Source organism: Trifolium pratense, linkage group LG2 (genome assembly GCF_020283565.1).
Source record: "Trifolium pratense cultivar HEN17-A07 linkage group LG2, ARS_RC_1.1, whole genome shotgun sequence".
Lineage (NCBI taxonomy): Eukaryota > Viridiplantae > Streptophyta > Magnoliopsida > Fabales > Fabaceae > Trifolium > Trifolium pratense.
Genome location: NC_060060.1, coordinates 51,321,666 through 51,465,844, shown reverse-complemented (window position 1 = coordinate 51,465,844; position 144,179 = coordinate 51,321,666). Strand labels below are relative to the sequence as shown.

General features: G+C 36.8%; 7 protein-coding genes and 1 non-coding gene across 13 annotated transcripts; 5 read left to right on the top strand and 3 right to left on the bottom strand.

The window, feature by feature from the left end:
* Positions 1 to 3,287: 3,287 nt before the first annotated feature.
* Positions 3,288 to 11,270, bottom strand: LOC123905207 (bifunctional aspartokinase/homoserine dehydrogenase 2, chloroplastic-like). Of its 2 annotated transcripts, none has more exons than XM_045954834.1 (18): positions 10,901 to 11,270; positions 10,492 to 10,556; positions 10,021 to 10,395; positions 9,082 to 9,170; positions 8,684 to 8,987; positions 8,437 to 8,489; positions 8,112 to 8,326; positions 7,889 to 7,976; positions 7,692 to 7,805; positions 7,280 to 7,378; positions 6,733 to 6,927; positions 6,466 to 6,548; positions 5,862 to 6,087; positions 5,479 to 5,624; positions 5,140 to 5,275; positions 4,641 to 4,724; positions 4,462 to 4,554; positions 3,288 to 3,666 (listed from the first exon to the last, which is right to left on the bottom strand). In XM_045954834.1, exons 1-18 carry the CDS (start codon positions 11,008 to 11,010, stop codon positions 3,421 to 3,423), a joined length of 2,721 nt encoding a protein of 906 aa, XP_045810790.1. In that variant the 5' UTR covers positions 11,011 to 11,270; the 3' UTR covers positions 3,288 to 3,420. The 2 variants fall into 2 exon arrangements, with proteins under 2 accessions (XP_045810790.1, XP_045810791.1); XM_045954835.1 differs by having other exon boundaries at positions 10,021 to 10,386; positions 10,901 to 11,180.
* Positions 11,271 to 22,749: 11,479 nt separating this feature from the next.
* Positions 22,750 to 29,941, top strand: LOC123909796. Its single transcript, XM_045960707.1, has 2 exons — positions 22,750 to 23,272; positions 26,341 to 29,941. Exon 2 carries the CDS (start codon positions 26,389 to 26,391, stop codon positions 27,313 to 27,315), a length of 927 nt encoding a protein of 308 aa, XP_045816663.1. The 5' UTR covers positions 22,750 to 23,272; positions 26,341 to 26,388; the 3' UTR covers positions 27,316 to 29,941.
* A 5,174-nt stretch (positions 29,942 to 35,115) lies between these two features.
* Positions 35,116 to 35,222, bottom strand: LOC123911997. The gene has a single exon (XR_006810852.1). It is a non-coding gene; the product is annotated as a small nucleolar RNA R71 (small nucleolar RNA).
* Positions 35,223 to 55,326: 20,104 nt separating this feature from the next.
* On the bottom strand, positions 55,327 to 61,580 carry LOC123909506 (putative F-box protein At1g53550). Of its 2 annotated transcripts, none has more exons than XM_045960350.1 (4): positions 61,356 to 61,580; positions 59,468 to 60,914; positions 55,709 to 55,778; positions 55,327 to 55,584 (listed from the first exon to the last, which is right to left on the bottom strand). In XM_045960350.1, exons 2-4 carry the CDS (start codon positions 60,910 to 60,912, stop codon positions 55,561 to 55,563), a joined length of 1,539 nt encoding a protein of 512 aa, XP_045816306.1. In that variant the 5' UTR covers positions 60,913 to 60,914; positions 61,356 to 61,580; the 3' UTR covers positions 55,327 to 55,560. The 2 variants fall into 2 exon arrangements, with proteins under 2 accessions (XP_045816306.1, XP_045816304.1); XM_045960348.1 differs by having other exon boundaries at positions 59,468 to 60,919; positions 61,356 to 61,552.
* An 8,389-nt stretch (positions 61,581 to 69,969) lies between these two features.
* LOC123908017 lies at positions 69,970 to 77,897 on the top strand. The gene is made up of 3 exons (XM_045958518.1): positions 69,970 to 70,744; positions 76,598 to 76,642; positions 77,407 to 77,897. Exons 1-3 carry the CDS (start codon positions 69,970 to 69,972, stop codon positions 77,895 to 77,897), a joined length of 1,311 nt encoding a protein of 436 aa, XP_045814474.1.
* A 3,019-nt stretch (positions 77,898 to 80,916) lies between these two features.
* Positions 80,917 to 81,426, top strand: LOC123904904. The gene has a single exon (XM_045954508.1). The coding sequence runs from the start codon at positions 80,917 to 80,919 to the stop codon at positions 81,424 to 81,426; it is 510 nt and encodes a 169-aa protein (XP_045810464.1).
* Positions 81,427 to 82,293: 867 nt separating this feature from the next.
* Positions 82,294 to 90,832, top strand: LOC123908317 (probable acyl-activating enzyme 16, chloroplastic). Of its 2 annotated transcripts, XM_045958925.1 has the most exons (18): positions 82,294 to 82,712; positions 82,864 to 83,073; positions 83,618 to 83,732; positions 84,399 to 84,486; positions 85,073 to 85,284; positions 86,002 to 86,120; positions 86,356 to 86,505; positions 86,601 to 86,668; positions 86,763 to 86,868; positions 87,296 to 87,454; positions 88,027 to 88,080; positions 88,163 to 88,243; positions 88,565 to 88,702; positions 89,214 to 89,373; positions 89,644 to 89,723; positions 89,854 to 89,999; positions 90,208 to 90,265; positions 90,377 to 90,832. In XM_045958925.1, exons 1-18 carry the CDS (start codon positions 82,596 to 82,598, stop codon positions 90,467 to 90,469), a joined length of 2,154 nt encoding a protein of 717 aa, XP_045814881.1. In that variant the 5' UTR covers positions 82,294 to 82,595; the 3' UTR covers positions 90,470 to 90,832. The 2 variants fall into 2 exon arrangements, with proteins under 2 accessions (XP_045814881.1, XP_045814882.1); XM_045958926.1 differs by lacking the exon at positions 82,294 to 82,712 and having other exon boundaries at positions 82,935 to 83,073; positions 84,394 to 84,486.
* Positions 90,833 to 92,345: 1,513 nt separating this feature from the next.
* LOC123908318 (probable acyl-activating enzyme 16, chloroplastic) lies at positions 92,346 to 101,667 on the top strand. 3 transcript variants are annotated; one of them, XM_045958928.1, is made up of 8 exons: positions 92,348 to 92,769; positions 94,288 to 94,455; positions 99,645 to 99,856; positions 100,239 to 100,357; positions 100,599 to 100,748; positions 100,844 to 100,911; positions 101,006 to 101,111; positions 101,225 to 101,667. In XM_045958928.1, exons 3-8 carry the CDS (start codon positions 99,673 to 99,675, stop codon positions 101,258 to 101,260), a joined length of 663 nt encoding a protein of 220 aa, XP_045814884.1. In that variant the 5' UTR covers positions 92,348 to 92,769; positions 94,288 to 94,455; positions 99,645 to 99,672; the 3' UTR covers positions 101,261 to 101,667. The 3 variants fall into 3 exon arrangements, with proteins under 3 accessions (XP_045814883.1, XP_045814884.1, XP_045814885.1); XM_045958927.1 differs by lacking the exon at positions 94,288 to 94,455 and having other exon boundaries at positions 92,346 to 92,769; XM_045958929.1 differs by lacking the exons at positions 92,348 to 92,769; positions 94,288 to 94,455 and adding an exon at positions 94,464 to 94,807.
* The last annotated feature ends 42,512 nt before the right edge of the window (positions 101,668 to 144,179 follow it).

Sequence of the window (144,179 nt, the reverse complement as noted above, 5' to 3'; positions counted from 1 at the left end):
AAGTGTGTTAGAGTGTGTTTGTTAAAGAGTGTGTTGCTAGCACTTCTCAATTTGCAATGTTTCCAATACCGCGTAAATCAACATCAATTAACAAAATGAAGAATTTCTAATTTAAATTAACAATTATTTTGTCTACTTTTTCTTCTTTCTCGTGGGTCCGTATTTTACGCCATAATAGGACATTTGTGCGGCGGTTTATCTATTCTTACCTCAAAATCTCAGTTGATGAGTGAGACAGAGACTACAACTCAACACGTTTGTGTTTGCGCATGTCACGTTGTGTTAGAGCTGGACAAGAAAAAAACTAGACTAAAATATGGTCGCTGATAGGTGACTTTTGAAACAAAACACATGCTGCTGCGGGCTCCATTTGGAAACAAAACAACACATGCAATTATTTGACTTTCTAGATTCCTGATGCCTTCAAATCTGGGACTGGAACCACGGCGTAGTGACTATGACTAAGTGTATATACAACCCGCCGGGACTAGTTTGTGGCAATAATAGTTTGTAGTTGCACTTGCACATGAATTTCTTGATTGAGAAGTTTTGCTAAAGGATCTAGATTCTATCTCGTCAGGGAACTATGTAGTCCCACAGTGAGATTGTTGTAGATCTTACAATTGAAATTGGACTGTGTAGATTAATAGCTCATAAAATAAATAAGAACTATATCACGGAGCCGCCCGATAGTTGAAATCAACCTGTAGTTAAATAATGAAAATATTTATTTTTTAATTTAGTGAAAATTATATAAGTCGTGAAGAATCCATATTAATTAATTTTAACTCATTAGAGAGAAAGAGTTAAAAGAAAGTATTTTTTAACGCTTCTCTTTCTTCAATAGACGTCTCACAAAATAAAACTAAGGAACTTTGACCTCTTCTTTTTTCTTCTTATCTTCTATATAATTTTTTTTTAAGACAAATTATATTAGACACTCTATACCAAAAACAAGTGTGCAAGGAATGGAATCCAAGTAATATAAGCATTAGAAATTTAGAATTACAATCAAAGACAAAATCCAGAGTGTAAAACTAGGGTAGAGCATCGGGTGAGTTTAGACGGATTCAAGTATTAAATAACTCACCTAAGAAAGATCTAGAGTGTAAAATTTTGGTCCATCTCTGACCATTTTAAGCTTTGCTTTTGTCGAATCTCAGTTTATATGACTATAAGTTAATTTTTCGGTGGACACTTATGAGAGACTGCACCAACGACATGAAAGGAGCAATATTTTGACCATTTCACACTTTAAGAAAAATGCATAAATAAAGGAGAGGGAATTGTACAATTACTAAACTGCCCTTACCTTTTTCATTATTAGTAGTAATGATTAAATTGGTTGAGTATGCCACACATAAATAGGGGCCCACATAAAAGGTAAAATTGGAAAAAAATGATTTTTAAAGTTGTATAAGTCATTTATTTTGGGACAAATCAAAGTCAAAAAAAGGTCATTTAAAATGGGACGGAGGGAGTATATTTTTTATTCGTAATTATTATTGTGTTTCTTTAGTTTCAGTTGTCATTAATTTGCTCCGCACTTCATAATATTAGTGCGAGTCGAAACAAATTCACAATAGACTCAAAAATCCATATAAACACGCTCAATCCACCAAATTTGTATAAGTCAGTTTAAATATTCTTGCGTGCCCCTACAAATCATAGTATTAGTACTCCCTCCGTCTCAATTTTTTTGTCCAAAAACTTTCGTTCTTTTAAGAAACCAAGATATGATTAATTACATTTTATCATTTGTCCCTTACAAAAACTAAAACATTTATTAAATAAATTTATATGCAAAATTGTAAAAGGAACAAAAATTTGAGGAGAGACTTATAAACATCAACTACAACATCTATATCCTTTCAAATGAATAGAAATACAATAGAGTAATAATCACACAACACGCCTCTGATGAGAAGAAATGTGATTTTGAGCTGTCGTTATAGACAGGACAAATCGAGCAGTTGAAAATGATTGAAAGTTGTTGATTGAGATGTGATTATATCAAAAAAGAAAAGTTTCGATTGTTATAATTATTTTGTCGCCTCAGTTTGTTTTGAAGATAAAGATTAGAAGGTTACTTATTTCATAGCTGGAACTTGGAAGCAAAATTTAGTACTACTTACTTGCTAATGTTAAGTTGCTGTTTTATTTTTACTTCTAAGTATAAATAAAAATATTAATTTTCTTTTTTGTCCTTATATGTAAAATTTAGACAGAAGACAATGATGTTTTGTAGCATTTCTGGTACAAAATTTTATCAACATAAATAAAGTGAATTAAATTGATATGTCATGATTAAAAATGAAAATAGAAAATAAATACAGGAACTTAACAAACATATTTGGCCCATTAAGAAAAAATGGAATTATAATTAATTAGAATTTAATTTATATGCACCGTCAGTGTAAAGTTATTTTACACATGCATCCAATAATATACTGACACATCATGTATGGTATTTAAAAACACATGATGTGTCACATTCATTAAATGATGTGGCAACGCATCATTGGATATATGTGTAAAGAATCTTTACACCGACAGTACACAACAATTAAACTCTTATAATTATCAATGGAAAAGTTAAAAAATAATTGTAACTCTAATTAATACTTTTTTAGAAGAATTTTTTTGGATGGAGAGATGGTGTCTCAATCTAGTGAAGCTTTTAGTATATTGGCTTAATTAGTCTTTTGGTCCTTTAAAGATATTTTAGGTTTCACAATGATCCCTTAAAGAAAAAAAGGTCAGGATTGGTCCCTTAAAGACACATTTGTTTTTCAATTGGTCCTTTCCGTCAATTTTTTTCAAAAAATGTTAATTTTAGTAGACTGAATTGTGGATGTCATTAGGTGTAAGTGGTCCACCAAAAACCTTATTAATTTTTAAAATTTTAGCCATTGGAATTTTTTGTTATATTTGGAGTAAAATTTAACGGAAAAAACCAATATGACAACAATATATGTCTTTAAGGAACCAATCCGGGTCTTTTTTATTTAAGGGACCAATCCGGACCTTTTTTTCTTTAAGAGACCATTGTAAAACCTAAAATGTCTTTAAGGGACCAATAGACTAATTAAGCCTAGTATGTTTTACCATTAAATCAAACCCTTAAGAGTTAACTTTAATTATATTTAGTATAATTATGTAGCAAGTAAAGTCTAAAAAAAAATTATTATTTTAAGAAATTAAATTCATTATTCCAAACAATTTATCTAGTAAATTCATTAACCACTTAGGTTTAATTACTTGATTAATTATTTTTTCTAGTAAAGTAGCCCAATTGCTTGAATCACACACTTAAACACCAATAATGTCCCTGACTAGTAATTACCAAGCTAATACTGTAACAGCAAGAGGAAAAGGATGAGATTAAATGCTACAGAATTCATGCTAGCAAAACGACATCTAAGATGGAGCACCAAGATATGATGCAAGTCGTAAAATGTCACTGAATATTCCACCAGCTGTGACTTGTGCACCAGCTCCCGGTCCACGAACTATAAGAGGTTGATATCTATACCTTCTTGTTGTGAATGCAATAATGTTATCCGAGCCGGATAATTGTGCAAATGGATGATCCTTCTTGTATCGTCGAAGCTCTACCGATCCCATTTGATTAATCACGTCTACCACACCGACATATCTCAAGACCTTCAAACATTACATATGCTCTTAAATAGTAAAAATGCAATACTATGAAGAAAATGTCATGGTGGAAAAACTAACTGATAATGTAAACTTAGCTGAAATTAGCGTAGAATATGTGTTTGTATACATTACTTGCTAAGCAAGTAATTCTGAACTGATTAACTAACTTATGTATTTAACTTTGTTAGTTAGAAGTAGTTATGCTGACTTGGCACTTGTTTTAGAGTGTTAGTTGTGAATTTGATCAATGTATATAAGCTACACCTAGTAATCATTTCACAGTTAGTTGAATAATAAACCATGAAATTTTTTCTTCTATTTCTTTGTTAATGGCATATACTATGAAGAAAGTGTGAGGTCATACTTCTCCCCCTCATGTGTAACTTTTTACATGAGGGGATCCATGTCCCTCATCTTAACTTTAAATAGAAAGTAAGCCTGCAGTTTTGGCCATTATACCTAGCCTAAAACTTCTATCAAATGAAGAGCGAGTTTATAGCGTTTTTCTTTTTGGGTTTTAACCCTCTGGTTCCCGGGGGAAGGAGGCCCCGATAATCCAGAGTTCAGCCGTGAGGTAAGTAAAGTCTGGCCAAGAATTGTTCCCACCAAGAGTCGCACTGGGGTTCTCCCGAACAATTCGTCCTAAGGGTAGCTCATTAACCACTCGAGCCAAATGTCTTGGTTTTATAGCGTTTTAAATCATTCTGAATATTTCATGCCAGGGTGAAGCAAATTAATGCAGCTTTTTGTTCTAATAGTTTAATGTAGGTTCCATAGTACTGTCTAGTTATTACTTACTTCCCCTGCAGTGTCAGCATCTTCTTGTTTCTTTGATAACTCCTGGTCAAATTTTGGTAAATTCTGCATAAACTCTTGAGCTGATGCACTAACCTGCATAAAATCATTAAGGTATACGTGTTAAGTACAAGAGTACATACTATTGATCAGAACTGCATAATTAAAGAATTGGTTCTTACTCTTAATTGTTCCGGCACAAGATTTTCAACGGGAATATCAGAAAGCTCTAGCTTTAAGCCAGATTCCCTTGCAAGAATTATCACCTATAGAACCACGGGAATTTTAGAGTCAAATGATCTTAACCAGTAAATTATCATGAACCAAGAGAAAATTTTCATTATGGTACATCTTCCCGCTAGTTCACATGATATCATGCAATGTGCATATTTTAAGGTTAATTAGCAGCATGACATTTGAAATAGTTTGTAAAAATATTAGTTTGAATCAACTTGTGTATTCAAAATCTTTCAATGGTTTTAGTATCTCAACATCTTAACCATTCAATTTCAATCTTGAAATCAAATACAAGTTTATACATGAAAACCAAAATTGAAATCAAGCTCGTACAAAAATTTAAGGTTCAATGTTTTGTGAATCAAAAACAAACATCTAGACATTTAACTTGGTTCAATTCAAAATGTGAGAATAAAATGTGGCAGATAGGTTAAAACATTGCACCTTTCTTGCAACATCCGTTCCGGACAGATCATCCCTCGGATCTGGTTCAGTATAACCTGCTTTCTTTGCTTCAGCAACTACCTCACTAAAAACTCGGCCATCTTTGAAGTTATTAAAGATGTAACTCAAAGTCCCACTGCAAAATCAGAAGTTATACTTTCAAAAGTGCCTAGAGATAATCCTTGAATTAATACTTTTAATTTATTTATGCCTTCGAAGAGGGAAAACTGTGGCTATACGGATGGACTCAGTGCTAGATCAGAAATTTTAAAAGTCGGAGATGTGAGTTTGATCCACATAAAAGACAAGTGGAGGGAGAAAAGTAGTTTTGAAGTGAACCTGAAGATGCCTTCAATTTGCAATATTTTGTCACCAGTTTCGAGAAGCCCTCGTAAAGTTCCAATAATTGGAAGACCGGCTCCAACAGTAGCTTCATAGAAGTAATGTGTGTATGATTGTCTCTGAAGAGCTCTTAACCTCAAATACTAGAAGCAAAAGAGTAAAGATGAGAAAGTCCCAAAAGTGGCAACTTGTGAATCAAATAGTAACACATAAAGTGTGTAATGAAGGTGAATTGTTTGTATTTCTCACAATAAAAAAAGCGATTATCTTGCCGTTTAATGCATTCATTAATGATAAAAACTTAAGGAACCAACAACATTTGCCACTGAAATGGGATCTCAAATTTCAGCTGAGAAATTTTAATATGGCGGATTATTTACCTCATTAAGTGGTCCCGAGTTGGCCTTTTTATTGGGGGTGATAACATGTATTCCTTTGCGCAGCCAGTCATCGTAATTGCTTGCTATGACGGAATCAGCTGTGCAGTCCACTAAAACCGTGTTTGGTATAAAATGATTTCCATGCACATGTTGAACAAATTTTTCCATATCAGCCACTTCACCTTTTTCTTCTCGAATTTCTCTCCACTTTACTAAGTCAATGCCCCTGAAATAAAAAAAATAAAACTATAGCTTATCATAATCGAAATAGAACCAAATTAAAGCCAAGGGCATCAGCAAACAAATTCCAGGATGCAGACTGCATATCAAATAAATTTTTTCAACGATAGATGAATATCATGAGTAAGGAGAGTCGTCAAATCAATAACTTTCCGAAAATGTGTTTGTATCATACCACCTGGAGATCTAATACTCACAGTGATCAGGGCACTGATAACAGAAATGTATATCCTTTTATTATTATACTGAACTGTGCTTAGTTGCTCAAGGTTGAGCCTTCATTGTTGGTTAAGAGATTTCACAGTTAAAATTAAAATTAATTCCTTAGCTTTTAAGGGATTAAGCCTAAAACAATTTGACTTACGAATCGTCAAGGAGCATCAACTTTGAACCCATGATGCCCATTACACGCAAATCAATGTTTGATTCTTCTTTCAAAGTTGATGCCTGCGTTAACAAATGTTACATCAATTACTCTATCGACTGGGGAGCCATTATGCTTGTTGAATCCCCATAAACATAATACTTATGGACCCAACTAATAAAACAATGGAACTGTAATAAATTTATAATACTTATAAATGCTGAAAGAAGCATGGCGTACACACAAACTTATATGCAGAAATTGTACCTGATCCCTTAGCTGATCAAGTAGTGTGCTCCCGATTAATCCAGGTCCAATTATGCCCATTGCTATGGTGGTTTCTGAGTAATAAAATCTGGAATGGACCGCCCGCAGAGCCTTTATAGCATCCTCTCGCTTAAGAACAACAGTAACATTGTACTCTGAACAACCTTGTGCTATAGCAAGGATATTTATGTTGGCCTGTTTCATTTACAAGTTTGAACATAAACAAGTTAAACAAATGAATAAATAAATAAATAAATAAATAGATAAAACAAATGAACGACTGCTTCATCTTTCTTCGATATCTTGTTCTGTGATCAATACTTTCCCCTCTTCTTCCTTAATGTATTTCACCTCATTTTAGTTTTGTTTTTCTTTCACTACTGGTAGCAAGTTTATAGCTACCTCATTCCCTTTTTTAATGTCTAGGGACCGGTATAGTCCATCAAATTTTCTTGATTTAGCTTCATTTATCGGCTTCTTAGTGTGCTGCTTATAAAAATAGTATTATAAACCTTGACAAAAACTGTCATACAAGTAAGTATGATACCTTAGCCAATGCATTGAAAAGGGTGGCACTAACTCCTGGAGTGCTTGCCATTTTCTGGCCAACAGCTGCCAAAATACTGCAATTTGGAATGACTGCAACCTGAGAAGTGGCTACATACTTTAGATTGTTATAAAAGTTTGTTGTTTCTTGACAACAAGACAACATTTATTTGTATGCGTAGTCTCCCCTTAATTAAGGAGGTGTAATAAAAGAAACACTTGCACAAGAACAAAAATTATATCAGTACTAGGTCAGTTTATACCCTTAAAGGCTTAAATTATTTGGAATTAGTATGTAATTTACCATAAGCTTTATACCCTTAATTTCAATTCACAATTGAACAGAAGAAGAAATTGGTTGCAATCAAATTGAAATTATAAGCATGTTTTTATAGCAGAATTGGAGTTGGCACCTGAGAAAGACACCCAGCATACAAAGCGCTATGAAATATTGATTGCAACACCTCAGATACAGCTTTTACTTCCTTTTCAGGTACAGCAAAACATACAGAATGCTCACTACTAGCCTACACAGAAACAGTTAAACATGTCAGTTACATAAATGCAACTGTGGAAAAGCGAGGTTAGCAGCAAAAGCGGGTGAGTGCACCTGAGATATCATAATAACATTGGCTCCAACCTCTTTTACTGCGCTAAAAATAGTACTGGCAGTACCTGGAACACCGGCCATTCCAGTTCTACAAAACAAAACAATGAGAAAACAGTATAGTCTACAACTTTTTTGAGAGTAGTAATTAAGAGTAATCGAAGAGAAAGCATCAAACAGAAAGAAAACAAAATCATTGATCAAATAAAATATCTGCGTGTCTCACCCTTCCACATTTATAAGCGCCAAATTGTCTATCGTTGTAAAGCCTTTGACATAATTTGTTAATATCTTCCTATCTTCATTTTCAATAATAGAAGGATGGCAGATCTTTGTTCCAGAAGCAGATGTGTTGAAAATATTCCTTATTATAATTGGTATTCCATATCGAATAACTGGACTAATTGTGCGTGGATGTAAGACATTTGCACCAAAATACGACTGCAAAAGATGCAGTTTGAAAGTTAATCTCCTGAATTTTAAGGACACAAAGTTAATCTCCTGAATTTAAGGACAAAAGACGCTTTGACGCTTTCCAGTGTGCAACTTACCATCTCCCATGCCTCTTGATAAGACAGTGTCTTCAAAATCACAGCATCACTAACTGGACAAGATATCATTTATGCAGAATCAGCACATAAAACAAAACACAACCATCATCGATATGTCAAGATTGAAGTAAACGAAGAACGAAGGCCATGGTATGTGTTGATAAGTATTATTAGAATTAAAATTCGACGACTATCATATAATCCACTTATGGTTAAACTAGCATCTGAAATAAGGAGCAAAACAAACCTTTTCGAGGATCTGCACTATACACACCATCAACATCTGTCCAAATGGTAACTTGACGAGCCTTGAATAGAGCGCCCATAATTGCTGCGGAGAAGTCACTTCCATCTCTCTTGAGAGTAGTCGGAATATTTTGAGGTGTGCTTGCTATAAATCCAGTAGCAATGATTACCTTAGATGGATTAAGAGAATACCATTCATTAAGTCTTTGTTCAGTTTCCAAGTAATCAGGATCAACTTGATCAGCACGAGTAGGATTTACGACGAGTACTTCCCTTGTGTCCATCCAGTTGCATGGAGTCCCTTTCTGCAAAGTAGAAAGAAAGCATGCATGATTCAATCATCACAACAAAAATAAATATTAAAAAAAATTCACATATTTTCTTTGTAAAACAACAAACCTTCTTGACAACATAAGACAATATCTGTGCAGACCATAACTCCCCATGTCCCACAATTAAGTCAGTAAAGGATTCTGTAGCATGACCAGCTGCAATGTATTGTGTTATTAGTTAGGATGATAGGCTCAGAAACTCCTTTTAAGCAACAGTACAGATGCATTCCTTATCATTCATGATAAATGATTCTTTATATAAAAACTAACAGAAGGGACTAATGTGACAAACAGAGATATCTTTAAGGGATTAAAGCGGAACGTTTATTCATTATGGGACCAATGTGAAACCAAAAAATTCTTTAAGGGATCAAACATGGTAGTCAGAATCGCAATTCAACACGTAAGATCAAAATACTAATTAAGCCTAAAAAAAATAAGCTTAAAATAGTAACAGATCAAATAAAAGCACTTACAGTTGCAATCCTCAGCCAAAGATTTTCAAGTACGATCACAATTAGGACAAGAAAACAAACAGAAATGGCCATGTTAAAAAGCATCTTAGGTGAATAAAAAAGGGATTATTTTTAGGCCATATCACAAAGATTTGTCTTTTATTTTTTCCTGTTGGTAATGCTTTTCCAAGTCAAATGAACATGTCTGTTATTTGCTGAACAAAAAACACTGTTGGTACTTCAACTCAACATATTTAATGATTTTTGTTTCCACACATGATTAGAGAGATGAAAATAAAAAAAGTTGCATCATTCATGAAATCTAAACAAAAGTACTGAAATATTTTATTATCATCATCCAATACTCCAAACTCTTTGATCACAAAAAATTCATGATATCTGAACTATTAGCTTAATTATAGCAGATATTTTATAGCATATAAGTTCATACAAAGACTAAAAAATAAAAATAAACATTTTACAGGGACTAAAAACATATTTCACTCGTAACTTTTAACAGAACAAAAGAGAGAAACAAAATGTAAGTATACCTATATCTATAGCTTGAAGCATTGCCTTTAAATTTCCAACATCTTGATGCAAATTAGATAAGAAACTAGCAAGATCATTTCCATCAAACAATTCATGTGCAGTTAAACTATGCTTCTCAGCAACAGCATCAAGTGCAGATATATAAGACTTATCCTGAGATTGAGCTTTGTTAATGAGTTCATACATCATATCTGTTACTTTTGACATAGCAGATACTACCACTAATTTTCTCTCAGAATCATCATTGATTATTACATCTGCAACATTATTTATTCTCACTGAACTTCCCACACATGTTCCTCCAAATTTGTGAACAGACCAAGTTTCTCCTTTTGGGAGCTTTTTTTCTTCTACAGCTACATCTACTGAAAAATCTAATAAAAACATAAATTAATTAATTAAATAAATTATCTAATTCTGCAAAATTGCAATAGTTTTTTCTTGTATATAAAATTAAGTAAAATATTAACCTGTAAGTGAAGAGTGTATCTTGATGCTTGGTGACTCTCTTGTACATCCTAAATTAACACTCTTCCTGAGATGAAAATAAATATATAAAATAATAACAAATAAATATTCTCAAAAGAAAATGAAATCTCTAAATGGATAATGAGAAATAAAAGGAAAATGCAAGGGAATATATATACTTAATGTAAAGTACTTCCTCCTTCGGTCATCCATAATTATAAGCAAAAGTTTATTTTTTAGATTCATTAAATAACTTAGTATCTGGTATATTTATGTCCGGAGAAACTATATAACATGAAAGAGATTGTGTTTGCATTAATGTGAAGTTTAGTTTACCTAAATAATGATGTGTTAGGAAAGAAATAGAGTATAGTTATGGAGTAATAATGATAAAAAAAGAAGAAAGCATACCGAAGGAAAAATGAAGGAGAGGAATGAGATTGAAAGGTGGGAAGTGGAAAGTGTGGAAGTGAAATGGAAAAGAAAGATTGGGGGATCACCACAGAGCAAAACGACAACATTTGACAATGGTTGGACTTGGCAGCAGCAGGAACAAGAAAGGACAGCAGTGTGTTTGTGTGTGTGAGTGAGTGACTGAGTGTTTGTGGACTGTGGTTCCTCTCTCTTCTCACAGTCTCTCACTCTCATTTTATACTGAATGAATTTACAACCGGATATCATTTACAGGCAACTACCGTTTTTTACACGCATCTACCATTTATAAAGTGACATATTCTTGAATGGTCACGTGACCAAGAAATTATATTTTTTAGTCACTCTCACAATAATTGAGATGATGAGATCCCTATTATATGGGTTGCATTTATTTTATTTTTTTATTTTTTTTTATTTTTTTGGATACAAAAAGGGGCTAAAGCCCGAAAAAAGAAACAACTACAAAGAGATGATTCTAGGGGTAGTTATCCTCATAACATCAGCTAACATCAATGAACTCACTCTAGGCGGACATTGCTCATACACACGTAATCCCGGATCATGATCACAACCCAAATTAGTAAGGGCATCAGCACAAGCATTCGCCTCACGATAAGAGTGGCAAATCTTGACTTCTCAATCCATTGCAAGTAGACGACGAATTTCTTGAATAATTCTCCACCCAACAACACTTCCATCTCTCGCACTATGTAGTGTCTGCACCACTACATTAGAATCAATATGTAGCTCAATCTTTTTAAAACCTTTTTCATTAGCAATCTTAAGGCCATCAAGAACTCCCCACTGCCCGTTTGAGTTTCTAAGGAGCCTTCCGCAATTGGCTGAGTCATTACGGCGACTCGCCCCATCGGTATTTAATTTAATCCAATTTCCTTCCGGTCTATTCCATCAAATTTGCGCTTCCACTTTCTGCTGAACAGGCAGAGTAATACTATTGATATTAGCCTGTTTATATTGTTGAACCATATGCAAGATAGTTTGCCAAAGATGTGTTGGCCTCACACGCAAATCTCCATGACATTCTCTATTTTTCCAAAGCCAAAGAACATGACAACCAACAGCCCACACACATCCCCAACGTACATCTGTCACTTTTCCAAGGTCCTTATACAAATTCATACATATCCAATCTTCCAAATTTGTATGATAAAAGGAATCCCTTACTGTATCATTCAACAAGTTACACCAGACTCCTTTAGCTAGAGGACAATCACGAAGAACATGCAAGGTGTCTTCAACAACATCCACACAATGATTACACCAAGGGTCGCAGAGTTGCATTTTACTCTTTCGATAATTCGTTAGTAATCGATTATGTCGCACTAACCAAATGAAACTTCGAACTCGTTCTGTAACTTTTAATCTCCATATATGTAGCCACACTGCATCCCACGCCTCATCATTAAAATGACAAAGCAACGTGTAGGCTGAAGCAATGGTAAAGCTACCATCCGAGGTTCCACTCCAAGCTCTCCTATCAGCCCCACTGTTGTTATTATGAGGCACAATTGCAAAGAGTTTACTAATAATGTTTTGAGGTAGCCAAGTGCTTAAAATGTCCAGCTTCCAAAAGCCATTATCATTAACTAAATCTTTCACCATCCACCGCTGCATATTGTCTGGTATCGCAATACCAATTTCTTCAATTGACTTCCCTGGAAATAACCATCTATCACGCCAAGCACTTACTGATTTGCCATTGCCAATTGCCCAAAAATCATAAATATTCAAACTATGCAGCGCGCCAGCCAGACTCTTCCACAAACATGAATCTTGTGCTCTCACTATTGGATTCGCAAAGCTGGAATTTTGTCTCACATACTTTCCTTGCATAACATCAATCCAAAGAGCTTCTTGACCACTTCTAATAGCCCATCCTAACTTCATTAGGCAAGCTTTATTCATGTGAACTAACCTTCGTATTCCCAAACCTCCAAGAGCTTTTGGTTTAGTAACATTGTCCCAACTAACAGCATGATATTTTCTATTTCCATCCTCATCACCCCAAATAAAAGCACGTTGAATTTTTTGTAACTCATTCAAACAAGCTTTAGGAATAAGATTTGTCATCATGGGATAAATGGGAATAGCCTCTATCACAGACTTTGAAAGAGTAACTCTACCGGCGAAAGATAATTGTTTAGCTTTCCAAGCCGATAATTTGGTCTTAACTTGATTAATCAAATAATTATTGTCCGACCTTTTTGGCGCTCTCCCCACAAGAGGAACTCCTAAATACTTCCCTAAAGAAGAAGCTTCATTGAAACCAGACAACCCTGTCAACTCCTCCCTCATTTGAGAGCATACATTTCTAGAAAACATGATGCTAGTTTTCTCATGTGATACTTGCTGACCTGACAGTTGACAAAACTGATTGAGCGTATCAAGAACAACCCTCATTTGAGTAGTATTTGCCTCCGCAAAAAGAATTAAATCATCAGCAAACATGAGATGCGAAATAAAAGGTTCATTTCTACCCGCCCTCATTGGTTTCCATGCTTCCTCTTGAACACGTTGAGTAATTAGGTGAGACAGCTTGTCCATGCATATGACAAAGAGATACGGGGATATAGGATCACCTTGTCTTATACCGCGTTGAGGATGAAAATACTCTGCTCTATCACCATTCCATTTTACGTTCGTTCGGAAACTAGTGACTGATGTCATAACCACATCAATCCACTCCATAGGATATCCCACCTCCATAAGGGTATGGTAAATGAACTTCCAGCTGAGACGATCATACGCTTTGGACAAATCTACTTTAACAGCAAAATACCCCACCTTACCATTCATTTTCCGCATACTGTGGGCCATTTCTTGAACAACAACAATGTTCTCATGAATACTCCTTCCCAAAACCTGACTGGTGTGGAGACACAACTTTATTGATAGTATCTTTTATTCTATTTGTCAATACTTTACTCACTACTTTGTATAAGGTATTACTTGGGTTGCATGTTGATAGATGTACATTTATGATATGAGATATCTGATGAAAAGGACTACTTACTAATTAAGTATTCAGGATTACTAATCTAACCCTTCGTTGGTGTTTAGGGACACTATTATTTACCTAATTCACGCATACTAGTAGTATTATAAAAATGGGATGGGATGGGATGGGATTAATTTAGTTATTACTGTAATAAAATTGCTACTAAAATGTATGTAGGACTACTCTGTCCCACAATAAATTACATACCTACAAATTCTCTTAAAATTGCTACTAAAATCTATGTTCATTGTAAAATGAATGTATCTAGACTATAATATAATCTAAATACATTAATTTTACAATGAACCTAATAAGCAAAACTTCTCTTATATATAGGACCGAATGGAATAAAATTTAATTTTGAAAGAATTAGTGGTGCAATTTATTGCTTGTTCGGCTTTTATTCAATCATAAAATTTTGTTTTGTTTTCTCTTTTGCTTCTTTAACAAATGTTCAAGGACACTCTTTTTTCAACTATGTTAGGATAATTATTAATGCATTGGGTATTGATTGGCAAGATCAATCATGGATGGTGGGGTTGTCACCTATTCATATTATTGTTATGTTTGCCGCTCCCATTTAGTTAAATTAAAAAATGAGTGATAGTAAAAAATACTTCCTCTATCCTAAATTATAAGAAAAAAACAAAAATCACACTTATTAAGAAAAAGTAAAACATGATAATTTGAAATATGTTTTTGTGATTTTTTATTAAAGTAAGTTGCATGGGAAGATGTAAAAACAATTTTTATTGATGGTTGTTTATTGATAAAAGGAGAGAGAGAGAGAGAGAGAAAATTAAATACAATTTGCATTTAATTTTATGAGATTAAAAAAAAATTCTTGAAAATGATTTTTCCCTTATAATTTGGGATAAAAAAATGAGAATTTTTCCCTTATAATTTGGGACAGAGGGAGTAACAATCAAGACGAAAGAAAAAATGTCATGAAAGTTTAAATTTAAAAAGTGAGTGAAATATGTAATATTTGTTAATGATATAGAAATGTGTGAAGGTCATATGTATGAGATATTGATTGATGGATAATTTTGTTTGTGTGTTTTAAAGAATTGGGCCAATATGTAGTATAAGAAAAGTCCAACACGAAATATTAACTAATATATCATGAAATACCTACACAATACTCTTTCATATTTTTTGATAGGAACCAACCTCAGATTATGCTCATTGATCATGAAAATGGGGAAAAAAATTCTTGTGATGATATTCATTTTGGTATGAAAATATGGCAGAATAGATAGATAGATAAAGGGTGGTACCAATATGTTAGAGCAAAACATTTGAAGAAAGGGGATAAAGTGTTTCTTGCATTATATGGAGATAATCCCCACAATCTACATGTAGCTGTTGTAGACAGAGTTTGAATAAGTAATTTGAACCGGACTTTGAACCGGACTTCTGCACATATAGTGCGATATCCCTACCAATTGAATATGAAGTTAATGTAATTACACCATTTCAACATCAATAGTTATAGATCATGCACATATAGCGTGTCTTTGTAATATGCTTAGGTTTTTTGAACGTGTTATTCTCTTCTTAGTACTTATAAGTTACGGTTAAGTTTATTGGTTTCCATTTTATTGATAATAAAAGGGGGCAAAGGCCAATTTTCCTTTTAATATTGTTATTCACAAATTGAGTTGGAGACTTGGAGTCTTCTACATAAGTAGGCAAAACCAAAGTGAGATCCATTTTGATTTGTAAAAGAACAAATACCCGACACAATTGTTGTAGACAATTTAAGCATTGGATAATTATTTATAAATGTATGATTTAGTGACAATTGATGAAATTTACTATAAATATCTTTCATTTATAAACAAATTTTAATAAGTAAAATGTTTGTTAATATAGGTTAGTATTTTCCTCAACACTAAGTTGAAACTCGAATTTTCTTAACTATTGTTAATTAGGTTAGTGTTTACAATAAAAAGCCCTTCATTATATTTTCATTTATAATTATGATTTCTTTTATTCTTTTTAACTACTTTAATCAAATTTTATATTGATTACTGTATCTACAAATATTGATTTTTTGTTAAATTTCACATATATTCCATCAACTATAAGTAATTATTTCCAATGTAAATATGAATATCTTTTACCACAAGATTAAGAACTATTTGGAATTTAAACATTAGTTTTTTTTATAGTATTTTAGTGGTTAAAATATAGTATCTATTCAAATAAAATATGAGTGATGCTAAACAGTACACCGGAAACAATCATTAAAAACCTAAAAATGAAAATAAAAGTAAAAATATAATTATAAAATATTTTTAAAAAAAAATTCAAAACATTAAATATATTATTTTTAAAGTATATTATTATATATATAATTTTTATTTTCTTAATCATTATTCTGAGTACGGTTAAATATTTCACATAAATTAATATATATATATATATATACTCATTCATTATTTCTGAGCTGTAAGGAATCTCGGTCCAATAACCAAATTGAAAATTAATATAAATATTTCACATAAATTATTATTTCACATAAATTATTTTTCTGATAATTTCAATTAAACGTACGATAAACTTTTTTAAAAATCGTTGAATTTCAATAATCCGAATATACATAACTACATTTTCTGAATTTTTATTAAAATTTGGGGAGTTGATCTACTCAATGAGATCTTTGAATTCAACAGTTAGATTGAAAAAAATATAATGCTGATATCGAGTTATTAAGCGGAGTAAGTCAATGGAGACTTACTCCTGGAGTCAACAGATCCCTACTCATATATATATATGGGTCAGATCAAATGACACCAAATAGTTTGACACCAAATATTACACATCTCAATAACGTTTTAACCGATATAAATTTTATAAAATTCACCGTTTGATTGAAAATTTATATATATCGTATAGATCATTTGTGTAAAACTTTAGACAAATCCAAAATCATTTGATATGTTATTGAGATACATCAAAATTAACGGTTTAAGTATTTTTTTATATGCCGTTAATCTTTATGTGTCGCAATAGCATATCAAATGATTTTGAATTTGTCTGAAATTTTACACAAATGATATATATGATATAAACTTTCAATCCAACTTCAATCCAACGGTAGATTTTATAAAATTTATATCGGTTAAAACGTTATTGAGAGGTGTAACATTTTGTGTCAAACTAGTTGGTATCATTTTGATCTTGACCCGATATATATATATATATATATATATATATATATATATATATATATATATATATATATATATGAAAATATTATTGTCATTTTTACCTTAAGCCTCGTGTAAACGTGGATCTGTAAGTGCACTTGTACTCATATCCAACTCCAAGTAAGGATAAAAACATAGTAAGGATAATTATTATTATAAGCATGATTTTTTTTTTTTTACGATAATAAGCATTACGCTAAACCATTATTGTTCTAGTCCTCTAGAACAAAAATGGTTTAAATTTAAATTAATAAAGGAAAAAAAAACCGAAAGGATATGCTAACCTCAATGAAAATTTTAGGTGAAGATTCAACGACGTCATCATTATTTTCTTCAAAATCAATCGTAGGATGAAGGCATCCGCATGAGGCGGAAAATTGCCTTTCTTAGTTGGTTACTCTTCAAATTTTGAGAACTCATCTTTCAAGAGTGTAATTATAAAAATTAAAAACCAATAAGAAAGTTAGTTAACATTTGATCAATATAATGATACAAATAAAAGATGGAGCTTTGGGTTCTCAATTTATAATGATTATTATGAGAAGGGAAGAGAGAAAGAAAAATACGAAGAAAATATAATTTAAACATTAATGCGACATGGTCAAATAAAAGTTATTATAATGTTACTATATTAAATTTGGTCAAATTAATAAGTTTGAAAAATTAAACGTACATATACTTTTAAAGGTATTATAATATATTTTTGATTCATTGAATAATTAATATATTTGGTCTATAATATAGACCGGATACATTAATTATTTAATGAGTCTAGAAAGGTGAAATATCTTTTATAAAAAATAGTCGTTTATATAAAATTTGGTCAAATTAATAAGTTTGAAATACTATTCTTTTCTACAGACATTTAATATAGCCGTTTAATATTGATATTTTGGAACATTTTGTTAGATTTTTAGAGTCTTGGCTTTATTTGCTAAAATAAGCCTAAAAACATGGTGTGAATTCTGATGTTAAATGAAGGTTCAGAAGTTCTGAGAAGTTCTGAGAAGCTCAACAGGAATCAGAAGTTCTGAGAGGTTCAGAGGCTCTGAAGAATCAAAGTTCTGAAGGTTCGGGTTCTGAAGAATTTGGTTGAGGCTCTGAAGGTTCAGGTTCTGAAGACATGTTCTGAAACACTCATTTTCAGGTTCTGGGGAATCAGGTTCTAATAACTCAAGTTCTGAAGACATGTTCTGAAACACGTGTTTTCTTCAGAACTTGTCTGTGTTAATTTTTTACGCGCGAATATTTCAAAAGATTTAATTTGGAAAAATAATCTTGCTAACTTGCATGCAAAGTAAAGAGATAATCTTCATGGATTCTGTTTTATTTTATTGGTTCATTTTTAACAAAAGATTTAAAACAAATAAATTTAGATTGAGATCAAATTTATTTTGTTAACAAATCTTCAAAGATCAAGTTCGTTTTTATTGAAGATCCAAGCCCATGAAGAAACTCTATATAAAGAAGACAGAGGACTCAGTATAATCATCGACTAAAGCATTTGTTTACAAATTGAGTCTTTAAGTTTTAGTCTTTCTTTTTATTATTCTTTGTCAATTGTTATCCTTCTCTTGGATCATGTTTTGATACAAGTGTAAGGACTGTGTTTATTGAGTTGTAAACTCTTGTGATCTTCTCCAAAGCTTTGAAGCACGGAGTTAGATTGTTTAACACTCAAAACCTGTAGGTACGAGTGTGTAATTTTTAGGAGAGTGTCTCTATCATAAAGTTTGTTATTAAATCCTTTCTGTCTGTAAGGTTGAGGGGGAGTGAGCAGAGGTTCTCATATCTAGGAGTTCCTAGGTAGAATTAGCACGGGTAGTGTTTAAGTGATAAGTCGTAAACGGGGCGTTTGCTGAGGGCTTTGAATTAAAACTATCATAGTGGATTCATCCATGGATTGGTATCCCCCAGAGTAGGAGAGTTGCTCCGAACTGGGTTAACAAACTTCTGTGTGTTTGTGTTTGTTTATTGCTTTCTGCACTTTTATTTTTACCTTGTTCATCAAGTCAGGTGTGACCATGATGTTGGCACATTAGGCTGCACATCGTACCTAGATTATCCTAAAGTGCCCACATCGTGCTGCACATCTGTCACTTGCTATCGGAATTTCAATTGGTATCAGAGCAAGCACCCTGCCTGTTTAAGGGTGAGCTCCAGGAAAGATACTTTCTGGAAACATGGACAAGGATGGAACAATGGTCAACAGGCCACCTCTTCTGGATGGTACTTGAAATTCTGGTACACAGTAGACAAGTGTTGTCCACGATGTGCAGACACTTGTCGCAACACTTGTCTTAGCAGTAAGAACAATAAAACAGAGCATTAAAAACATATACTGAAAAGCATAAACGACACACATAATTGTTAACCCAGTTCAGCCTAACAGCCTAATCTGGGGGATACCAATCCAGGAGGAAATTCACTATCAGCAGTATTAATTCGGAGCTAAACTCCCCCGTTTACAACTCCTCACTTAATCCCTACCCAATGCAACTTCTACCTAGGAACTCCTAGATATGAGACCCCGTCTCACTCCCCTCAACCTTACAACCAGTAAGGATTTCAATAACAACATAATGGAGACACTCTCCTTGACAAAGATGAAGAAACGCTTCAATAACATCACCACCTAGCCAACGACTAAGTTCACAATTTGGAGTTGCTTAAAAGCTTCCTCCAATTACAATACTCAACTCATTACCTATAGGTTTCTGAGTGAGGACATGGTGACCATCTCACAACCCGAGTGGTTCACTTTACACCAACTCTCCTAGAGAGTGGCTTAAAGACACGAAACCCTTAAAAGACTACATCTTTGATATTCTATTTTTGCTTCAAGTTTCGGTACATAAAATAGGGTTAGCAGCACCCTTTAAATAGCATAGCCTCGTGGGCTTTTCATAATGCTTCAGCTCCAAGAAATCTTCTAGATGCAAAATATATATTTTTATCAAATCTTTCTTTGCATCAAATATTCCTTCCATAAATATATTTGTTGTAAATATATTTTAAAATTAAATCTTCTAATCTTCTGGAAACACAAAGATTTATTTGAAATAAATCTTTTATAATTTCTGCAGCAATCTTCACAAGATATATTTTTGAAAATAATAGTTCTATTTTTGAAACACAAAAATATATTTTCCAAAAATATAATTCCTTTGGAAAATAGAACTAGGGTTCAGCTGCCTTCTGAAACACATTGATCACGTGCGCCTTGTTGTATAAGAAACCACGAAATAATTCTTCAATCAAATCTTCGAAAGATTGAGTAGAAAATAATAACGCTAGCTGGCGCGAACAATCAGACATACAAGTGTTGTTACATCTGTCGCAACACTTGGCGTAAGCACATATGTCTCAACACTTGGCTAAAAGATGTTTTTGCAAAATGTAGCCAACATACAAAAACCCAACAATCTCCCCCTTTGGCAAATTTTGGCTAAAACAATATTAGACCAGTATATAGAGAGATACAGTATTACCTTTCCTTCAAGTCAACATGATCACACAACTTGGAAAGAAAGTAACACATAATAAGACTACTTCCAAGAGAGGTGAGTACCATCAGAGGCATGCAATAGCAGGAATAAACACATATAGCCTCACAGAGCAGATAAAGAGAAATAAACTCTCATAGTGGATTCAAAGATAGGAGAAATAAACTCCTATAATCAGAGTACATCCATTCAACAAAAGATCACCAGGGAAAAATAAATTCCCACAAACATAGAACTAGGAAAAATAAATTCCCAGCCACCAGAGAATAAAGCCAAGATGTCTCAGCATCTGGCATCACACTTGTCACTTATTCATACTACCACTCCCCCTGAATTTGTGCATGATAGAGCACAAGCATACAATGTAGTCAACCATAGGAACTACAACATCCTTGTAATAGCAGAAGCATTCAATCGGAGTGATTAACGCTTAATGGTTGTTGTAGACACACATGTGTGTGATAACACCGAAAAATGCACTATTTTATCACTATTATTTTTTAAGTATCTTAATATTTTTGTCTAAGTTATCCTAGTATTAATAAAATAATTATTGTTTTTTTTATGAAACTTACAGATATGTACCGAGACCAAAAAAAAAATATCAAAGAAACAAAACAAGTGGGCCAGCCCACAGTTGAGGCCAGCAGTGCCGGCCACACAACTATGGCGCCGGCCACAAAGCAAAAGAAGTGGCGCCAGCCACATGAATTAAAGTGCTAGCCATGCATATTGTGGCGCCAGCCACACCTAAATTAAAGGAGCACATGCAAAAATATTAAACAACACATGGCGCCAGTCATGTGTTACGTGGCGCCAGTCGTGAGCGATTCTTCAGGAAAAAAATATCAGTCCTCATCTTCGTTGAATCCTTATCTTCGTTGAATGAAATCAGTTACGAATCGTGGGGAGAAAGTAAAGGAACTGAAAGGAGAAAAAGGAGGACTTCAACTCCTCACTCACAGCCTATATATAGATGCATTCAGAATGAATTGAGGACCTTCCACTACGACAAGTTAGAGCTTAAGAGAAAAAACACTTATTCTTAGAATTAAGTTTACTGCTTTACGTGTTGAGAGCTACAGCTTGTCCTTTGTTTCCTGTTCAATTCCAGTTTCGGTTTTGTAAGTTACATTAATCAATATATTTAGTTTTATTTTCCAAATTCCAGTTACTGCTTACTTTAATTATTTTAATTCCTGTCTTGTTTTATTTGCTACTGTTATTGCATGTTCTTTAATTTTCCAGCACCAATAAATTGCAGTATCTATATCTATGTTTTCTTTTTCCCGTAACTACTATTGTTATATCATGCCTTTATTTGTAATTATGTCCAACTAATTTAATATAACTGGTATGTGAAATAGGTGTCTGATATGAGTTCGGTAATTAAACTGTGAACTAAATTTTCAAGTCTAGTTTTCTGTTTCAGTTTTTAAATAAACAATAGATTATAATTTTGCACGATCAGTGAAAATTAATTAAAGTATGAATTAACAGAACGATTGTTTGAAATTCATACTAGATAGTAAAAACTGAACATTAACTTTAATATCGCGACAGCTCTTTAAGGTTAATTAAATTATATTAGTTTTCAAAAAGTATTTTATGAATTAATGATTGAGCGATAGCAAAACATCTTATTTATATAATATAATATAGTCCAATAGTGTGATGACATGAGTTCTATATTTTTAAACTAATATCGTTTTATGAAAACTAGACCCTTTAGTAAAATTTAATTGATTTCCAAACAATATTTTTATAAGTAAATGTTATAGCGAAAGTGATACATTTATTCTATCATTATATAATATAACTCAATAGCGCGAAAGTGTGAGACGAGTATTTTTAAATCAATTTTAAAAAGACTAAACTTTTCAAAACACAGTGTTTATTACCGAACCCATTGAAGTACCTAAAGTAACATTCTGTCATACCCTAATTTTGTCCTACCCTCTTTTTACAATTATTTTTTTATTTCTCACTTATTTTCTATTTTTCACTTATTTTATTATTATTATTATTATTATTATTATTATTATTATTATTATTATTATTATTATTATTATTATAATAATAAAATATAAAAAAAAAGAAAAGCAGCAACAGCAACAGTGCTGCGCCTCCCTCCCCTGGTTTTCTGGATTTCTACTTTCAACTTTTTCCAAAACAAGCTTTAAGTCTTCACCATCTAATACTCCAAACAAAAGGGCAAATCACTTCATCCCATCTTTGAATTTGCAAAACCAAATTTTCTTCCAAAACCTCACTTTAATCAATTCAAACTCAATTAATCCAATGGACAAAGATTATCACTTTGGTCTATAAATTGAGAGCAGAGTTCAGAGCAAAAGAGGACACAGAGAAACAGAGAGAAGAGAAAAAATCAAAATCTCATTTTTTTTCATCACTTTTCCAAAATCCGAAATTGACTCAAACACCCTCTAACCTTCACTTTTCTTCACCCAAAAGCATCCAAACACTTTCAGTAGATAATAACCATCGAAAAACGAAAGAAAACCGTCCAGAAAAGCCTACCCAAAACTCCAAAATTGCCAAGAAAAAGGGGTTAACAAACCCACTGATACAAAGCTCAAAACAAGTAAGTTTCTAAACGTTTTTCACTCATGAACACCCACTGAAGCTTTTCCATTCGTTAATTTTTCTTAAGCTTGCTTAAATCATATTTTGTTTTTTTGAGTTCTCAAGTTGTTGTTCCGTTTTTTCAAAATATAAGCCTCCACTGTGAAATCTAAGCATAGATTCATGACCAGTGCGAAAAACCGAGCAAAACGGTATATAAACTTTTAATTTTCGGCAAAGTTTTGTTGATGTTGTGCAGGGCCGAGCTTCATTCGAAGCTTTAATGGCCGCTGTTGTTGTTCTTCACGTGAAGAAGATGATGGGAGGTTGAAGACGATGACGTGGCGACGCGTCATTGGCTCCCTCCCAAGTTTAAAACGCGTCCGTCAGATCTAGTGTAAGGCCGAGATCTGTTCTAGGATTTCATTAAATCCAAGCCACTTGATTGAATCAGAAGGCCCAGATCCGTGATAGCCTACCGTACACTTTAGTTCTGACACTGCGCTAGATTGTTTTTTTTCTGTTCATTTTTTTGGACGAATTGGGCCTGGGCTTGGTGTTGCAGTGCTGTTGCCTCACCCCCAGAACCCAGTTTTGCACCCCAGTGGCGTTTTTGTCCATTTTTAAGTGCCTATTTATATAAGTGCTTATTCAAATAAGAGCTTATTCACATAAATGCTTATTTAGATAAGTGCTTATCATTTGGAAATGATTATTTGAGTTGTTGATTAATTAGTCAATTAATTAAACACATGATTAAGTGAGTAACCATTTAAGTTGTTTGATTAAAAGTGCTTAAGTTACTAAGTGCTTAAATGGTTAAATACTTAAATAAGTGATTATCAGTTAAATGATTAATTAATCAAAAACTTTCAAGCTTATTTGAATAAGTTCATGTTTGGATTATTTACTTGATTTGATACTTTCATCTGAAGTTTGTTTCTCAAAAACACTTCTTTACTTGAAAAAACCCCCACAATCAAAATAAATGGAATGAAAAAGGGTTAGTCTGACGTATGGCTTTCTTCCCCGAATAATTCGAGACCCTGACGTATGGCTCGTGACTTGAATTATTCTCATTCTTATTTTTTTCTAAACAATCACGATTAAGCAAAATTGACCGGTTGACAAAAGCTTCAGTCCATGCATATGTCTATTGTTATATTATGTCTGCTTGGCTTGTTTTTTGTTCATCTTGCTTAAACTTATCAAATCAAATCATAATTGGAATGAAAAAGGGTTAGTCTGACGTATGGCTTTCTCTCCCCGAATGATTCGAGACCCTGACGTATGGCTCGTGACTTGAATCATTCTCATTCCCAAACGCCAAAAAACATTAAAACACTTCGTCATCCGCTTCATCTTTCCTTTTGATTTTTTTAAATCAAATAAAAGAACTTAAACATAATTAGAGTGAAAAAGGGCTAGTCTGACGTATGGCTTTCTTCCCCGGATAGTTCGAGACCCTGACGTATGGCTCGTGACTCGAATTATCCTCATTCTCGGACGTTTTCATTAAAACTCCTAAATTCAAATCAACACACTCAAACCTTTTTTCTGCCCACGCGCGCAGTAAAAGTAAAACTATTTTCACAAAACGGGTGACGTTTTCGTCCTTTCTCCGTAATACAAACTACGCTTAAGCCTCCAAAGTGCGAGCATACAAGCAGCGTTTAAATACGAGAATGCGACTTAGACGTCATGCGTCTAAAAACAACCAACCCACAAACATTTTTTACCCTGAACTACGAAACCCTGATTTTCCCATTGCACCTGGGAATACGTAGGAGCAGGATTCAACATCTTGTCGGGCACAATAATAAAAAACAAAACATTTTTCCTCGTATCCATAATCATAATAATAACAATAAAAAACAAACTTTTTTCTATCGATGAAGCAAGAAACGAATAATCAAGCAAACATTAAAAAACACATTAAAGCAAACAAACATTTCCCTCTAAAAGGTTCCCGTTGAGTACAACGGATGTGAGGGGTGCTAATACCTTCCTCTCGCATAACCAACTCCCGAACCCTCTTTCTCTACCCCAAGGTTTTCTCGATATTTTCCTTTCCCTTTTTTGGGATAAATAAAATTCGGTGGCGACTCTGTTTCTTTTCGAGTGTTCACACTCGACGAGTATTTTTCGCGCCGCGACAGCTGGCGACTCTGCTGGGGAGAAATCTAACCTTTTGAGAGTTAAGCCTAATTTAGAGGGTTTTTCGTTTGTTTGCCTTAATGTGTATGTTATTTACATATTTGCTTTTTGTTTTACTGCTTTTAATATTTTATTGCATACTTGCTTGGATATTATTTGTTGTATCTGCTCCTTCTGCTTCATCTCCTTTCTTTTTCCTTTTGCCCACTTGGGCCGGTTACCGGTTAATGAGTGAAAAGTCCTACACCCGGACTTGAGGAAAACTTAGGACATAACGGTGGATCATTGTTGACCTTCCTGACGTATGGCTCGTAAGGTTGGCATGATACCCCACCTAGAGTAGATTCCCTTGACGATGTCGGTTCTCCTGACGTATGGCTCGTAGGACCGATGTTTTCTTGTGGGGTCCGTGACTCTAGGAACCTTTTAATAACATAGAACCCAAAACGTGTTACTAGGAACCTTTGTAGATGAGATTCATTCTTAGGGGATGTTTGTTATGAGTCGTTGCAACACGAACATGATCTCCTAAGATTTATCTATGATTCTAGAACCCGTGTCAAACCTAGAACAAACATGTGAGAAAGGGATGGGTTGCAGGTAACTCTGAGCCGTTGGCCTTCAAAACTTACACCAAATATGTCCTAGTTCGCCCGATCTGCTGCATGGCATACTATTTTCATCGATGCATCCATAACAATAATCATGCATGTATATTTTGGTTTTCAAGGAACTAAACAGACACTAGTTACATAAGCATAAAATTTTAAATCATGGGAAGAAAAAGTTTGAATTTTCCTTGTATCCCGAAATGCTTATGATAACCATGTGTCTATGGTTCCCTTAAACCAAAATGACCCAAAAAGAAAAGAATTTCGCATGCATTTTCATTCATAAGTTGTATCTCATTCCATTCGTTCCTATAACCAGTCATATTCCCGACGCCGGTATTGGACAAGAAACGTCACCAAGCAAATCATGGAAAATTGGCAAGAACAACTTGACCCCCTAAGGAGTGATATGGACCAAATGGCCGTCAAATTGGACAGTGTCTTGGAGGTGTTAACCAATCTCAACTTGCTTCCACAACATGTGTTGGGACTGAATGCTGCAGCAGTAAGGGCAAACTCATCAATGGATCTTTCTTCGTCAAATGTGATAGGGCCTCCGGTCGGTTTACCAGTTGGGTGCACTTCTTCAAGATACATGCATTTGTCTAATGATGGGCCTGTCGCCGCCCAAGTCATCCAAGCGCCAATGAGTACCAATACTGATTTCTTTGCTAGTCAGCCAAGAGCTCATCAAGTTTTACCAAGGGTTGTCATACCTCAAAAGAGTCAAGAAAATCCAAAGAATGTTTACCAGAATTCAGGAATGCCAAGTGTTGATCCTGGGGCAAACATTGTTAATGCCCATATTGGGGAAACCCATCAGAAGCTCAGGGAAATAATGGACAAGCTAAGCAATGTCAGCAAAGTTCAATTTTGCTCGTCAATGCCTGTTCATACCCCCTACTCCCAGCAACCTCAAGGGTACTCTCTTCCGAAGACAATGCAAATGCCTATGAATCCTACACCACAGCGGACTCAGAAGCAAGCTAGAAAGGTCTTCGATCTAATTCCTGTGCCATATAGTCAGCTTCTTCCATATCTAGTGCACACCGGAATGGTAATTCCTAGGGCTCTGAAACCGATGACCCCGCCGTTCCCAGCTTGGTATGATGTTAAGGCTAAATGTGAATTCCATGCCGGTACCAAAGGTCATTCCACTGACAACTGTCGAGAATTCAAAAAGAAAGTGCAAGAGCTTATTGATAAACAATTGTTGACCTTCAAGCAAGACAGGCTAGATGTGAAAGATAGTCCATTGCCGGATTACGCTGGTTCATCTGCAAAGGCCGTCTAAGAGTTTAAAGGTTATCGACTAGTCAAACAAGAATCAAGCTCAAGGACTGATTATCTTTAGACTGTTTTCATTTTTGTAATTTTCCTATTTGCAAAGTTTGATTTGTGCTTAAACTTATTTATTCGCAATAGTAATCATAATAAAATGTGTATGCATGTTTCGAATTAATCTTTTCATGTCCATTCACTTTTCTCTCTTCTCCACAAAAGCAAAAATATATATTTCACTCATTTCGTTTCTTTCATTATCAAATCTGTTTGAACAAAGATTGGAGGGAGGATGATGAAAAACGAAATAACCAAAATTGCTATAGTATGCTTTCGGATAAAACTTTGCTGATGATGTAAGGCATTGTTTCAAATCCCCAAACACTGGAGAAATAAGGAAGATAATCCGTAGTCACCCCTGTTGAGCCTAGAAGTTGGTGTTTCTTTTTTATATGAAAAAACCCGCATTTTTAACCCGGGGCAGGGTAGTGTTCAGTTAATTCGACCATGCGTTCGAGTTTCAAGAGAAGAACATCTCATTCGAGGATCAATCACATTTTCTACCTTGAACACATCACACAATGTCAAGGAAATAAAAGAGAGTCAAAAAGAGAATTTGTTTTCCTCAACCATTGTCGAGGCAGTCACAATTTCCAAACAAAAAGAGAAAAGCCCGCTAAGTCAAAACTCAAATTGACTTAGGCAAAAGTTAGGGCATCCCGGTGGACTAAAAACTCAAAAATAGTCCAGGCAAAAATTAGGGATCATAAACAAAAAAGAGAACAAAAAAGAGCGTCACCAATGATGTCGAAATCATGTGACCAAAAAGAAGGAAGTGACTCTCACGTCATAGAACATCGTTGACCTCTAAGCCATCGTATCCTCACCGTCGCGATTCCAAAATCTCTTGGAACTTGAGAGCATAGTTTGAATTAACTGAATGTAGGACTGAAGAACATCATGGAGAATGGGGTGGGTTAAAATAAAATTTTGAGCCTTATATCCTTTTATTCAAAAAAACGTGAATCAGGCCACGTTACAACCCTCAAAAGACCTAATTGAAGCAAGGTTTATTTTGAAAGCATGCGGTAGCAAGGTTGCGTTAACCTGACTCCGAAGATCTTTTGTTAATCATCAGTGTTGATATCATACTCTCACACCTCTTACACAAATATTCATCCATTATACATCAATTTCATCTCAATTTTGATTTCAAAACTAGCATAGACATTGCATTAGGATTACTATTTTGCATAAACAGGTTTATCTGTAAATCAGCACTTAACAATAAGGAAGTTTCAGCTATGAACGGTCACCAAGTGATCAGCAAGAAGTTCGGTCCAATCTGGGGCAACTATCTCGGGACTTCATTTAACCAAGAGGCACGTTCCCTAGGAAGGCTATTCAATGTGGGGAAAGTGACCCAAAATCACATCATGGCAAGCTACATCAAAACCCAGGTGTTCAAAACCTAATGAACTGGTTCAAGATGTTCCTAATTAGGGGCAAACCACCTTGGGATCCTGACAATCAAGAGTGAACCCTTGTGACTAGGGGCACCTGAAGATCTCGTTGGTCCGACCAAAACATTTCAAGAATGGGGCAATCAGGGTTGCACCTCCAAAACGCCAGTTTGATCAAAGAGCATACCTCCTAGAAAAGGGGCACCAATATCAGTGAATTGGCTAATCACTTCAAAGACGCAATTGACTAGGGCAAGACAGGTTACACAGGGGCAACTCCTCCTCATACCTTCAAGGCGGCCAAGCCAAATTTAGCATACATCCGCAACTGTTGAGTCCGAAATTGGCGTCGGGATTATGTTGACACAACATCAGGCCACCTTTCCACAAAAAGCCTTGAACATTCACCGGTTCTAAAACCAATCCTCACCCACTACAGGGGCATTCATAGTAACATACAAATCATCGCATCAATCATCTTCATGCATTAATCATGTCATTTCATTCTAGCAAATCGACATCACACATTAATCATGTCATCTCATTCATCTGGTACGCCCCATACCACAAACTCAATAACCTCGAGACTAGACAGTAAATCAAATATCCTCAAGCAAAAGTTCAATCGTTATTGGCACCAACTCAAAGCCCAATCGTTATTGGCACCCACTCAAAAGTCCAATCGTCATTGGCACCCCCAAAAATCCAATTGTTATTGGTACCCAGCTAAGTCCAATCGTTATTGGCACCCACCCAAAATCCAATTGTTATTGGTACCCAGCAAAAGTCCAATCGTCATTGGCACACCCAAAGCCCAATTGTTATTGGCACCCACTCAAAATTTCAATCGTCATTAGCACACCCAAAGCCCAATCGTTATTGGCACCCACTCAAAAGTCCAATCGTCATTGGCACACCCAAAATCCAATCGTTATTGGTACCCTCAAAAGTCCAATCGTTATTGGCACCAACTCAAAGCCCAATCGTTATTGGCACCCACTCAAAAGTCCAATCGTCATTGGCACACCCAAAATCCAATCGTTATTGGTACCCTCAAAAGTCCAACCGTTATTGGCACCAACTCAAAATCCAATCGTTATTGGTACCCTCAAAAGTCCAATTGTTATTGACACACACTCAAAAGTCCAATTGTTATTGGCACACCCTCAAAGCCCAACCTCGTTTGGCACCACCCATTTCGCAGCCTAATCACCATTGACACCTGTTTAAGCCCAATTGTCATTAGCACCCACTTTGCAGCCTAATCACCATTGGCACATGTTTAAGCCCAATTGTCATTAGCACCCATTTCGCAGCCTAATCACCATTGGCACCTGTTTAAGCCCAATTGTCATTAGCACCCACTTTGCAGCCTAATCACCATTGGCCACATTTAAGCCCAATTGTCATTAGCACCCGTTCGTAAAAAAATCAATTTCTACTCGTCCCAACAATCATCATATGCACTAGTCATGCATTCCACTTCATGCATTCATGCATCAACAATATGCCCAACAAACAAAGACATATCATGCATATCATGAATCAACAAATTCATTTGCATTAGCATTGCATCTTTAGGCATTAAGACATGCATAAACAATCATTGCATCATCCAAGATATTCATGCAGCAGATTCAAAGGTTTCTCTCCACAGAATGTAACCTTCAGCCTTCAATCTCGAGCAAGGTAGAGTCACCTTTTCCCCGGCAAGTCTGAATTGAAAGATGTCTAGCTTTCTCCCCAGCGAATCTTTTGAAGAATCCTTAGACAGGACATCTTAAAAGCACATCCCCAGCAGAATCTCCTGGAAGAGCATCACCTCATCAGTAAGGATCAACCTTCGGCAAAAATGGCTGAACAAGATTATCTTACCCCCGGTGGGATCTCAAGATCACCTTATTAGCAAAGCTCTCGAAGCGGAGTATCCAGTATTTCAAAAGCTTTCAAAGCAAAGTAGAGAACAAGTGTTAGGTTTTGAAACTTACAAAGTGAAGTGGCGAACACATTCAAAAGTTGGTTGACCTTCAGCGTGGGCGGCTGGATAAAATCAAAAGAAGATTGACCTTCAGTGTGGGCGGCTGAATAAGATCAAACCAAAGAAGATTGACCTTCAGTGTGGGCGGCTGAATAAGATCAAACCAAGGATTGACCTTCAGCGTGGGCGGCTGGATAAAATCAAAAGAAGATTGACCTTCAGCGTGGGCGGCTGAATAAGATCAAACCAAGGATTGACCTTCAGTGTGGGCGGCTGAATAAGATCAGAAGTGGATCGACCTTCAGTGTGGGCGGCTGAATAAGATCAGAATTGGATCGACCTTCAGTGTGGGCGGCTGAATAAGATCAAAAGTGGATTGACCTTCAGTGTGGGCGGCTGGATAAAATCACTTTCAAAGATTGACCTTCAGCGTGGGCGGCTGAATAAGATCAAACCAAGGATTGACTTTCAGTGTGGGCGGCTGAATAAGATCGAATCACGGATCAAGGGATTGACCTTCAGTGTGGGCGGCTGAATAAAATCAGAATCTTCTCTACCTTGAGTATCCGACTTTTCCAGGGAAGTGGATCTCATTCTTTATCATCATCAAATTCATTTTTCTCCATGGAGCAAAATTAGGGCATTTGTATTTAATTACCTTGCACCTCAAGATTATGAAGACAAAGGTCATTCATACTCATGGGTCCAAGATAATTAAATAGGGGCAGCTGTCATACCCTAATTTTGTCCTACCCTCTTTTTACAATTATTTTTTTATTTCTCACTTATTTTCTATTTTTCACTTATTTTATTATTATTATTATTATTATTATTATTATTATTATTATTATTATTATTATTATTATTATTATTATTATAATAATAAAATATAAAAAAAAAGAAAAGCAGCAACAGCAACAGTGCTGCGCCTCCCTCCCCTGGTTTTCTGGATTTCTACTTTCAACTTTTTCCAAAACAAGCTTTAAGTCTTCACCATCTAATACTCCAAACAAAAGGGCAAATCACTTCATCCCATCTTTGAATTTGCAAAACCAAATTTTCTTCCAAAACCTCACTTTAATCAATTCAAACTCAATTAATCCAATGGACAAAGATTATCACTTTGGTCTATAAATTGAGAGCAGAGTTCAGAGCAAAAGAGGACACAGAGAAACAGAGAGAAGAGAAAAAATCAAAATCTCATTTTTTTTCATCACTTTTCCAAAATCCGAAATTGACTCAAACACCCTCTAACCTTCACTTTTCTTCACCCAAAAGCATCCAAACACTTTCAGTAGATAATAACCATCGAAAAACGAAAGAAAACCGTCCAGAAAAGCCTACCCAAAACTCCAAAATTGCCAAGAAAAAGGGGTTAACAAACCCACTGATACAAAGCTCAAAACAAGTAAGTTTCTAAACGTTTTTCACTCATGAACACCCACTGAAGCTTTTCCATTCGTTAATTTTTCTTAAGCTTGCTTAAATCATATTTTGTTTTTTTGAGTTCTCAAGTTGTTGTTCCGTTTTTTCAAAATATAAGCCTCCACTGTGAAATCTAAGCATAGATTCATGACCAGTGCGAAAAACCGAGCAAAACGGTATATAAACTTTTAATTTTCGGCAAAGTTTTGTTGATGTTGTGCAGGGCCGAGCTTCATTCGAAGCTTTAATGGCCGCTGTTGTTGTTCTTCACGTGAAGAAGATGATGGGAGGTTGAAGACGATGACGTGGCGACGCGTCATTGGCTCCCTCCCAAGTTTAAAACGCGTCCGTCAGATCTAGTGTAAGGCCGAGATCTGTTCTAGGATTTCATTAAATCCAAGCCACTTGATTGAATCAGAAGGCCCAGATCCGTGATAGCCTACCGTACACTTTAGTTCTGACACTGCGCTAGATTGTTTTTTTTCTGTTCATTTTTTTGGACGAATTGGGCCTGGGCTTGGTGTTGCAGTGCTGTTGCCTCACCCCCAGAACCCAGTTTTGCACCCCAGTGGCGTTTTTGTCCATTTTTAAGTGCCTATTTATATAAGTGCTTATTCAAATAAGAGCTTATTCACATAAATGCTTATTTAGATAAGTGCTTATCATTTGGAAATGATTATTTGAGTTGTTGATTAATTAGTCAATTAATTAAACACATGATTAAGTGAGTAACCATTTAAGTTGTTTGATTAAAAGTGCTTAAGTTACTAAGTGCTTAAATGGTTAAATACTTAAATAAGTGATTATCAGTTAAATGATTAATTAATCAAAAACTTTCAAGCTTATTTGAATAAGTTCATGTTTGGATTATTTACTTGATTTGATACTTTCATCTGAAGTTTGTTTCTCAAAAACACTTCTTTACTTGAAAAAACCCCCACAATCAAAATAAATGGAATGAAAAAGGGTTAGTCTGACGTATGGCTTTCTTCCCCGAATAATTCGAGACCCTGACGTATGGCTCGTGACTTGAATTATTCTCATTCTTATTTTTTTCTAAACAATCACGATTAAGCAAAATTGACCGGTTGACAAAAGCTTCAGTCCATGCATATGTCTATTGTTATATTATGTCTGCTTGGCTTGTTTTTTGTTCATCTTGCTTAAACTTATCAAATCAAATCATAATTGGAATGAAAAAGGGTTAGTCTGACGTATGGCTTTCTCTCCCCGAATGATTCGAGACCCTGACGTATGGCTCGTGACTTGAATCATTCTCATTCCCAAACGCCAAAAAACATTAAAACACTTCGTCATCCGCTTCATCTTTCCTTTTGATTTTTTTAAATCAAATAAAAGAACTTAAACATAATTAGAGTGAAAAAGGGCTAGTCTGACGTATGGCTTTCTTCCCCGGATAGTTCGAGACCCTGACGTATGGCTCGTGACTCGAATTATCCTCATTCTCGGACGTTTTCATTAAAACTCCTAAATTCAAATCAACACACTCAAACCTTTTTTCTGCCCACGCGCGCAGTAAAAGTAAAACTATTTTCACAAAACGGGTGACGTTTTCGTCCTTTCTCCGTAATACAAACTACGCTTAAGCCTCCAAAGTGCGAGCATACAAGCAGCGTTTAAATACGAGAATGCGACTTAGACGTCATGCGTCTAAAAACAACCAACCCACAAACATTTTTTACCCTGAACTACGAAACCCTGATTTTCCCATTGCACCTGGGAATACGTAGGAGCAGGATTCAACATCTTGTCGGGCACAATAATAAAAAACAAAACATTTTTCCTCGTATCCATAATCATAATAATAACAATAAAAAACAAACTTTTTTCTATCGATGAAGCAAGAAACGAATAATCAAGCAAACATTAAAAAACACATTAAAGCAAACAAACATTTCCCTCTAAAAGGTTCCCGTTGAGTACAACGGATGTGAGGGGTGCTAATACCTTCCTCTCGCATAACCAACTCCCGAACCCTCTTTCTCTACCCCAAGGTTTTCTCGATATTTTCCTTTCCCTTTTTTGGGATAAATAAAATTCGGTGGCGACTCTGTTTCTTTTCGAGTGTTCACACTCGACGAGTATTTTTCGCGCCGCGACACATTCCAGTTAGTTAAATCCAACTTATTTAAAACCAATTCTTAATAGTCACTGTTATTTAATTTAATTATTTCATTTCTAGGTAATTATTTTACAAACCCCTTTTTAATTATTATTAGCCTTAACCTTACATTATATTGAAAACATAAGCGAAATATTAACTAATAGTCCCTGTGGGATCGATAATCTTTTATAACTACACGATAAGTCTGTGCACTTGCAGAAATATCGCATCAAGTTTTTGGCGCCGTTGCCGGGGACTAATTTAGTCAATTTTCGCTAATTAGTTTTTAATTTGTGACGATTAAGGCAAACCCTTAAACCCTTTTTCTTAGGTTGTATGCCCAGTACTCGTACCTCCGAGGAACCATTACAACAACCTATACCCGAAATAGAACGTTTTATTCATTTTAAACGTCGAATCCGCGAACTTCAAAACCTCTTACCCATGGCTAACAACGCACGTCCTCTTAGGGACTACGCCGTTCCTTCCGAAGAAGAACCGCATTCGAGCATCGCGCCCCCTAACATCGAAGCAAGAAACTTCGAGTTGAAACCCGCTTTGTTGCAAATCGTGCAACAAAACCAGTTCTCTGGTTCCCCTACGGAGGATCCTAACCTCCATTTATCAGTGTTTGTGCAGTACGCAGACACGATAAAAGCCAATGGTGTCGAACCCGAAGCAATACGACTCCGTCTTTTTCCGTTTTCTTTAAGAGATAGAGCTAGAGCTTGGCTCCAAGCTCTACCTTCGAACTCCATCACTACATGGAACGAATTGAAGAAACAATTCTTGGCTAGATACTTCCCGCCAAGTAAGACAGCTATGCTAAGAGCCCAAATCAACGGATTTAGGCAAAAAGAAGGAGAATCACTTTTCGAAGCATGGGAAAGATACAAGGACATGATGAGACTCTGTCCACACCACGGTCTAGAACAATGGCTCATAATCCATACCTTCTATAATGGGCTGCTTTATAACACAAGACTAACCATAGATGCAGCCGCCGGTGGAGCACTGATGGATAAACCATACCAAGAAGCCACCCAGCTTATAGAAAACATGGCCCAAAACCATTATCAATGGGGAAGCGAACGCGCTGCTATAGAGAAATTCCAAACAAAAGGTGGTATATACGAAGTAAGTGGCATAGACCATGTCAACGCCAAAGTAGAAGCCCTTACTCAAAAGTTGGAGAGTTTAACCCTGCCAACCACATCCACCGTAGCTGCAATCCAACCAAATTGCGAAGTATGTGGAATCCCTGGTCACGTACCATCTGATTGTTCTATATTAGCCGGACTCGACCAAGTACACTATGCCGCTCTGTCCAATAACTATAATCCTGGCTATAAGAACCATCCTAACTTATCTTATAGGAACAATAATACACTCAATCCTACTCAAGCACCTCCAGGTTACCAAAAGCAAGGAGCACAACCAGCCGCACCTTATCCACCAAGGAAGTCTAACTTCGATATTATGATGGAAAAATTCTTAAACCAAAACATTCACACTAATGAGTTGGTAAAACAATTAGCAACTAAGGTAGATGCCCTAGCCACCCATAACAAAATGCTAGAAACACAGATTTCCCAGGTGGCACAACAACAAGCAACTATTGCCGCTCCAGCTGGCACATTTCCAGGACAACCTGAGCCTAATCCCAAAGGGCATGCGAATGCCATACATGCTATAATCACAAGAAGTGGAAAGGAGTTGCAAGGACCACCTGATTCTGGAGTAAAAAACTCAGAAAGCGCTAAGATAACCAACAAGGAAGCCGAGAGTAGTGAACCACCAAAAGAGCCTGAGAGAGAATCCGAAAACCCCCAATTAGGAGATAAGGAGGGGACAACTAAAAAGCTTACACCTGCTGCACCACCTGTTTACAAAACACCTATCCCTTTTCCTCAAAGATTGGCTAAGACTAAAACTGAAGGGCATTTTAAGAAATTTGTAGAACTTCTGAAGCAACTAAACATAACCATACCTTTCTCGGAAGCAATAACACAAATGCCCACATACTCAAAATTTCTTAAAGAAATTTTATCAAACAAGAGGAAATTAGACGAGGATAGTACAGTCGCACTTACCGAAGAATGTAGTGCCATATTCCAAAACAAAATGCCACCTAAACTTAAAGACCCAGGAAGTTTTTCAATTCCCTGCGTAATAGGCAACTACGTAATAGATAAGGCACTATGCGACTTAGGAGCAAGTGTTAGTCTCATGCCCCTCTCAATCAGCAAAAAGTTAAAATTGAGTGATCTAAAACCTACCAGGATGTCTCTTCAACTAGCAGACCGTTCAGTTAAATACCCTGTAGGTATCCTAGAAAATATTCCAGTAAAAATTGGCCAACTATATATCCCTACTGACTTTGTAGTAATGGACATTACGGAAGATTCATGTATTCCAATCCTTTTAGGAAGACCATTCCTAGCCACTGCAGGAGCAATAATAGACGTTAAGCGAGGAAAACTTACTTTAGAAGTAGGCGAAGAGAAAATTGAATTTATTCTTTCTAAATTCATGCAAACACCAGCTGTCGAAGACACTTGCTATGCCATAGACATAATTGATGAGTGTGTTAAGGAAATAGAGAAAGAACTACCTCAAGAAATAGAAATCCTAGAACCTCCTATAGATGAAGAACAAGCTTCACTAAAACTTAGTGTAGAAGATAACTTGAGAGAAGAACCTCCATTCGAACCTAATTCCACGCTTGAACCTAAACAACTCTCTCTGGAACTCAAACCGCTACCTAAGAACCTTAGGTATGAATATTTAGACGAAAATATGAGTCGCCCAGTCATAGTGAACGCTGACCTAAACCCGATAGAAACAGAAAAATTATTAGATGTCTTAAGAAAATATCCTGCTGCCTTAGGTTACAACATCTCAGACTTAAAGGGAATTAGTCCCTCTGTATGCATGCACCGAATCTTATTAGAGGAAGATGCAAAGACTTCGAGAGAACACCAAAGAAGAATAAACCCTATCTTAAGCGAAGTCGTTAAGAAAGAAGTGTTGAAACTCTTAGACGCAGGCATTATATATCAAATATCTGATAGCAAATGGGTCAGCCCTGTTCATGTAGTACCAAAGAAAGGAGGAATAACAGTAGTCAAAAACGAGAAGGGAGAATCTGTACCTAAGCGAGTGGAATCAGGATATAGAATGTGCATCGACTATAGAAAATTAAACAAAGCCACTCGGAAAGATCATTTTCCTCTACCTTTCATTGACCAAATGCTCGAGCGTCTAGCTAAACACTCCTATTTCTGTTATTTAGATGGATACTCTGGATTTTTCCAAATCCCAATACACCCCGACGACCAAGAGAAGACCACCTTCACATGTCCTGTAGGTACCTTTGCCTATAGACGTATGCCTTTTGGATTGTGTAATGCCCCTGCGACCTTCCAACGCTGCATGATGGCGATATTCGCAGATTTTATAAACAATATCATGGAAGTATTCATGGATGATTTTTCTGTGTATGGGGAAAGTTTTGAAGGATGTCTTGCTAATTTAGAATTGGTATTACAAAGATGTGTTAAAGTCAACCTAGTACTAAATTGGGAAAAATGCCATTTCATGGTCCGTGAAGGGTTAGTGTTAGGACATATAGTTTCTAATAGAGGAATAGAAGTGGACAAAGCTAAAATCGAAGTAATAGAAAACCTTCAACCTCCCAAAACCATTAGAGACATAAGAAGTTTTTTAGGACACGCAGGTTTCTATCGGCGATTCATAAAAGACTTCTCTAAAATAACTAAACCCTTAACCGGCCTTTTAATGAAAGACGCCGAATTCATCTTTGACGACAAATGTATGGAAGCATTCCAACTCCTCAAGCAAGCCTTGATTTCCGCACCTATAATGCAACCTCCTGATTGGAGTGAACCATTCGAGATTATGTGTGACGCCAGCGATTACGCCGTAGGAGCCGTTCTAGGACAAAGAAAGGATAAAAAGCTACACGCTATCTATTATGCAAGTAGAACTCTAGATGCGGCACAACTAAACTATGCTACCACCGAAAAAGAACTCTTAGCTGTCGTATTTGCAATCGACAAATTCCGCTCATATTTGGTGGGATCTAAAATCATCATTTACACCGATCACGCAGCAATCCGATATCTTATGAGTAAGAAAGATGCAAAACCAAGACTGCTAAGATGGATACTGCTGCTACAAGAGTTCGACCTAGAAATCAAAGACAAGAAAGGCATAGAAAATACGGTAGCAGACCACCTATCTAGACTAGATGACATTAGGAAAGAACATATCCCAATTAACGATGACTTCCCTTGTGATAGACTGATCGCTCAATTAGATTTCTCCTTCGGCGAAGAAAAAGCTGGCAAGGAAGAAATAGAAACTGCTCTAGTCCAAACTACAGCCCCCTGGTATGCTGATTATGTTAACTACATAGCTGCCGGAATAATACCTCCTGAATTATCTTATCAACAAAAGAAGAAATTCTTCCATAATGTTAAACAATTCTATTGGGACGAGCCCCTTTTATTTAAAAGAGGCGTCGACGGAATTTTTCGTCGATGCATCCCCGAAGAAGAAATGGAGAGTGTCATTACCCATTGTCATTCCTCACCTTATGGAGGGCACGCAAGCACTTCTAAAACCGCTTATAAAATTCTACAAGCCGGCCTCTATTGGCCTAACCTTTTTAAAGATGTTCACACGTTTATTGCAAAATGTGACCAATGTCAGCGTACAGGAAACATCTCAAGAAGAAACGAAATGCCACTCACAAACATCCTAGAAGTAGAAATCTTCGATGTTTGGGGAATAGATTTTATGGGACCTTTTCCATCCTCCATGGGCAACAAATTCATACTCGTAGCTGTAGATTATGTGTCAAAATGGATAGAGGCTATAGCCTCACCTACAAATGATGCGCGAGTAGTCACTAAGTTGTTTAAGAAAATCATTTTCCCTAGGTTTGGAGTCCCCAGGTTAGTCATAAGTGATGGCGGATCTCACTTCATATCAAAACAATTAGAGAATTTATTAAAGAAATGTGGAGTGAAACACCGAGTTGCCACACCATACCATCCACAAACAAGCGGCCAGGTTGAAGTCTCTAATAGAGAAATCAAATCAATCCTTGAAAAAACTGTTTCCACTTCTAGAAAGGATTGGGCCGCAAAGCTTGATGATGCTCTATGGGCATATAGAACAGCCTACAAAACACCAATAGGGACCACCCCATTTAGACTCGTCTATGGAAAGTCATGTCACTTGCCGGTAGAATTAGAACATAAGGCCTATTGGGCAGTTAAAGCCCTTAATATGGATTACCAAGCTGCCGGAAGAAAAAGGATTTTAGAATTACATGAACTAGAGGAACTTAGACTAGATGCTTACGAGAATGCCAAGATTTACAAAGAAAGAACTAAAAAATGGCATGACGGGCATATATTGAGAAAAGAATTCAAGGAAGGGGAACTTGTACTTCTCTTCAACTCTAGGCTAAGATTATTTCCTGGAAAACTACGTTCCAGATGGTCAGGACCATTTAAAATAACTAGAGTTTTTAAAAATGGGGCCGTAGAAGTCAAGAACGGATCAAACGAGACATTCATTGTTAATGGGCAACGTTTAAAACATTACTATTTCCCTAACGATAGAGATCACTACTCAAGTTTAAAGTTAGATGATCTCCCACCTGAAACCTAGACGTTGACCGCCATATTGTCGAGCTACCGACATTAAACGAAGCGCTGCATGGGAGGCAACCCATGTTTGTATTTTCCATTTTTCATATGCTTTATTTTTATTTTTATTTTTAGTTGATCAGCACTAACTTGTATGATTGTTTTCTATTACTGAAAATAGCAGATACTAAATTAATTTTAAACGAAATGGAGGACAAAATGATAGTTAAGTTCAGAAGCGCCACACAGAAGCAGCGTTACGAAGACCTTTCCCACCGAGTGACATCATTCCATGCTTTTCCAGACAGTTACGCCTTAGTAGCTTTAGGAATTTCTGAGAGTGTGAGATTCTTGATTAACCAACTAGGTTGGGACCGCTTCACTTTTTCCAACCCACCCACCTACCGAAATCTGACTCTGGAATTCCTGAGTGCATTTAGGTATGAGCCGACACGTGGAAATCCCATACATGGAGGTCTTGTCAGTTTTAGATTGTTCGGAAAATCCTACCATCTTACCACCCGAGAAATAGCTGAATACCTAGGAGTGCCTTGTGGCCCAGATGCTTTCACTAAGATACAAGAAGATACTTTTATGGAAAGTGAGCTTCAACGCTTCTGGGGCAGCATTTCGGGCAACCCTAACTCACCCCCCGATGAAAGACTAAGCACAACCATCCATAACCCGGCAATAAGATATTTCCACATGATTATTGCTCACACTTTCTTTGGAAAACCCCCCAACGTCACAACCGTCAGTAGGGAAGAACTGTTCATAATGTTTTGTGGATCACAAAGTCGACCACTCAATGCTGCATCCTTCCTACTTGACAGCATAGCCAAATTCACCAAAGACCCAACTCGCCACATAGGCATTGGTGGTTTTGTCACCATCATAGCTAGAGCCTTAGACCTCTACACCCCCCTGTCACAGATTGACCTCTCTATAGGAGTAGAACCCATGGGAATTGAGTTTTGCTTCAACAACCACCTGATTGGAAACCTTGGCCCTGATACCTTCCAGTTATTGATCAACCTTGAGCCTGTTCATGAATTCACTCTGCCATACAATACCAAAACTAGTGTACACGATAAAAAGAACTGGCTCTATAACTTGGAGGGACAAGATGAAACTGACCCCGAAACACCACCATTTTACTACATTCTTAATGACCCAGAACCACCACTTTTCTTTTACACACCTGCACCTCCATCACCTACCCCTACAGCTGCTTCTACCTCACCACCTGACTGTGGAGTTGCCATTGCCGGCATGCAGAAAGAACTCGTTGCTCTTCGTACGGATCTGCAACTTTAAAAGAAGATTTCTATCGATTCATGGACTTGGTCATAGAACAGTTCGATCGTTGTTCGGACCAGATTCGCGCCATCCAAGTGCCTCCTGCTGCGCCACAACCAAGTAGCTGATCGCAAAATTTTACTTTATTTTTTCTTTCACAACCAGACATTGCTTTAAATAAATCGTGAAAGAAGATATTTATTTCATGTTAGATATCATCACATGCATCACAAAGACAAATTTTATTTTTCGTATGCATATTTTTATATTTTGGATAATCATATTTCTTTTTTATAGTTATTATTTTTAGTACCACTTTATTATATAACGCAAATTATTAAGTATATTTATTTACGCATTTACGCCGGTCACAAAAATTTATCAAACGAATTTTTTTTCAAACATTTTTCAATTGTGACTAGTACCAAAGCCACGGCCGGCGCTACACAAGGCCACGGCCAGCACCATATAATTAAAACTGGCGCCATACCATGTAATATCAACATGGCTGGCGCCTTAGAGACAATTATTTGGTCAAAATAAATAAAGTTCACATGTGAGTAGTCATGCATGCAATAGTTCTTCATGTGTCATTGTCATTGTCATGATGCATGCTATTATTTTCTTGAAAATACTACCTCATGTGAAGCTTTCTTGAGATGCCTGACATATTACTATCTCCTATTTATTCACTTTTGACCATTTCAACAAACAATTCATTCATTACTTTTTCTATTCTCCTAAGTTTATCAACATACCATATAATTTCCCTCTCTTTATTACACCACTCAATTTCCATGGCAAACCAACCAGCACCCCTCATGTATCGGCCGGGACAAGAAGGTTATACACAAAGAAATATCTTTAAAGCTCTCACCAAAAGGGACTTTGTTCCCACTAGGAAGTGCATCCTCCTCTCGCCATTACACCGATGATGAGCGCGATAATCTCTTATATAATGTGCATCAACAACAAGCGGAGATGATGGGACAAATAAACTCAATGCACGCCCAACAAAATCAAATACTCCAAAATCAAGAACAAATTCAAGGCCGTTTTGACCGATGGGAAACTGCGGAGGCACAACGTCAACAGCAACTTGAACGTGTCATTTATAACTTAAGCGAATTCAGGATGCAGTTTGACAACTTTCAACGATACCAACAACCTCCACCATGATTGATAATACTCCCAGGTTTCACGTTCCTCTCCTTCTTTTAAGTCATAACATTGGGGACAATGTTGGATTTAAGTTTAGGGGAGGACTTTATCGCTTTTATCATTTTATTTCCCAGTTTTTATTTTAATTTATCTTTGCAAATAAAACTTTCGGGTTATTTTTAAATTTTTCCAATCTTGAGCCATAACAAAAAAATTTTTAGAAACAATGCACTTTAGATGTTCCTAAGTCATTGACGTAATTAAACTGAATCCTCTTATCAGTATGTTTTCCTACTAGCTATATCATTTTAACACCATAAATTTCTTAGTTATGTAGATCAATTTTGATACTTGCCAAATCCCGAATTTAAATTTCTTAAACTTTACTAATTCTTGAGTAAACCCAGTGGTAGTCGGCACCATCTACGATCACTATCTAAGTAGTAGAATCGACGAAAATAAGTGAATGATTTCGAAAAAAATATATGAATAAAGATAGTACAAATCTAAAAGGGACTACGCATTCTAAGTTAGGTGACTCTCACCCGGTCATTTAGCCCAACTGCGAAACACCTAAAAGATGCAAAACTATCATTGGTTGAAATAGAAAAATAAATGAAAAAAAAAAAAAAAAAAAAAAAGAATCGAATCATAATCACTAACAGGTTCGCTATCATGTGTGTGTGAATAGATAACGGGCTTAATGTGATTACCACGGGTTAAAAGGGGATGACGAAAGAAGAAATGAAAGTTAAGTTCGGGTAATGGCAAAATATATCGGAACGGTCTATATAAGGAAGAAATTCATGATCACTTTTGGTTTGTGTTTCCATGATATCTTTAGTGGGGATAAACAAGCAGATTTGAATGATTCGGTAGAAATTAAATAAGTGGCTTTGAGGATGTCTTTAGTTTTGTTTTCTCTATCATTAAGTGTTATATCTTTTTGCTTGAGGACAAGTAACGGTTCAAGTTTAGGGGAGTTTGATAACACCGAAAAATGCACTATTTTATCACTATTATTTTTTAAGTATCTTAATATTTTTGTCTAAGTTATCCTAGTATTAATAAAATAATTATTGTTTTTTTTATGAAACTTACAGATATGTACCGAGACCAAAAAAAAAATATCAAAGAAACAAAACAAGTGGGCCAGCCCACAGTTGAGGCCAGCAGTGCCGGCCACACAACTATGGCGCCGGCCACAAAGCAAAAGAAGTGGCGCCAGCCACATGAATTAAAGTGCTAGCCATGCATATTGTGGCGCCAGCCACACCTAAATTAAAGGAGCACATGCAAAAATATTAAACAACACATGGCGCCAGTCATGTGTTACGTGGCGCCAGTCGTGAGCGATTCTTCAGGAAAAAAATATCAGTCCTCATCTTCGTTGAATCCTTATCTTCGTTGAATGAAATCAGTTACGAATCATGGGGAGAAAGTAAAGGAACTGAAAGGAGAAAAAGGAGGACTTCAACTCCTCACTCACAGCCTATATATAGATGCATTCAGAATGAATTGAGGACCTTCCACTACGACAAGTTAGAGCTTAAGAGAAAAAACACTTATTCTTAGAATTAAGTTTACTGCTTTACGTGTTGAGAGCTACAGCTTGTCCTTTGTTTCCTGTTCAATTCCAGTTTCGGTTTTGTAAGTTACATTAATCAATATATTTAGTTTTATTTTCCAAATTCCAGTTACTGCTTACTTTAATTATTTTAATTCCTGTCTTGTTTTATTTGCTACTGTTATTGCATGTTCTTTAATTTTCCAGCACCAATAAATTGCAGTATCTATATCTATGTTTTCTTTTTCCCGTAACTACTATTGTTATATCATGCCTTTATTTGTAATTATGTCCAACTAATTTAATATAACTGGTATGTGAAATAGGTGTCTGATATGAGTTCGGTAATTAAACTGTGAACTAAATTTTCAAGTCTAGTTTTCTGTTTCAGTTTTTAAATAAACAATAGATTATAATTTTGCACGATCAGTGAAAATTAATTAAAGTATGAATTAACAGAACGATTGTTTGAAATTCATACTAGATAGTAAAAACTGAACATTAACTTTAATATCGCGACAGCTCTTTAAGGTTAATTAAATTATATTAGTTTTCAAAAAGTATTTTATGAATTAATGATTGAGCGATAGCAAAACATCTTATTTATATAATATAATATAGTCCAATAGTGTGATGACATGAGTTCTATATTTTTAAACTAATATCGTTTTATGAAAACTAGACCCTTTAGTAAAATTTAATTGATTTCCAAACAATATTTTTATAAGTAAATGTTATAGTGAAAGTGATACATTTATTCTATCATTATATAATATAACTCAATAGCGCGAAAGTGTGAGACGAGTATTTTTAAATCAATTTTAAAAAGACTAAACTTTTCAAAACACAGTGTTTATTACCGAACCCATTGAAGTACCTAAAGTAACATTCCAGTTAGTTAAATCCAACTTATTTAAAACCAATTCTTAATAGTCACTGTTATTTAATTTAATTATTTCATTTCTAGGTAATTATTTTACAAACCCCTTTTTAATTATTATTAGCCTTAACCTTACATTATATTGAAAACATAAGCGAAATATTAACTAATAGTCCCTGTGGGATCGATAATCTTTTATAACTACACGATAAGTCTGTGCACTTGCAGAAATATCGCATCAGTGTGCATTCATAAATAAGCATGTACAAGTTACCCATATTTCTATGAATGTAACTAACTAAGTCACCCATATTGCTATGAATGTGACCCAAATCACCCATATTTCTATGACTGTGATCCTAAGCATAAAAGTCATCCATATTTCTATGATTATGACTAAGCACGATGAATCATCCATATTTCTATGACTATGATTATGATCATGCCCTATGCTACAAATTTAAATGCTTTTTGGAATTCTTGCAACACATCACACAGAGCTGAAGGTAACATTTACTCCACTCAGACATAGGCCTAGAAGATTAACACATCGCAGAAAGAACCGCAACAACATACACACCAGATGTCAGCACATCTGTCCACACATCACGCAGATAGATCTTACATATCACATCTTACATATCACAGATCACTACTCCCCCTTTTTAGCCACAAATTCTGACAAATAAAGTCAGTGTGCATTAAACAACAGAACAGAGGCATAGAGGTACCATAGCAGTATCAGAAGTGCAAGTTACATAACAGAGAGAAATAAACTCTCACCAAAGAACCACATAGGGAGAAATAAACTCCCACATACTGAGAAAAATAAATTCTCACACATCAGATCATGACGTCTAGATATCAGGCATGACATCACACATTAGGAACATAGCACTCCCACAACCATCAAGCACACTATCAGAGCATAAGCTATCAGAACACATTATCATGCTAGTCACACACTACTACTCCTCCTGAATAGCATTACTCCCCCTCAACACATGCATATATAGATAACTCACACTCCCCCTCAATACGAGCATAGAAGCATAAGAACATCAATACGAGCATAGAAACAGTCACCAGATGTGAGAACATCTGTCCACACACTTGTCACACACACAAACTACTCCCCCTTTTTAGTCATAATTTTGACAAACATCATACATATCAGAACATAGAGTAGCAGACAAACGCTTCAGAGTGCACACAATACAGACCATAATGCACACAGAGGTGCTAGAAATCCATGGCCTAGCCCACAAAAGATACGGAGAACAAAAGTAGTGGGAAGAGAACATGCGCACTTTCACCCACAATACCATGACCAAACTCCAACAGTATAGCATGAAGATCATAAGTAACAAGGCATAAACCTATACTATCTTCATCACATCAACCACATAGTGCACAGAGCTACTACAACCAAACATAACACCATGGGATATAAATCAGAAATGGAGGAACCATATCATATCCACCACATCAAACTCCATAGTCAACACTCATAAAACAGACTTTTTCCCCTTGTTTCCACAACATGACAAGAGCATGAGAGAACATTGTTCAAAAATCCAGCTTCTCGTAGCATTATCTCCTTTAAAACACAAATTTCTATTTCTAGACATTTTCTTCAAAATGAATGAAACATTCTCTAAGAGGACAGAAGAGATGTCAACTTTCTTCCTGTCAAGTGACATGATGCCCAGAACAACATCCTCAATATTTGGCTCATAGTCAACCACATTCTGGCATTTTGGTGACAGATGTTGTACACAATGTTGGAACACTTGAGATAACACGATGTTGAGACAGATGTTACAACATCTCGTACCAGAACAGACAAGTTATTCAACACAGATGAGTATTATTCAGTTCCAATCTCAAGAGACGTATACCAAAAGCATCTTCAACAATATATATATTGTCATCACATAAGAACATCAAACTAGAGGTTTCAGAAACAGGTCTGAAATAGTCACTTACCATAGTAGTAATCACCTTTGATCATCACATTATCGCATATGATCATAACACATCTGAACACATATAATACTTCTCAGCAGAATGCACATCCAAACAATCGTACCATGCTAGTTCTCTTTTTAGTCACACTTTGAGCAACAACTTTGGTCAAGTGGAAGATCATCAAGATCAGTTTCTTCTACCACATTCAAAACATCAATACTCCAAACCACCATTAGTTGATCTTCAACCTCATTAGATTGAGGACTCTCAGAACCATATCAGCATAAGTTTGGGGGATTGCAGAACAGGTTTCAACAACACTAACTGGTTGGTCTAGGATGTTTCAACATCCGATATGACATTAGACTTATGTTAGGTTCCTTTGGGGGACTCAACCACAACTTTAGTGAGGGATGACAAAGTGTCAGAACCAACAACCTTGGAAGATGACATATGCACAATTTCAACAACAATGTCATCAACAACATCAACATTCATACTAGATTGATAGTTTGAGAGGTACATCTGACAGATGTTCCAACACTACCCACAACATTTGAACTGACAAAATCTTTAACATGAGTAACAACATTTGATTCGACATTAGGGGTTTTGATAGGTTCAAGATAGAAACATGTCATAGTATGAGATTTATTGACAACAACAAAAGGATCACCATTCCTACCATCACTTTTGAGATTCATCTTTTCGTCTTTGTTCTCTATTAGCTAAGATGTAGCATTTACTCCCAAAGACATAGAAATAATTAACATTTGGTTTTCTCCCCTTCCAAAGCTCAGAGAGGGTAGATGAGAACTCATGACTAATTCCTTCAGAGGAGCAGAAGTTAGAGAATTTAGCATTTTCAAATTCCTTCCGATGGTCACTTCTGATCCTGATGATTACACCCTCATTCTCTCTTTGGAGGCGTTGACAAAGGTCTTTGAAGACATTAAAATAAAATTTACCCAAGTAAATCTGGAGGAATCATCAACAACTACAAAGACATACTTCTTTCAACCAAGATTTCCAACTTGGATAGGTCTCATCAAATCAGCAATCATCTATTTTCTGGTCATGATCCCAGAACTTTTCGTGCCAGATGTTGCAACATTATGTGAGACATTTGTCCCTTCAACTAGTCTATAGTGCAATGTGAGTGGAGATTCCCTCTTACAGACAACATCAGAGCTGATCAAAATACTTGGATGCTGATCAAGAATAATACTACAAAGCACAGTGGGAAATGTTGTTGGCATCTTCACAGCCAAAGACTTAGCATGCTCAGCTTCAGGTTCTCCACTCCTGCCTAAAAACTTATTAATCACAGCAGGTGAAAATTCAACACATCAAAAAAGTCTTCATGAATTCTTTGCTCAAAGGATCATCACAGTCTTCAGTTTCCTGGCTTCAAGAGCTGTACTAGACTCAATAAAGTCAGTTATCATTTGCTGCCTAGTGAGAGCACCAGCTTTTGCTGGACAGATGTACCAACACCTGCTGCAACATTTGTCCCTGCAAGCAGCCTTTGCTCAATATTCAGCTTTCCTTTTCTTTTACAAGGGACATCAGTGTCCACAAGAATATTTGGATGTTGGTCAAGAACAATACCACACAGTAAAGTAGGAAATGCTATGGGTAGTTGTAGAGCAAAAGATTTAGCATGTTCCAAAGTGGCATAAAAGACATAAGCACCATAATCAAACCTGGCCTTAGTTCCAACAACATAAATGAACCTAGCCAATTCTTTGGCTACATTACTAGAATGAGTGGTAGGAACCCGATTAACAACAATCTTATTCAGAACTGCATATAAAGGAGATAGTTGAGATGCAGAAAGTTTCATTTGACAAGGCCATTGCTTCAGCCTATTCCCAGTGATTGTTCTACAAATTTCATTATCTGTGACTTCCAGCTCAGCTACTTCCTCATTACTTCTTCCCAAAAATTTGTTGATTATAGAGGGTGAGAAGTGAACACACCTTCCTCTCACAAAAACCTGCCTATACTCAGGGTTTTTAGGATCATCACAATTGTCACCAACATTCACTACAAATCCCCTTACCAGCTTATCAAAACAGTCACCTAGATCAGACACTGTTCTCATCAGACCTTCATTCCTTTCACACTTCTTCTGAATGTGTCACCAAATGTAGCTACACTTGTCTCCCTTTCAAAGTCTGATTTACTAGAAGGGGGTTCTTTCTTTTCAGACTCTTTTTCTTCTCCCAGTAACAGATACATTATTACTCTTTGTCCTTGGTGGACCATAAAAAGGTTTCTTCCCAACAAATCTTGTCACCTTTCATGATTTAGATTTCTGGACAAGTGTATTGAAAGTTGTCACATTTTTACCAGCCCTACTTCTGATTCTTCCTACAACATTAGCACTAGGTGTCTTATCTAGTGACTTGTTACCAGCCACTATATCATTCACAATGACAACATCAGGATCATCACCCACACTTTTGTCAACAGAAGGTTCTTTATCAGCAAACAAAGACCTAATACTCTCATCAGATTTATAGTTCACAACACAGTGATCAGCAGAATTATTACCAGTCATAATTACTTTTGTAGTATTCTCTTTCTCAGTAGTATTCATCTGGTAAGAAATATCTGAAACATTATGATCTATTATAGTTTCAGGTGCTGCAGATGTATCAAAATATGTGGCAGTTGCAGGTGCCACAAATGTACCTACACTTGGTACAACATTTGTCTCAGGGATAGTTTCCTTGAGAGTTTCACCAACACAATCACTTGTGGCCTTAGTGGAAGCACCAAAGTCACAATTAACAACAGCAGGGGGACACAAGAGGATCAACCATCAGTAGTTGATTAACCTTCAATACCAGATCATCCACACATGTTTGAACAACACTCTAACCCTTTTACTTAACAAGGACACATCTTGATCACTGTCCTTGCAGAACCACACTATGTATCATGACCTTTTGAATAGGCAAGATGTCATGCTTGATAGGTGTGAAGTCACTCACAAACTCCAAAACTTCTTAGTTTGCTTAAAAGCTTGACTAAGATTCTGATTATCAGCCCTTTTCTCGAGTGACTTGCAGTAGATAACCAAAGACAATTATCAGACCTCAGTATCTGACAATATTTTGCTGCCCTTACATCCACTACTAGTGGAATCAATAGTCATGCATTGCTAGAGCATACTATTAAAGAAAGATCAGAACCTCCACATTCTGATTCACATAGGCAGATAAGCTTCTTCTGACCATACAACTTGAGCACTCCTATGCATAATTCCAAGCACCTTACAGGCCCAACTGTCATCCAACACGATTTTGCATAATCTGCAGGTCAGATGTACCAACATCTGGGAGCACATCAGTCCCCTTCTCAGGTACCATAATAATAGATCCTTTATCAAGCTTACACAGGAAAAGCAAAACACACATCTGCACTACCACTTACTTGGATCAGAAATAAACTCACCCAAGAAGTCAACCATAAGTTTCTAGTGTCAAAATAAATCCAACAAGATTCTGCATACTGCTGGTCAGATGTAGCAACATCTGGGAGGACATCAGTCCCCTTCTCAAGGAACACGCCAAGAGATCCTTTATCAAAGCCACTGGAGGTTGGCTTTTAGGGTTAGAAGCAAAAATAAATTGCTCACAACTTCCTTCAGATCTCACTTCAACAAACTCATATATGAGTGCCTTTATGAGTGGACTTGAGATCACCCTCAAGTATCGTTGGCATCTCCAACAAGTTAGTTGAACCTCTTCAGAGGAGAACAGAGTGTTGCACACTCAAAACCACAAGGAGTTTTCCATCATATATATGCAGCGGAATTCAAAGCAGAAAATAAACTCCTCAACAAACTTCAGGCACACCATAATGACCTTTGCACAAATTCCACACTCCAGGTGCAACAGGTTAACATAGGTTTGAAAATAAATCAAACCATACAGAAGCTCAAACATCAAAGCTATACACCGTGCCATGAATAGTCCATCCTCCACTTCTAGGGACCATTCAAACAAATATGAACTTCTTCAAGTCCAAACAACTTTTCAGTATTCCTTACTTGTTCATAACCAGAAAGTATCTTCCCTAGGATCTCACCCAGATACAGAACAGGATGCCTGCTCTGATACCAATTAAAATTCTGGTACACAGTAGACAAGTGTTGTCCACGATGTGCAGACACTTGTCGCAACACTTGTCTTAGCAGTAAGAACAATAAAACAGAGCATTAAAAACATATACTGAAAAGCATAAACGACACACATAATTGTTAACCCAGTTCAGCCTAACAGCCTAATCTGGGGGATACCAATCCAGGAGGAAATTCACTATCAGCAGTATTAATTCGGAGCTAAACTCCCCCGTTTACAACTCCTCACTTAATCCCTACCCAATGCAACTTCTACCTAGGAACTCCTAGATATGAGACCCCGTCTCACTCCCCTCAACCTTACAACCAGTAAGGATTTCAATAACAACATAATGGAGACACTCTCCTTGACAAAGATGAAGAAACGCTTCAATAACATCACCACCTAGCCAACGACTAAGTTCACAATTTGGAGTTGCTTAAAAGCTTCCTCCAATTACAATACTCAACTCATTACCTATAGGTTTCTGAGTGAGGACATGGTGACCATCTCACAACCCGAGTGGTTCACTTTACACCAACTCTCCTAGAGAGTGGCTTAAAGACACGAAACCCTTAAAAGACTACATCTTTGATATTCTATTTTTGCTTCAAGTTTCGGTACATAAAATAGGGTTAGCAGCACCCTTTAAATAGCATAGCCTCGTGGGCTTTTCATAATGCTTCAGCTCCAAGAAATCTTCTAGATGCAAAATATATATTTTTATCAAATCTTTCTTTGCATCAAATATTCCTTCCATAAATATATTTGTTGTAAATATATTTTAAAATTAAATCTTCTAATCTTCTGGAAACACAAAGATTTATTTGAAATAAATCTTTTATAATTTCTGCAGCAATCTTCACAAGATATATTTTTGAAAATAATAGTTCTATTTTTGAAACACAAAAATATATTTTCCAAAAATATAATTCCTTTGGAAAATAGAACTAGGGTTCAGCTGCCTTCTGAAACACATTGATCACGTGCGCCTTGTTGTATAAGAAACCACGAAATAATTCTTCAATCAAATCTTCGAAAGATTGAGTAGAAAATAATAACGCTAGCTGGCGCGAACAATCAGACATACAAGTGTTGTTACATCTGTCGCAACACTTGGCGTAAGCACATATGTCTCAACACTTGGCTAAAAGATGTTTTTGCAAAATGTAGCCAACATACAAAAACCCAACAGTACTAACTATGACTATTGCAAGTCAAGAATGATTGCCTTCCTAAAGTCACTTGATAGTAGGAATTGGAAAGCTGTGCTCTAAGGTTGGGAGCACCCAAGGTTAAGGATGCTAATGGTGTTGATACTGATGAACTCAAACCAGAAGAAGAATGGTCTGCTGCAGAAGACACTATAGCTCTTTGAAACTCCAAAGCTTTGAATGCTATATTCAATGGAGTGGACAAGAACATGTTCAGACTAATCAAACAGTGCACAGTTGCTAAGGAGGCTTGGGAAATACTTAAAATAACCCATGAAGGCACGTCCAAGGTTAAAAGCTCAAGACTTCAACTCCTCACCTCAAAGTTTGAAGCTCTCAGAATGAAGGAAGAAGAGATTATCTATGATTTTCACATGAATGTCCTTGAAATAGCAAACTCTTTTGATTCTCTGAGAGAAAAGTTGTCTGAAGAAAAGCTTGTAAGAAAAATTCTTAGATCTCTACCTAAGAGGTTTAATATGAAAGTGACAGCCATTGAAGAAGCCCAAAATATTTCTAGCATGAAAGTTGAAGAACTTGTGGGCTCTCTTCAAACATTTGAGATGAATTTAACTGAGCAAACTGAGAAGAAGAGCAAAGGAATAGCTTTCGCATCTAGTACTGATCAAGAGGAAGAAGATAATTACTCAGATGAGGATTTCTCAAATGATATTGTTCTAATAGGAAGACAGTTTAATAAGCTCTTGAGAAAGATGGATAGAAGACCAAGGAGGAATGATAAGAACATCCAGACAGACATCAGCAAACAAGGAAACACTTGAAAAGTCAAGACTGATGACAAACCAAATCAGGGCAAGGGTGTTCAATGTCATGAGTGTGAAGGTTATGGTCACATAAGAACTGAGTGTGGTACTTATCTAGAGAAACATAAGAAGGGCCTAACTGTTTCCTGGTCTGATGAAGACTCTGACAATGAGTTAGAGAATGTAGCAGCAAATCATGTAAGTGCCTTAACTGGTGTGTGCTTTTCTGACACTGATTCTGATGATGAAGAACTCACTTTTGAGCAACTAGCCGCAAGTTACAAAGAACTGTGTATCAAAAGTGAGGAAGTGTGCAGAACCAATGAGAAGCAAAAGGTAACTGTTGGAACATGATGAGAATTGGAGGAAACTTGGTATTGAAGTAAACACATAGTTTTAGAACCATGTATAGTGTGAATTGGAAAAAAGACTCTTTAAGTCCCGCATTGCTAAGATCACACTTGTTGGTAGTGTTTATATACCACAAAGTGGCAACCAAGGGTGTGCCCTTGGGGTACCCACTTTTGTAAGAAAGGGAGACCGCACCCAATGTCGAATATCACACACGCGCGCGCCGCCGCCGTCCGGCCGGCTAGACTCGGTTCGGGCCTGGGCTTGGGTGATATATTAATTTTTTAATACTAAGAAAAAGAAAATTTTGAATTAAATTTTCTTTACGCGTGTCCCCTTAATTCGCACATTTTAAATGTGCTTTAGACCAAGTCTGAACAGATGTACATCTGTTAACGGTCAAATTACGTGGCAATTTCAGCTCCACGATTTCCTCTGATTCCAGCTCCCTACTTGCCTATAAATACTACTTCATTCTTCAGTTTTCAAAATCAATTTCTTTTCTCTGCATTCTGAGAAACTGCTTTTCCTTCTCTCTATTTTTCCTTCTTCGCATAAAATTATTGTTGTTTCAATATCGAACGGTTGTTGCCGTAGAATTGATATTTGCATATCAATTAATTGGTGTAATTCTGGCCGATACTATAGTGCAGTAGTTCATCGGTATTTAATTGAAAACGGCTGTTTTATCCTGGGGACTTCGCGGTTGATATACTACAGTGCACTTTTCGAGTAGTTCCGCGAAACGTCTTAAAGAAAACGACCTAGTACGCGACTCAGCCAATAATTTATTTCGTTGCCGTTTTTGAAAAATTCGTTTTTCTGTTTTTTACAAAGTCAGTAAACCGTTTTTAACAGTTTTGCAAGAAACTTTCCACATTTCTGATGAAGAATTCTCCAATCCTACTTTACATAATTTGATGAATAAAAGGAGACATATAAACAATTGATGGAGAATAAAATAACTGACTTGATGAATTGTAAACCATGAGATAGTTACTCACTCATAAGGGAAACCAAAGAATATATAGATAGTATCTTACCATAGCAGCCTAATGCTCCAGACAATATAAGTATATATCATTATTGCAATTTGCAAGAAATGTTTCATATATACCTACACAAAATAGTTGCAACCACTTTAAGAACTCAAACTTCAAGAAAGTCATTGTCCACTATTGAAGAAATATTCAACCGATAAAAAAGGCTTACATATTCATGTCAAAACCAACATGAATCCATCAAGAGAAATTAATCATGCAGTTACAACTCAATTTAAACCACTGTTGGTTTATTTATAAAAGGGATGAGAGAAAATATTCATAAACAGTACTGATATGAATATTTAATCTCTTCAAGAGATATTCTTGTGTGGTCACGTGATCAAATAATTTGAATTTGGTCACACTCACAAAAGTAAAATAAGTATTTTAAAATATAATTAAATAATATTTTATTTTTAAATTATTAAATAATTTTATATTATTTTGTGAGTGTGATCAAATCCAAATTATTTGGTCACGTGACCACATAAGAGCATCTCTCTCTTCATATAGCAACCACCAAACCACTTTACTTTAAATTCATGCTATTGAAACTCCACATTGTCCATATCTATAAATTCAAGTTTCATATTCAACCATTAAATCCTTGATCCAAGTATTTTATAGCAGCCAATTTTTCTAATTCACAAATAGAAATCAAATCACAATATAAAACCATTTAAGTAAGCATAGTGTTTCTGCCTAGTGAATGCTTTTTTTTAATAAGCGATGAAAACTTCTTGATGGTTGGATGAATCCAGCGGTTGATAAATTTTGACTTCAGTGATTGTACATAGGCTTTTATCGACTGCCATTAATCTAAATCCGACATTGGAAGTAGCTGATCGGTAAATGAAGCGTCATTTGGAGGCGTGGTAGATTAAAGTCGGACACAACTAGCCTAATCCTAATCATAACTTTATTTGAGATTAAAGTTGGACACATTTTAATCTCGTAAATCATAACTTATAATTTGCAACATGAACATCTAGTCTAGATTAAAGTTTACAAAAAGTACGTCATTTGCAACTTAAAACATCTATTTCTTTTCAAAAATGACAACTAGCCTAATCATAAGTTTATAATTTAGCATAACCATTCCTACTGTATGGAAAATATTCTTAGTAGTTGTACTCTTCGCCAAAAGCCTCACTACCGGAGGAGGGAGGGTTACTTATCACGTCAAGATCTTCATTTTCTTCATGCCGTTTCAACTTTGGACACCTATACAAAATAACACCAATATTAAATAACAATGCCTAAGTAACGTGGCTAAAATCCTAGGAACCATAAGATGAGAAAGTGTATTTAATAAAGTCACATAAGATGACGAAGAGCGTTTACTTACCAAGTCTTGAGTAAACCATTTCGCCAAGAAAAGAACTTCATTTTCTTCCGACATTTTATACTCAGCATACCTTTATAAATTACAACAGTATTAGTATTAGGGAACAATGGATAAGTTAGCTAAAAACTACAATTTGCAGGGGATGGAATAGTCTCCGGAAACTATTTACTACTTGGAAAATAAATTAGATACATAAACTGACATTATAAGAAGCACACACTCTGACACAAACACCAAGACACCACTAACCTAAAAAATATAGGACACCGACATCGCTACCATGTATATAAAATATATAAATTGAGAATCAAAATGTATACATATACATATACATATAAATCTAAGTTGGGGAAGTTAATTGATCAATAATGTTGTTTCGACACATTTTTAATTTTTGTGGATGTGTCTGATATGTGTCTAAGGAGAGTATAAGCAAAAAAATAATAATTTGGGACACTTGTCCAACACGTTCTTACGAGTGTCTTACAGGTGTCCGACGCCGATCAAAGGAGTGTCACAGTAAAAGAAAAATTGATTTTTTTGGACACCGATCTGAGCTATCCGACACGGTGTCGTACGAATGTCAGACACCGCAACACGCCTAATCATAGAGGTGTCCGTACTTCATAGCTGACATTACAACAACTGTCCATTTTCTCGTCCTCTAGGGAAAATGTAAAGGAAATTCCTAAGAGGTAATTAGTAATGAAAGATTGTGTCCACATGATTGTTTTAACATTCAATATCAAAGCCCAGGATGAAATTAAATATGGAGGTAACAAAAAACTAAAATTTATAATATATACCATAAAGAGATTAGTTATTTAAGCAATTGATTGATATATGAAAATTTACTATCTTAAGTGAGAAGATTTGTACGTACAAGTCTTCTTTTCTCCGTATAGAATGTCAAAATAGAAAGATAAATATAAGTGATAAATATAAGTGATAACATAGGGAAACTCACATGTCTCTTTGAATACTACTTGTCTTGTGATTAAAATTTAAGCTAAATTGCATTTCTGGCCTGTTAACTTACACAAGCTTGCAATTTTGGCCCCTGACCAAGTCAACGCACATGCGGCAAAAGACTCACATGTCGCATCAGCATACCTTGTCACCCAAACAATGATTCACATGTCACATCAATCTATGTGGCAAGCCATGTTGACATGTCATGTGAGTCACTTGTCACATGTGCGTTACTTGGTCAAATCCAGTGGGGCCATCCTTTTGCATAAGGAGTAAAAGTGTAATTTAGCCTAAAATTTATTACAATGGTTTTTAAAGAAACACTAGATACAAATGCACTATAATAAAAAGACTTAAATCTACTTCTAATAATATAAAATTAATTTCTACTAAATTTACTAGTTTACCCTTAGTTGTTCTAACCGTATTCCAAGTTTTATATCCTTCATTGTAATTGCACTAAAAAATATTAAAAAAATACAATAAAAAAATAATATGCATAAAAATAGGAACATAGAAACATAAACAATTTTACTACCAAGTTTACTAATTTGTCATTATCGGTTTTAGTAATATTTCAAATTTCCTATCATCTATGTAATTTTACTCTAATAAAAATCAACTACTTGCAGGCAGCCGTCGATTGATAAGGTGGCAGGATTTTCAAAGTTAATAACTTCGCAAAATAAATAACTATTATTTTGTGTTTGTCAAAGTTAATACTACTTGCATAAGGACGCTAGTAATATCATAAACATTTTTAAATTTTGTGTTTGTCAAAGTTAATAAGGTGGGCAGGATTGATTGTCACATTATGTTGCGAAGTTTATACATTTCTTCATTGCAGGATTGTTAAACTATATGCTTCCCATGGAAATATGTTTAAGTGCATTTTTTTTTCCTACTTAAAATAATTGATATTTTAGTTCTCATTTCTTTTTTTAAAAAAAATAGACACTAATGGCTACCCAACCATATCGTTATTGCAAATTTTGATCCTCATTTTGTCATTTAGGGTGTTTTTTCACTTAATGTGTTTTTACATTTAATTCAAAATATAAAATACATATCACACAAACGGGCACATAATTATAACAAAACAAAAAAGAGCGGACGCGTGCCCGTCTGGACGCTAGTAATATAATAAAGTTATTTATTTTTGTCCCCGTGAGCTTTGCTCAATTAGTAGAGACATCGGGAACCGGGGTTTGAACTTCGAACACTCCACTTATTCACCTTTGAGGTGGATTCTCTAGTCACTAGGCTACTAGACCAAAAAAAAAAGTTAATTACTTTCAAATTTACTAAATTACTGTAAATATCATCAATAAAATTAGCAATATTTTATAACAAATTTTGTGAATGGACCTTTGCGAATGCAAGGGTCTCTAAACTAGTATACATTTAAAGATATAATGAACTTGGACTTTGGTCCTCATAAAATAATTTCTCTTTTTCTTTTACTAAAAATTAAAAAAAAAATTGAAAAAGTTCTTTTGGTAAATTTCTTGTTGATCTGGCCAATTTGAGCCTAGGTAGCATATGTTGACTGTGCAGGACTAATACATGTGGCATTTAAATAATTATAAAATAATAGATCAGAAAATGTTTCTTTTTTATTTTAATTTAAACGATCTTTTTTTAAAAGATTAAAATAGAAAGGGTTTCTATTCTTCTTCCTTTCCATCACCATCTTCGAGTAAAACTCATCCCATCACATTCATCGACCACAACTCCTCCGTCGAATTCACCTTCTACATTTTGGCCGACCACAGTCTAATCCTCATCCCCGGCGATCTCGCCGTTGCATTCCCCCATAACATTGATATTAATCTCCGGAAGTCTTGTCTCTATTGCGGTTGCAAACATTTCGAAATCGAATTTGGTTCTGAATAGTGGTGAAAAGATGAAATCTTAGGTTGGTTGGGTCACATAGGGTGGAAGTTAGGTTGAGTAAAGAGGGGATTTTGTTGTTGTTGTTAAGTAAGGTGAAATAAAATGGTCAGGATGGGGGCATCAAACCCAGATCTAATTTCTTGCTGAAAGTGATGTTGCAACCCTAAATTCCTCCTTTTATTTTTAATTTCATTAATATATATATTTAAATATAAATTAAATATATAATGTTTTTGTGTAATTTCTTATTATTTTTAAATAAATTGTTTAAATCAGTCACAAATGCCACCTTTTATTTTTAATTTCATTAATATATATTTAAATATAAATTAAATATATAATGTTTTTGTGTAATTTCTTATTATTTTTAAATAAATTGTTTAAATCAGTCACAAATGCCACATATATCATTAGTACATTGTCAACACGCAACAGCTTGACAGCCGTTGGATAATAAGACTTCTTTTTTTTTGGTTTACAACAGAGCAGAGGATCGAACCCAGAACCTCATGCATACTACCCAAATCTCTCACCACTAGATCAAACCTAGTGGATAATAAGACTTTTGTTATTGGGTTTTTATGTTAGCAATAGTCCATTAGATATTATTATATATTCTCTTTGTAATCCTTATCTAAGTAATATTATTCTGATATTATTGAAACCCTAGCTGCTTTCACTCTCTTTATTGTTAACAACACATGGGCTCAAATTCTCCAAATAAGCAAGAGATCTACCAAAGTGACTTTTTTAAAACAATTTTATTTTTGCACGGGCATATTTTAAAAGAAAAAATCTACAAGGACAAAAATCCAAATTCTCTATATTTGCATGACGGACAAAATGTATATTTAAGACAAAAATAAAATATTAAAAGCTAAAAAGTCTTACCTTGAATGAATGCTCAGCACCTCAATATTGTCTCCTTTCACGACATCCTTAAGTGAGATTAGACTTGGAATATGTGGAATTACATCAATAAGTGCTGAACAAGCCCCACGAATTTGAAAAACCTTGCGTCGATATTTCTCAGGTTCACAGTGAATTAAACAATTGTGGGAATGATATAAAAATATGGAAGCACCTTCTTCAAAGGGTTTTACCGGCCAGCAGAAACCATGACGCCATGAAAAAGAATAGCTCCGAGAATTGAACGAAGTCTCGATGTTGTAAGCCTTAGTCCATGATTCTTCAATGCCATATTCATTCATAACCCACATTGTAACAAGGGAAAAATTCAAGTCACAAATGTAAATAAACCCCTTTAGCTCTCCCATGCTGATACGTCTGTTATCATGAATTTCATTATTATGATTTTCGAACACATGTGGAGGAGAAGGAAATGGCTGCAACCTCTCACTTTCAAAACAAAAACATAATATTGACCTTTGCTGCCCATCAAGTTTGATCCAATGAAACACGCCGTTCACACAAGTGGGATACTCAAGGCTCAAAATAGAAATACGAGGATCCACTTCAACATTCCTCCATGATGGTGATCCAAGTGTGTTTACCTCAAGGATAACACGCTCAAACACCCATTCTTTGGCACGTTCAACATGTCTTATCCGCATTTTTATCACCTTATATTCATTAGTTTTAGGTTGGAAACCTAGACCAGAGTGTCCTTTCATTCTTACTCCATTTGTGTTTAATTTGAAAGGAGCCTTAGTAGCTTTAGGAAGTCTTATGAACTCCCCCGTGACTGGGTTGCAAATCGCTAAAGGGTTTTCGGTAGATGGGTCAGACAAACAAAGCAAACCATTGCAAGAATTAATAATATTAAACTTATCATGAGATATCCTGCAATCAGCATAATAACGCCGTCGTCTATCATCCCGAATACCAAGACTATATTTGTTAAAAAATAATGTATCAGCATGAAATGGGTGCATGGATTTATTCTTGATTTTTTCCCTTTTCTCCTTAAATAATTTGCCATCACGAAGTGGAAGCTTGGTCATACAGTCAAGCTTAACAAGATTTTTGTTTCCAAAATCATATGTTTCAGGCTGACAATCAAGAAGATGCATGGTTCTTGACACTAGATTGAAGCGATGGGTCCGAATCATGAGACTAAATGGTGATCGCTCAAAGTGCAATTTAGCAAAATGTGGTTCTGAAATTATTGTTTTCCAGATTTTGCACACACATCTACAAACAAGAAGAGATTTTATGGGAAGTTGAAGCAAAATGTTGGCAGCGAGGTGGGATGGAAGATTATCAAAATAAGGGCAAAGTTCATGACTTTCTGCCCCTTCAACTTCCCCTTTTGCTTCATTGCATCTTTGGTTAGTAGCCTTTGCAGAGACAATTGAATCCTTTTTTCTTTGCATGACTACACTAAGTTGTAAAATATGTAAATTAGAACACATCAAAAGTATGAATTTCATATTAAATATAACAACTTTAATTGAAAATAAGAATTTGACCGATATCTTAGAGGACGAACGAGAAACAATGAAAATCAAATACGAGAAGGCAAAAAGTTCATATCTTTCGATAAAAGATTGAAAATTTAAATTACAACTTGAACCAACTAATAAACCAATTAGCAAACAAACTGATATGACATCGTAGAGGACGAAGGAGAAACTATGACTTTCAATAAAAAATTGAAAATTTCATATTAAAAATTACAAGTTGAATTAAACAAATATGAGAACTAAGAAACTAATTGGCAAACAAATTGATATAGATAATTACAAGACAACAATGTCAAGTGACGAAACCTAGTACCGGTTTCATTAAAGCTAACTGCAAATCTACAAGAAGGTACCTGGGGCTTAGGCACAGCTTTCAGTATATGAGAAAACGCCGGGATTCAACGGCTCCGACTACTTGCAGGTAGCCGTCGATTGCTGCTTCCGGTCTGTGATGTTTGAGTTTGAAAGTGTTAGCGCCGTGCCGAACTCACTCTTATATTGTAGGGATTCTTAGATTTAGAAATCGGCTTCGCTCAACATGGGTGATAGATAAGTTAACTTATTTTATGGCCCATCATACAATTCATGAGCCCAATAGAACTTATTACCGCATATAGCTGGCTTGTGTACGGGTGTAAGCGGATCAGAAAAATTCAATTAAACTGATGATCCAATCCAATCCAAACCGAAAAAATTGATTTTTATGGTTCGGATCAAAAACCGAACCAAACCAATAAAAAACCGATGTGGTTTGGTTCGGTTCTCGGATCCAGTTTTCAGATCCAATGGACAAATCGAACCAAACCAATATATAGAATTTATGTTAATATTTTTTTAGGCAGCCCACGTCTATCAAAAACTACATCTGGCCAAAGCCCAACTACTAAAAAAAAATCTGCCTCACTTAGAAGTTAGAAACCCTAACTTAGAAACATAAACAGGTCACAATCGCAAACAAACGCCGCTCTCACCTCACCTCATCCTCAAGCTGCTCTCAACACTACCCAAACAACACTCTCATGTCAAGTTGTTGCTCTCATCTCTCATCTCAAACCCTCTGAACGATACTTTTACTATGTACTGATTCAATTCACATTTTCAACCTGTACTTTTATTTATTGTAATTGTTGATAGATAACTGCTATCTGGTTGTCAACCTATTCTAATTCACATTTTCACATGTGAAGATACAAAATGTTTTCTCTTCTTTATAATGTCATTGGCGCTGATGTTAAATGGAAACCTTTTATTCTTTCTGAAGTTATAATTTTCATGATGTTTAAACAAACATTCTTAGGGTTTTTTAATGCAAAGATAAAAAGTAAAGAGGTTCTCTACTCTGTTTGAAAACCTTATGAGTTTCAAACATATGAGTTATGATGTTATGAACTATGATTCTTTTTTCTTGTGTACGATAATATTTGATTACGTATCATCAAAAAAATAATAGTAGGAAATACATCGGAAAAACATAATAGCAGAGAATATATTGCAAAAAAAAAAGCGTTACAAAACTGATCAAAGTATCTGAACCAAACCAAACCAAACCAAACTAATCGTTTCATTTTTCAAAAACAGGAAAAACCGAACCAATTGAGTACACATTGGTTCGGACTTTGGATTTATCAAAAACCGATCCAAACCGGTCCAACACCCCTAGGCTTGTGTTTGTTTGGGAAGACATGTCTATCTGTAACACCCGAACCCGTTATTTAAGTAATTCTACCTTTATTAAATCTTTTTCAAAATACGCAACGGAAAATTTCAATTTAATTTATAGAATATTAGTTCTAGGTATTACACTCCACTTTACAAAATAATACTAACATGATTACTTAATAAAAATTCGTTTTATACAATATAAATTCCCTTATAAAAGATACATTTTTCCAATCTAAATACATGAGTCATGAATGACTCTATATACTATATACAACCCCCTTTCCCGTGTCACAATCAGAGCGGAGCTTCACCAAAGACTCGAACAACGAAAGACACATATCCTGTAAAATCTGGACCCCCAACGGTCCAGCACATAACACATAAAAGAGAGTTAGAAGTCATACTCAAATAGTGTAAGTAAATAAACTTAACACTTCATCATATTCTAACTCATTAGCATGCTTCATTTTCAATTACTTATGAATACCACATAATTGAAATAAAACTTCATTCATAATCATCAAACAATTAATGTCTAACACATAAAGACATTTCATCAACAAGTACAAATAATGTCACTTATCCATCATCATGTAGACAAATACATCAAACAATTCCAATTATGTGTCACATACCAATTATCATATAATGTACACATAACCTAATGCAAATCTAATGCTTCAACTTCATGCTATGTCATCCTAGACATTTCTAATGCATGTGGTACCATCTTCTTTATTAGAGTATCTCACCTCTAATATCCTTCTTTATCGGATAAATATAATCCGATATCCTTCTTTATTGGAATATCCAATATCACATATATTCATGAATGCATGTATGTATTTCATGAATTCACTCACAATCAATAGCATTAAGCTCTTCATTTATAATGTGGAACACTATCCAACATTTCTTCTTTATTAAGATAACATTATACCTTAATATACGTCTTTATCGAATAACATAATTCGATATACTTCTTTATTAAGTTAATTAACACCTTAATATACTTCTTTGACATTTTAACAAACATCATCAACAACAATTATATTCCACAAATATAATCAACAATTCATCAACACATCATTATTCATCAACAAGCAATCAATCATGGTTACAAACACTTAATTGCATGTTAGGATACCTTAAATACATGTTACAAGTGCCTAATTGCACTTTAAAACATCAACAAAACATGTTCTGCACAGTATTGGTCGCTTAGCGACGGCCTAGCGAGGGATGGCGAGCAAAAGTCAGTGCATGGACAGCTTCTGGCGAGCGACAGCGAGCTGGTCGCTTAGCGAGGGCCTATGGTCGCTCAACGAGGGCCTCAGGATAGCAGCAGTCGCCACCTGTTCGCTAAGCGAAGGCTTAGCGACAGCCTTCTGACAACAATGTTCAAACTTCGTGTTTTTCACACCAAATCACCCAAAAATCTCATTTTTCATGTTATAAATCCCAAATAAGTTTATCTTCATGTACATAACATATATATAAACATAAAAGGACGGATTGATTCTCAGATCTACATCAAATACAACGAAAAAGTAAGGATTTATCATTTTTACTCAAAAACTCATAAACCACAAAGTTCTTGATCAAACATCTACAATTTCCCAATTTTAACCCACAAAATCGTTCATACTACATGATAAAAGTATATTAAACATGTTATGAACATTCTCTATCATTTTCTTTAAGAAAATCACCCAAAAACCCAAACGAAAATGGGGTGGAGAAAGTTCGGGTACGGAGAAATCGACATTCTCCCCTTTCTCGTATCACCCACGAATATGAAATCTACTCTCTTACCTGGATTCGAAGAAAACTCGAAGATTGCTCTTGAATCTCTTCACTTTTCCCTTGCCCCAGCTTCTCCTCTCTTCCTTCTCTCTAGAATCTCACAAGAACATGAGAAAATGAAATGTTTCTCTCTCCCTTTAGGCCATATGGGCGCCCCCTCACAAGTCCACAAGGCCCATTGGGCCTCAAGCCCAATTGGCTGGCCCAATAACGCATTAACTCTCACTAACTCGCGCGTTAATTAAATTTCTCGATAAATAACTTAAAGTTACTATCTTACATAAAAGTCACGTCACCAAATAAATAAACACTTACATAGTGAATAATAAATTTGGGTCGTTACACTATCTATCTATATGTTTTAGAGTTTCTCTCTCATGGTCCAATTCATATGTCGCACCCTCTCAATGATCCATGTCTTATGTGGCATCTTCTTATTTTTTCAATTCCTATGTGGCTAACTATGAGGCATTTGAATATCCAACCAAGACTTGCTTCATTATGTGCAAGGGGTTACGAGTTCGATTCCCACTAGCCACATTTTTTATTTTATTTGAATTTTAATGCTTTTTTTCGTAAACCAAAGGTATCCTCCACGCGCAACTACGGAGACTAATCTCCTCGAGGTAATTGAGATACATTTAAGGGGTTGACCTCTCCCAACAAATATTTCTCCATACGCACCGTCCAAAGATCGAATCCAAGATCAAATGGTTAAGACGCTCAAGTATCTACCACTTGTGTCACACTATATTTGTTGAATTTTACTGCTTTGCATGTTGCCTGAGATATACATTGCAATAATTTATTTTTTTTAAGACAATTTTATTTGCCAAACCTTTTATGTTTTCTTAATTTAAGAATTTCTCAAATACCTTTTGTTTTTTGACAAATTCTCAAATACCTTTATGCTCAATTATAAACATAAATAGAAATTTCTTATTCTTATAAATTAATTTGAAATACATTCAATGTTGAGATTTTTTTTCGTTTAAAAAATTTGACAACCTCATATTGTAGGGTAATGTGAGACCCATTTAAGAGTATTTGATAGATTGTAGGTCAATTTAAAGAATTTGAGTGAGTTGGATGGATATAAGTGTCGTAACAAGCACAAGTTTTTCACTACATTAATCCTTTTTTTTTTTTTCCTGCAATAGCCATTAAAATTACATAAAATTAGTAAGCATATAAAGCTAAAACAATGTGCAAGAAATATATATTTAATAGTTTTTTTTAAGGAAAATATATTTAATTGTTTTTTTACTGTAAAATATGTGGATTCTAAGACCATTTCCAATGGTGGGTACCTATTTTTTAAGTACCAGTATCTAATAGGTATCCTCATTGGAGCAAAATATAAATGAGTACCTAATAGGTACTGGTTCTAAGTTAAGCACCAGTACCTATTTTATTTGTGTGGGATCCATTTACAATTATGTATAGTTATTGGTGAAATGTGTTATAAGTGTGACCGTTTTAGAACTTTTTAAGAGATCTTGGGTTGGAGGGATTGAGTGCTTATTAGGTATTATTATTAAAAATTTATAAATAAATGATGTGTGCACATGAGGCTCATTTAAGTACTAAAAAATGAGTAGCTCCATTGTGGATGCTCTAAGATGAGGACTCGAACAAATCCCTCATCGGTGGACCATCATAAACAAATTAATCAAGTTTACGTGTTCCCTTTCACGAGAAACTCTTGTATGGTCTTTAGACCAAGAAGCCGTGTTTGGTTCTAACCAATAAAAACATGACACAACACATTCAATCAATAAATAAAATACATATTCAATCCTTTCATCTTCAACCTTTCTTTGTATACACTTTTTTTTTTGGTTTTGCGTATAGGAAGACGGATTTGAATTTTCTAAAGTCGTAATTTTCTACATTTCCTACATTTAGACAAAAATCTAGGATATTTTGGTTTTTACAACACTTATTTAAAGCATTTAAATGTATAATATTTTATCTTTCCTAGTTAATTTTTGCTTGAATGCAGTTGAATTTAGGAAAATCAAATATAGAGAATCCAAATCGGAGGAAAACATGGAAAAATAAGAGGTGTGATACAATGTATATGGTATATATATATAATAAGAATTGTGTGTTTGACCAATCTAATGGCTTTTAATTGTTATAACAATAGTCCATCGGTGAGGAACTTATTAGAGCCCTCACCTTATATGTAATTATTAAGCAATGCAGTTCTAGTCATGGACGAGTTTGTGATCACGACTTGTTTACCATAAAGTTTCATTATGAATTCAACCTTTTAGATTGATACTTGTTGTTGTGCCAGTTATGTGGCGTGTTTCATTCATGTTAAAATAAAATTGAGATGATTTATCTATAGTGCTTATGTTTCTTTTGGTTTAAGGATTTAATGTTTTGGCTTTTGTTAGGTAAGATCAAATTTCCAGCTTATCAGGCTTAATCCTGAGCTAAGGTAATGGGTGTGATGGGCTAAAGCCCACAATTTTTAGAGGCTCATAACTTATTGAAAATTGCTATCTAGGCCCTCCATGTTTACTCTCAGGCCCCTCAAAGTGACGAAAATGCCCTTGATAAACAATTTCGTTGAGTACGCGACGAAAATACGTCTAAACATTGGCAAAACCTGGTTCTTGCGCAAGAACCACTACTTTCTTCTTGAAACTACTGAACCATAGTTTTGTTGTCTACCTGACGAAATCTTGCGCCAACGTTATAGGTTTATTGTCTACCTGACAAAATCTTGTGCCAATATCTTTATCCCTATATTTCGTTGTCTATTTGACATAATATTGTGCCAACGAAGAATTTTGTTAAGTAGACGACAAACTTTTTGACCACTACCTCAGGGGTATTTTGGGATTTTAGGGGACCTGAGAGCAAATGGGGGGGCCTAGATAGCAATTTTCTCACAACATGTTGAGGCATATGTTGGGTTAAACACTCCCACAAATCCAAGCCCAATTATTGAAAATTGATGTTGGTTCATTAGACAATGCTGCTTCTGCTTCAACTAGCTTTGATGTTTCAAAATTTTCCAACTTTGATGGGTTTGTTGACAATGCTGACTCAACTAGCTTTGATGTTTCAACTTATTTCAATTTTGATGGGTTTGATGAGAGAGATGATAACTAGGTGTAGTGAACAATGAATTATTATATGCATTAGGTTTATCTTTGTTTAAGTATTGTTGATTTCGGTTGTTTATGTTTTTATGTCATATATCTTTATGCTCTTTTTTTTCACAAAGTTTTATTTCGTTGGATTTTCTTTGGTAAGGTTTTTAATTAGGCGGGGAGATTTTCACACCTTTAATTTCGATCTAGTTCTCCAAAGGTTTCTATACAACCTTAATATTTTAATTTAATAAATTTCATTAAGATGTGTCTTTTTTGAGATGACAATATAGTTAGGATGTTTTAGCCGTACATTTTGCTTTTATAAAAAAAGTAATAATTAGTCATATTGATCTTAAAACTTTTATTTATGTACACTAAATTTATATCAACATTCTTATTAGTCATATCTTGAATAAAGGGTCTGTTTGGTAAGACATAGAAACTGACTTATAGCTTATGTCTTATAGCTTATAAGTTAAAAGACCTGTTTGGTAACGGTCTTTTCACCATGAGCTTATAGCTTATTTTACTGACTTATAGCTTATTTTTCATAAGCTATTTCAAGTAGCTTATGAGCTTATAACTTGTAGCTTTTCATTTTTTCTTCTATTTTTACCCTTATTATTTTTACTAAAATCCACTATTACCCTTTATAATAAACTAGATATATTTTAATATCGGCTTACTATTTCGTACCCATAGAAAAAACTAAAACTTACTAATAACGATTTTTGACTAAAAAATTCTAACAATATTAACAACATTAAAACAATGTGTAACATTTTATTTTTTTTGTCAAAAAAAATGTGTAACATTTTTTATAGACTGTTTTAACATGATGCATACTGATACTAGTCCCGTAAAAAAATATTATAAGCTACTACTTTTTGTTTTAAATTTAAATAAAACCCAAAATAGATCAAAATAAGTCTAATATCCATGAAAAAAGGCAAAATGAAACGAACCATGTCCATTTTTATTTGAATATATTGTTTTTTTTTATAAATTATAAAAATAACATAAAATAAACTTAAATAAAATTTCAACAAATAAAAATTAATATAATAATATATAAAAGATATATTAAATTAATAAATTTAATTTACTAAATATCTTAAATATTATTACAAATTGGAATGTCCTTTTATGTCATTTTACATCTATGAGCTAGTTGAACCGCTAATTTTACCAAACACTTTAATTAGCTTATCAGCCATCAGTCATATGCTATAAGCTATCAGCTATCAGCCATAAGCTATAAGCTAGCTTATCAGCCAACCGCTATTTTTACCAAACAAAGCCTAAAACTATTGTACTTTGTCTCTAATTTTATGGGATGCTCTAAAATAGGTTTCTAAAATTATGAGACATACTGAAATTTTAAAAACACCTATAAAATTAAAGACTAATTTTGTGGTTTATTCTTCAACCGTGTGTTGAAGATATGAGTTAGTTATAAGATAATGTTAGTGAAATAGTAGTAATTGGTACTTAGTAGTGTCTATGTATAGATGTAACCATCTCATTAGTAGGTAATTTTTCTCATTTTGTAACATTTTCACTAATTGCATTTTAAGTTTTTCTCTCGTATTTTCATGGATGTTATGTTTCTTAACATAATATCAAAATAAATTTGGTATCCACCATAAAAAAAATTTCCACTGCATTTCATTTGAAAAAATCTAATTTTCTCATTCCCCAATTTCTTTTCCAATTAATATTCAATTTCCGCTGCATTTTTTTTTCTCCAGAAAATTATGATTTCTTAATTTTCCTTCGGTTTCAATTTCCGCTGCATTTTTCTCTCTTATTTCCATAGATGTCATATTTCTTAACAAAATGTTTTCTCCTACAAAGAAAATTCACCACATTATCTAATATTAGACCAAGTGCAATGTGTGTTGAATTGGGTGTTGAATGAGAGATTAAACACAAGTGAATGGTGCAATGGTGCAATGGTGGTGTTGAATGTGACTTGGATGAAAGAGAAGATGAATTGAGTAAACTGTGTTGAATGCTGCGGACGGAGCCACGTGGCGCCCTGAGATTCGCCCTCGCAGGCGCGTGCAACACACAGCCCGACAGGGCGCGTTGGCCAGCAGGGGACGCGGAGAGAGAAATCGCAAATGGACAAGTGGCACGCGTTGATTGGCTGGCCGGATTTTTACCTCATCTAATCTTTGAACTCAATTATTTCAATGCAAATTAATTTTTTTATTTTTTATTTTTTCACCAAAATTCGTAATTTTTTTTTCTCAATAAATAGAGACTTGGTTCATTTGATTTGGACACAGAAAAAAAAATCAAGTTTTTCACTATCTTAATCTTGTTTATCTTTCTATTAGTGTTTAATTTGAAGTTTTAGTCTTTTTTTTTGTGTGAAATGGATCCCAATAATAATTTCAACACCCAAAATTCTTCTAATTTTCCATTTGGCTATCAAAATCCCAACAATTATCCAAATCCTAACAGTTATCAAAATTCCAACAATTATCCAAATCCAAATCAATTTTCCAACCAACATCCTCTAAACTTGCCTAATTTTGGTTATGCACCAAATTTCAACCAATCATCATCTGTTCCAAGCTTTCATCCATATTATGGATCTATGCTGCCAAATCCATCTCAAACACCCCCGTTTAATGGTTATATGCCAATGGTGAATGCAAATGTTTCTAGTGGTGGTGCTTCTGAAATTACCGAATTTTCAACACATATTAATTTAGATGGCACGACATTTGCTAATCAGGTCACTTCTAATTCAGATGATTCAACTCCTAAGAGCAAGAAAAAGAAGGAACAACCATGGAACACTGAACACAATTTGGTGTTATTTAGTGGGTGGATAAAATTTAGCACAGACAGTATTGTCGGAAGAAACCAAAAAGGTGAAACATATTGGGGCAAAATTGCTGAGAACTGTAATGAGCATTGCTCATTTGATCCTCTGCGTGATGCAATTGCATGCCGAAACCGTTATAATTATATAAACAAAATATTGAATAAATGGATTGGCGCTTATGATAGCGCTAAGCGTTTGCAAGCAAGCGGTTGGTCGGAGAATGATATTTTGGCAAAAGCGCAGGAGTTATACGCCTGTGGGAAGAATATTCAATTCACCTTAATGGAAGAATGGCATGCTGATAAACTCCAATTTAGTGTATTATATGTAGATACTTTTTGTGGTATTTTAGAATAGTTACTTATTATTATATAGATTACTCACTTAATTTGCATTATATTATACAAAAGAGAAGAAAAGCTACAAAGATGCAAATCCACTTTTTGAATCACTTAAAATAAATATTATATACATTATACTATTTATTATTACTACTGTATTATTATTATTATTATTATTATTATTATTATTATTATTATTATTATTATTATATACTTACCATTTTGTGTCTAATTATGCAAGCCCACATATGAAATCTCACGCTGGCCCAATGAAAAGAAAGGAGACATGCATTGGAAAAAAGCTGGCATCCAAACAAGTTGTTATTGAGGCGGCAATCAAAAGAACAAAATGCAGAACAAGTTGCAAAGACAATTGAGGGGATTTTACAAATTAAAAGGTCTGAGAACTCAAACACAAGTGGCTGAGGCGGTGAAGCAATGGAAAGTCTTAAAACTTAAGAAAACATCAGAGGCGGTAACTGAAGCTATAAATAGAGCTTCTTGGTTTCAATTGAAAATCATGCTTTCTTCTGTTCTGTAACACGGCTGAGAGAGGAAAATTGGAGAAGCTTTGGATTGAAGATTGGAACTTTGGAACAACATATTTTCTTCATTCTAGGGTTATTTCTTACTCTTAATTTCATGAATTCAATTTCTATGTTGGTGTTCTTTTTGATTATGGATAGCTAAATACTATTCTAGGGTTTATGGTGAATCTTGCAATTAAAATTCCTTTTGCTATGTCTTAGCTATATGTTCTAGTTTCTAATTTGAATTTCAGTATTTTGTTCAATTAATTTTATCCTATTGATTTTATCACATAAGTAGGAATGATCAACCTATGAATGTTTATAATCAATTGATTGATCAGCGACCGTACTGCAGTTAATTGATGGACCTATACGATAAATGAGACTATAATTATTGCATGACCAAACTTTGATTTTAGTCTTCCAATCATTCAACCTTTTTGTGCTTTATGCTTTTCTTAAATTTCAACTCTTTGCATGACCAAACAAAGGTTAATTTAGGAAAAAGAATATTAATCACGAATGACCAAACGGATTAATAGTTTTAGTAAAGGGATTGGTAATTGAATTAAAATAAAGGAATTCAAATGGAACTAGACATAGGGAACCGAATATTGCAAGTGAAACCATGACCCTAGACCTCTCTCTACTGGTTTACAAACTTCACGTTTTTATTCTTGTTCTTACTCTTACACGTCATTATTTTCTCTTTACTTATCATGACAATTCAACTACTCGTTAGTTTAAATAATAAATAATCTTAACTAGTTTGGTGTTTGTTAATTAATCCCTGTGGATACGATAATCTTTTATACTACTTCTGCGCTAGAGTACACTTGCTCTAAGTGTGTTTTTAACGCAACAAGTTTTTGGCGCCGTTGCCGGGGATTAATTTAACAATATTAGACGAAAAAGATTTTTTTTATTAATTTAGACATTGTACAGTTTTTGTCAAGTTTATTTTGTTTTATTTTCCATTGTTAATATCACTTGTGTGTACTCACCGCTCTCAAAGAGCCTGTTTGTAGCTGATTCTCTTTTACAGAAAAAGAATAGTCATGGTTGAGAGGAAAACTATGAGAGATTACATCATGGGTAATCAACAAAGAACCACACCTAAAAGAAAAACTATGGGAGAATATATCATTGAAGTTAAATTGGAAGCTCTCAAAGGGCAATTAGAGCTATTGACGCCTCCTCTTTGTGAATGTTGTGGCTTGGTGGGGCATGAAAGTGAAGAATGTCCAACAAGAAATCTTTGGGATGATTGTGAGCTTATTCATAATGGGGAGCAAAACCATACTTACCCTTTCAAGAGGGACATTAACTACATACCGCCTTGCTTGAGATGTCGGTGTCCAGAACAAGCGGAAGAGCCATATATCAATGAGACACTTACAACCTTGAACCAAAACACTTTTACTGAGTTATCTCAAAATGAAAAACAACCGGAAGCCAATGATGTTTTGGTCAAGTTTATGGAGCAGACAAATGAAAAATTTAGAACCTTGGAAGGCAAATTTGGAATCTTGGAAGGCCATATCTCAAGTATCCTTACCTTGTTATCTCAAAAACCTCAAGACTCAATATCCACACATGATGAGCCCAAGCAAGAGGAAGAATACGAAAATGTCACTCTCGTTAGTGGTGTAGACTTAAGTGAAGAATTGAAGCATGAGGAGCAAGTGTCCATAGAAAATGAAGAAGCTCTTACTGAAGAGAGCAATGATGAAGAACAAGACCTTGTGGTTCTCAATATGGAAGAAATTAAAGAATCACCAATCATTTTGGGTCAAACTATATTAACAATTGGTGATGTTGTAATTGAGGTTCACAAGGGAAAGGTAAATTTACGGTGTGGTAAGGAAGATGATGTTTTGAAAGCTTTAAATTCTGTTGAAAATTTCTCTCATTTTATTTCTTCCTATTTTGACAATGTGGTTATTCACAACAGTTTCAGTGATTTAAGAATGCAGGATTCTTTGGAAAAATTTCCTATTTTGCAGGATCCTAGCATAATGGTGGATATAGTCAAGATAAAAATTTCGCTTTACTTTGAAGCTCATCCACCACATAGAAAAAGAAAGAATAATGTCAACCACATGGTTAGAAAATTAAGAAGGGGCAATGCCTTAAAGGTGAAATTTGCCCTGGGAGAGCCACCTGATTGATTATTTGGCTCTCGTCAAGCTCAGGACGTTAAATAAGAGCTTCGCGGGAGGCAACCTGTGTTTATTGTTTTATATTTTAGTTTATTCTAATAAACCTTATTGCGTTGGTATGCTTGTTTGTTTTTGTTGTTAGGAAAGTCATCCTTGATTTGCAAGGTCTGCAAGATCTCTCAGGGAAGTCACTTTTACTCTCTCACTTATTTAGTTTTTTGCCTAGTTGAATAATTTGCATTAAGGACTATACTTTGAACTAGTGTGGGGGAGGATCTATATTTTAGCACTTGACATTTGCTAGTTCCAGTTGATTGCATTTTTCTGGCTTGTTTTGATTGAACTATGCTAAACAATTGAAAAATAGAGATTATACCTTTGAGGGGCCTTTGAAAATTTTATTTGACAGACTTGTTCAATTGAGATAATGGGGTTGTCTTTAGGTAGCTAATAATTAGCATAATGTTCCGTCTTGACTATCTTTTTGTGAACCAACTTCTATATGTGAGATTTGAGCCTTTATAAGGGGATTTATCTTCAATTATAAATGTTTACCCCTTCTCTTTCTATGAGTGTGTTTCCCATTTTGTCACATTCTAGAACTTGTCTTGTGACCGTGCTAAAGCGAAAATTGATCTGCATCATGTGAAAAATGTTGGGGCATTTGTAGGTATTTTTTCTGGCCTTTAATTTTATTGTTTTGAAATCATCCTTAGTTGCCCACTTTGAGCCTATTTATTATGCATTTCCTTGGTACCTTGATATGATTAAATATATTTTTTTTGGTAATCACTTGGAATTGAAAATGGAGCAAACTATTGAAAATAAAAGAGAATTGTCATATATTTGAGATGTTCATGTATTTTGTTGAGCTGAAAATAAAAATTCCAAATTTGAGTTGCTCATGTGTACTCTATGTATAACTAGAAAAAAAAAAAAAAAAAAGGCTCTGGTGTTTGTAATGAAAAAAAAAGATGAAAAAAATAAAAGATGATGATAGTAAAAGGAGAAAAGAAGTAGCTTGTGTGGAATATTGTGAATACTTCCTTCAAAAGAAAAAAAAAATTGCAAAATGAGAAATTAAGAAAAAAAAGTTTTTAGGACCACACTTTGTCTGAAAGAAAAAATGAAAGAAGTAATAGTTTTGGAGTAGATCAAAATTGTGAAAATATATAGGAGCTTCATTTTTGTTTCAAAGGTTACTATTTGTTTCTTGTTTTCCTACCCCTTTGATTATCCATTTCTTCTTATATCCCACCTTGCATGAATTAACCATGGCCCCGTTACAACCCGTAAGACCTCAACTTTTGCATGTATGTAGACTATTTAGTGGAGATATCGGTCGAATTACAAGCTTATGGTAATGTGCATTTTGTGGAATCTTGAGTGCTTATTTTCCAAAGTCCCTAAACACGTTGAGAGATTGTGAGCGCTCCTGTTCATTTAAAGGTAGTTTTCATGGACATAAGACTCTAATTGGGCAATCTTTTGACTACTCCATATATTTTATATCGTCTGTCATTGTTGCTTATGATTTTTGGTCTCTCATTTGGCTATCTCTGTTATCCTTTTTGAAAATGTATTGAGCCAGGAAATTTGCTTGAGGACAAGCAAAGGTTAAGTGTGGGGGAGTTGATAAACTCCAATTTAGTGTATTATATGTAGATACTTTTTGTGGTATTTTAGAATAGTTACTTATTATTATATAGATTACTCACTTAATTTGCATTATATTATACAAAAGAGAAGAAAAGCTACAAAGATGCAAATCCACTTTTTGAATCACTTAAAATAAATATTATATACATTATACTATTTATTATTACTACTGTATTATTATTATTATTATTATTATTATTATTATTATTATTATTATTATTATTATTATTATTATTATTATTATTATTATATACTTACCATTTTGTGTCTAATTATGCAAGCCCACATATGAAATCTCACGCTGGCCCAATGAAAAGAAAGGAGACATGCATTGGAAAAAAGCTGGCATCCAAACAAGTTGTTATTGAGGCGGCAATCAAAAGAACAAAATGCAGAACAAGTTGCAAAGACAATTGAGGGGATTTTACAAATTAAAAGGTCTGAGAACTCAAACACAAGTGGCTGAGGCGGTGAAGCAATGGAAAGTCTTAAAACTTAAGAAAACATCAGAGGCGGTAACTGAAGCTATAAATAGAGCTTCTTGGTTTCAATTGAAAATCATGCTTTCTTCTGTTCTGTAACACGGCTGAGAGAGGAAAATTGGAGAAGCTTTGGATTGAAGATTGGAACTTTGGAACAACATATTTTCTTCATTCTAGGGTTATTTCTTACTCTTAATTTCATGAATTCAATTTCTATGTTGGTGTTCTTTTTGATTATGGATAGCTAAATACTATTCTAGGGTTTATGGTGAATCTTGCAATTAAAATTCCTTTTGCTATGTCTTAGCTATATGTTCTAGTTTCTAATTTGAATTTCAGTATTTTGTTCAATTAATTTTATCCTATTGATTTTATCACATAAGTAGGAATGATCAACCTATGAATGTTTATAATCAATTGATTGATCAGCGACCGTACTGCAGTTAATTGATGGACCTATACGATAAATGAGACTATAATTATTGCATGACCAAACTTTGATTTTAGTCTTCCAATCATTCAACCTTTTTGTGCTTTATGCTTTTCTTAAATTTCAACTCTTTGCATGACCAAACAAAGGTTAATTTAGGAAAAAGAATATTAATCACGAATGACCAAACGGATTAATAGTTTTAGTAAAGGGATTGGTAATTGAATTAAAATAAAGGAATTCAAATGGAACTAGACATAGGGAACCGAATATTGCAAGTGAAACCATGACCCTAGACCTCTCTCTACTGGTTTACAAACTTCACGTTTTTATTCTTGTTCTTACTCTTACACGTCATTATTTTCTCTTTACTTATCATGACAATTCAACTACTCGTTAGTTTAAATAATAAATAATCTTAACTAGTTTGGTGTTTGTTAATTAATCCCTGTGGATACGATAATCTTTTATACTACTTCTGCGCTAGAGTACACTTGCTCTAAGTGTGTTTTTAACGCAACACATGCTCTCCGTGATCAGCCGCGTTATTCAAGTCAAGTAGGAGGAACTATTGGCTCGGGAAGTAGTGGATCTAAGAGATCTCACGATGATGCTTGTGGCTAAAACTCTGTAGAATCTAGTACTCGTCCTATAGGTAGGGAGGCGGCGAAAAAGAAGGGTAAAAAGAAACCTGCCATGGAGGTGGTGGACCAAGATTGGGATAATTACAGAATAATGAAGGAGAAAGAGATGGAACAATTGGCAAGGATAGTTTCCAATCAACAAGAGAAAAACAAACTTAAGAAAATGAGTTTGTATCTGAAGTTAAGTTCTAATGAGAATCTGGATGACCGGAAGAAAGCCATGTTGGACTCGTTGGCTCAAGAACTGTTTCCTAATTAATTTCAATCAAGTATTTGCATGTAGTGTTTGCTTGAATTATTGTGTTGAATATGTCAGTCTACTATTTGCTTTAAGTATTTGTCTGTAGTGTTTGCTTGAATTATTGTGATCGAATAAATCAGTGTAGTCTTTGCTACATGTTTGTTTTGATTATTGTGTCCAATTCTTATCTGATAATTAACTCTATACAATACTTATTTGAAATCCGCAACATGTCCACCACCCAATTCGAATATGTCAGTGTTGCGCTTTAATAATTGTGTCCACCACCCAACTTGCTTTAATTATTCAGTCCACCACTCAATCCTTATCTGATAATTAACTCTATACAATAATTATTTCAAATCCGTCGGTGGACCAAATTGAATCTATATATAGGGACTCATCCATTTATGTACCAATAACCCAAATCTCATCCAATCTACTTCCAATATCCTAAATCTCATCCAATATACTTCCAATATCACAAACAATGGATTCATCAGAAGATGATTTTGACATACTATCTAGCTGATGGTATCTACCCTTCTTATCCAACTTTCGTCAAATCAATTAGACTTCCTCAAAGTGAAGCCGATAAGTTATTTGCAAAATATCAGGAGGGATGTCGGAAGGACATCGAACGTGCATTTGGAGTGCTTCAAGCTCGATTTAAAATCATCCGTGAACCAGCTCGCTTGTGGGACATAGCCGATTTGAGTATCATCATGAGGTCTTGCATCATATTACATAATATGATTGTTGAGGATGAACGAGATTCATATTCTCAACGTTGGACCGATTTTGAGCAGTTTGAGGAAAGTGGATCTAGTGCACCGCAACCATATTCAACAGAGATATTACCCGCTTTTGCAAATCATGTGCGTGCTAGGTCCGAGCTCCGTGATCAAAAAGTTCATCATGAATTGCAAGCAGATCTTGTGAAACACATATGGACAAAGTTTGGAATGTTTCAGAATTGAAGATGATTTGTTTCGTATTAATTATGTTTGTGTGTTGTTTTGCATTTTAAGTTAATTTGCATCGTATTAATTATGTTATTTGTGTGTTGTATTGCATTTTAAGTTAATTTGTATCGTTTTAATTACGTTATTTGTGTGATCTATTGCATTTTAAATTAAGAATATAATAAAAAAATTATTTTAATAATTTTTTGTTAAGTGTTTATTATTTTAATTTAATTTTAATCGATAATTATAATTTTATTGAATCATAAAAATAAAAACTTAAATTTAAAAAAGAATATGAAATAAAAAATGGTGGGGTAGAGAAGGTGGTGGGGTAGAGTGTTGAATGAAAAAACTATTGGAGAGGTAAAAGTTGAATGGGGTGTTGAATTATTAGGTGGAAGAGAAAGAAGATGATGTGGAGTGTAAAAAGTGGGTGTTGAGGACTACTTCTCAGATGTTGGACAAAATCAAGCTCCTCTCTTTTAGGTGGTTGAAGCCAACATATGTTATTTTAGCTTCTAACTGCCATAGCTGATGGTCTCGTCTTTTGCTCTGTTTGGATCTTGTATGATTGACTTTGTTTTTGTTCCTGCACTGTTTGTGACTCTTTGTAAATATTGGTAGTCTTCCTTGGCACATCTTGTGTTAGAACGATTGTTTTTCTCCATATATATATATATATATATATATATATATATATATATATATATATATATATATATATATATATATATAGGGAGTACTTCAAGTGAGAGGAGTGTGTTATTGTGAGAGATGAGAGGAGCAAATAATAACCATTAGATTAAATTTTACGGTGTAGATTAAATGTTCCAAATAAAATTAATTGCACATGATTGTTTTCCCTCAAAATTCTCCTTCCTCGTTCTTTTTTGGAAAAGCTGTAAGATCCACCAATTATTGATTCTTCCTAGTAATTTCTATCAATAGAGATGATCAATATTTTTGGCTATATCAATCTCAATTTAAGACCCATATATTGTGCTTTCAAATCCATATCTGGCAAAAAACAATAACTTAGGAAATAGAAAGCTATGGTTTTCTAATCAAGTAGATGCAAAAATGAAAATTGGAAACCGTTCAAAAGGGGTTGGATTAATTAGATGCATGGTGACTGATTTTCTTTATTATTATTATAGTGATCCATAACATTTTTTGCCAATAAATCTTTGAAGTTAATGGTTTTCCGAGTGGAAGAGAAGAGAAGGAGAAGGAGAATAAGTATAACAAGAGTGGAAGAGAAGGAGACTCATAAGCTACTAAAAGAATATACGAGAGTAATTAAATCTTAACCATATATTTTAATCCAATGGATATTAATTATTCCTCTCATCTCTCATTATAAGACATCCTCTCACTTCTCTCATTATAAGACATCCTCTCACTTGAAGTGTTCCCTATATATATATATATATCATTTTGACTTGTTAAAAAAAAAAAATCAAATTCACAACATTTAAAAAATCTTGCCAATGTAAGTATAATTTAATTGGTAGAATTGGAGTTCCAAACTCTAGTACCACCTATTCACCTTAAAAAAAATTAGAATACACCATGAATATCATTCGCCTGCGTGTAATAATATAATCTATGAAGTACAAATATTTTTTGGATTAGATGTGTCCTGGGTCAGACACTATCTATATCAAACACTGACACGGCGCCGATATTTATAATTATATTAAATTGTGTCATTTTTTAAAATTATTATCTGTGTCGATGTATCAGCATCTGTATCATATCCGATGTCTGTGTTATGCTTCATAGAAGTAGGGATGGCAATGGGTAGGGTATGGGTAGGGTACTATAGTCCTCATACCCGCAGTTTAAAAAAATACCCGTACCAATCCCCATACCCATGTGGGTGACAATCTTTGTCCCCATGCCCATACCCTATGAGTATCTAAGTACCCATACCCGTACCCATTACCCGCATTTTTGCTAAAAATAAATTGATCAATTATAAAATATCATATCATTTTAATAGAATTAAAAAAATTTTGAAGATTTTAAAGGATAAAATGGTCAGCTCCATCGAAGATAAGCAAATCCAAGCCCTAACCAATGTCCAAAGAGAGCCAAAAACACTGCAAGAGAGAAATATATGCTGAGCAGACTCAACCTCGTCACAACCCGCCACACAAGACTGAGCCTCCGGAGAGATGATGCCCCGAAACCTCAAATTTGATTTAGTTGGCAACCTGTCCCTCAACAATATCCAAGCAAAACAAACACCTTCAAAGGAACTTTCCTGTGCCAAATAAGATTTGCTGCAGTATCCAAAATATCAGGTGGATGGGAAGTCAGTAGCATATAAGCACCCCAGACTGTGTAGCCTCTGTCATGATCAGGTCGCCAAAGCCACCTATCTGGGAGCTGAGCCAGCAAGAAGAAATCGTGAAGTAAAGTCTGACACTCCCTCACCAGCCCCTCCTCCCAAGCTCACAACTGTCTCTGCCACACCCACGCCTCCCCGCAATTGCCGCACCCTAAGTGAAACAACTCAGCCACCGTACTCGACCCGTTCTCCGCCAAATCGAATAAGCGTGGAAAGCGCACGCACGAAGGGTCCCATCTAACCACAGATCAGTCCAGAAGAATGTCCCAGTCCAATCTCCCACCTTATTCATAACACACTCCTCAAACCACCGTCATTCTAGACTGTCTCCTCCATCATGAATCCTCACAATCCCCCTCCACCATGAAGACCCACTCCTCCCTCTCCTTCTCACGCATCCTCTCTCAACCCCATAACGAGCTGCCAACACCATGAACCACAATCCCCCACTATCCACTGACATCCTCCAACACCATTTACCTAAGAGTGCAGTATTGAACTCCCACAGGACCATTGTGAACAACAACAACAACAACCACCTCACATTGAAACAACAGCTCAGATTGACACTGATATGTAGGATCAATCTGCTGCTGAAGAAAACATCATTCTTCTTCCTCAACCCCTTCCCTCAGATCTTATCGACCTTGAGCATATACTGAAAACTATCCGCAGATGGTCAAGTGGTCAAGTGGAAGAAAGATGGTGGAATTTGCCCAACAGACTGGTTTTAAACTTTTAACTTCTACACCATATTATGCACAAGCAAATGGTCAAGTGAAAGCAGCTAATAAAATTATTATTGGCTTGATTAGAAAGCATATTGCCCAAAGGCCTAGAAATTGGAATAAGACTTTAGATCAAGTTTTATGGGCATGCAGAAATTCTCCAAAGGAATCAACTAACACCACACCTTTTCGACTAACATATGGGCACGATGCAGTCTTGCCAGTCGAAATACATCTACAATCAGTTAGAATTCAAAGGCAGATGAAAATCCCAAGAGATCACCATTGGGATATGATGTTAGATGAATTAGTTGATTTAGATGAGGAGAGGATAAAAGCTTTAGAAATGTTATCTCGACAGAAAGAAAGAGTTGCTAAAGCTTATAACAAAAAGGTTAAGTCTAAATCCTTTTCTAGGCCAAGACTTGACCTTTCCACCAGTAATTGCTTGACATAGAGCATTGTTAGAGATTTTCAGCTCAGCACTGTCTTCTTCACTTCTTCCCAAGTATTTGTTGATGATTGAGGGAGAGAAGATAATTTCCTTACCTCTAACAAAGACTTTTTGAAACTCTTTGCTGAGAGGAATAGCAGTAATTTATGCAGATAAAATACTATTTAAAGAAGGCTTAATGGATACGGAGTCAGTGTCTACCATTATCCATGACGGATTTTAAATTTAAATTAAACCATTATTGTTCTAGAGGAACATTAAGAACCGGTGTAACCCGAACATTAGCCGAATAAGACCGTCATGGATACGGAGCGGGCATTTGTCTTATTCCAGACTTTCTAGATTGAATAAAGTGTATCCTCATATTTCCATTAATCATAATAAAGCTAGTTGTGACATTTGTCACTTTGTAAAACAAAAGAAACTTCCTTTTAGTGCTGGAGATATATGCAGATAAAATCCGTCATGGATACGTAGCTCTATCCTATCATGTCGCTAACCCACCAAAAATTAAGCATTAAAATAACAAAGGAGTAATATGATAGGATTAAAATAGGTTATATTTATATTTTCCTCTTGGTGCAACAAACAAGAGATTTAACACATGATATGTTAGTTTTATCAAACGGAGTATAATGAAACATATTGTTGAGTTCCAACCACCCCACCACACTTTCCAATATAATGAGTTGAGGTAACCAATAATGAATTGATCTAAGTGGTAGCGGTTATGGTCTTTTTAAAAATGTGATTATGAATTCGATTCATGACTCGTACATATAAAAAAATTTCGGTTGAAAAAAAATAACTTATCTTGTATACCGCACAAACATGTTTCTCAACAAAGATCGGTGATTCTTAACTGCATTTGAAACTTTCTACCAATATCACAGGAAAAACTTTGAATTTGGTTATTGGACCAAGATTCTTGCTATCCTTTTCCATTACTGTATATGATGAAACAAATTGTTGAACTCAACTACCCCACCACACTATCCAATTCCAAAAATGGTAACTGACGTAGGACCAAACTCTAGCACTTTCTATTTGCGTATCATTGTCTCATTTGACTTTGACTAATTTACACCACCCTCACACACACCGCAATCCATTTCTTCTTCTTCTTCTTCTTCTTCTTCTTCTCAATTTGCTTCCGCCAATTAGTGAGTCAAATGTCAGCGATTCCTTTCATCTTCAGTTTCAACGCTCTTCCTCGCACCAACTTCACCAGATCAATCAACGTTTCTCCAACTCGTTCTTTTCGCGTCTTATGCAAATCTCAATCCAAGGTTCGCTCTCTAGCTTCTTTCTCATACATTCAAATTGAATTCTTGCTGTTTCATTTTAGCATATTAGTCATCAGTGCAATTTTTTTGGGGAAAATAATTTATCATTCCAGTTCAAACTTCAAATCACAAAGTTTTACTATTATATATGCAGACACAGAAAACGAACATAACAAGAAGGTTTTCTCCTTTATTAGAAAGTTCATTGCTTTCTCATAATGGTGATGGTGGTGGTGTCGGTGTGGCTTCAGATCAGTGGAAAGCAGTTCCTGATATTTGGAGAACTTCTGCTGACAAATTTGGTGATAAAATTGCTCTCATAGATCCATATCATCATCCTCCTTCAACTATCACATACAAACAGGTTTTTTATTTTTTATTTTCAATTGATTTTTACATTTTATTTGCAAATAACCATTGTCTCTGATAATTTTGTGAATAATGTCCAATGCATTTATATTTTGAATCTTTCATTGTTTGATTGTAGTATGTTGTAGTCACGTTGATGCTATGTGCTGCAGTATATTAATAAAGCATGTGATTTTGTAAAGAATATTGTGTCATTGTGTGTGTGTGTGTGTGTTTTTTTTGGTACATAGACGAAATGACAAGCCATTGGAAAAACACACACAAAGTGGAGGGACTGAAGTTCGAACCCCGGTCATGGCATCTAACCTAGCAATTTCGGCATTTCTGCCAGTTGAGATAGGATTTGTGGACTTGTGTGTTAATTACAAGATTTGTTTGTTGGAGTGAAAACCAATAAATTGTTTAAATGTTTATGAGCTTGTGGTAGACAGTGACAGTATTTTGTTCTAATGTTGAATTGTGTATGAAACTTATCAGATCAAATGTCATTCAGTTGTATAATATGTCAATTTTTTGTATCTTTCTTTTCAAAATTTTAGTTGGAGGATGCAATATTGGATTTTTCTGAGGGCTTGAGAGTTATTGGAGTACATCCTGATGAGAAGATTGCACTTTTTGCCGATAATTCATGTCGCTGGCTTGTGGCAGATCAAGGTGTGCAAAGCTTTATGTATTATTTATGACTTTACCTAAATAATCTAAGTTGAACTTTTACGAGTTCTCAATGTATTGCGTATGGGAATAATCTAAGTTGAACTTTTATGAGTTCTCAATGTATTGCGTATGGGAAATTACTAGTTGCACATACAATTCCTACTTTTATATGGCAGGTGAGGGTACTTGCCAGCGGTGTTGCTGCGCATTGCTTGAGAAATTATGAGACTCGTCAACTAGAAACAAAAAAAAAAATTGAAATTGGTTTTTGTTATTAAAAGTTTCAAAACTTAAAAACTGACGAGTATACCGAACAAGGACTACGCTTTTGTTATTATTTTGAATAAAATGGTTGGCAAAATGCTTTCGCAGTTAGACTTCTTTTCATCTTCACTGCAAATGCAAACATTTTACATTTCTTGTATTCACAATAATTACATTCCTGTGACGTGTGTAAATATACTCTGTTACTTTGCTTTGTGCTTGTTTTATCTTGAGAACCAAAGTCAATGAGAAGTGTGAATAGACAGTTAGGAATAGCAATAGCCCTATCTATATTGTGATGTCAATTATTTCAAATATCCCTAAGGCTAGTGTATGCTTATGATAATTATCTAGAATAGTATTTATATTTTTAATCACACCCATGCTATGTTTTTAGTCTAGGTATGATGGCGAGTGGAGCAATCAATGTTGTTAGGGGTTCAAGGTCATCAATTGAAGAACTGCTGCAAATATACAACCACTCTGAAAGGTTTATTGAAGAATACCATTCAAACAGACTGTATCTAGTGTATACTTAGTGCTTGGCTGCTTGCACAATTCCTATCCTTACATTTGAAATATGATTTTTCACTTCGATTATTACTTTCATTGATATACATAAATAAACTAATTAAAGTAGGTCACTGCATTCTGGACCAACTTTAGATAACTACAAAATAGATGAAATAATATTAAAATAGATGAAAAAAAAATAATGTCACTAGATAATGTGAATTGTTTTACATAGTAAAATGCCATATTTACAAAGACTTTGGATTGAGTTCTGCCTTTCTTAGGGTGGTAGAGTTTACAGGAATGACTTGTCACCTGTGTTGAAAGATTTAACATCAATAATTGAGTTGTGCCTAAAGTAGTAATAATAATAATAGTGTCTCTCAATTGCATTAGAGGCTTTGAGTTTGTTGAATACACATGAATGTTTACATAAACTTGCTCTTTAACGAAGATGTTGTGTTTCAAATTTCAATAGCCATGTCTTCGTACATATTTTTAAGTGTCCGGTCTATATTGATGGTTCAATTGAATAGTTGCTGACTTCTGTAATTGTTATTTAGTGTTGCACTAGCTGTGGATAATCCAGAAATGTTTAACCGGATTGCAAAAGCGTTTAATTTGAAGGCTTCAATGAGATTTATTATTCTTCTGTGGGGAGAAAAATCAAACCTGGTCAATGAAGGAAACAAGGAAGTGCCAATCTTTACATTCACGGAAGTCATAAATTTTGGAAAAGAGAGCCGCAGGTCATTGTTTGAGTCTCATAATGCTAGTATGTCACCTGGATCTAGCTTGTGTGTGTGTGTGTGTGTCTCTCTCTCTCTCTCTCTCTCTCTCTCTCTATATATATATATAGGGATTTGCTAATGCACACCCACCATTTTTTATGAAGGTGTGCATTAGCAACGTACACCTTAAGGTGTATTTAACTACTTTTTAGTTATCATTTGCTAACACACACCTTCTAAAAATTAAGTAGGTGTATTATAGCAAATGCCTATAGGAGTTGCTAACGTACACCCACTTATTTTTTAGAAGGTGTGCATTAGCAACATGCACCTCAGGGTGTATTTACCTACTTTTTAGTTATAACTTGCTAACACACACCTTCTTAAAAATAAGCGGGTGTACATTAGCAAAACCCATATATATATATATATAAATTGTTACCTTTTGTTATGTCTGTGTGTGTAAGAATTACTGCTAGTGGGAGGATGTTCCCATAGAAAAATTCAAAAGAAAAAGGGTGGTCTAAATATGTGGTGAGATTTCCCGATCTTAATGCAAATCTGAGATAGGAATGACCACTTAGAAACCAAAAATGTAACTGTGTCCCAATTGAGATAGATATGCTAATATTCTTCTTGTTCTTTTTATACATTCTTTTTCTTTATTTGTTCATTTATTTTGCAAAGGAGACGATATTGGTCATTATCTTAATTACCAAAAACAGCAGTAATCGGGCTCTCTACAACTCATGTGTTTGCAGGGAAGCACTATGTGTTTGAAGCAATAAAATCTGACGACATTGCTACCCTTGTATACACAAGTGGAACTACTGGAAATCCAAAAGGTGTTATGCTAACTCATCAGAATCTTTTGCATCAGGTTTGCAATCTTTCATAAAGTTTATCGTTACAATTTGGCAATGGTTCTTTCAGACAAGCCATGATGACTTTTATAAAAAAAAGTAGTAGATAAAACTATCATAGGAACGTGGCTTATGAATTATTGAAGCAGTGACCCAAAAGTCTGTTGTTATTAATTGTGGAAAGATTAGTTGTGGCTTGATTCTTGTCTTTACACATAGCACTGATGCTGTATATCATGTCTTAATGACTAGATTAAATTTTATTCGGACATTGTACCTGCTGAAGTTGGGGACAGATTTCTAAGCATGCTGCCTCCTTGGCATGCATATGAAAGAGCTTGTGAGTATTTCATTTTCTCACGCGGTGTTGACCAAGTATATACAACTGTGAGAAACTTGAAGGTATTATTACTTAAATCATATTTTTCATCTATGATATGTCATCAAAGAACACACATTGCCTCATTTATTAATATGCAGTACTCTTTTTTTTCTAGGATGATTTGGGACATTACCAGCCGCATTACTTGATTTCTGTTCCTTTAGTTTATGAGTCTTTGTACAGGTAACTTCTTTTCCGAGGAATTGTATGAATATAGTTCATTGTATTTAATACCACTTGTGAATTGCACTTATTATTTTTCCTGATTCCTCTGTAGTGGGATCCAGAGGCAGATTTCTACAAGCTCCCTTGTTAGAAAGCTTGTTGCACTGACATTTATAAGGGTCAGCTTAGGGTACATGGAATGTAAGCGAATTTATGAGGTCTGATTTTCAACTCTTTGAATAAGTTCTAACAACATTATCAAAATCATTATTCTTTGCTTTCTATCTATTATGATTGTCTATGCTTTAGAAAAAACTTTTTTATTTAAAAGAAAGAAGAAATCGATAAGGGCTGTCAAATGGGATAATCCAAAGAGCCCAGAGAAATGTGGGTGGGATTGCATTTTTCTGTTACGATAATACGGTAATATGTCAAAGGAATAGACCCAACCCATCAATTTCCTAAACCTATCATAACATATTAAATTTCTTTCTGGTTTGGTCACTCACACACACTTCATCTAAGTTGCAGACTTGCATAATATTCCATCAAAAATACCTTTGTTTTTTTTTTTCCTTTAGATTAAACAGGTATATAGTATTTCTAATTCTGGCTGAAGATAATAAATTTTGAAGATGTTTGCAGGGTAAATGTTTGATAAAGAATCAGAAGTCGCCTTCCTATCTCTATGCAATGTTGGATTGGTTATGGGCAAGAATTATTGCCACAATATTATTTCCTATTCATATGCTGGCAAAGAAACTTGTCTACAGTAAAATCCATTCAGCTATTGGAATTTCAAAGGTCTTGTATTGTTTACCATGCTTTATAATTAAGTTATTTTATTGGCTTAACTACACATTTGGTCCCTTACGTTTATTTTAGGTTTCAATTTGGTCCCTTACGTTTAAAAAGTCTCAATTTGGCCCCTTACGTTTCCATTAGGTTTCAATTTGGTCCTTTCCGTCAGTTTTGTCACTAACACCGTTTGAACTATACACGTGTCAGTGTGTCAAATTGTCCACGTGTCTGTCCTGTCCACATATGTGAACTGCCTGCCACATGTGACAAAACTATGGCGAGGTCTTCTTAGGCTGCAACAGGAGCAGAAATTAAAAATGTGAAGTGTGGAAGATGGACGTGGCCGTGGTATGGTCCCTTTGGTTAGATAAAAACAATAGAGTTTTCAAGAGATTGTTTACACAATCCAAGCATAATTATGAGTTATTCTAGTTTTGCAAAAGAACAAAAAACCAATGTGCAAATGTCTGGAGTCTAACTGTCTCTCAGTTTCCTCTTTTTTTTGGTTGTTGTACAGTTGTAGAAAATGATGACTTCTATGCTCATAATAAGCAAAACCTTCTCTCTCTATGCAGGCTGGAATAAGTGGTGGTGGTAGCTTACCTTCTCACGTCGACAAGTTTTTTGAGGTTTGATACTTCTCATGTGTATTACTCTCAAGCAGGGATCGTCTTTTTGACATTCTTCTCACATTTTCTTAATCATATGCAGGCTATTGGTGTGAAATTGCAGAATGGATATGGTTTAACAGAAACTTCACCTGTTATTGCTGCTCGACGACTTAGTTGCAATGTAAGCCATATATTATAAACTGCATATGATATCATTCCAAGTACCATTATTTTAAAACACATTCTTTTTTCCATTACGGTAGTGGCTTAGGCTCTGGAACTGTTTTTCAGTGGTTACTCTATTTCCATCATCATCAATAAAAGTTTATTCATCATTTCTGTGTATACTCTGCTCTATCATTCACAAGCACACTGTAAACCTTTGTTCAATCTTGAGTTTCGTATTCATACGCAGTCTGCATTCTTTAAATTAAATTGTGTTTGCAAAGAGTGGTGTGTGGCACCTTATATCTGAAAATGTTTCAAATACAATCTTTTGAAGGTTATTGGATCTGTCGGGCATCCACTTAAGCATACAGAATTCAAAGTTGTAGATTCTGAAACTGGTGAAGTTCTTCCACCTGGCTATAAGGGGATTTTAAAAGTCAAGGGCCCACAATTGATGAAGGGATACTACAAGGTAATCTATTTGGTTAAAATGCAAACTTGCTGTCTCTACATGTATGAATGTGCATGCGCATGTGTATGAAAGAGAGAGTGCATGTATATTAAAAGGTTCATGACATTAAAAAAAGAAAATTTAAACGTCAAGTTCATAACATTCTTATTGGACACCTATAATAGGTAGATATGAAAGCACATACATATATACTACTATTATAATTCAGGCTTTCTAAAATAAAATAGTCCCATTATTCTAGCGTTATAGTTTTATTCATTTATAAATATTTTATTGTTTCCAAACTTGAAGATTGGAGCAACGGATTATAAACAGCTCATAATCTTGAGATGGAGAGTTTTGTTTGTCATGTAACACCTTTTCCCTGATGTCCTACCAGCAACTTGTGTAATGCTCATAGCTATCAAAATTGTTGCTTACTTAAAATTTTAGATCATATTCATGGCATGGGGTCTTATTGTCACATGCTGGATCATGTTGTGTCAGTTACATGTCTTTATTCTTGTATCAGAATCCTTCAGCTACAAATCAGGTCATAGATAGGGATGGCTGGCTGAATACTGGTGACATAGGTTGGATTGTTCCATACCATTCAATTGGGCGGAGTCGGAATTCTGGTGGTGTGATTGTTGTTGAAGGCCGTGCTAAAGACACCATTGTTCTTTCATCAGGTATTATAGAAGTTTGTTTATGTCATCCCGTTCCATATGTTTGTATTATGTGTGCTTTCTATTTTTTTAATCCTTTATAGGATAGGATGTGAATTATGGACTCTTCCAGTAAAAGTAACCTTGTAATTTGCATCTAAACAAGCTAAAGGATTTCTTAGTTCTCTGTCACATGTTTACTGTCTGCAAGACTTTTATATTTGCACAAAAAGGGTGTTGATATTCAGTTTTTACCCTTATGCAAGTACTAATTACGTGTTTCAATAAGAGAAGGTGAAAATGTCGAACCGGGAGAACTTGAAGAAGCTGCAATGAGAAGTAGCCTCATACAACAAATTGTTGTCGTTGGCCAGGTGAATTTTAAGTCTTGATGTCTTCAAAATTTTAAGCTTCAAGTCCTAAATATAATACGAACCATACCTCGGATAAAAGATCTTACAAATGGAATGGTTTTACTTATTTTGTGATTACTCTGATATATAGGATAAGCGACGTCTAGGAGCTGTAGTAGTTCCTAACAAAGAAGAAGTCTTAAAGGCAGCGAGGGAATTATCGATTATAGATTCCAATAGTTCAGATGCCAGTCAGGAAAAAGTGACCAGTTTAATATATAATGAATTAAAGACCTGGTAAGACTTTGTCTCACTTCTATTAGTGTTTTTGTGTGCAAGTAGTTATTTAACTTCTGTTCAAGTTTATGAGAATGGACGATAATATTATTTTTATGTCTAACTAAATTATTTTAAGGGTGGAATTAAGTACATGGTCCGGGGTGTTATGAATGGGAACATAAATATTTTCTGTCTGAAAATTGAATCTCTCCCCATTATCGTGCAGGACGTCTGAGTTTCAATTTCAAATCGGGCCAATCCTTCTTGTAAATGATCCCTTCACGGTTAGATTGAACATCATAGTAATTTTTTTTGAACAAGGAACATCATAGTAATTTGTCTTTGTATTATTTTAATCATTGACATATTTGGTTAATCTTTTACTATAATGACAGGTTGATAATGGGCTAATGACACCCACGATGAAGGTTCGAAGGGATAGAGTTATCGCTCAATACAGGGACCAAATAGAGAATCTATACAAGTAAACTTACCTAATTCCAATGGTATGTTACAAATAGTCAAGGTTCAATCCGAAGATCAAATGGAGAATCTTTAGAAGTAAACTGGCTATATGCTAATGGCATTCCCCATAGAGTTTTGGCTGTAGACAGTAGCGAAATCCTTAATCCTTGTCCATGTCTGATATTTCTTTTGTAAATACTGTTCTCTGTCATTACATGATGGAAAATGCTCCTTTCTTCATTTAAAGTTAGCACATTAAGTTAGCGCGCTTGAACTAATTAGCTCAACTTAGATAGCTAAATGTATGTCTGGCGAGCTCAAGTTTAAGTTAGGATTGTTCAAATAAATGAGTCAAACTTAAGTAATTCAATTTTTCACAGGCTGAATTTAAATTTCAAGTTTTCAGCTTGACTTGTTTATGCTCCTATTTTTGTAGTGCAACTTTTGTGTTCTGAAAACTAGTTTATGCAATGATCACACAAATTCTGCATTTGAAAAATTAGCTACTGGGATGAAAAGAAAACACAATAATTGTGTTCCTGTCCCATGCTTTTTAAGACTGGACCATAGAAGTCCCCTTGCAAAAAAAATTGTGAACCTTTAAAAAACGTGGACTTTACTATTTTTAGTAAAAAATGAAGTTTATAATAATAAAAAATAGAAAATATAAATAATATCTTATTAAAATTTAGGAAGGTCAGCATTTAAACCGTTAGACGCATTCTGTTTTCATATATTCACATTTAAGATAGATTTTCTAGCCACTAGGTTACTTGACAAAAAAAAAAATCCACTACCTTGGTGGGAGAGCATTTTTGATACCCACCTTCTCATTACTTTTTTTTCCTACTCCATAAAGGTACCACTTTTACCCTCTCCTTTCCATAGTTACAGGGTTTTGTTTTTGTTCATCGAATTATTATTACTTCTCGTTTTACTCTTAAACAAACCACCCTCTTTGATTTTGAGTTGTGTTTCTTTTATTTTTGTGGTAAACCTTTCGGTATTTGTTATGTGTACATGTCATTTTCAATGTGCTAGTAGTTTCCTTATGATTAGGTTATCTTTATAAACTCATTCTTGTTGCTAGAGCGTGCCATTTTTTGTCTAAAGATTTGGATTTTCTTTGATTAGTAAAGTGATATGGTGGTTATGTAAGTTTTAAATAGCGGTTGTAATTATAATTGCAATTAAGTATGTTTTAAATAGGGTTTTAAGAGACGGGGTGCATAGCGGTCTTTGATATTGTAGAAAATTGTGACCGAATGCGATATCTGGTATTATATAGAATTGCATAGATTTGCGATCAAATGCAACCGATGTAGCCTAATCGCACTTACATTGTGGTTTCATCTACCCAAAAAACCGATATGTCGCTGGCAAGATCGCAATTTAGGGTTTTAAATAAGATTTAAGTGATGATGATGTTTCGACTCCTAAAAGTCCTTCATGATCAAAACTAAGATTTTTTCAAGTTCTCCAGAAAGTAAATTATTGAATTCTTTTGGAATTCATAATGAAAAATATAATTGAGTTTTCTAAGTTCTTCAGGTATTAAGTTTATTGAATTAAATTTTTGGTTTTTTTTTAATACCTTTCTTTTTTATTTTAATTTTGTTTTTTTTAATTAAAAAAATAAAAATATTAACATATGCAACAACAACACATGTTAAAAAAACAAAAGTAAAAATAATATACCGAAATAAGTGTATTTAACTTTTTAAACATTAAATTTTTTTCTAACCCAATTTTCCATATTTAGAAAAATAAATCAAAATCCTATAACTAACATCACAATGCAGAAAGAAAAAAAAAACACTAAAGTTTTGATTTTTTTTTTGACAAAACAAAACGGTAGGTTTGATTTGAAATCTTAGTTATTCAACGTTGAAATCACAACAAACTCATAATTCATAAATCATTCTCCAAATTCAAAATCTCTCAATCCCCAAATTCTCTCTTTCTATCTCTCTCACACTCCTTTGAAACACAACATTCCTTTTTAACTCTAAATTCAGAGATAGTTTCTTGATTAGGGTTCATAATCGATTATAATCCCCAAATAGTCTCTTTCTATCTCTTTCACTATCGCTACTTTAATCTTTCATTATCACTAATTCATAATCGATTCATTCTGCCCAATTTGTTTTCTCTTTGAGACGCTCTTTCCTTCTCCGTCATTCATCAATACGCAACGCTAAAAAAACTCACAACACGTTCGTGTAACTCGCTCACTCGACTCGTTCGCGTAACTCGTTCTCTCCGGTTTCGATTTTTTCATCATGCCGAAGGCTAAAGTTGATTCCAAACCCGCTGATAACAGGTAAATCGTTTCTATCCGTTCTCTTCTTTTTTCTTTTTTGCGATTTTCTGATTTTGATTTTTAGGTTTTAGATGAACAATTTTCATCAACAATTTGTAATGAATCGTTCGATCTGGTTTTTATTTCGATTTGAATCTTGAATTAATTTGATATATATGATTTCTTTTTTGTCTGATGATGTATGATTTGAATCTTGAATTAATTTGATGTCCATATATGATATATCTGCTTATCATTTTGTTATTTCACTTGGTTTTTTTACTTAAAAATGACATTTTTTTTATTGCCATATTATCTTACTATTTATGATAAGATTCGATTCACATTCATTGTAGCAGTGTAAAGTTTTCATCATTGATTAAAAATGACATTTTTTTACTGTCCATATATAATTTTCATCTGATTTTGGGGATGCTTCAACATTGATTTTACTTAGGATTATGAGATATAATTATAGTTGAAAGTTTTTGTAGCCACATTCATTGTTCATTGTAGCAGTGTAAAGTTTTCATGAAGTTAAGATGCTTGTATCTTTGCATTCAATGTCTGCTCAGCTTTTTTCTTTTTTCTTTTTCTGTCTTGCCATTAAATCTAATGTAGGGAATATGTTTTGGAAATGTGTGGAAATAAGCAGTTTCATTTGGTAGTTAACTATCTTCTATAGGGAAATCAGAGCTAGTTACTTGTGGAAGTTTGAGTTAACAGTTTTGTGTGGTACAATAACTAGAGTAATTTAATAACCCTCAGATAAAGCTAGTAAGTAACATTAGATAGAACAATACTGCTATATCCTTGATTAATTTTGAATTAAGAAAAGAGTAAATTGAGAAGCAAAGTTGTAACTGGCAATCAATTCAAACAGTTGATAAATGAAGGAAAATAAGAGTCAGGGATAATAATTAATAACTAGAGATACCAAAAGGAAATGTGAAGAGATTTCACTTTGTTTTGTGTTCCAGTCTTCAATTTCACATGAAGAACAACCATCTCTGGTTTCTGTCAATGGTAATAGTTTAAACAACAAGGAAAAATTCCAAGCGACCACAATAGGAATTGTAATTTACATTACTACCTGCCGATTAAGCTGTTTTAAAAAAGGAAAGGAGTGGATTTTTTGTCCAAATGAAAAAGGTGTAGGATGTTAATATACTCCCAATTTGTAAGTGATAAGTGGGAGTATTTTAGCAGCTTCTCCTTAACCACCATACACACATAATAAATATTTATATTTATTTATTTTGCAAACTATTTTATTTAGGGGCTTCGTACTCGAGAAGAAGATAGAGTTTCTAGCCATCTTTTGCTCAAGGTGTGTAGCAGATTTGAGAAAAGAAGTGAATCTTTTTGTTTTGCTATTTATTTGCATTTCCATATTTTATTGTATAAGAACATTGTAGATTCCATAAAATGAGATCAGGAATATTTGGAAGCTAAACTTTATTTTATTCCTTTCATATTTGTTTTAATATCTTAATTTTTTTTGTCTTTCTTTTTATTCCTTTCATTTTTCTGTTCTAGGCTATTGCAAATGCATGTAAGGTTCCTTCAAACGCTATTCCGGAGTTGAGTGAATCAGATGTATCTGATGAATGTGAAAAGCAATTCAATGAAGATCAAGAGTTAGAACAACTTATAAACCGTCAAATATGCTTCAAGATTTATCCATTTAGAAGTGGTATAGTTAAGGTTTGTACTTCGTTTAACTCCTTCCACTGTGGCCCTGGTATTCGGTCTCTTTCTAAACTTAATGACGTTGCAAATTTGAAATTGTGTTGGGAGCTTGTTCAATCCAACTTGCATTGGGCCTAGTTTCTAAGGAATAGAGTTCTCAAAAACTCCAAACCAATCAATTATCATGTCTTTTCATCAATTTGGCCTAGTTTGTTCTAATACTTCTAACTGACTTGTGGTTATACTGTGACCCTTAATACTATGGCATAATATAGTAGTAATTGAAATGCTGTTGCGAAGACTTTATATTATGTCTACAGACAACAATTTAGAACTATGCTAGCAACATCGATGTTCTTATATTAAGGTAATGTGCTGGATGTGTCCCTCGGTGTCCCTAAATTGAGATTATGTCCCTCGGTGTCCCTAAATTGAAAATATGTCCCTCGGTGTCCCTAAATTGAGCTTATGTCCCTCGGTGTGCCTAAATTGAGCTTATGTCCCACGGTGTGCCTAAATTGAGATTATGTCCCTCGGTGTGCCTAAATTGAGCTTATGTCCCTCGGTGTGCCTAAATTGAGTTTATGTCCCTCGGTGTCCCTAAATTGAGCTTATGTCCCTCGGTGTGCATAAATTGAGCTTATGTCCCTTAGTGTCCCTAAATTGAGCTTATTTCCCTCGATGTCCAAATTGAGCATATGACCCTTGATGTCCCTAAATTGAGCTTACGACCATCGATGTCCCTAAATTGAGCTTACGACCCTCGATGTCCCTAAATTGACCTTATGTCCCTCAATGTCCCTAAATAGAGCTTATGTCCCTCGATGTCCCTAAATTGAGCTTATGTCCCTCGGTGTCCCCAAATTGAACTTATGTCCCTCGGTGTCCCTAAACTGAACTTATGTCCCTCGATGTCCCTAAATTGAGCTTATCCCCTCGGTGTCCCTAAATTGAGCTTATGCCCCTCGGTGTCCCTAAATTGAGCTTATGCCCCTCGGTGTCCCTAAATTGAGCTTATGCCCCTCGGTGTCCCTAAATTGAGCTTATGCCCCTCGGTGTCCCTAAATTGATCTTATGTCCCTCGATGTCCCTAAATTGAGCTTATGTCCCTCGATGTCCCTAAATTGAGCCTATGTCCCTCGTTGTCCCTATATTGAGCTTATGTCCTTCGGTGTCCCTAAATTGAGCTAATGTCCCTCGATGTCCCAAAATTGAGCTTATGTTCCTCGGTGTCCCTAAATTAAGCTTATGTCCCTCGGTGTCCCTAAATTGAACTTATGTCCCTCGGTGTCCCTAAATTGAACTTATGTCCCTCGAGGTCCAAATTAAGCATATGACCCTCGATGTCGCTAAATTGAGCTTATGTCCCTCGGAGTCCCTAAATTGAGCTTATGGCCCTTAGTGTGCCTAAATTGAGCTTATGTCCCTCGGTGTCCCTAAATTGAGCTTATGTCCCTCAACGTCCCTAAAATGAACTTATGTCTCTCGGTGTCCCTAAATTGAGCTTATGTCCCTCAACGTCCCTAAAATGAACTTATGTCCCTCGGTGTCCCTAAATTGAGCTTATGTCCCTCGATGTCCCTAAAGTGAGCTTATGACCCTCGGTGTCCCTAAATTGAGCTTATGTCACTCGATGTCCCTAAATTGAGCTTATGTCCCTAGATGTCCCTAAATTGAGCTTATGTCCCTCGGTGTCCCTAAATTGAACTTATGTCCCTCGAGGTTCAAATTGAACATATGAACCTCGATGTCCCTAAATTGAGCTTATGTCCCTCGGAGTCCCTAAATTTAGCTTATGTCCCTCGACGTCCCTAAATTGAACTTATGTCCCTCGACGTCCCTAAAATGAGCTTATGTCCTTCGATGTCCCTAAAATGAGCTTATGTCCTTCGATGTCCCTAAATTGAGCTTATGTCCCTCAACGTCCCTAAAATTAAGCTTATGTCCCTCGGTATCCCTAAATTGAGCTTATGTCCCTCGATGTCCCTAAATTGAACTTATGACCCTCGCCTGTCCCTAAATTGAGCTAATGTCCCTCGATGTCCCAAAATTGAGCTTATGTCCCTCGGTGTCCCTAAATTGAGCTTATGTCCCTAGGTGTCCCTAAATTGAGCTTATGTCCCTCAACGTCCCTAAAATTAAGCTTATATCCCTAAATTGAACTTATGTCCCTCGTTGTCCAAATTCAGCATATGACACTCGATGTCCCTAAATTGAGCTTATATCCCTCAGAGTCCCTAAATTGAGCTTATGTCCCTCGGTTTCCCTAAATTGAGCTTATGTCCCTCGGTGTCCCTAAATTGAGCTTATGTCACTCGGTGTCCCTAAATTGAGCTTGTGTCACTCGGTATCCCTAAATTGAGCTTATGTCCCTCAACGTCCCTAAAATTAAGCTTATGTCCCTCGGTGTCCCTAAATTGAGCTTATGTCCCTCGGTGTCCCTAAATTTAGCTTAGTCCCTCGGTGTCCCTAAATTGAGCTTATGTCCCTCAACGTCCCTAAAATGAGCTTATGTCCCTCAACGTCCCTAAAATGAGCTTATGTCCTTCGATGTCCCTAAATTGAGCTTATGTCCCTCGGTGTCCCTAAATTGAGCTTATGTCCCTTGATGTCCCTAAATTGAGCTTATGACCCTCTGTATCCCTAAATTGAGCTTATGTCCCCGTTGTCCCTAAATTGAGCCTATGTCCCTCGTTGTCCCTAAATTGAGCATATGTCCCTCGGTGTCCCTAAATTGAGCTAATGTCCCTCGATGTCCCAAAATTGAGCTTATGTCCCTCGGTGTCCCTAAATTGAGTTTATGTCCCTCGGTGTCCCTAAATTGAGCTTATGTCCCTCAACGTCCCTTAAATGAACTTATGTCCCTCGGTGTCCCTAAATTGAGATTATGTCCCTCGATGTCCCTAAATTGAGCTTATGACCCTCAATGTCCATAAATTGAGCTTATGTCCCTAAATTGAGCTTATGTCCCTCGCTGATCCTAAATTGAGCTTATGTCCCTAGATGTCCCTAAATTGAGCTTATGTCCCTCGGTGTCCCTAAATTGAACTTATGTCCCTCGAGGTTCAAATTGAGCAATTGACCCTCGATGTCCCTAAATTGAGCTTATGTCCCTCGGAGTCCCTAAATTTAGCTTATGTCCCTCGACGTCCCTAAATTTAGCTTATGTCCCTCGACGTCCTTAAATAGAACTTATGTCCCTCGACGTCCCTAAAATGAGCTTATGTCCCTCAACGTCCCTAAATTGAGCTTATGTCCCTCAACGTCCCTAAAATTAAGCTTATGTCCCTCGGTGTCCCTAAATTGATCTTATGTCCCTCGATGTCCCTAAATTGAACTTATGACCTTCGCCTGTCCCTAAATTGAGCTAATGTCCCTCGATGTCCCAAAATTGAGCTTATGTCCCTAGGTGTCCCTAAATTGAGCTTATGTCCCTCAACGTCCCTAAAATTAAGCTTATATCCCTAAATTGAACTTATGTCCCTCAATGTCCAAATTCAGCATATGACACTCGATGTCCCTAAATTGAGCTTATGTCCCTCGGAGTCCTTAAATTGAGCTTATGTCCCTCGGAATCCCTAAATTTAGCTTATGTCCCTCGACGTCCCTAAATTTAGCTTATGTCCCTCGACTTCCCTAAAATGAGCTTATGTCCTTCGATGTCCCTAAAATGAGCTTATGTCCTTCGATGTCCCTAAATTGAGCTTTTGTCGCTCAACGTCCCTAAAATTAAGCTTATGTCCCTCGGTATCCGTAAATTGAGTTTATGTCCCTCGATGTCCCTAAATTGAACTTATGACCTTCGCCTGTCCCTAAATTGAGCTAATGTCCCTCGATGTCCCAAAATTGAGCTTATGTCCCTCGGTGTCCCTAAATTGAGTTTATGTCCCTTGGTGTCCCTAAATTGAGCTTATGTCCCTCAACGTCCTTAAAATTAAGCTTATATCCCTAAATTGAACTTATGTCCCTCGATGTCCAAATTCAGCATATGACACTCGATGTCCCTAAATTTAGGTTATGTCCCTCGGAGTCCCTAAATTGAGCTTATGTCACTCGGTGTCCCTAAATTGAGCTTAAGTCACTCGGTGTCCCTAAATTGAGCTTATGTCCCTCAACGTCCCTAAAATTAATCTTATGTCCCTCGGTGTCCCTAAATTGAGCTTATGTCCCTCGGTGTCCCTAAATTGAGCTTAGTCCATCGGTGTCCCTAAATTGAGCTTAGTCCATCGGTGTCCCTAAATTGAGCTTATGTCCCTCAACGTCCCTAAAATGAGCTTATGTCCCTCAACGTCCCTAAAATGAGCTTATCTCCTTCGATGTCCCTAAATTGAGCTTATGTCCCTCGGTGTCCCTAAATTGAGCTTATGTCCCTCGATGTCCTATATTGAGCTTATGACCCCCTGTATCCCTAAATTGAGCCTATGTCCCTCGGTGTCCCTAGATTGAGCCTATGTCCCTCGGTGTCCCTAAATTGAGCCTATGTCCCTCGGTGTCCCTAAATTGAGCCTATGTCCCTCGGTGTCCCTAAATTGAGCTAATGTCCCTCGATGTCCCAAAATTGAGCTTATGTCCCTCGGTGTCCCTAAATTGAGCTTATGTCCCTCGGTGTCGCTAAATTGATCTTATGTCCCTCGGTGTCCCTAAATTGATCTTATGTCCCTCAGTGTCCCTAAATTGAACTTATGTCCCTCGAGGTCCAAATTAAGCATATGTCCCTCGATGTCCCTAAATTGAGCTTATGTCCCTCGGAGTCCCTAATTTGAGCTTATGTCCCTCGGTGTCCCTAAATTGAGCTTATGTCCCTCGGTGTCCCTAAATTGAACTTATGTCCCTCAACATCCCTAAAATGAACTTATGTCCCTCAACGTCCCTAAAATGAACTTATGTCCCTCGGTGTCCCTAAATTGAGTTTATGTCCCTCGGTGTCCCTAAATTGAGCTTATGTTCCTTGCTGTTCCTAAATTGAGCTAATGTCCCTCGATGTCCCAAAATTGAGCTTATGTCCCTAGATGTCCTTAAATTGAGCTTATGCATTAGAGGCTTTGAGTTTGTTGAATACACATGAATGTTTACATAAACTTGCGCTTTAACGAAGATGTTGTGTTTCAAATTTCAATAGCCATGTCTTCGTACATATTTTTAAGTGTCTGATCTATATTGATGGTTCAATAGAATAGTTGCTGACTTCTGTAATTGTTATTTAGTGTTGCACTAGCTGTGGATAATCCAGAAATGTTTAATCGGATTGCAAAAGCGTTTAATTTGAAGGCTTCAATGAGATTTATTATTCTTCTGTTGGGAGAAAAATCAAACCTGGTCAATGAAGGAAACAAGGAAGTGCCAATCTTTACATTCACGGAAGTCATAAATTTTGGAAAAGAGAGCCGCAGGTCATTGTTTGAGTCTCATAATGCTAGTATGTCAGCTGGATCTTCTCTTCAAGTTCATCTTATGTGTGTGTGTATATATAAATTGTTACCTTTTGTTATGTCCGTGTGTGTAAGAATTACTGCTAGTGGGAGGATGTTCCCATAGAAAAATTCAAAAGAAAAAGAGTGGTCTAAATATGTGGTGAGATTTCCCGATGTTAATGCAAATCTGAGATAGGAATGACCACTTAGAAACCAAAAATGTAACTGTGTCCCAATTGAGATAGATATGCTAATATTCTTCTTGTTCTTTTTATACATTCTTTTTCTTTATTTGTTCATTTATTATGCAAAGGAGACGATATTGGTCATTATGTTAATTACCAAAAGCAGCAGTAATCGGGCTCTCTACAACTCATGTGTTTGCAGGGAAGCACTATGTGTTTGAAGCAATAAAATCTGACGACATTGCTACCCTTGTATACACAAGTGGAACTACTGGAAATCCAAAAGGTGTTATGCTAACCCATCAGAATCTTTTGCATCAGGTTTGCAATCTTTCATAAAGTTTATCGTGACAATTTGGCAATGGTTCTTGCAGACAAGCCATGATGACTTTTATTAAAAAAAGTAGTAGATAAAACTATCATAGGAACGTGGCTTATGAATTATTGAAGCAGTGACCCAAAAGCCTGTTGTTATTAATTGTGGAAAGATTAGTTGTGGCTTGATTCTTGTCTTTACACATAGCACTGATGCTGTATATGTATATCATGTCTTAATGACTAGATTAAATTTTATTCGGACATTGTACCTGCTGAAGTTGGGGACAGATTTCTAAGCATGCTGCCTCCTTGGCATGCATATGAAAGAGCTTGTGAGTATTTCATTTTCTCACGCGGTGTTGACCAAGTATATACAACTGTGAGAAACTTGAAGGTATTATTACTTAAATCATATTTTTCATCTATGATATGTCATCAAAGAACACACATTGCCTCATTTATTAATATGCAGTACTCTTTTTTTTCTAGGATGATTTGGGACATTACCAGCCGCATTACTTGATTTCCGTTCCTTTAGTTTATGAGTCTTTGTACAGGTAACTTCTTTTCCGAGGAATTGTATGAATATAGTTCATTGTATTTAATACCACTTGTGAATTGCACTTATTATTTTTCCTGATTCCTCTGTAGTGGGATCCAGAGGCAGATTTCTACAAGCTCCCTTGTTAGAAAGCTTGTTGCACTGACATTCATAAGGGTCAGCTTAGGGTACATGGAATGTAAGCGAATTTATGAGGTCTGATTTTCAACTCTTTGAATAAGTTCTAACAACATTATCAAAATCATTATTCTTTGCTTTCTATCTATTATGATTGTCTATGCTTTAGAAAAAACTTTTTTATTTAAAAGAAAGAAGAAATCGATAAGGGCTGTCAAATGGGATAATCCAAAGAGCCCAGAGAAATGTGGGTGGGATTGCATTTTTCTGTTACGATAATACGGTAATATTAAATTTCTTTCTGGTTTGGTCACTCACACACACTTCATCTAAGTTGCAGACTTGCATAATATTCCATCAAAAATACCTCTGTTTTTTTTCATTTTTTTTTTCCTTTAGATTAAACAGGTATATAGTATTTCTAATTCTGGCTGAAGATAATAAATTTTGAAGATGTTTGCTGGGTAACTGTTTGATAAAGAATCAGAAGTCGCCTTCCTATCTCTATGCAATGTTGGATTGGCTATGGGCAAGAATTATTGCCACAATATTATTTCCTATTCATATGCTGGCAAAGAAACTTGTCTACAGTAAAATCCATTCAGCTATTGGAATTATAAAGGTCTTGTATTGTTTACCATGCTTTATAATTAAGTTATTTTATTGGCTTAACTACACATTTGGTCTCTTACGTTTATTTTAGGTTTCAATTTGGTCCCTATGTTAGCGGTCAACACTCGGTGGGATTTAGTCCCACATCAGATAGATAGGACTCTTGAGAAGAGTTTATAAAGAGGAGGCAATCCTCACCTTACAAGCCGGTTTTGTAAGGACGAGTTAGACCTCGATATTCGTTACACCTTACGTTTAAAAAGTATCAATTTGGTCCCTTACGTTTCCATTAGGTTTCAATTTGGTCATTTCCGTAAGTTTTGTCACAAACACCGTATGAACTATACACGTGTCAATGTGTCAAAGTGTCCACGTGTCTGTCCACATATGTGAACTGACTGCCACATGTGACAAAACTATGGTGAGGTCTTCTTAGGATGCAACAGGAGCAGAAGTTAAAAATGTTAAGTGTGGAAGATGGACGTGGCCGTGGTATGGTCCCTTTGGTTAGACAAAAACAATAGAGTTTTCAAGAGATTGTTTACACAATCCAAGCATAATTATGAGTTATTCTAGTTTTGCAAAAGAACAAAAAACCAATGTGCAAATGTCTGGAGTCTATCTGTCTCTCAGTTTCCTCTTTTTTTTTTGGTTGTTGTACAGTTGTAGAAAATGATGACTTCTATGCTCATAATAAGCAAAACCTTCTCTCTCTATGCAGGCTGGAATAAGTGGTGGTGGTAGCTTACCTTCTCACGTCGACAAGTTTTTTGAGGTTTGATACTTCTCATGTGTATTACTCTCAAGCAGGGATTGTCCTTTTTGACATTCTTCTCACATTTTCTTAATCATATGCAGGCTATTGGTGTGAAATTGCAGAATGGATATGGTTTATTTTGAGCCTATGTCCCTCGGTGTCCCTAAATTGAGCTTATGTCCCTCGGTGTCCCTAAATTGAGCCTATGTCCCTCGGTGTCCCTAAATTGAGGCTATGTCCCTCGTTATCCCTAAATTGAGCTTATGTCCCTCGGTGTCCCTAAATTTAGCTTATGTCCCTCGGTGTCCCTAAATTGAGCCTATGTCCCTCGGTGTCCCTAAATTGAGGCTATGTCCCTCGTTGTCCCTATATTGAGCTTATGTCCCTCGGTGTCCCTAAATTGAGCTAATGTCCCTCGATGTCCCAAAATTGAGCTTATGTCCCTCGGTGTCCCTAAATTGAGATTATGTCCCTCGGTGTCCCTAAATTGAACTTATGTCCCTCGAGGTCCAAATTAAGCATATGACCCTCGATGTCCCTAAATTGAGCTTATGTCCCTCGGTGTCCCTAAATTTAGCTTATGTCCCTCGGTGTCCCTAAATTGAGCCTATGTCCCTCGGTGTCCCTAAATTGAGGCTATGTCCCTCGTTGTCCCTATATTGAGCTTATGTCCCTCGGTGTCCCTAAATTGAGCTAATGTCCCTCGATGTCCCAAAATTGAGCTTATGTCCCTCGGTGTCCCTAAATTGAGATTATGTCCCTCGGTGTCCCTAAATTGAACTTATGTCCCTCGAGGTCCAAATTAAGCATATGACCCTCGATGTCCCTAAATTGAGCTTATGTCCCTCGGAGTCCCTCGGAGTCCCTAAATTGAGTTTATGTCCCTCGGTTTCCCTAAATTGAGCTTATGTCCCTCAACGTCCCTAAAATGAGCTTATGTCCTTCGATGTCCCTAAATTGAGCTTATGTCCCTTGGTATCCCTAAATTGAGCTTATGTCCTTCGGTGTCCCTAAATTGAGCTTATGACCCTCGGTATCCCTAAATTGAGCTTATGTCCCTCGGTGTCCCTAAATTGAGCCTATGTCCCTCGGTGTCCCTAAATTGAGCCTATGTCCCTCGGTGTCCCTAAATTGAGCCTATGTCCCTCGGTGTCCCTAAATTGAGCCTATGTCCCTCGTTGTCCCTATATTGAGCTTATGTCCCTCGGTGTCCCTAAATTGAGCTAATGTCCCCCGATGTCCCAAAATTGAGCTTATGTCCCCCGGTGTCCCTAAATTGAACTTATGTCCCTCGAGGTCCAAATTAAGAATATGACCCTCGATGTCCCTAAATTGAGCTTATGTCCCTCGGAGTCCCTAATTTGACTTTATGTCCGTCGGTGTCCTTAAATTGAGCTTATGTCCCTCGGTGTCCCTAAATTGAGCCTATGTCCCTCGTTGTCCCTATATTGAGCTTATGTCCCTCGGTGTCCCTAAATTGAGCTAATGTCCCTCGATGTCCCAAAATTGAGCTTATGTCCCTCGGAGTCCCTAATTTGACTTTATGTCCCTCGGAGTCCCTAATTTGACTTTATGTCCCTCGGTGTCCCTAAATTGAGCTTATGTCTCTCGGTGTCCCTAAATTGAGCTTATGTCCCTCGGTGTTCCTAAATTGAGCTTATGTCCCTCGGTGTCCCTAAATTGAACTAATGTCCCTCGAGGTCCAAATTTAGAATATGACCCTCGATGTCCCTAATTTGAGCTAATGTCCCTCGGTGTCCCTAAATTGAACTTATGTCCCTCAACGTCCCTAAATTGAGCTTATGTCCTTCGATGTCCCTAAATTGAGCTTATGTCCCTCGATGTCCCTAAATTGAGCTTATGTCCCTCGATGTCCCTAAATTGAGCTTATGTCCCTCGATGTCCTTAAATTGAGCTTATGACCCTCGCTGTCCCTAAATTGAGCTTATGTCTATCAGAGTCCCTAAATTTAGCTTATGTCCCTCGGTGTCCCTAAATTGAGGTTATGTCACTCGGTGTCTCTAAATTGAGCTTATGTCCCTCGGAGTCCCAAAATTTAGCCTATGTCCCTCGACGTCGCTAAATAGAGCTTATGTCCATCGACGTCCCTATAATGAGCTTATGTCCTTTGATGTCCCTAAATTGAGCTTATGTCCCTCGGTGTCCCTAAATTGAACTTATGTCCCTAGGTGTCCCAAAATTGAGCTTATATCCCTAGATGTCCCTAAATTGAGCTAATGTCCCTCGATATCCCTTATTTGAACTTATTTGAGCTTATGTCCCTAGATGTCCTTAAATTGAGCTTATGTCCCTCGGTGTTCCTAAATTGAGCTTATGTCTCTCAATGTCCCTAAAGTGAACTTATGTCCCTCGGTATTCCTAAATTGAGCTAATGTCCCTCGCTGTTCCTAAATTGAGCTAATGTCCCTCGATGTCCCAAAATTGAGCTTATGTTCCTAGATGTCCCTAAATTGAGCTTATGTCCCTCGGTGTCCCTAAATTGAACTTATGTCCCTCGAAGTTCAAATTGAGCATATGACCCTCGATGTCCCGAAATTGAGCTTATGTCCCTCGACGTCCCTAAATTGAGCTTATGTCCCTCGACGTCCCTAAAATTAGCTTATGTCCTTCGACGTCCCTAAATTGAGCTTATGTCCTCGGTGTCCCTAAATTGAACTTATGTCCCTAGGTGTCCCTAAATTGAGTTTATGTCCCTCGATGTCCCTAAATTAAACTTATGACCCTCGTCTGTCCCTAAATTGAGCTAATGTCCCTCGATGTCCCAAAATTGAGCTTATGTCCCTCGGTGTCCCTAAATTGAGGTTATGTCACTCGGTGTCTCTAAATTGAGCTTATGTCCCTCGGAGTCCCAAAATTTAGCCTATGTCCCTCGACGTCGCTAAATAGAGCTTATGTCCATCGACGTCCCTATAATGAGCTTATGTCCTTTGATGTCCCTAAATTGAGCTTATGTCCCTCGGTGTCCCTAAATTGAACTTATGTCCCTAGGTGTCCCAAAATTGAGCTTATGTCCCTAGATGTCCTTAAATTGAGCTTATGTCCCTCGGTGTCCCTAAATTGAACTTATGTCCCTCGGTGTCCCTAAATTGAGTTTATGTCTCTCGATGTCCCTAAATTGAACTTATGACCCTCGCCTGTCCCTAAATTGAGCTAATGTCCCTCGATGTCCCAAAATTGAGCTTATGTCCCTCGGAGTCCCTAATTTGACTTTATGTCCCTCGGAGTCCCTAATTTGACTTTATGTCCCTCGGTGTCCCTAAATTGAGGCTATGTCCCTCGTTATCCCTAAATTGAGCTTATGTCCCTCGGTGTCCCTAAATTTAGCTTATGTCCCTCGGTGTCCCTAAATTGAGCCTATGTCCCTCGGTGTCCCTAAATTGAGGCTATGTCCCTCGTTGTCCCTATATTGAGCTTATGTCCCTCGGTGTCCCTAAATTGAGCTAATGTCCCTCGATGTCCCAAAATTGAGCTTATGTCCCTCGGTGTGCATAAATTGAGCTTATGTCCCTCGGTGTCCCTAAATTGAACTTATGTCCCTCGAGGTCCAAGTTAAGCATATGACCCTCGATGTCCCTAAATTGAGCTTATGTCCCTCGGAGTCCCTCGGAGTCCCTAAATTGAGTTTATGTCCCTCGGTGTCCCTAAATTGAGCTTATGTCCCTCAACGTCCCTAAAATGAGCTTATGTCCTTCGATGTCCCTAAATTGAGCTTATGTCCCTTGGTATCCCTAAATTGAGCTTATGTCCTTCGGTGTCCCTAAATTGAGCTTATGACCCTCGGTATCCCTAAATTGAGCTTATGTCCCTCGGTGTCCCTAAATTGAGCCTATGTCCCTCGGTGTCCCTAAATTGAGCCTATGTCCCTCGGTGTCCCTAAATTGAGCCTATGTCCCTCGGTGTCCCTAAATTGAGCCTATGTCCCTCGTTGTCCCTATATTGAGCTTATGTCCCTCGGTGTCCCTAAATTGAGCTAATGTCCCCCGATGTCCCAAAATTGAGCTTATGTCCCCCGGTGTCCCTAAATTGAACTTATGTCCCTCGAGGTCCAAATTAAGAATATGACCCTCGATGTCCCTAAATTGAGCTTATGTCCCTCGGAGTCCCTAATTTGACTTTATGTCCGTCGGTGTCCTTAAATTGAGCTTATGTCCCTCGGTGTCCCTAAATTGAGCCTATGTCCCTCGTTGTCCCTATATTGAGCTTATGTCCCTCGGTGTCCCTAAATTGAGCTAATGTCCCTCGATGTCCCAAAATTGAGCTTATGTCCCTCGGTGTCCCTAAATTGAACTTATGTCCCTCGGAGTCCCTAAATTGAACTTATGTCCCTCGGTGTCCCTAAATTGAGTTTATGTCTCTCGATGTCCCTAAATTGAACTTATGACCCTCGCCTGTCCCTAAATTGAGCTAATGTCCCTCGATGTCCCAAAATTGAGTTTATGTCCCTCGGAGTCCCTAATTTGACTTTATGTCCCTCGGAGTCCCTAATTTGACTTTATGTCCCTCGGTGTCCCTAAATTGAGCTTATGTCTCTCGGTGTCCCTAAATTGAGCTTATGTCCCTCGGTGTTCCTAAATTGAGCTTATGTCCCTCGGTGTCCCTAAATTGAACTAATGTCCCTCGAGGTCCAAATTTAGAATATGACCCTCGATGTCCCTAATTTGAGCTAATGTCCCTCGGTGTCCCTAAATTGAACTTATGTCCCTCAACGTCCCTAAATTGAGCTTATGTCCTTCGATGTCCCTTAATTGAGCTTATGTCCCTCGATGTCCCTAAATTGAGCTTATGTCCCTCGATGTCCCTAAATTGAGCTTATGTCCCTCGATGTCCTTAAATTGAGCTTATGACCCTCGCTGTCCCTAAATTGAGCTTATGTCTATCAGAGTCCCTAAATTTAGCTTATGTCCCTCGGTGTCCCTAAATTGAGGTTATGTCACTCGGTGTCTCTAAATTGAGCTTATGTCCCTCGGAGTCTCAAAATTTAGCCTATGTCCCTCGACGTCGCTAAATAGAGCTTATGTCCATCGACGTCCCTATAATGAGCTTATGTCCTTTGATGTCCCTAAATTGAGCTTATGTCCCTCGGTGTCCCTAAATTGAACTTATGTCCCTAGGTGTCCCAAAATTGAGCTTATGTCCCTAGATGTCCCTAAATTGAGCTAATGTCCCTCGATATCCCTTATTTGAACTTATTTGAGCTTATGTCCCTAGATGTCCTTAAATTGAGCTTATGTCCCTCGGTGTTCCTAAATTGAGCTTATGTCTCTCAATGTCCCTAAAGTGAACTTATGTCCCTCGGTATTCCTAAATTGAGCTAATGTCCCTCGCTGTTCCTAAATTGAGCTAATGTCCCTCGATGTCCCAAAATTGAGCTTATGTTCCTAGATGTCCCTAAATTGAGCTTATGTCCCTCGGTGTCCCTAAATTGAACTTATGTCCCTCGAAGTTCAAATTGAGCATATGACCCTCGATGTCCCTAAATTGAGCTTATGTCCCTCGACGTCCCTAAATTGAGCTTATGTCCCTCGACGTCCCTAAAATTAGCTTATGTCCTTCGACGTCCCTAAATTGAGCTTATGTCCTCGGTGTCCCTAAATTGAACTTATGTCCCTAGGTGTCCCTAAATTGAGTTTATGTCCCTCGATGTCCCTAAATTAAACTTATGACCCTCGTCTGTCCCTAAATTGAGCTAATGTCCCTCGATGTCCCAAAATTGAGCTTATGTCCCTCGGTGTCCCTAAATTGAGCCTATGTCCCTCGGTGTCCCTAAATTGAGCCTATGTCCCTCGGTGTCCCTATATTGAGCCTATGTCCCTCGGTGTCCCTAAATTAAGCTAATGTCCCTCGGTGTTCCAAAATTGAGCTTATGTCCCTCGGTGTCCCTAAATTGAACTTATGTCCCTCGAGGTCCAAATTAAGAATATGACCCTCGATATCCCTAAATTGAGCTTATGTCCCTCGGTGTCCATAAATTGAGCCTATGTCCCTCGTTGTCCCTATATTGAGCTTATGTCCATCGATGTCCCTAAATTGAGCTAATGTCCCTCGATGTCCCAAAATTGAGCTTATGTCCCTTGGTGTCCCAAAATTGAACTTATGTCCCTCGGTGTCCCTAAATTGAGCCTATGTCCCTAAATTGAGCCTATGTCACTCGGTGTCCCTATATTGAGCTTATGTCCCTCGGTGTCCCTAAATTAAGCTAATGTCCCTCGGTGTCCCAAAATTGAGCTTATGTCCCTAAATTGAACTTATGTCCCTCGAGGTCCAAATTAAGAATATGACCCTCGATATCCCAAAATTGAGCTTATGTCCCTCGGAGTCCCTAATTTGACCTTATGTCCCTCGGTGTCCCTAAATTGAGCATATGTCTCTCGGTGTCCCTAAATTGAGCTAATGTCCCTCGATGTCCCAAAATTGAGCTTATGTCCCTCGGTGTCCCTAAATTTAGCTTATGTCCCTCGGTGTCCCTAAATTGAACTTATGTCCCTCGAGGTCCAAATTAAAAATATGACCCTCGATGTCCCTAATTTGAGCTTATGTCCCTCGGTGTCCTTAAGTTGAACTTATGTCCCTTAATGTCCCTAAAATGAACTTATGTCCCTCGGTGTTCCTAAATTGAGCTAATGTCCCTCGGTGTCCCTAAATTGAACTTATGTCCCTCGAGGTTCAAATTGAGCATATGACCCTCGATGTCCCTAAATTGAGCTTATGTCCCTTGGAGTCCCTTAATTTAGCTTATGTCCCTCGACGTTCCTAAATTGAGCTTATGTCCCTCGACGTCCCTAAAATTAGCTTATGTCCTTCGACGTCCCTAAATTGAGCTTATGTCCTCGGTGTCCCTAAATTGAACTTATGTCCCTAGGTGTCCCTAAATTGAGCTTATGTCCCTCGATGTCCCTAAATTGAACTTATGACCCTCGCCTGTCCCTAAATTGAGCTAATGTCCCTCGATGTCCCAAAATTGAGCTTATGTCCCTCGGTGTCCCTAAATTGAGCTTATGTCCTCGGTGTCCCTAAATTGAGCTTATGTCCCTCGATATCCCTAAATTGAACTTATGTCGCTCGACATCCCTATAATGAGCTTATGTCCTTTGATATCCCTAAATTAAGCTTATGTCCCTCGGTGTCCCTAAATTGAACTTATGTCCCTCGGTGTCCCTAAATTGAGCTTATGTCCCTCGATGACCCAAAATTGAACTTATGACCCTCGCCTGTCCCTAAATTGAGCTTATGTCCCTAGATGTCCCTAAATTGAGCTTATGTCCCTCGATATCCCTTAATTGAACTTATGTCCCTCGATGTCCAAATTCAGCATATGACACTCGATGTCCCTAAATTGAGCTTATGTTCCTTGCAGTCCCTAAATTGAGCTTATGTTCCTTGGAGTCCCTAAATTGAGCTTCTGTCCCTCGGTTTCCCTAAATTGAGTTTATGTCCCTCGGTGTCCCTAAATTGAGCCTATGTCACTCGGTGTCCCTATATTGAGCTTATGTCCCTCGGTGTCCCTAAATTAAGCTAATGTCCCTCGGTGTCCCAAAATTGAGCTTATGTCCCTAAATTGAACTTATGTCCCTCGAGGTCCAAATTAAGAATATGACTCTCGATATCCCTAAATTGAGCTTATGTCCCTCGGAGTCCCTAATTTGACCTTATGTCCCTCGGTGTCCCTAAATTGAGCATATGTCTCTCGGTGTCCCTAAATTGAGCTAATGTCCCTCGATGTCCCAAAATTGAGCTTATGTCCCTCGGTGTCCCTAAATTTAGCTTATGTCCCTCGGTGTCCCTAAATTGAGCCTATGTCCCTCGGTGTCCCTAAATTGAGCCTATGTCACTCGGTGTCCCTATATTGAGCTTATGTCCCTCGGTGTCCCTAAATTAAGCTAATGTCCCTCGGTGTCCCAAAATTGAGCTTATGTCCCTAAATTGAACTTATGTCCCTCGAGGTCCAAATTAAGAATATGACCCTCGATATCCCAAAATTGAGCTTATGTCCCTCGGAGTCCCTAATTTGACCATATGTCCCTCGGTGTCCCTAAATTGAGCATATGTCTCTCGGTGTCCCTAAATTGAGCTAATGTCCCTCGATGTCCCAAAATTGAGCTTATGTCCCTCGGTGTCCCTAAATTTAGCTTATGTCCCTCGGTGTCCCTAAATTGAACTTATGTCCCTCGAGGTCCAAATTAAAAATATGACCCTCGATGTCCCTAATTTGAGCTTATGTCCCTCGGTGTCCTTAAGTTGAACTTATGTCCCTTAATGTCCCTAAAATGAACTTATGTCCCTCGGTGTTCCTAAATTGAGCTAATGTCCCTCGGTGTCCCTAAATTGAACTTATGTCCCTCGAGGTTCAAATTGAGCATATGACCCTCGATGTCCCTAAATTGAGCTTATGTCCCTTGGAGTCCCTTAATTTAGCTTATGTCCCTCGACGTTCCTAAATTGAGCTTATGTCCCTCGACGTCCCTAAAATTAGCTTATGTCCTTCGACGTCCCTAAATTGAGCTTATGTCCTCGGTGTCCCTAAATTGAACTTATGTCCCTAGGTGTCCCTAAATTGAGCTTATGTCCCTCGATGTCCCTAAATTGAACTTATGACCCTCGCCTGTCCCTAAATTGAGCTAATGTCCCTCGATGTCCCAAAATTGAGCTTATGTCCCTCGGTGTCCCTAAATTGAGCTTATGTCCTCGGTGTCCCTAAATTGAGCTTATGTCCCTCGATATCCCTAAATTGAACTTATGTCGCTCGACATCCCTATAATGAGCTTATGTCCTTTGATATCCCTAAATTAAGCTTATGTCCCTCGGTGTCCCTAAATTGAACTTATGTCCCTCGGTGTCCCTAAATTGAGCTTATGTCCCTCGATGACCCAAAATTGAACTTATGACCCTCGCCTGTCCCTAAATTGAGCTTATGTCCCTAGATGTCCCTAAATTGAGCTTATGTCCCTCGATATCCCTTAATTGAACTTATGTCCCTCGATGTCCAAATTCAGCATATGACACTCGATGTCCCTAAATTGAGCTTATGTTCCTTGCAGTCCCTAAATTGAGCTTATGTTCCTTGGAGTCCCTAAATTGAGCTTCTGTCCCTCGGTTTCCCTAAATTGAGTTTATGTCCCTCGGTGTCCCTAAATTGAGCCTATGTCACTCGGTGTCCCTATATTGAGCTTATGTCCCTCGGTGTCCCTAAATTAAGCTAATGTCCCTCGGTGTCCCAAAATTGAGCTTATGTCCCTAAATTGAACTTATGTCCCTCGAGGTCCAAATTAAGAATATGACTCTCGATATCCCTAAATTGAGCTTATGTCCCTCGGAGTCCCTAATTTGACCTTATGTCCCTCGGTGTCCCTAAATTGAGCATATGTCTCTCGGTGTCCCTAAATTGAGCTAATGTCCCTCGATGTCCCAAAATTGAGCTTATGTCCCTCGGTGTCCCTAAATTTAGCTTATGTCCCTCGGTGTCCCTAAATTGAACTTATGTCCCTCGAGGTCCAAATTAAAAATATAACCCTCGATGTCCCTAATTTGAGCTTATGTCCCTCGGTGTCCTTAAATTGAACTTATGTCCCTTAATGTCCCTAAAATAAACTTATGTCCCTCGGTGTTCCTAAATTGAGCTAATGTCCCTCGCTGTTCCTAAATTGAGTTAATGTCCCTCGATGTCCCAAAATTGAGCTTATGTCCCTAGATGTCCCTAAATTGAGCTTATGTCCCTCGGTGTTCCTAAATTGAACTTATGTCCCTCGAGGTTTAAATTGAGCATATGACCCTCGATGTCCCTAAATTAAGCTTATGTCCCTCGGAGTCCCTTAATTTAGCTTATGTCCCTCGACGTTCCTAAATTGAGCTTATGTCCCTCGACGTCCCTAAAATTAGCTTATGTCCTTCGACGTCCCTAAATTGAGCTTATGTCCTCGGTGTCCCTAAATTGAACTTATGTCCCTAGGTGTCCCTAAATTGAGCTTATGTCCCTCGATGTCCCTAAATTGAACTTATGACCCTCGCCTGTCCCTAAATTGAGCTAATGTCCCTCGATGTCCCAAAATTGAGCTTATGTCCCTCGGTGTCCCTAAATTGAGCTTATGTCCCTAGGTGTCCCTAAATTGAGTTTATGTCCCTCGATATCCCTAAATTGAACTTATGTCCCTCGACATCTCTATAATGAGCTTATGTCCTTTGATGTCCCTAAATTAAGCTTATGTCCCTCGGTGTCCCTTGAAGGTGTGAAAACACAAGAAGGGGGGGGGGGGTTGAATTGTGTTTTAGTCAAGTTTAAAACTTTTACAAGTTCTTAACTTAACTACAACAGCAGCGGATAGATAACACAATAAAACAAGTTAAGAGAGAGAGAGAGAGAGATCACACTAGCAATTTATACTGGTTCCTCTCACAAAACGAGAGTAGTCCAGTCCCCTTGCACTTCCAAGGGATTTCACTATAATCACACAAGATTACACCTGCTCAAGCACACAAGCAAGAGACTTCTCAACAATGCTCAAGCACACAAGCTTAAGACTTCACACTTAAGCACACAAGCTTAAGTTTCCTCAAGTAATAGTAAAGTATATGAAGATATACAAATGCTCTTAGAAGAACCTAAAGAGAGCAAATACAAAGAGTACAGAGTATTTGACTAAAGTGCAAAAACACTTGATAAGAGGTTCAGAGCTTGTATACACATAATTCAGAGTTTGTTCAGCGCACGTTCAATCCTTAATAATTGTATATTTAATGCAGCTGATCCTTCTAGTATATATACCACCAGAAAAGAGTCGTTGCAAAAAGAACCGTTGGAGTTGATAAACTTTTGTCTTCAAGCAGTCTGTCTTGATGCAGTTTGTTTGTATCTAAACTGAGTAAGAGTTTCAGATACTTTGACTACTGCAGAGTGGACTTTCCTTATTCAGCTAACAAGTCTGAAGACCCACGTTCTCAAGTTAGGACAGACAAAACGAGAGTAGCTGAACTGATCAGGCTTGAAAGGTCCTTTTCTTCATTGGTAGAAGAGTTGACTTGCAAAGGGAATCTTCACAGATATCAAAAAGATCTTCAGAGGTTGATGAGGCTTTAGTCACTCAAGAAGTTCTGAAGACTTCATCATCTGAAGGTTGTAACTTCTGAAGTCCAACATCTTCTGAGCGCTTGTGAACTTCTGAATTCACATCCTCTGAGCTTCACTCAGAGCTTATCTGATGTTTATATCTGCGCACTTAAAATAAATTTTTAGTCCTTCCAATTGTTTATTAATACTTTGTTATCATCAAAACCTTTATAGATTTAGGGGCTAACATTTTTAAATCGATTTTGTTCCAACAATCTCCCCCTTTTTGATGATGACAAACATAAGTATTAATTGACAATTGTTGTTAAATTAACTTATCATGTTTCTCTTAGGTTTATGAGGTTTGCAAGCTCCCCCTAAGATTGATACTCCTTAAAGCCAAGGCTTTAAGTTTTATCCATGATATTTTAATTTAGTATAAGATTAAGATAATTTGAAATAAAACAAATTTCATATCTTTCTTTAGAGTGAGAGGTTTGCAAGCTCTCCCCTTAAGTCTCATAAGGCTAAGTTAAAATTGCACTCTTAACTTATCCTTACTTATGAAATTTATTTCAGTTTCAACTAACTTAGTCTCCGCATTGAAATACGTAAAACAACTTAAAAGTAACAACTTTTAACTTAACGGATAAAAGCGAGATAAAAGTGTGGTTTCAGTTTTGAAACTTATCACTTATCAATTAATGCGTAACTACTCCCCCTTTTGTCATTATCAAAAAGTAAAAAAAATTTATATAACCAAGACAGTGAAAGAAGACGAGTGGTTGTTACAAAGGTGAATTTATTTCAAAGACAAAAAAAAAAACAACGCGCTTAAAAGTTTATAAAAAGGTGAACGAGTTAACATGCCTTCTTCACGTAAAAACAAGAATAAACGAGTAAATCAAGAGAGATTAGGAAGAATGAGAAGGTTTAGTTCACGCATTGCAGAGTTTCGGAGAAAGAAAGAAGAAGAAAAACGCGAAAAAGATGAGAAAGATAAAGAAGACAACAAGAAACCACAAGATGCTGAGATAATAATCATCTCATCAGATTCTGAAGCTGAAGAGAATGAAGATGATGCTGACTATGTTGAGTTCTTGGCTGGCTATGTTCCAGAAGAAGAACAAGAAGAAGAAGAAGAAGAAGAGCAGAACCCAGATCCCATAGAAATTTCATCAGAGGATGCTGAGGAGAAATCTGAGATTTCTTCTGAGTATTATCCATCTGATTAGGATTAGGTTGTCTTTTTCTTTTTCTTTTTACCAATGTACTCAACATTGTTAGATCATTAATAAAAATTTTCGTTTTAAAAGCATCTTGTGTTCTTATGTTCTTATTTATCAAAGAAAATTAGCACAAACAAAAAATATAACAAACCACATAACTAAGTGAAAATCCGAAATAAGAAATTCTGCAGACAAAGTAAAGAAAATATGAATAACAAGTTCAGAAAACAAAAAATAATCAAGCAAAACATAAACAAAACAACTTGAAATATATAAACCAGACAAATAAAATTGTTCAGAAGATAACAAGAAAAACAAAAACAGCTTAAAACAAGTGCATAGAATCCTAGGGTTTCTTAAGGAAAGCTAAGAGTTGGTCAAATTTGTCATTCAGCGATCCCACATTGGAAACTAGACCATCCACTTTGGATTCCAGGTTGAGGTGAGCTGTCCTTTGCCTTTCTAAACCTTCTTGTTGCTCCCTCAGAGCTTCTTGAAAGATCTGCAACTGATTAACAACCATAGGAGCTTGATCTTCAATCAAAGGTGCTTGTTCTTCAACCAAAGGTGCCTTGCCTTTATCAGAGGGTTCACCTTCCTCTGGATAATCGATCATCAGAACATCATCTTGATTCAGTACATCCAGTACATCCTCTTGATGTAGCTCATTTGCCAACTGGGCAACTCTAGCAGCAGCTTCTTCCAGACGTTCCTTCTCAACCCTGTGAGCTTCAAGACTCTGAAAAAGCTTGGAATCAATCCAGCAAACCTTGAAAGCAGATAAACGCTGTTCAGCAGCAGCAATGGCTTCAAGTTTGGCACGCTCAAATTCCTCATGACTATAAGAAGTCAATCTCTTCAAATCAGCCCTTGCCAAACTGTCCTTCATAAAGCTTATCACATCCAGATCTCTCTTACCAATAACAGCCTTAATGTCTTCACCTACAGCATCCAAAGCCTTGCAGATCTTGGCCTTAATTCTTGACACCTCTAAATCCACATCAGAGGGACAAACTAAGAACCTGTCCTTTATCTTAGATAATCTAAGTAAGTCATCATGAAGCTGAGTGGATAGATTATCAAAAGGGTTAGATGAAGAGGGTGAGAGATTAGGAATGGTAGAGAAATTTGGTGATTCATTAGCAGGGTTGTTAATAATAACAACTTCTGCCTCTGAAGGCTTGGGAGCACAAGTGTGAATACGCTTAGGAGAAGCATGTTCAGCACTTGGGTTAGGATTGGGTTCAGGAGTTGATTCAGATGATGAGATGTCAGAGGTTGATTCAGGATAAATGTGTTCAGAGGATGGTTCAGGAGATTTGTGGTCAACTGTTGGTTCAGGAGATTTATGTGGAGAGGGTTGTTTTGTGGGAGAAGCTTGTTCAATGATTGGAATATGTGATTCTGGTTCAGATGATGGAATGGTAGGTGTTTCTTTTTGTGATTGGGGTTGAGGTGAATTTGGTTTAGGGGGTGATGAAGATTTGTGGGTAAAGGTTTGATTATTGAGGGGGTCTGGGCTAAGATGTATTTCTAATTCAGAAAGAGGGTTATCAGAGGTTGGAATAATTGTGGGTTCAGGAAGTATAGTCCTAAGAGGTTTGGTATAACCTATCCCAATTTCAGCTTCATTAAAGACAAACTTAGAAGACTTACCTTTAGGAACAGGAACTTGTCTTCTACGAAGTTTGGCAGCAATAGTCTCTTCATCTGATTCAGTTTCATCTTCAGACTCAGTTTCTTCAGATGAACTGTCTTCCTCAACAACAATAGGCTCTTTGGAAGGTTCTTCAGCAGCCTTGTTTGCAACTTCCTCATGTTTCTTCTTGGTTCTCTTTTCAGCATCAGCTTGCTCCACCTTAATCCTCTTCTGAGCCAAGAGATCTGGCTTAGGTTGATCAGCTTGAGAAACAACCTTTCTCTTAGGTCTCCTTGTAGGATTATACATATTTGCAGGAGCAGGAGGAATCATACTCCTATCAACAATGAATCCTTCTTTTCTGAGCACTTCCAAATAGTCCTGAATGATGTGCTCAGCATCAGCTTCTGAAATAACTGGATATCCATCCACATACAAACGATCTTCAAGACGAGCAGATAATTCTTGTGGAGGTGCAACCAGCTTTGTAGAAATAAGACGCATCTTGGTAAGGAAACTGGCATGTAGAATTTCAGGCGAGAACTTCTTCTCCACAAGTTCTGGATGAAATTTCTTTAAGTTCTGAACAACATGACCTTGATGCAGAAGGTCTGATAGCAGCCTAGGATAAACAATAGTTGTTTTCCTCTGAGATTTGCTAGCGAAGATTGCTTCACATATCCTTTCAAAAAAGTAGTCTCCAAGATTTACCTTCTTTCCTGTCAGAAGGAAATACAGCAGATGAAGATGAGTCCAGGAGATTGTATTAGTCCCACCAACCCTTGGACTAATAGCTGCTAAGATGATCTTGAAAAGAACTCTGCATTCATCAGTTAGTCCTTTGACTTTGCCTTTCAATGAAAAATCAGTGCAGATGAGATGCAGAAGATCATCTCTGTATCTGGTATCCTTCTCAAATGCATCTAACTCTATCCCAGAGTTAGGAAAACCAAGTAAAGCATTGAAGTGAATAGGCGAGAATGCCATGTTCATCCCACAGATATTTGACCTAATCTGTATACCAGTGAATTCCAACAGACCCATTTCCTTCCTAGTTTTTCCTTTCAGACTAGGATTCCTCTCAATTGCAGCAAGTTCTTCCTTCTTAGCTTCATGCTTGTCAAAAACCTTAGCTTTCATCCAGAATTTCTTCAGCAAATCTGGATATATAGGACCATTAAGCATGTCGAAGTACTTATCCCATCCCTGAGTGATAAAGTACTTTTTAACGTCAAACCCATTAGCTTGTAGACCGTCGAAATCAACCATCTTCTCTGAAAGAAAAGTGAGTTCAGATTCTGGAAACTCCATCTCGTTCCCAACGATCTGAAGATTTTTGAACATAAACGGTGGAATCCTTTTTGACGAAGAAGACGAAGCACCAGCCATTGTTGGAGATTAGGGTAAGGTTTGGAACTAATGAGAGAGAAAGAAAGTTTGTTGAAGGTTTAGAGAGAAAGTGAAAGTGTAGGTTGTGAGAGTGAGAAGTGTGCAAGTGTATTGTGTAAGTTTTATTTAAATGCACACAGTTAACACGAAAATAGCAAATTTGGGAAGTTACGCTAATTGACAGAAAGTTGAATACCAAAAATCATCATTAACCACCCACTACCTGACACACGTAGACCACGTGCAGAAATTTACTCGGTAACTGCTATTTTAATGGACAACTGTTCAGCAGTGAATACTAAACGTTTCCCACTTAAAATAGTTCAGAGCCTCTGAGTTATTTAAAATTCTCTATCAGAGTTAAGTACTTCAGAGCTTGTGTTTCAGATGTTCTGAATCATAAGTTCTGATATACATAACCTCTTATACTTTAATTGCCAAAAAAAAATTTTCATTCAGAGATTGAAAACATGTTCAGATGTTTCTTTATAAAATCAAATCTTTCAACAGGTAAGGCTTTAGTAAATATGTCAGCCCATTGATTTTCAGTATCAACAAACTTAATATCTATAATGCCTCTCTGAACATAATCTCTGATAAAATGGTGTTTGATTTCAATATGTTTGGCTCTAGAGTGTAGGATAGGATTTTTAGATAAATGAATGGCTGCAGTATTATCACAATATAAAGGAATATTGTTACTGCTTACCTGATAATCTTCTAACTGATATTTTAACCATAGTAGTTGTGTACAACACTTAGCTGCTGAAATGTATTCTGCTTCTGCTGTAGACAAAGCTATAGTAGTTTGTCTCTTACTAGCCCAGGAGATAAGGTTTTCACCAACAAATTGACAATTGCCACTTGTGGATTTTCTTTCAATTTTATCTCCAGCATAGTCAGCATCACAGAATCCATTTAGCACATAATCATTGGATTTCTTATAGAGAAGTCCAAGATTAGTTGTTCCTTTCAGATACCTAAAGATTCTCTTTACAGCAGTAAGATGAGATTCTCTAGGATCTGACTGGAATCTTGCACATAAGCATACACTGAATAAAATATCTGGTCTAGAGGCTGTCAGATAGAGTAAGGAACCAATCATACCTCTGTAGACCTTTTGATCTACTTTTCCTTCATCATCTGACTTGCTCATGTTGGTAGTTGAATGCATAGGAGTGTTCATTATCTTGCAGTCATCTAGGCTGAATTTCTTCAGAAGTTCCTTGGTATATTTTGATTGATGAACATAAGTTCCTTCCTTCTTCTGATTGATTTGAATTCCAAGAAAGAATTTCAATTCTCTCATCATGCTCATTTCAAATTCATCCTGCATTATCTTAGAAAAATTCTTGCACAAGGAAGCATTAGTTGAACCAAAGATAATATCATCAACATAAATTTGAATGATTAAAATGTCTTCTTTGGTTGTTTTTCTAAAGAGTGTGCAGTCAACCTTTCCTTTCTCAAAACCCTTTTCAAGAAGGAAATTACTGAGTCTATCATACCAAGCTCTTGGAGCTTGTTTCAGACCATACAGTGATTTCTTCAATTTAAAAACATGTTCTGGGTTTGAGACATCTTCAAAACCAGGAGGTTGCTTAACATACACTTCTTTAGAAATAAAACCATTTAAGAAGGCACTCTTAACATCCATTTGATACAAAGTTATTCCATGATTAACAGCATAAGATAGAAGTAACCTGATTGCTTCAAGTCTAGCAACTGGTGCAAAGGTTTCAGTATAGTCAATCCCCTCTTGTTGACTATAACCTTGTGCAACCAATCTAGCCTTGTTTCTTACCACTTCACCTTGTTCATTCAGCTTGTTTCTGAATACCCATTTTGTTCCAATAATGTTCTTGTGTGAAGGTTTGGGCACTAGAGTCCATACATCATTCCTTTGAAATTGATTCAGCTCTTCTTGCATTGCTACAATCCAAGCATCATCTTTCAGAGCTTCATCAATCTTTGAAGGTTCCATCATTGAGATAAGACCAACTAAAGATTCCTCATTTCTCAGTTGAGATCTTGTCTTCCTTGGACTATCCTTGTTGCCTAAGATCAGTTCCTCTGGATGTGATGATTTGTATTTGAAGGTATTTCTTGGGGGCTCATAATCTTCAGACTCATCAACATCAGGTTCAGCAGTTGCTTCAGTTCTTTGTTGTTCAGAGTCTGTAGGAACTGTTATGTTCAGAGGTTCTTCAGAGAATGGATGTTCTGAGTAGTTTGGAATATCTGAATATTGATCCTCTGATACCTGAAATCTAGACAAACCTTCCACAAGCTCTGACACTTGGTCAGGCTCTTTGTCATCAAATTTGACATGCATAGTTTCTTCCACAGTATGTGTTTCAGAAATATACAGTCTGTATGCTTTTGAGCGTTCAGAGTATCCTATAAAGATACCCTTATAACCTCTAGCATCAAATTTCTTTAGATGGACTTTGTTGTTTAAGATATAACATGTACATCCAAACTGATGAAAATAAGAAATGTCAGGCTTTCTTCCTTTGAACAATTCATAAGCCGTTTTGTTCAATTTAGATCTGATATAGATTCTATTTTGAACATAACATGCTGTGTTTACAGCTTCTGCCCATAAAAATTTTGCTACATTAGTTTCATGCATCATGGTTCTGGCCATTTCTTGCAGAGTTCTATTCTTCCTTTCTACAACCCCATTTTGTTGAGGAGTTCTAGGAGAAGAGAATTCATGCAAGATGCCATATTTTTCACAAAAGTTTTCAAAAGGTTCATTTTCAAATTCTCCACCATGATCACTTCTAACTTTTAAAATAGTGTAGCCTTTTTCATTTTGAATTTGTTTGCAGAAGATGCTAAACTCATCATAAGCTTCATCTTTTGTTCTTAAGAATTTTACCCAAGTCCATCTACTGTAATCATCAACAATTACTAATCCATACTTCTTTCCATTGATAGAGGCAGTGTGAACTGGCCCAAAAAGATCAATGTGAAGAAGTTCCAATGGTCTTGAGGTAGAAACAATGTTTTTAGGTTTAAAAGATGATTTTGTAATTTTTCCTTTTTGACAAGAACCACAAAGTGTGTTTGAGTGATATTTGATTTTTGGTAAACCTCTGACAAGGTCAAGCTTACTAAGCTTAGAGATTAACCTCCAGTTAGCATGGCCTAACCTCTTATGCCAGATCCATTTTTCCTCACTCAAGGTCAAAAGACACATCACTTTTTGTTCATTCAAATCAGAAAGATTAATTTTATAAACATTGTTCTTTCTCAGACCTTTGAATATAATGGAGTTATCAGATTGTTTAGATACAGTACATGATTCCTTATTAAAGACAACTACATAACCATTGTCGCAAAATTGACTTATGCTCAATAAGTTATGTTTGAGTCCATCTACTAACCAAACATCATTAATAGATAGGGAAGAATTACCTACTGTACATGTACCTATTATCTTTCCTTTTTGATTACCTCCAAAGTCAACAGATCCTCCTTCTTTCATAGTCAGCTTAGAAAATAGTTGTTTGTCACCAGTCATATGCCTTGAACATCCACTATCCAGATACCATGAATGATTCATGATACTTCTTTGAGTGGCAGGCTGTATGAGAAACAACTTTAATCATTGCGGTAGAACTCTTCATCATAGTTAATGATAAAGTCATCCCAGTATTCTTCCTCTTCATTTTTCAAGTTCTGATTGTTAACTTGAGAACTTGTCAGCCATTTGTCTAGGACATAAGCCCTTCTTCCTTTGCATAGGACTTGTTTCCATACTCTAGGTAGGACATATCCTTTCCTAGTTGGTAAATCTGAATGATACATTATTTCAGCTTTTGGTACCCATCTTCTGGGTCCACGCTTGTTAGTCCATACATGCTTACTATGTTGTCTAGTGTTAGAGAAAGATCTTGGTTTGGAGTAATAACCTTTTTGAAACCTTTTCTTTTGAAATCTGTTATTATTCCAGGATTTGGATTGTTTATGATTCCAGGGTTTGTATTTATCATCAATCACATGTTCTGATTGATTATATCTACTGACTCTAGAATCATAAATAATCTGAGTCCTGTACTTCATCTGAGATTTAGAATTTTTTCTTTTAAAAACTTCTGATCTTTTAGATTGACTAACTTCAGGTACTGAAGTTCCTTTGGATCCAGAATTTGAAGTCTCGGATGTTGAAGTTTTCAGAACTTCTGAACTGATGTTCTCAGGTTCTGAACAACTTCTATCTTCTGAACTTTTCTTTCCAGATCCTGAGGAACTAGGTTCCTCTGAGCTGTCAGCTTCTAAATCACTCAGATCATCATTGTCATTTTCAAGAATACCAGGATTCTTTCCCTCTTCACTTGATGGAACAACATAATAAACCCAAGATTTTCCAACCTTTTTGGCAAAGGTCTTCAGCTTTGAATATGTTCTACCATATTCATAGCCAAGTCCTTCTCCTCTATGTCTCAAAACATTATAAATTCTATTAGCAGCTTTGCTCTTCCCAAGGTTGAGATGCACAAACTGTTGAAGAGCTATTTCCTGCTCATCAATAGGTTTGTGACAAATAGCACAACCCTTTTCAAAGTCATTTACTCTATTCAGAGTTTCTTGATATAGACCTTGAAAATGTTCTGCTTGTTCAGTCAGAGTGTTAAGCTTTTCTTGTAAAACTTTTTGTTTACTTAACACTCTGAGATGTTTCTTAATGACCTTGTTAAGTGCAGTTATAAGTTGAGATTTAGAGCAGTCAGAAAATACCTCATCAGTTACTTCTGAATCTGATTCTGATTCATCGTCTGAGTCTGCATCTGAGTCAGTTGAAGCCATCAGGGCTAGATTTGCCTCTTCTTCTTCCTCAACTTCTTCCTCAGATGATAGCTCTTCAAAAGTAGCCATCAGACTCTTTTTCAATTTACTCTTGAATTGTTGCTTCTTTGAGCTGTATCTTTTGCTTTTGTCTTTAGCAGACATTTCTGGACAATCAGCAATAAAGTGTCCTGGCTTCTTACAGTTGAAGCAGTTCTTCTGATCATCCTTTTTGCTGACAAAATTTCTGGAGCTGTTACCTCTGAAATTTCTTTTGTTAAATCTGTTCCATTGCTGAAACTTGGTGAATAAAGCAAACTCATCTTCACCCATTTCCTCCTCTTGACCATCTGCAGAAGATTCCTCTTCAATGTCAAGAAGCTGAGTCTTAAGAGCTTTAGAAGGAGTCCTAGTTGACTGTAAAGCCACAGACTTGGACTTCTTCTTAGCTTCTGAATCAGCATTCAGAACCATCTCATGGCTTCTGAGATTGCTTATCAGAGCCTCAAGACTCAGAGTCTTGAGATTTTGAGCTTCCTCTATTGCAGTGACCTTGGGTCTCCAAGCAATAGGAAGACTTCTCAGAATCTTCTGAACATGGTCATAGGTGGAATAACTTCTCTTAAGAGCTTTAAGACCAGATACAAGGATTTGAAACCTTGTAAACATAGTCTCAATGTTTTCATCTTGTTGCATAGTGAATAGTTCATATTGCCTTATCAAAAGACTAGCTTTAGCCTCTTGAACCTTTTCATTACCATCATAGGTAGCACACATAGAATCAAAGATAGATTTAGCAGTAGACTTGTTCTCTATTCTGACATAATCTTCATGTCTAATAGCACCAACAACAATGTCCTTTACTCTATGATGCTTAGTGTAGGTTTTTAAGTTAGCTGGTGTGAGTAACTTTCTATGCTCAATGGACAATCTTCCATGTTCATTTAAGTTTTCAAAAGTTACTCCCAGCTCAACCAAATCCCACAACTCATGATCAATAGCAGTAATATTGCTATACAGTCTTTCCTTCCACCACTCAAATAAAGATGCATCACCATTGAATATAGGGGCTTTTCTATTGCCACTATGTTCATGTGATTCATTACTTAAGTAGTCAAAACCAAAAGCATTTCTAGGACCACCACCAGCACCACTGGCCTCACCGGCTTCACCGGTTGTTCTAGTACTACTATCGTCTCCTCCAGACATAGTGTTCTCACAAGATCTTTACTGTCTCACTGTTAAGTGAAAGTAACAGACCAGAGCTCTAGATACCAATTGAAGGTGTGAAAACACAAGAAGGGGGGGAGGGGTTGAATTGTGTTTTAGTCAAGTTTAAAACTTTTTCAAGTTCTTAACTTAACTACAACAGCAGCGGATAGATAACACAATAAAACAAGTTAAGAGAGAGAGAGAGATCACACAAGCAATTTATACTGGTTCCTCTCACAAAACGAGAGTAGTCCAGTCCCCTTGCACTTCCAAGGGATTTCACTATAATCACACAAGATTACACCTGCTCAAGCACACAAGCAAGAGACTTCTCAACAATGCTCAAGCACACAAGCTTAAGACTTCACACTTAAGCACACAAGCTTAAGTTTCCTCAAGTAATAGTAAAGTATATGAAGATATACAAATGCTCTTAGAAGAACCTAAAGAGAGCAAATACAAAGAGTACAGAGTATTTGACTAAAGTGCAAAAACACTTGATAAGAGGTTCAGAGCTTGTATACACAGAATTCAGAGTTTGTTCAGCGCACGTTCAATCCTTAATAATTGTATATTTAATGCAGCTGATCCTTCTAGTATATATACCACCAGAAAAGAGTCGTTGCAAAAAGAACCGTTGGAGTTGATAAACTTTTGTCTTCAAGCAGTCTGTCTTGATGCAGTTTGTTTGTATCTAAACTGAGTAAGAGTTTCAGATACTTTGACTACTGCAGAGTGGACTTTCCTTATTCAGCTAACAAGTCTGAAGACCCACGTTCTCAAGTTAGGACAGACAAAACGAGAGTAGCTGAACTGATCAGGCTTGAAAGGTCCTTTTCTTCATTGGTAGAAGAGTTGACTTGCAAAGGGAATCTTCACAGATATCAAAAAGATCTTCAGAGGTTGATGAGGCTTTAGTCACTCAAGAAGTTCTGAAGACTTCATCATTTGAAGGTTGTAACTTCTGAAGTCCAACATCTTCTGAGCGCTTGTGAACTTCTGAATTCACATCCTCTGAGCTTCACTCAGAGCTTATCTGATGCTTATATCTGCGCACTTAAAATAAATTTTTAGTCCTTCCAATTGTTTATTAATACTTTGTTATCATCAAAACCTTTATAGATTTAGGGGCTAACATTTTTAAATCGATTTTGTTCCAACATCCCTAAATTGAACTTATGTCCCTCGGTGTCCCTAAATTGAGCTTATGTCCCTCGATGACCCAAAATTGAACTTATGACCCTCGCCTGTCCCTAAATTGAGCTTATGTCCCTAGATGTCCCTAAATTAAGCTTATGTCCCTCGATATCCCTTAATTGAACTTATGTCCCTCGATGTCCAAATTCAGCATATGACACTCGATGTCCCTAAATTGAGCTTATGTTCCTTGGAGTCCCTAAATTGAGCTTATGTTCCTTGGAGTCCCTAAATTGAGCTTCTGTCCCTCGGTTCCCTAAATTGAGCTTATGTCCCTCGGTGTCCCTAAATTGAGCTTATGTCACTCGGTGTCCCTAAATTGAGCTTATGTCCCTCAACATCCCTAAAATTAAGCTTATGTCCTTCGGTGTCCCTAAATTGAGCTTATGTCCCTCGTTGTCCTTAAATTGAACGTATGTCCATCAGTGTCCCTAAATTGAGCGTATGTCCATCGGTGTCCCTAAATTGAGCGTATGTCCATCGGTGTCCCTAAATTGAACTTATGTCCCTAAATTGAACTTATGTCCCTCGGTGTCCCTAAATTGAGCTTTTGTCCCTCGATGTCCTTAAATTGAGCTTATGACCCTCGTTGTCCTTAAATTGAGCTAATGTCCCTCGTTGTCCCTCGGTGTCCCTAAATTGAGCTTATGTCCCTCAGAGTCCCTAAATTTAGCTTATGTACCTCGATGTCTCTAAATTGAGCTTATGTCCATCGGTGTCCCTAAATTGACCTTATGTCCCTCGGTGTCCCTAAATTGAGCTTATGTCCCTCGGTGTCCCTAAATTGAGCTTATGTCCCTCGATGACCCAAAATTGAACTTATGACCCTCGCCTGTCCCTAAATTGAGCTTATGTCCCTAGATGTCCCTAAATTAAGCTTATGTCCCTCGATATCCCTTAATTGAACTTATGTCCCTCGATGTCCAAATTCAGCATATGACACTCGATGTCCCTAAATTGAGCTTATGTTCCTTGGAGTCCCTAAATTGAGCTTATGTTCCTTGGAGTCCCTAAATTGAGCTTCTGTCCCTCGGTTCCCTAAATTGAGCTTATGTCCCTCGGTGTCCCTAAATTGAGCTTATGTCACTCGGTGTCCCTAAATTGAGCTTATGTCCCTCAACATCCCTAAAATTAAGCTTATGTCCTTCGGTGTCCCTAAATTGAGCTTATGTCCCTCGTTGTCCTTAAATTGAACGTATGTCCATCAGTGTCCCTAAATTGAGCGTATGTCCATCGGTGTCCCTAAATTGAGCGTATGTCCATCGGTGTCCCTAAATTGAACTTATGTCCCTAAATTGAACTTATGTCCCTCGGTGTCCCTAAATTGAGCTTTTGTCCCTCGATGTCCTTAAATTGAGCTTATGACCCTCGTTGTCCTTAAATTGAGCTAATGTCCCTCGTTGTCCCTCGGTGTCCCTAAATTGAGCTTATGTCCCTCAGAGTCCCTAAATTTAGCTTATGTACCTCGATGTCCCTAAATTGAGCTTATGTCCATCGGTGTCCCTAAATTGACCTTATGTCCCTCGGTGTCCCTAAATTGAGCTTATGTCCCTCGATGTCCCTAAATTGAACTTATGACCCTCGCCTGTCCCTAAATTGAGCTAATGTCCCTCGATGTCCCAAAATTGAGCTTATGTCCCTTGGTGTCCCTAAATTGAGCTTATGTCCCTAGGTGTCCCTAAATTGAGCTTTTGTCCCTCGATATCCCTTAATTGAACTTATGTCCCTCGATGTCCAAATTCAGCATATGACACTCAATGTCCCTAAATTGAGCTTATGTCACTCGGTGTCCCTAAATAGAGCTTATGTCCCTCAACGTCCCTAAAATTAAGTTTATGTCCCTCGATGTCCCTAAATTGAACTTATGTCCCTCGGTGTCCCTAAATTGAGCTTAGTCCCTCGGTGTCCCTAAATTGAGCTTATGACCCTCGATGTCCCTAAATTTAGTTTATGTCCCTCGGAGTCCCTAAATTGAGCTTATGTCCCTCGGTGTCCCTCAGTGTCCATAAATTTAGCTTATGTCCCTCGGTGTCCCTAAATTGATCTTATGTCCCTCGGTGTCCGTAAATTGATCTTATGTCCCTCGGTGTCCCTAAATTGAGCTTATGTCCCTCATTGTCCTTAAATTGAGCGTATGTCCATCAGTGTCCCTAAATTGAGCGTATGTCCATCGGTGTCCCTAAATTTAGCGTATGTCCATCGGTGTTCCTAAATTGAACTTATGTCCCTAAATTGAGCTTATGTCCCTCAACGTCCCTAAATTGAGCTTATGTACTTCGATGTCTCGCTGTCCCTAAATTGAGCATATGACCCTCGGTGTCCCTAAATTGAGCTTTTGTCCCTCGGTGTCCCTAAATTGAGCTTATGTCCCTCGGAGTCCCGAAATTTAGCTTATGTCCCCCAGTGTCCCTAAATTTAGCTTATGTCCCTGGGTGTCCCTAAATTGAGGTTATGTCCCTCGGTGTCCCTAATTTGAGCTTATGTCCCTCGGTGTCCCTAAATTAAACTTATGTCCCTCGTTGTCCAAATTAAGCATATGACCCTCGATGTCCCTAAATTGAGCTAATGTCCCTCGATGTCCCAAAATTGAGCTTATGTCCCTCGATAACCCTAAATTGAAGTTATGTCGCTCGAGGTCCAAATTGAGCATATGACCCTCGATGTCCCTAAATTGAGCTTATGTCCCTCGGAGTCCCTAAATTTAGCTTATGTCCCTCGACGTCCCTAAATTGAGCTTATGTCCCTCAACGTCCCTAAAATGAGCTTATGTCCTTCGATGTCCCTAAATTGAGCTTATGTCCCTCGGTGTCCCTAAATTGAACTTATGTCCCTCGGTGTCCCTAAATTGAGCTTATGTCCCTCGATGTCCCTAAATTGAACTTATGACCCTCGCTTGTCCCTTGTTGGATATTTGAATTGGCCTAATTTTGCTAAAACAAATATACTAACAAGATGTTGGAAAACTTGTTACAACATCATATTTATTCAAGGAAATCTCGCGCATTTATGAGAGCATCTGCTATATATGGAAATCCACTTAAAGAGCACGCTCAATGGAGATTTGATCTGATCAGGAGCTTTAAGGATAAGACAAACTTAATGGAATAGCTGGATGACTTATCCTATCATATAAAGTCCTTTAAACACTTTTGGAAAGTCTTGATATATCCTTAATGAAGATTGAAAAAGTATCAGATCACCTTTTATGATTGACAAGGAGCGTCCTATTGATTCTGAAGCAAGAGGAGCGTACTAAATCATTATATATACGAAGACCAAGCTCAAGACTAAGTATCTCATTGAAAAATATTAGTTCACATATTGAGTCTTTGTTGAGTCTTTTATTGTTTGATTGTAATTCTTGCTTGTGGATTCTATAACACGAGTTAAGAAGTAAGTTTATTATTTTAAGGTGACTCCTAAGCTTTGAAGTACGGAGTTTACCGTGTGTGATTCACTTGAAGCTTTTAAGCAAAAGTGAAGTGTTGTCTTGGCAAGTTGTCGCCACATCATTCCCAACATTGTATAATCAACACAGGTTGTGTTGTGTGAGTGGAAGTGAGATGGGATCTCATGTCTAGGAGTTCCTAGGCAGAAGTTGCATGAGTAGTGTCGAGGTTATAAGGCGTAAACCAAGGGTTTGCTGGAGGTCTTAGTTTAAGGCGTAAATCCTAGGGTTTGCTGGAGGTCTTAGTAACTAGAGCTATTAGTGGATTTCCTTCCTGGATTGGTATCCCCCAGAGTAGGCAGTTGGCTGAACTGGGTTAACAATTACTTGTGCCATTTATTTATTCTCTGTCAGTTCTTATATGTTATATAAGATGTGCCAACAATAGAAAACAACATTATTCACAAAGTAGTTGTTGGGACATCTTAGGCAACATCATTCTAGTGATACCAGAATTTCAATTGGCATCAGAGCAGGCACCCTGTTCTGTTATTTTGGGTGAGCTCCAGGGAGAGTACTTTCTGGTACAATGGATAAAGAAGGAGGGTCAGTATCTAAACCCCCCTTACTGACAGGTCCTGAGAACTATGATTATTGGAAAGCTAAAATGGAGGCTTTCATAAAATCAATTGACAGCAGGACATGGAAGGCTGTGTTACGCGGATGGGAACCACCAATGGTTCTTGACAAAGATGGCAATAAAACTGATGTCAAGAAGCCAAATGATGAATGGACTAAAGATGAGGATGATCTGGCACTTGGCAACTCCAAAGCCTTGTATGCAATTTTTAATGGTGTGGATGCAAACATGTTCAGGCTTGTTAAGAGATGTATTACTGCTAAGCATGCCTGGGAAATTCTGAGAAAAGCTCATGAAGGAACATCAAAAGTTAAGCTCTCTAAACTTCAGATGCTCAAAACCAATTTTGAGAATCTCAGAATGAAGGAGGAAGAAACCATTCATGACTTTCAGATGAATGTGCTTGACTTTGCAAATTCGTTTGATGCACTTGGAAAACCTATCTCAGATGAGGAGCTAGTTGGAAAAATACTCAGATCTTTGCCTAAAAGATTTGATATGAAAGTGACAGCTATTAAGGAGGCTCATGATCTTTCAAGTCTAAATTTAGATGAACTCATAGGATCACTTCAGACCTATGAAATTGGCCTAAACAGGAGAAATGAAAAGAAAGATAAGAATCTAGCCTTCGCTTCGAAAAGTGCTGCTGATGATTTACAAATTGAATCTGAAGGTGAAGAAAGCTTAGCTGAGTCTATGGCTATGCTTGGAAGACAGTTCAACAAGTTGATGAAGAAAGTGGATCAAAGGCACAAGCCAAATGGTCGACTCAACAACAACAAACAGTCCAGCTTTCAGAAAAAGGCAAATGAAGATGAAAGAGGAGTGAAATGCCACGAATGTGAAGGTTTTGGCCATATCAGACCTGAATGTCCAACCTTTCTAAAAAGGCAAAAGAAAAGTCTTGTTGTTTCATGGTCTGATACAGATTCAGAGGAGGAAGAATCTGCCAAATATGTTAATGCTTTAACAGGAGTCTGTGAATCTGATTCAGAATCATGTGATGAGGAGGTAACTTATGAGGAACTAGCTGCTACTTATAAAGATCTTCATACTAGAAGTATAGAAGTCTGCAAAGCATTAGAGAAACAAAAGAAGATCAATGGTAAACTACAAGCTGAGAAAAATGACTTACTCATAAACATTGATAATCTCAATGCTAAGGTTGAAGATCAGAGTAGTCAAATTCAACAACTGGAAATGGAGAAGTCGAACCTCCTGTGTAAAGTTGCTGAACAGAATGAAGAAGTAACCAAATTAAATGCTGATTTAGATCAAGTCACAAAAGTGGCTAAAATGATGACCAAAGGTACTGATGCTTTTGAGGAAATGTTACAGAGACAAAACTATGGGAAACCTAAGCCCATTGGTTTTGAACATGAAAGAGTAAAGCAGCAGATGAAGTTCAACAATGCTACTATACATACTCCAATCAGTAGCACGTTTGTGTCAGGAGGATTGTCGCAACATCTGATGGGACATTCTATGCCCAGGTTCTATAACTGGACATGTCATCATTGTGGCAGGAAAGGACACATTAGGCCTTTCTGCTATAGGCTGCACGGATATCCAAGGAGAGTTCATCAAGAATTCTATACTCCTGTCTTTCCTAATGTTACAACAAGACAAGAATGGAGAGAAAAGAAGAAGATCACAGGTCTAATAGCTCATACATCTTTAAGAGCTTCTTCAAGAGAAACCTGGTACTTTGATAGTGGCTGTTCTAGACACATGACAGGTGTTGAACACTATCTTGAAGACTTGAAGTCATATGCTACCAGCTTTGTGACTTTTGGAGATGGAGCCAAAGGAGAGATCAAGGGAGTTGGTAAACTTGCAAACCATGGCTTACCAAAGCTAGATAATGTGCTGCTTGTAAAAGGGCTTAAAGCAAATCTAATCAGCATAAGCCAACTTTGTGATCAAGGCATGAAAGTTAACTTCACGAAAGCTGAATGTCTAGTTACAAATGAGCAAGGAGAGCTGTTAATGAAAGGAGTAAGGTCAAGAGACAACTGCTATCTCTGGATCCCTAAAGAAGAAGATGTATCAACATGTCTTATTAGCAAAGAAGATGAGGTAAAGTTGTGGCACCAAAAACTTGGCCACCTACACCTTAAAGGCATGAAGAAGGCAATAGCTAAAGAGGCTATCAGAGGACTTCCAAAGCTCAAAATAGAGGAAGGAAGTATATGTGGAGAATGTCAAATAGGGAAGCAGACAAAGATGTCGCATCCAAAGTTACAACATCTTACCACAACAAGGGTTCTAGAATTACTGCACATAGACTTGATGGGACCAATGCAAGTGGAGAGCCTTGGAGGAAAAAGGTACGCGTTTGTCATGGTAGATGACTTTTCAAGGTTCACATGGATTGAATTTCTAAAAGACAAATCTGAAAGTTTTGATGCATTCAAAGAACTTTGTCTTCAACTCCAAAGAGAAAAGAACTCTGCTATTGTTAGGATACGAAGTGATCATGGTAAAGAGTTTGAGAATGCAAGCTTTCTTGAATTCTGCATCTCTGAAGGAATCAAGCATGAATTCTCAGCTCCAATCACACCTCAACAAAATGGTGTTGTTGAGAGGAAGAACAGGACAATACAAGAGTCAGCCAGAGTGATGTTGCATGCAAAACATCTCCCATATCAATTCTGGGCTGAGGCTATGCATACTGCTTGTTATATTCACAATCGTGTCACACTCAGAACTGGAACTTCTACTACACTATATGAACTGTGGAAAGGCAGAAAACCAACTGTCAAACACTTTCATGTGTTTGGAAGTAAGTGCTATATCCTATCTGATAGAGAGCACAGAAGAAAAATGGATCCTAAAAGTGAAGAAGGATTGTTTCTGGGATACTCAACAAACAGCAGGGCCTACAGAGTTTACAACCAGAGAACTAAGGTAATAGTAGAATCTATCAATGTTGTGATAGATGATATGACATCTGCTAAAACATCTGATACTGAAGATGATGTTGCAACAACTTTGCCAACATCTGAAGAAACTATAGCAGAAAAGGAATCAGATTCAGATGATGAATCAACCATTCCTACACCTCGCCCTGTGAGCAAAGTTCCTTCAATAAGAATACAGAAGAACCATCCCAAGGATCTCATCATAGGAAATCCTAACCAGGGAATTGCTACAAGAAGGACAAATGAAGTGGTTACTAATGCATGTTTTGTCTCAAAGGTTGAGCCTAAAAATGTAAAAGAGGCTCTCACTGATGAGTTCTGGATAGAAGCCATGCAAGATGAATTAACTCAGTTTAGGAGAAGTGATGTGTGGGATCTTGTTTCTAGACCCAATGGTGTTAATGTCATAGGCACAAAATGGGTGTTCAAGAACAAGTCAGATGAAAATGGTGTTGTAACAAGAAACAAGGCAAGATTAGTGGCTCAAGGGTACACTCAGGTTGAAGGACTTGATTTTGATGAAACATTTGCGCCTGTAGCAAGACTAGAATCTATTAGGCTACTCCTTGGTATAGCATGCATTTTCAAATTTAAGCTGTACCAAATGGATGTCAAGAGTGCCTTTCTAAATGGGTACTTGCATGAAGAGGTTTATGTGGAGCAGCCAAAAGGTTTTGTAGATCCTGCCAATCCTGATCATGTGTACAAGCTAAAGAAGGCGCTTTATGGATTAAAACAAGCTCCAAGGGCTTGGTATGAGAGGCTGACAAATTTCCTTGTTAGTCAAGGATACAGAAAAGGAGGCCATGACAAAACCTTGTTTGTTAAAGAACAAGAAGAGAAGCTGATGATTGCCCAGATTTATGTTGATGACATAGTATTTGGTGGAATGTCTGAAAAGATGGTGCAACATTTTGTACAACAAATGCAATCAGAGTTTGAAATGAGTTTGGTAGGTGAGCTGACATATTTCCTTGGTCTGCAAGTAAAACAAATGGAAGACACCATATTTGTCTCTCAAAGCAAGTATGCGAAAAACATGATCAAAAAGTTTGGAATGGACACTGCAGCACACAAGAGAACACCAGCTGCTACTCATCTAAAGCTAACCAAAGATGAAAATGGCATTGATGTTGATCAAAGCCTATACAGGAGCATGATTGGCAGTCTATTGTATCTTACAGCCAGCAGACCAGACATCACCTTTGCTGTGGGTGTTTGTGCAAGATATCAAGCCAAGCCAAAAATGAGCCATCTTGTCCAAGTCAAAAGGATTCTGAAGTATATAAAGGGCACCTGTGATTATGGGATTCTGTACTCCCAGACAAAGAATTCAACTTTGATAGGGTATTGTGATGCAGATTGGGCTGGAAGTGCTGATGATAGAAAGAGTACCTCAGGAGGATGCTTCTTCTTGGGTGATAATTTAATCTCATGGTTCAGCAAGAAGCAGAATTGTGTGTCTCTGTCTACTGCAGAGGCTGAATACATAGCTGCAGGAAGCAGTTGTTCCCAGCTGATGTGGATGAAACAGATGCTGAAAGAATATAATGTCGACCAAGATGTCATGACATTATATTGTGACAACTTGAGTGCAATCAATATATCAAAGAATCCAGTTCAACACTCAAGAACCAAACACATAGACATCAGGCATCATTTCATCAGAGACCTTGTTGAAGAAAATTGTGTGGAACTTAAGCACATTGGTACAAGTGAACAGCTAGCTGACATTTTTACAAAGGCGCTTGATGCTAATCAGTTTGAATTTTTAAGGGGCAAATTGGGAATTTGCCTGCATGAAGATGCATAGCAGTTACAGCAGTTGAGGCGTGCAAAAGGAAACCGTTTTCTCTCCCATCAATCAATGCACGCTAATTTAGGGAAATCATTACACACTTCCCTTAAATGTGTCTTTACACGCAATCAATACACTTTCTCCCAAATCCTAATTTTTGATCGTGAACCCTATTCAACTGCTTCTCACCGCAACCTTCATCCATTCAACTTCTCAAACTTCAAAAACCTTCATTCAAACATGTCTGAATCATCACAAACTACAAAGTCTGGCCGTTCTACTCGATCAAAGGCGAAGATCGATTCCTCGAAGATCATCAAGGACGCCGTCCCTGTTACGACTGTTCGTGCTTCCAAACCCAAAGCTCAAACAAATGTCGCTGAGAAGAAAGGAAAAGAAAAATCTGTTGAGAAAAAGGAAGAAATCATCAAAGTAAGTGATGCTATCTCTCCTTTGGGTAATAAACCTAGTAAAGGAAGTTCTAAAAGGAAAAGAAGGGATTACAAATCTAAGTTTTCTCTGTCTATGTCTGATTTGGTGTTTGATTCGAATGTTAACACATCTGAGAAAACATCTGAAACCAACGAAGGAGAATCTCAGAACCCTAAACCTGTGTCTGAAGTTGTTGAAACAATTCCTCCTGGTGGTAACCCTAGCAAAGAAAATTTGGGATCTGACGCTGCAAAACAAGATCTTAACTCTATGCCTGTTGAAACGGAGATTGAAGACACCCATACAGAAGTTGAGCCTGACATTGCTGATAAATCACCAACTCTTGCTGAAATGGTAACTGAAAAATCAGCCCCTGTGGAAACAGAAGAGGTTGTGATGAAGGATGTTGAGACATCCTTGAGAGAAGATGAAGAAACTGAAACCACTGAGGAAGAACCTGAGAAGGAAGCTGATGCTGCAAAAGATGTTGAGACAACTGTCACAACATCTGAGACCTCAGATGAAGAGACTGAAATTGCTGATGAAGGAGCTTCTGCTGATGAAGAGGAAACTCAGTCAGAAAAAAGCAACCAGTCCATCCCTACAGATGAGCAAGAGGTTGAAGCTGACAAGCCTGCAGAACCTGAGAAAGAAAAAGAGAAAGATGTTGTTGATGTTGATGATTATGTCACCACCAAGACTGCTGAAAAATCAACTGGTGGTATAACAAAGAGATTGAGAAGCTGTACAGGGAAGGCTGTGGCCACTGCAAGCAAGACTCCTACACCAAGGGTGAAAACAAAAGGTGTTGGACCAGTCAAAGGTTGGAGTAAGGTTTTCTCCCCTCCCAGCAAGAAGAAGGAAACACTGAAGAGAAAGAAGGAGTCATCTAGTGACTCAGACTATGATGTTGCTGAAGATGTTGCTAACATCTCATCTGCCAACCCTAAGAAGACTATTGTGAAGAAGGCTCCTCAAAGTATTGAAGAAGCCCCATGTGATAACATCTCCTTCCACCGTGCTGCCTTTGCACTGAGATGGGACTACATTTACCAAAGGAGATTGGCTGTTGAAAGGGAACTGACCAAAGATGCTCTCAAATGTCAAGACATCTTTGACTACATCAAGGAAGCTGGTCTGATGAAGACAGTCTGTGACTTCAGTCCCTGTTATGAGCTGCTTGTGAAAGAATTTCTGGTGAACATCCCTGAAGAATGTGATAATCCACTGAGCAAGGACTACCACAAAGTTTTTGTCAGAGGTAAATGTATCAATTTCTCTCCTGTTGTCATCAATGAATACTTAGGTAGGTCTGTAGAACCTAAGGCTGAATTAGAGGTTGCTAATGATGTTGTGAGTACTGAGATAACTGGTGGTAAGGTTAAGGTCTGGCCTACAAAGAAGCTGATACCCACTAGTAAATTGAATGTCAAATATGCCATCCTCAATAGGATAGGGTCAACCAATTGGGTACCAACCAAGCATGCAACCAATGTTGCAACCAACCTAGGTAGATTTATATATGCTGTAGGAACCAAGTTTGACTATGACTATGGGACCTTTATTTTTGATCAAACCATTAAGCATATTAGATCAACAGCTGTGAAGATGCCAATAGCATTTCCCTCGTTGTTATGTGGAATCATCTTGGCCCAATATCCAGACATTAAGACTGTGACTGACACTCCCAAGAAAAGGGAATCTGGTTTTACTTTTCATCATAAGCTCTTTGGTAATCACACTGTTACTGATCATGTTGGGACATCTGCTGCTGGAGCTAGTGTTATGACCAAAAGGGAGATTATTGCTGGTTTAAAAATTCAATGTCAGGACATTGATAAACAGCAGGCTGAGCTTGAGGAGAGGAAGAATGTGTTCTTAAAGATGATTGAAGGATTGGAAGCTGATGAGGTACCTGTGAAAGCTAGTGCAAATGTGGCTGCTACAGGTGATAAAAAAAAATGCAGATGAGGATGAAGGTTATGCTACTGATACAGATGAGGATGAAGCCTCTGACAGTAGTGATGATGAATGATTTTGTAATCTGTGTTAATGTTTTTACTGCACTTTGTTATTTGGTTTGTGGGTTGTTTTGTGCCCTGGATTTTAGCACCTTCTGAGTGCATGGTCTGTACTTTTAAATCTGCACCTTGGATACTTAACCTTCCTGTTTTGGCACATTTTGTGGCTAAAAAGGGGGAGTAGTACTTTGATTTGTTTGTTTCTGCTACATGTTGTTGTGTCTTTTGTTATGACATGTTTTTAAGTAGCAGTAAGCAAGTATTCAGGGGGAGTAAAATTTTTACCCTGAGATGATGCACAAGCTGATGAAGTCAGGGGGAGTTTGCTGCTGAGTGGATGCTGCCCTGATTGGACGAACATGTGCTAGAAGATGTGCTCCCATATGTCACAACATCTTTGATGATATATGACATATGATATATGCTTTGCTCTGATACCACGATTTATTTTGCTCGAGGCTATTTGATGATATCTCCGCTGCTGCTGCCTCTGATGCATATATTTTTCACCTATGTGAAATTTTGTTTAAATGATGCTCTAACATTCCTTCTTTTGTGTGATCATGGTGATTTGAAGGATTGCGCTTTTTAATCTCTCAAGAATAATGGCCTGAAATTGTTTTAGCCAAAAATTGCCAAAGGGGGAGATTGTTGGATATTTGAATTGGCCTAATTTTGCTAAAACAAATATACTAACAAGATGTTGGAAAACTTGTTACAACATCATATTTATTCAAGGAAATCTCGCGCATTTATGAGAGCATCTGCTATATATGGAAATCCACTTAAAGAGCACGCTCAATGGAGATTTGATCTGATCAGGAGCTTTAAGGATAAGACAAACTTAATGGAATAGCTGGATGACTTATCCTATCATATAAAGTCCTTTAAACACTTTTGGAAAGTCTTGATATATCCTTAATGAAGATTGAAAAAGTATCAGATCACCTTTTATGATTGACAAGGAGCGTCCTATTGATTCTGAAGCAAGAGGAGCGTACTAAATCATTATATATACGAAGACCAAGCTCAAGACTAAGTATCTCATTGAAAAATATTAGTTCACATATTGAGTCTTTGTTGAGTCTTTTATTGTTTGATTGTAATTCTTGCTTGTGGATTCTATAACACGAGTTAAGAAGTAAGTTTATTATTTTAAGGTGACTCCTAAGCTTTGAAGTACGGAGTTTACCGTGTGTGATTCACTTGAAGCTTTTAAGCAAAAGTGAAGTGTTGTCTTGGCAAGTTGTCGCCACATCATTCCCAACATTGTATAATCAACACAGGTTGTGTTGTGTGAGTGGAAGTGAGATGGGATCTCATGTCTAGGAGTTCCTAGGCAGAAGTTGCATGAGTAGTGTCGAGGTTATAAGGCGTAAACCAAGGGTTTGCTGGAGGTCTTAGTTTAAGGCGTAAATCCTAGGGTTTGCTGGAGGTCTTAGTAACTAGAGCTATTAGTGGATTTCCTTCCTGGATTGGTATCCCCCAGAGTAGGCAGTTGGCTGAACTGGGTTAACAATTACTTGTGCCATTTATTTATTCTCTGTCAGTTCTTATATGTTATATAAGATGTGCCAACAATAGAAAACAACATTATTCACAAAGTAGTTGTTGGGACATCTTAGGCAACATCATTCTAGTGATACCAGAATTTCATCCCTAAATTGAGCTAATGTCCCCCGATGTCCCAAAATTGAGCTTATGTCCCTCGGTGTCCCTAAATTGAGCTTATGTCCCTCGGTGTCCCCATATTAAGCTTATGTCCGTCGATATCTCTAAATTTAACTTATAGCACCTAACATAAGACATGGGCCTAAGTATACACACATAAGATTGGGCTTTACACAATCAAAGGCCCAAAATATACACTAACAAGTTTAGGTAAAATCAACTGGTTTACATCTGACTAATGCACTATGATAGACTTTACAGATTCTCTTCATTTTGTTTTTATGTTTATTTACATACTTGACATTAATAATTTTTTTTTAAACTTCCTAGTGTTGAATCTTATTGTGGTTGAAGAATTCTAAGGTAAAATAATAGTTAAGTTGATCAATAACACAATTTTTATTTATATGACACCAATATGTAAATACAAATATTACAAATTATTACAAACAACTTAAGAAACCAAAATTATTTTAGTAAATACAAATATTACAAATTTTTTATATAATAAATAAAACTTCTAAAATATCTCCAAATAAACATAAAGATACGACTCAAATTTTATTAAATGAATTTAAGCAAAATGTATCAATAAATGTTAGACAAATTTTTAACCCATGCCATGATGCCAAGCAGCGCCCGCACTATACAATACAATGACTCCATGGAAGGGAGTCTGTTCTTTCTTTGCGAAGAGGTTCTTTTCTCAATGTCATTATCTTCCCTTCCTCACCTTTTTTTCTTTTGGGAGGGTACTCCCTCGTAGGACCTCGACCCGCCTACTCGGGTCTTGTATGGATATGCAGGAAGGGGTGCTCCTGGGTGTGTGTAGGGGTTGTGTTTGTTCGCGAGAATGGATTCCTCGTTAAGTCAGTTTGGGGAGTGTGGACACACTTGCGCGAATTCGGGTAACGGCTACAAGGGAAAAATCAAAAGGAAACTGTACCCAACCAAAGATGGACGTAAACTCGTAAGCTACCGAGGGCTCCTATTTTTATTTTTTGCTACACCTATTCTTCTTCCAATAAATTTGAAATAATCGTCAACTGCTCTACTCTAATTCATAGGTTTTTTCTGTATTGATCCCGGGATCTATCGATATAATAGTAAGGGCATAAAAAAAAAAAAACAAGTTATCCCTTAGCAGTTAGCACATCTTCACTACAATCTTCCCACTTTCTTTTTTTAGAGAAACTAATGGAAATCAAGTTTAACTTTTTCTTAGAGTTTAATATTACTCTAACCATAAAACCATTATACTATTTTACAATATAATAAATATAAATATTACTTCCTCTGTTCCATAAAAATGATCATAGTTATAAGAAAAAAATTGTCCTAAAACAATTATCATTTTCACATTTTAATGTAATATTAATTATTGGGTCATGTTAAGGAAATAAAAATAGAATTTTTTTTATTTTTTGTGTTAACTAGGACATTGGACTCAAATGGTTAATGAATTCTTTCTAGAATAAATCGTTCGGGAGAATACTTGAGGATTATCGCAACAGAAAAAGGTTTATTTTTTAAATTTTTTTCGTTTTCACAACTAGTATTCGGTCTACTGGACCACTTAATCTGGTTCGGGGGGTCAGTTCTTGCATCAAGTGGTTTCGGCCCCCTTCCAATCGCAGTTGCGAAGGATCAAACTGTGATCCTCCCTAAATTTCTTGCATTATTAAATGCAAAATTTATATATTAAGATTTTTTTTACAGTATATTTAGATACTTTAATATGTATCCATAGGATATATACTAACATGACCCTTAATTATTATTTTTCCAACTATACCTCTAAATAATATTATGAGTGTGTTTGGTCTGCTAAAAAATAAGCGACTGGACATGACAAGTTGACAACTTTAGTTGTGCTGTGTTTGATTTCAAAACTATTCCTTAGACTGGACAAATTGGGGGCAAGGAAGGGACTGAACAAAAATTGACATTCTTGTCCCCCATTAAACCACATGACAACTTTTTGTCCTCTGCACAAGTTATCTAGAATACCAAAATTACTCTTTTGTCCACCAAACAGTATATAAGACAAAATTTATTCAACGGTTTAAACTTCATCATGTGCTTTTTTGTCTCGTAGTGTCATCTATTGTTCTATCATGTACTTATATTTTGCAGATCAAACAAACCTATGTGTGTTATCTATTTTCAAATCTATACTTATGATATGATATTGAGAATCAATCAATAATTAGTAAAAAAAAAGGTTAATTTGTTAAAATTGTTACTCTCTCCGTCTCACAATGATTGTTTCACACATGCCATCGTATAATTTCGACGATTAATATTATAATTGTATAATAGTAAAAAAATTATAAAAAAGTTTATTTTTTGAAAATATTTATGGAAATAAAAAATTATATGTTAATAGTTTTTTTTTTTCAAGTAGGTTAGTAGCTAAAATTTCACCTTTTTTAAGGTGAATAACTGGAAGTAACGGGGTTCCAACCCCAATCGCTACATATAAGATCTAATATCTTGCCAACTGACCTATGTGAACAACATACGTAAGTATGGTCGAGTCACCTGGAGTTTTTTTTTTTCTTCATCTATAACTTCTTAATGTATGAAATGATAAACTATGACATTTTTACAATAAAATTGATTTATGTTCTGGACTAGACTAATGCTAGTCCACCTAGACCCTCACCAAGTCCACATGGCTTGCCCAATCACCTCCATGTCAGCATGGCACAACCTCTCAACCAAGATAGGGTAAAATTACTACTCAACCCACTATCTAAGGATAATATCTTGGCAGTCCCTCTTAATGGGCCTTGGCTAGTCCAGCCCATTAAGAGGACCTTTGGCCCAGAGCTGGGGGCTATAAATACTCTCCCTCATGGGAGAGCAAGGTAGAACACTATTCATTATCACAATTACTCTCTCTCTCTAACTTCTCTCTAGTATCTCTTTTGCTCTCTATTCCTTGTCTGACTTTGGCATCGGAGCACCTGCAGGTACAACCCCCCCCTCCGTGGACCATCTGCTCGGATTGCTGCCTACCACCTGCTCAACGGACTTCCAGTTGGCCTTCTACCTGTTCTGATCAACAGTTAAGATCAGTGGCGCCGACTGTGGGGATCTGAGTTCTCCCCTTCTTTGTTTCGAGCAAGAAAACCAAAGAACAAAACCAATCAATCACTTTTTCATCATGGCCAGTTCATCTCATTTCAACAATGACGTTGAGGACGCTGCTCCTCCATCTTCTCCCCGTCTGTCTCCTGCTCTCATCACTGACCTCCAGGCCCTCCCCGAGTCAGACCCTAGAGACGGGCAGGAAACTTCCTGGACTTCTGAGGATGGCGACTTGGTCGTCTTGACTGAGAAGCAGGCAGGGAAGCGCCCTCAGTCCGAGCAGGGCAAATCAGCAGAGACCGACTTGTCCGCTGCTTCAGTTACCAATGCTGAACTAGCAACGCTCATAGCTGCCCTGAAACAAACCACCGAAGCTCTCCAAGGCCAGAATCGCCGAATGGACGAGCAGAATCTGAGACTCGATCGCTTGGAAATGAATCAGCGATTCTCAAGGAACAACTCTCCCCCGAGGAGAACTCCTACTTCTCAATCCCCTCCTCGTCAAGAAACTGTCAGACAACGACGACCTGCTCTCGAGAGGATTGAGCAACCTGGCAAGAAAAGAGACCATGTCTCCCCTCCCCGCGAGGGTATATCTTCTCCAAATGTGAAAAAAGGAAAAATTGTGGACCGAACACCTCGTCGTCGTCATTCTCCCCAGGGACTCAGCTTGATGACCAAACAAGGGCAGCCAGTAAGCCGCAGCCATCACACTGACCAATTCTCCAGGAGCCCAACTCCTGATCGTGAAGGCTCACCTCCCCTAAACTCACAAGAGAGTGACGAGGAGGATCCCCGCTGCCCCTTATCTCACGACATCCTTCAAGCACCCGTTCCAAAGGGATGTGAGCGACCACCCCCTCTCCCAGCTTATGATGGACTTACTACCCAGATGAACACATCGCATCAGTCAATGCTACCCTGAACTTCTTAAGGGTCAGCGGAGCAATTAGATGCAGAATCTTCCCAACCACACTAAGAAAGGGAGCTATGGCCTGGTACCACAGCCTAGCTCCTCGCTCCGTTATCTCATGGATGGATCTGACCGACCAATTCTGCAGGCACTTCACTGCTTCCCGCAAGCAGCCAAAGACTGAGGCAGTCCTGGACGCCATCTTCCAAGCTGATAATGAATCTCTCCGCAGTTTCATAGAGAGGTTCAACAAGGAGGCCGTCCAGGTAGAAACAACTGATGACATGAAGAAATACCTGCTACAAAGGGGCCTTAGGCCAAACAGTGACTTTGCAAGAGCCGTGGGAATTGAAAAACCACGCACCTTTAGCGACCTCCTCCTTAAATCTCAAGCCTACATCCAATATGAGGAACAACAAGCTGCAGATGCTGCCCGTTATGGGCGAGCAGGAAACAACCAGCCTGCTCCTCATTCAAATGCTGAACAGTCCAGCCGAGGAGGAGGAAGACGAAGAGGCGAAAGGCCTAGAGAACCCCGTGGACCTCCCAGCACTTTCAGCAACTATACTCCCCTTAGTAAAACTCGGGAAGAAATTTGGAAAGAGTGCAACTCAGCTGAGTTCACTAGAGCAGGAATTAAATTTCCAAGACAACAACCCACAAAGCCTGGCCAAGACAAGAGCAAATACTGCAAGTACCACAAAGGCTACGGCCATCTGACTGACGACTGCATCCAATTGAAGGATGCCATTGAAATTTTGATTAGAAATGGGCAAATCAAACAATACGTGAAGAGGGGCAATGCTCCCCGGGCAGAAGCTGCTGAGACCAGCAACACTGAAGAAGCTGCACCAGAAAAATCCGGGCACAAGCCAGTTGCCCTTGCCATCTCCAGACCTGAAGACTTCTTTGTCCCTGACTACTTGGACGACACCTATGTTGCTCCCACACTGAACAAATGGGACGCACTTGCCCAAGCTATGGTTATCTCTGGTGGAGGTTTTGACAAACAGACTGTGGGATCCATCAAGAGAAAGTTTGAAGAATTGATAGATGGCTCCTCCAACCTGAGCGCAACTTTAGATAAACCGAAAGGGCAATCAAAGCCCTTAGCCTTCTATATGGAAGAGCTGCCCGGTGGAACTGCAAACTCCCAGATACCCCTGCTCATCAGAGTGGACATGGCAAATATGGACGTCCGCAGGGTACTGGTCGACCAAGGAAGCTCCTGTGATATCATGTATTCCCAACTTTTCAAGACTCTGCAACTAGATGAAACCTACCTCACTCCTTATTTTGGATCTGATCTCTCCGGATTTAATGGAGCAACAACTAAGCCATGGGGCTATGTAGACCTGCTAGTCACTGTTGGCTCTGAAGAAACTTCAAAGACCATCAAAGTGAAATTCCTGGTAGTAGACTGCCCTTCTCTCTACCAATGCATCCTGGGCCGGACAGCTATTGCTGACTTAATGGCTGTCCCTTCAACTGCCCACCTCAAGATGAAGTATTATACTCATAAAGGCCAAGTTGCGACACTGCATGGAGACATTGAAGCTGCAAGGAGAGTCTTCAATGCCTCCTCCAAAGGAAATGAAAATATCGGGCAGCTCCCCGAGTCCAAGAAGTCCAAGGCAACAACTTCCCTGCCCTTGCCAGAAATCAGCTCCATCGACCTCGACAGCCGCTTTTCCAAACAGGAAAACAAGGATGAGAAGAAGCTCCGCAAAGAGAAGAAGGAAGACGACGAGGCAAGCCAAGAGCACCGTCGTCCAGTTCCAGACGGCAAGTTCGAGCTGATGCCCTTCGGAGAAGACCCGAGCAGGGCAGTGAAGATTGGGACCGGGCTCCCCGAACTTGCTAGGAAGCAGCTTGAAGCCTGCTTGAAGGAAAATGCTGATCTGTTCGCCTGGCACGCTTCCGAGATGCCCGGCTTGGACCCCAACGTAGCATGTCACCAGCTGACTATTGATCCGACTGCACTTCCCATTGTACAACGTAGGCGTAGGCAGTCTCCTAAGAAATCGGAGGCTGCAGAAAAATGTGTAAAAGACCTCTTAGAGGCAAATTTCATTTCGGAGGCCAGGTATACAACCTGGCTGTCCAACGTTGTACTTGTCAAAAAATCTAATGGAAAGTGGAGGATGTGTTGCGACTATACCGATCTTAACAGGGCTTGCCCTAAAGACTCTTATCCCTTACCTTGCATTGATAGACTTGTTGATAATTCTTCTGGCTTTAAATTATTGTCTTTTATGGATGCTTATTCAGGTTATAACCAAATTCCAATGGCAGTAGCAGATAGAGAAAAAACAGCTTTCATGACCGAGTCGGGCAACTATTACTACAACGTAATGCCCTTTGGTCTCAAA

Excerpts from the sequence above, each read along its gene's own strand:
- LOC123908317 (XM_045958925.1), top strand. The coding sequence starts at position 82,596 with ATGTCAGCGATTCCTTTCATCTTCAGTTTCAACGCTCTTCCTCGCACC. Across the intron at positions 82,713-82,863 it reads TATGCAAATCTCAATCCAAG|ACACAGAAAACGAACATAAC; the intron begins GTTCGCTCTCTA and ends TTATATATGCAG. Across the intron at positions 86,669-86,762 it reads GTTTATGAGTCTTTGTACAG|TGGGATCCAGAGGCAGATTT; the intron begins GTAACTTCTTTT and ends ATTCCTCTGTAG.
- LOC123905207 (XM_045954834.1), bottom strand. The coding sequence starts at position 11,010 with ATGTTGTCGTTTTGCTCTGTGGTGATCCCCCAATCTTTCTTTTCCATT. Across the intron at positions 7,977-8,111 it reads GCGCTTATAAATGTGGAAGG|AACTGGAATGGCCGGTGTTC; the intron begins GTGAGACACGCA and ends TTTGTTTTGTAG. Across the intron at positions 4,725-5,139 it reads GAACGGATGTTGCAAGAAAG|GTGATAATTCTTGCAAGGGA; the intron begins GTGCAATGTTTT and ends GTGGTTCTATAG.
- LOC123909796 (XM_045960707.1), top strand. The coding sequence starts at position 26,389 with ATGGAAAATTGGCAAGAACAACTTGACCCCCTAAGGAGTGATATGGAC.
- LOC123908318 (XM_045958927.1), top strand. The coding sequence starts at position 92,729 with ATGCCGAAGGCTAAAGTTGATTCCAAACCCGCTGATAACAG. Across the intron at positions 99,857-100,238 it reads GTTTGAGTCTCATAATGCTA|GGAAGCACTATGTGTTTGAA; the intron begins GTATGTCAGCTG and ends ATGTGTTTGCAG. Across the intron at positions 100,358-100,598 it reads ATCAGAATCTTTTGCATCAG|ATTAAATTTTATTCGGACAT; the intron begins GTTTGCAATCTT and ends CTTAATGACTAG.
- LOC123904904 (XM_045954508.1), top strand. The coding sequence starts at position 80,917 with ATGGTCAAGTGGTCAAGTGGAAGAAAGATGGTGGAATTTGCCCAACAG.
- LOC123908017 (XM_045958518.1), top strand. The coding sequence starts at position 69,970 with ATGGATCCCAATAATAATTTCAACACCCAAAATTCTTCTAATTTTCCA. Across the intron at positions 70,745-76,597 it reads TGCTGATAAACTCCAATTTA|GAACTATTGGCTCGGGAAGT; the intron begins GTGTATTATATG and ends GTCAAGTAGGAG. Across the intron at positions 76,643-77,406 it reads ATCTAAGAGATCTCACGATG|AATGGATTCATCAGAAGATG; the intron begins ATGCTTGTGGCT and ends AATATCACAAAC.
- LOC123909506 (XM_045960350.1), bottom strand. The coding sequence starts at position 60,912 with ATGCAAAGAAAAAAGGATTCAATTGTCTCTGCAAAGGCTACTAACCAA. Across the intron at positions 55,779-59,467 it reads GTGCTGAGCATTCATTCAAG|GTATGCTGAGTATAAAATGT; the intron begins GTAAGACTTTTT and ends TAATTTATAAAG. Across the intron at positions 55,585-55,708 it reads AATGGTTTACTCAAGACTTG|GTGTCCAAAGTTGAAACGGC; the intron begins GTAAGTAAACGC and ends TATTTTGTATAG.